Below are 144,179 nucleotides of genomic sequence, written 5' to 3'. Positions count from 1 at the left end.
CGGCTAAAACCCGAAGGAATCGTTTAAGCCAAGCAATTGACAGTCTTGATGATGCAGCTAATTTAACAACAACAACACTTTTACGTCACTCGAGGGAAATTCCAAAAGCGACAGATGCTGAGCAACAGTCTTTCCTGGCATCACTGAAATCTACTGGAAGGAAGTGTGCAATATTGACAATCTCAGCTCCACACAATGCCGATTTTGTCCCAAAAGTGACTTTGTCAACATTTCCTAAGCCGCTTTCTAGTTTAAAAAGTGAGAACTGCCTAGAAATGGACCATAAAGCCCTTACAGAACATTGCCATGGGATCAATGTAGCTATCACCAAGCCGGAGGCGGATGTCATTGAGAAGGCCACAAAAACACAGGCCAAATCCAAACTCTGGTATCGATACAGAGCTGGGCGGATTACAGCATCTCGTATGAGGGCAGCATGTTCAACAAGTGCAACTAAACTATCGCTTCGCTTGATTAAAGCTATTTGTTACCCAGAAGCCACAAAATGTAAAACTGCAGCTACTGAATGGGGATGTAATCACGAGAAATCAGCACGTGAAGATTACATTACAATTATGAATCAACATGACAGTTTCATTTGCCAGGACTCTGGGCTCGTGTTATCGCCAACATTTCCATATTTAGGTGCTACTCCAGATGGTGTTGTGTCCTGCAAGTGCTGTGGTGTAGGTGTTTTGGAAATTAAATGCCCCTACTCTGTTGCTGCACCGTCAGACCATACATGTCTGGAGTCACGTGATGGACAGGACAGGCTGAAGAAGACCCATGCCTATTTCTATCAAGTGCAGACCCAGTTATTTCTATGTGATGTTGAATATGCTGACTTTGTTCTGTGGGTGAATGGAAAGATTCATCTTGAACGCATAACCCCAGATATTGACTTTTGGGAGAAGGTATACCCCAAAGCTCATGAATTATTTCAGAAGGTCATTCTCCTCGAGTTGAGTGGGCAATTCTTCACCAGAATTTCCAGTGCAACTACACCAGTCTCCATTACTGCACCAAAAAGGCCTCTCTGCCTGATACCAGACCCTGCTGTATGTGCCACTCTGACTCAGCCAACCGATACCCAACCACTGGTACCCAAATGGTGCTTTTGTCGTGGAGAGGAAAAGCTTCCCATGATAGGATGTGATAACACAAATTGTGAAACTACCTGGTTTCATTTTGAATGTGTTGGTATAACAGTTGCCCCCAAAGGAAGCTGGTATTGTGACAAATGTCATCAGCATGTCCCCTCTCAAAAGAAACCGAAGTATTAAACAATCTGAATGACAGTGTATATATTTATGTGATTATATATGCAGTATATATGAGGTGTTTTGCACTTTGTGTGTATGGTTTTGTGAATGTGTTTTGAGAAAATAAGCCCTGCTTTCAAAAAATGTGTTTTAGCATTGAAAAAAACTGTAATATGGACACAATGTTAATCTATCTCTGTTATGTGAGGTGATCTCTGCAGTTTACAGTTAAAGGAGCATACTTGTTTTTCACCCTTTTTCAATGGGTAAATTGGAAACCTGTAATAAATATAATACTTTGCCCTTTCAATTGTTTTTTTCAAAATGTATTTACCCAAGCTTGAATATTCTACCAGTACTATTACAGTGCGCAGTGTAGGTCTGAAACCACATTCAAGCAATTTGGGATGTGTCCAATCTGACAATAGAAAACTTGAGAGAAAAACATTAATCTTCCATGCCTGAAAACATCTTAAATAATTTTTCAAACATTCCCCTACACAACCAAACCCCAAATCACTTTTCTGATTATCAAGACATTTAATTGACCAAGTACAACATTGACAATAATGTAATAATAATTACAATACAAACATATCATATTTTTCAATCTGATATGGGTTGATTGGGGTGTAACAGAATGTAAAGGCTCAATCAACGGGTATTACAGTATCACACACATTATTCAGGTCGCAGCACACTTCAGCTATTTTATCCATCAATGTAATCCCATCTACATCTTTAGAAAGTAAAAAATCTATGGGAATTGGTCCTCCCAAAATGGTATATCGCTGCCTTACACATCCTATGACACGCTCAACATGAATTCGCACGTTAGCAATTTTCCTTATGTCAATAACATCTTTCATTGATAATTGTTTCCGGCCTTTCATGAATGCAGGCACCTTAACCTCAGCACACATGAAACCCACTGAGTCACTTATATTGAAACCTCGGTCTGCCAAAATCAAATCACCAGGCAAAATGTTATCTAAGAAGCCACAATTTTCTGTAATATGCTTATCACTGGACCTGCCACCCCATGCCCTTGAAATGAATGATATAACACCCTGCGGACAGATTCCTATGAGAAATTTGATGGTGTTGTGATGTTTGTAGTTTGACCAAGTCTGAGCCCGTGCCATTACATTTGATGGCCTGTCAATGAAAACTTCAAAGCAGTCTATTATAACAGCCACTTTAGTACCAAAATCAGTGCGGAAATCCATAGGCATTGTCAGTTGGAGTTCCTCTCGAGATGGCCACTTCAAAAGGAAACTCATACGTTTGAACATGACGTCGATAATCAAGGTAAACACACGGGATACTGTAGACGTGGATGTGTTGAATTTATAAGCCAGCTCTTGCAGGGGTTGGTTTAATCTTAATTTAATTAGTGTCAGTATAAACTGTTGAAATTTAGACAGTGAACTCTTAGCGTTCACACTGATGTGCAGTTCCACAAGATTGTATACCATCATTAGAATGGCAAAAGTAGGAAGTCCCGTGTAGAACCGCACACGGTCATCATCGCCCTTAAATGTACTCTCTGAAATTGTGGACTTTACAAGCTTTACTTTTAAGTTAACATTTTCTGTTGTAACATTATTCATTTCAAATGACATTTTGTCAATCATTTCACCAGTCAAATCAGTCTGAGTTGCAGTGCCAGTCTCTGGTTCAATCAGTCCTTCTTCTTCCCCAGTGGCTCCCAGGACTGGTGCGGGCTCTTCTGGAGATGGAATATCAGATACCATGCTGTGGAGATCAAGTGGTGCGATGGATGACCTTTTTCTGGCGCGTTTATACCTGGCATGTGTAGCATTGCTGTAATTTTCTCGTGGCCCAATTTGACAGACGGTGCCCAGTCAGGATGATTTTTGTCAAAAAGTGCCACTGGTTTACCTGCAAATAAATCAGATTGTAGGTCAGTTATATCCTGGGTGAACTGTTAATTAATACAAATGTGACCTCTTTTGACAGGCGAAGTCAGACTTTAGATATATTTAAAATGCTGGTGTCAAGACATTGGAACATGACAAATAATTGAGGAAACCAAAAGCCTCTGAAAAGATACCAGGGACTGTAGAGCCTTTACTGTTTACATATAATCAAATGGCCAGTAGGGGGAGGAATTACTTTAAATTACAGTTAAACGAAGCACTGCAGGGGATTGACAGACTGGTGGGAAGATGACCTGAGCCAATGGATGACTTTACTTTGTAGATACTCCACAATCTGATATGTCGATCGATGATACAGACTCCAGGATTCATATTTCCTTGTTAAGATACATGTCTTAGTACGTGGGTTGTATGTTGATTTTGAATGTTTGTATGTAAAACTTGACACTTACCTGACGTGAAATGATCCCCACAAACGCGAGTATAGTTGTGGTTGGATGGTTTGAGATCCTCCCGTCCGATCCTATTGAGCCATGTTTCCCGTCGACGCTTTGAAAGTGCATACATTGCTTCACCCTGGTGTGTTATAACCGCCGGCAGCCTGTAAAATGACTTCGGCCCCCTGTTTCGATCACCTCTGTTGCCGCAGCCAACAATAGCACAGAAGTTCACCATTATACGTCCGATAAAAAACAGGTATGAGTATTACGGTGTCTGTTTTGGTACTCCAGTATGGCCGTTGGGCTGACGTCCCGTCACCCGTGACGTCATATGCAAAGCCTCTATACTGATGTCACAGTAACGGTCAACCACAGAAACGTAAGTCCAGCGGGGCACAAGTTGAATACATATAAAACATTTGTACATCGTTCTTAATGTGATGTATAGTAGCTTTGATAGCTGTCCATACCTTCAGACAGCCTAAAAGTAAAACACAAGTTGTTTATTCACAGCCCGAAAGCAGCATCGAGATGACTGGATCATCTGCAGTGTTGGGCAAGTTACTTCCAAAATGTAAGGCAAGGCAAGGCAAGGCAAGTTTATTTATATAGCACTTTTCAACACAAGGCAATTCAAAGTGCTTTACAAAAAATGAAAGAGATTAAGAAAATGGCATTTAAAATCAGTCATTAAAAAGAAAAGCTAATAAAATAAACATTAAAAGAAAAATACATGGATAAAAGTTACAGTGCAGTCTAAGATATGAATAGTTCAATTAAAAGCAGCGGCAAAAAGAAAAGTCTTCAGCCTGGATTTAAAAGTAGTCAGAGTTGCAGCGGACCTGGAGGTTTCTGGGAGTTTGTTCCAGATATTTGGAGCATAATAACTGAACGCTGCTTTACCATGTTTAGTTCTGACTCTGGGGACAGAAAGCTGACCAGTCCCTGAAGACCTGAGAGATCTGGATGGTTCATAATTTAGCAGGAGGTCAGAAATGTATTTTGGGCCTAAACCATTCAGTGCTTTATAAACCAGCAGCAGTATTTTTGAAATATATTCTTTGACACACAGGAAGCCAGTGTAAAGACTTCAGAACTGGAGTGATGTGATCCACTTTCTTAGTGTTAGTGAGGACTCGAGCAGCAGCGTTCTGAATTAGCTGCAGCTTCCTAATAGATTTTTTAGTGAGACCTGTGAAGACACCATTGCAGTAGTCGAGTCTACTGAAGATAAAAGCATGGACAAGTTTTTCCAAATCCTGCTGTGACATTAGTCTTTTAATCCTAGATATATTCTTTAGGTGATAGTAGGCTGATTTAGTAACAGTTTTAATGTGACTGTTGAAACTCAGGTCAGAGTCCATGACTACACCTAGATTTCTGGCTTTATCTGTTGTTTTGAACATTGCACACTGAAGCTCAGTGCTAACTTTTATACGTTCTGACTTGGCTCCAAAAACCATTACCTCAGTTTTATCTTTGTTTAATTGGAGAAAGTTCTGACACATCCAGTCATTGATTTGTTCAATGCACTTACTCAGTGTTTGAATTGGAGCATAGTCTCCTGGTGAAATTGTCACGTAAATTTGTGTGTCATCTGCATAGCTATGGTAACTTATTTTGTTGTTCTTCATTATCTGAGCCAGTGGTAGCATGTAGCAAGAGAAGAGGGCCCCAAGATGGAGCCTTGAGGAACCCCACATGTCATATTTGTCAACTCAGATGTGTATTTACCTATAGAAACAAAGTTGTTTCTGTCCTTTAAGTAGGATTCAAACCAATTCAGAACTGTTTCCGAAAGTCCCACCCAGTTTTCCAGTCGGTCTAGTAATATGTTGTGGTCAACAGTGTCAAACGCAGCACTGAGATCTAATAATACTAACACTGAAGTTCTGCCACTGTCTGTGTTTAAGTGGATGTCATTAAAGACCTTTACAAGAGCAGTCTCAGTGCTGTGGTTTGGACGAAAGCCTGACTGGAACACATCAAAACAGTTATTTAAATGCAAGAAATTACTCAACTGTTGAAAAACAACTTTTTCAATGATTTTACCTAGAAATGGCAGGTTTGATATGGGCCTGTAATTGTTCATTACTGAAGCATCTAGATTATTCTTTTTTAAGAGCGGTTTAATGACTGCAGTTTTCAGGGCCTGTGGAAAAAATACCTGAGTGAAGAGATTTGTTTACTATATGAAGTAGATCTGAGGCCATGCAAGGCAAAACATCTTTGAAAAATCCTGTTGGAATAATATCAAGGCAGCAAGAGGAGGATTTCAGAAGTTGAATAATGTCCTCTAGGTTTTTATCATTAATCTGATGGAATTGTGTCATGATGTCTGAATTGATGTTAAGTGGAGATAGGGACAACACATTTGCTGTTCCTGATGCAGAGGCACTGACTGCTTGTCTGATTTTCTGAATTTAGTCAGTGAAAAAGGAGGCAAAATCATTGCATGCCCTGGTGGATAGAAATTCAGAGGCTACTGACACTGGGGGGTTAGTTAGTCTGTCGACGGTAGCAAACAAGGCACGTGCGTTGTTTTTGTTTTTGGTAATGATGTCAGAGAAGAACGATTGTCGTGCGTTTTTCAATTCCAAATTATATAGGCCAAGTCTCTCTTTATAGATTTCAAAGTGAACCTGGAGATTTGTTTTTCGCCACCTGCGTTCAGCTTTTCGACATTCTCTTTTTTCTGTTTTCACGGTCATGGCCTTTCTCCATGGAGATATTTTCTTGACAGACACTTCCTTTAACCTAGTTGGAGCAATGGCATCTATAACATTTTTTAATTTTTGAATTAAAATGATCTACTAGCTCATTTACTGAGATGTTGGCAGGGGCAAGTGTGGAAGAGAAATTCTGAGTAAACATTTCCCTAGTATTTTCAGTTAAATATCGCTTTGTGGTTACCTCTTTTTGAACATTTTTGTGAACAGAAATAGAGCTCTCAAAGAAAACACAGGAATGGTCAGAGAGTGCAACATCAGTCACCACAACCTTAGAGATATTCAGACCCTTTGAGATAATTAAGTCCAGAGTGTGCCCCTTATTGTGCGTGGGCTCCGTCACATGCTGAGTCAGTCCATAGCTATCAAGAACACAAAACAGTTCTTTAGCCCCTCTGTCCTGGGGGTTGTCAACATGGATGTTAAAATCACCAACAATGACTAGACGGTCAAAGTCAATACACACTATAGACAGCAGTTCAGTAAAGTCATCAAAAAAGCTTGCACAGTATTTGGGTGGTCTATAGATATTTAGGAACAGAGCTCGAGAGGAGCATTTCAGCCGAAGGGCCACATATTCAAAAGAATCAAAGTTTCCATATGCTGTCTTCCTGCATTGAAGGGAATCATTGAACAGAATAGCAACTCCACCCCCTTTCTTATGCATTCTTTCCTGACTCATAAAACTAAAGTTGGGAGGGGTTGATTCGATAAGAACAGCTGCACTGTTATTTTGTTCAATCCAAGTTTCTGTTAAAAACATAAAATCGAGATTGTGCTCAGTGATAAAATCATTGATTAAAAATGTTTTTCCTGCCAAAGACCTGACATTTAATAAAGCTAGTTTAAGTTTGTTAAACACACTATCAGTCATGTTTTTTGTAACAAGCTGTGGCTGACATGGAATCACTGCTAAATTAGATACACTCACACAAACGTTTGAGCGCTTCCTGTTTCTATGATTCACCGCTCTTAATCTATTACCTAACAACACAGATATCGGCAAAGCTACTGGCAGGCAGGGCCCCGACATGTCCTGGAAAGAGTTGAGAGTGCCATACGCCCTTGAGCCTGGACCCATCACATATCAGTAAGAGTTTGTTGTGTTTTGTACACACACATCCTTATCAGGCTTCGGAGACTGCAGATGCCCCCTCGAAGGGAGGGGAGGTGGTCGACGTAGGCACGGTGATGGAGACGGGCGAGATGGTGCGGGGGTAGAGGACATGCTGCCAGGGGGGGGGAGGTGGTTGACGTAGGCACGGTGATGAGGACGGGTGAGATGGTGCGCGTCTCCGCGGTGATTTTGGTGGGCGTCGTTTGAGGAGCGGGGGTAAAGGACATGGTGCAGCCCTGCGTTATCGCCTTCGTTTGGTCTTTGAACTCCAGGAAGGAATCGGTGCCAACCCTCTGTATCTCCTTTGTGTGTTCATCGATCTCCAGGAGGGTGGGCGAGGGTGAAAGGGTGAACGGAGTATCCTCAAAGGCGTTGACAGGGGGGGGGGGGTGACGGGCAGTGGAGACTCCTCCATTGTCTCATAGGTCTCCCATAATCAGAACATTCCTCAGGCGGGTGCAGTGATAATTCTTCAGGGTTTTCTGCGTGATGTGTTGTGTCTTTCTCCTGTTTTGATTCCTCTTGCCGCTTGTCCTTGGCAGAGGGAACAGATTGATGACGCAGGCAGTTGAATATGTTAGAGATAAACCAATTTCACTCCTGACTTGTTCAGGCAAACTCCATTTGCCTTGAAAGATGTCTGCGATCCCAGAAAAGTTTAAAATTGTCAATAAAATGAACAGAATGGTCAGTACAGGCCGTTGAAAGCCAGGTGTTCAGTGCAAACAATCTGCTGAATCTCTCCACTCCTCTTCTGACTGGCGATAGAGGGCCACTGATGAACACCTCTGCATTTAGAGAGCTGGCAGTTTCCAACAAACATTTAAAGTCTTCTTTCAGCACTTCTGACTGTTGTTTCACAACTTCATTTGTTCCAATGTGCAGTACCACATTCTTCACAGTCGGATGTTCAGCCCCAATATGCAGGATCTTCTCAGCCAAGTCAGAGACCACATCCTTGGGAAAACAGAGTACTTTGGTGTTGTTCTTATTACACAGACCTTTTACATCTCTTACAGCAGAGTCACCCACAATTAGAGTTTCAGGCCCAGTCGTTAGCTTTCCCTCTAGCCTTTTACTTTTAGAGTAGCTATTGGTCCTTACCCTGCTGCGTGAAGAGGACAGGTTATCCAGGTCATCAGATCTCCGGTTCTCGGTCAGCGGAGCGTATCTGTTCTGGATTAGCACACTTGGTGGTTTAGGAGGATTGTTTGTAATTCTCCCTTTAGCAGCTGTCCACTGCTGTTTCCTAGTATGAATAGGGGTTGAAGAGGCGCTCTTCCTGGGTGATAACAATGCAGGCCAGCCGGTCGCATCACAGATTTCGGAGCTCTGGGCTCTGCCTGTTATCCGTCCTCCCAAATCCCATGAAAATGATTTACTCTTAGGTTTTGCACCCAGAGAGTTCCAGGGAGGACTACCACTTGTAGATTTATTACCCGGTACACAGCCCTCCTGTTCCTTGGAATCCTTGTAGCTGCTAACTAGCTGTGAGTTAGCATACCCTTCTCCATTATTTTGCAACACTGGTAAAGTCGTGTCATTCCCACGACATAGTCCATTCACTTCCACGTTAACTTCCAACCGTTGCATTTTCATTTCCAACACAGCCATCTTCTGTATACATTTCTGGCAGTCATCTGTAGAGAACGGAGGCATTTTGCTACCAACTAGCTAAATAGCAGTAGCCTACCAGGCTTTAGCTGTTGCTAGGCCACGCTATTGTAAGACTGACGTCGTCGTAAAAATGTTGAAATATGGCTGAAACCCTCCGTCTATTTACGAAGATGAACTGTCCCAGTGATAAGTTAATGTCCAGGAGCCGCTGCTCGAAGTTTTCAGAGAATAAGAATAGGAAAATCAGCATAAAAAGTAAGCAGAGGCAAGAGCAAGCAGAAAAGCGTCTGCACTGTAAGAAAGATAAGCAAGCTAGTCCAAGTTACTTCCAAAATGTAATACAGTACATTACTTATTACTGTCTTTTTTAAGTAATAGGCTACGTTACATTACAATATTACTGTCTCTGAAATGTAATGACTTACACTACTTTTATATTAGCCTACTTTTGATCACAAATACATGGATCCTGAGATTGAAGCTCAAGCCAGTGACCAGTGAGATTGTTCTAACAATTTCCAATAAATGTTATTCTGAAACATAACTATCACTGTTGTCTTTCCTTCTATAAATGAAGCCAAAAATATGTCCAACTGGCGCTTAGCCCTCCAAAAAGTGCATGGTTGCAACTTAGACAGTTAAACATTTTATATCAGTGGGTCCTCATGGTGCAACACGGAAGGCAGACAGAATTGCTTAGACACAGGTGTTACATGAACTTTAAATGTTCTGGAAAGTTCCTTATACAGCTTTAGCCTTTTAAGTGACACACACTGAACAGTCTGGTGGGTTATGGTCCTTGTCATTTGCTTTTGTGTTCCCATAACAACATGTCCAAGATGTCCATGTGCCAGGCTAACACATGTGACAGAACTAGCTACAGTTGGAAAGGTTTTTTGTTGCTAAAGTTAACATTCAAGCCATTTAAGAATAAAAATGCTTACATGACATGTCATTTGTTAAACATTAAGCTGTCTTCGGCTCTTTTCTGATTCTGATTATATAACCTGTTGTAGAAACATTTATTGATTAAATTGATATTAAACAAATGCCATAAATATTGCTGTGACACTGATGTCACATCGGGACATTAACCCTAAACATTCACAGTAAACCCGGAGTGACATATATGCACAATTACAAATATGATTATGATCTGCTCAGTTAATTTAGCTGATTCAATTATATTTAGTTAACATATTCTTTATTATTCAATTCAAAGTATGTTAAAACAAATGTAAACCAAAAAAATCATCCTCATTAATGAAGTTATAAATAAGAGTTACTTTACCATTGAAGCCCAATGCCACATATATGTCACATTTCAGATATTTCACACTAGGGGGGGATATTTGTCAGAAATGTGTTCTAGGTGGTCTATTTAGTCTAAATGACGTTCCCCTTAATTTCCCCAAAAGTAGAAATGGGTCCGGGTTCTTATGGGTTAAACGTATAGGCTTAAAGGCATAATAGAACTACTGTATTATATGTATTCAACGTGTGCCCCGCTGGACTTACTTTTCTGTAGTTTACCGTTACTGTGACATATCAGTATAGCCACGGAAGATAGTTTGTGTGTTTCATTCCCATGCATCAAGGTTATTTTCATGTATGTAATTGTTTTTCCTGCATAGTGTAGAGTATTGTTGTGATGAGAGGGATACAGGTATTTCATAAAAAAACGTGCTCCCTGGAGAATAGCTACAGAATTTATATCACAATTTAATCGGAGATGATCACAACTTGTCATGAGTGATCCAGTCATGTCGATGAGCGTTCGGGCTGTGAATAAACAACTTGTGTTTTACTTTTAGGCTGTCTGAAGGTATGGACAGCTATCAAAGCTACTATACATCACATTAAGAACGATGTACAAATGAAAGTCGGACACAAATATATAATTAAATGATTTATTCAAGTTTGCAATATTTTGAACAGGCATCCACACAGTCACCTACTTTGTAATGTTCGATACCTCCCTGTAAGCGTCACGATATCCACCTCTCACCCACAACCTCACATACGAGTACTGAATGTGCATCAAAGTGATCTTAGGGAGGCAGATATAGCAAAAGATGAACGTAAACGACAAACGAGGCGATCGACATGGTAAGTCAACAATGGGTCCTCAATGTACACGCCCCGGATTCCTATGACGAAAATAATAGAATGTCGCCAGTTGTCATGACTCAAGTTATACTGCAACACCGGGACTCCCAGCAGCTTCTACTGAAGCCTTCAGAGTAAATCGCCAGAACGCCGACACCATGTTTTATTTTGTGTTGCCATAAGTTAGTCTCTCTGCGTTTCTGCGCTGGGCTAATGCTAATGCTAATAATGCTAATGCTGGGATAATAAAATGGCGGCTTCACAAAACTTATTGGGAGTTTTACGGGGCGTGGTCTGCAATCCGCCCAGCCAATCAGACATAGGAACCTTTTTCTCCCACGAAAATCCCTGCTCTCTAGCAGGGACGGAAAAGGGGGTAAAAAGGTTCTCATGAACTACTTTTCTTTTTGTCGCTGCTTTTAATTGAACTATTCATATCTTAGACTGCACTGTAACTTTTATCCATGTACTTTTTTCTTTTAATGTTTAATTGACAGCACTGTAACTTTTATCCATGTATTTTTTCTTTTAATGTTTATTTTATTAGCTTTTCTTTTTAATGACTGATTTTAAATGCCATTTTCTTAATCTCTTTCATTTTTTGTAAAGCACTTTGAATTGCCTTGTGTTGAAAAGTGCTATATAAATAAACTTGCCTTGCCTTGCCTTGCCTTGCCTTACTTTTAGTTCCGGCTCTTTTTGGTGCGAACGCGACATTTCGGAACTATATCGGAACTAAAGTGGGAAAAGTACTGCGGTGTGAACGTGGCTTATGAGTAATAAATACACTCCAAAATGATTAAATATCACTATTTCAGAGCAAAATAGTAATTACTGTGTATTTGTATTGTTAATTTATTGTGTGAACGAGGCGATGTAAAGAAGGTTAAGCTGTCATTAGTAGGCTGTAATTTGTTATATACTGTTGGAGTGGTAAGCAGGCTTATTGTTTTGGGATATTTGTGGAGTTAGGTGGTCCGCGAGTGTTTTTGATTGGTTAAGTGGTCCTTGGTATGAAAAAGTTTGAGAAACACGACCTAGAGAACCCCTCCCACCCAGGGGCGGATCTAGACAAATATTCATGGGGTGGCAAGAGGGTGGCAGGAGATTTTGAGGGGTGGCATCCCCTGACAGAAGTATATGCTGATTTAAATCGCAATCATATCAATCAATTAGGGGTGTAACGGTACACGTACCCGTACTGAAATTATTCGGTACGGGCCCTTCGGTTCGGTACACGTGTGTACCGAACTAATATAGCGTTAAACGTAAAAAATTGAGAACATGAACAACTTTCTGGAAGTAATCTATATCATAGAGCGACCAAGTCATTTCATTGGACGAGAGGCATACTATGAGAGCTGGTCACAGGGATGCGTTCAGATGTAGTCAGTAATTTGAGGAACTGTCGAAATGGCGAACGCAGATAAAGTTGAGCTCGAAAATCCTCCGGCATCATTGAAGTCTCCGGTTTGGGAACATTTTGGTTTCGCAGTTACGTACAAGGATGACGGACAAAGACAGGTGGACCGAACCAAAGCTGTTTGTCGGCATTGTTCAACTAACATTGGTTACGCGGCTGGCAATACATCACACTCATTTGAAAAGGCATCACCCGAATGTGAATATTACCGGTACCAAAAGAAAAAAGACTGAAGTGCAAACCCAACTCCCACTAGCATGTAAGCCTCCACCACTCGCAAAGAGTTCAGACCGAGCCAAAGCTATTACAAACGCCAAATATCCTTATGTTGCCATGTTAGCAAAGCGCTACCTGGCTGTATCTGCTGCCACTGTCCCTAGAGAGGGTGTTCTCCACAGCAGGAGACATTGTTAGTGCCAGCAGATCTGCCCTTTCAGCAAGCAATATGGACAAGTTCATCTTTCTTTAAACAACATGAAAATACAATGACAAGCAAGTCCTAATGTCAAGCTGGCTGCTTAGGTACTAGTACAGTTCAAATACAGATTATTTCAGTTCATCGAAATGCTGCACCTTAATGTTTATTTTACTATATTTTGTATTTATTTGAATACATTAGTCACAGTTTAATAATAATTTAAAAAATATATTTAATGTTTTGTGATAATTGTTTCTGCTGTACCGAAAACGTACCGAACCGAACCGTGACCTAAAAACCGAGGTACGTACCGAACCGAAATGTTTGTGAACCGTTACACCCCTACAATCAATGTTAACTTGGAAAGCCACAATATTAATATTTTAACTCAATCACATAGGTGATATTATTGTGGCACATCAGTAAAGCCTTACAAGGTGGCAGACGTAATTTAATGAATTTTAACTGAACAATAACTGAATTAGTTTGTTTCACTCTTAGACCAGCAGGGGTACCAATCTATGCAGACTGCTGCAATAAGTACATTAATTAACTGTCTCATCGATGTTTGTCTGAATGAATAGATACTATTAACAATCATATTATTCCTATCAGCTGTCAATCACTGTTAATAAATAATAATAATAATAATAGATTTAATTTGTTAGCGTTTTTACAGGTGCTCAAAGACGCTTTACAGATATAGTGAAGAACTGTTATGATTCACATATTCATTTATTATTGAATAAACTATATTTTTTGGAGGAGTTAATGATGAATGTTCATCAAGATGCTTGCTCACCCTCCTTCAAATTTGAAAAACAAGTAATTATATCGTTATTGATATACAGTTACAACCTTGACTTTACATCAGAAAGAACAAACATTAAAGAAGTGACTAACTGCATCAGTTAGGGTTAAAAAACGTGTATTCAGCTAAAACATAAACATCGCTGCAGTTATTATCCAGTGGAAGGTCCTACCTACTGGCCTAGTTAAATCAAAGTGGTTACTTTCTGTTGGCTGGGCAGTGTAGTTTTACACACCGTCTTATTTTACTTTCTCAGGACTTAAAACTGTTTTTTGGGGGCAGACCCCCTCAAAGAAAAATATATATACACGCATACAAGGTCATCATCTTAACAGTTTGTTATTCTCATCGAGTCATCCGTGAGCAGAGCATCAAGTTGGCATGTCTATTGTCTAATGCGGCGATTACTATTTTGTTCAGCAAAACGCCTCACAAACGTATTAAGATCAACAGCTGTAGTGCGTTTTGATTCAATGCTGAGTACAGCCAAACTTGACATTCTCTTCTCTGTCATTGTAGACCGCAAATACCTCATTCCTTCAGTGCTTGGGTCCGAAAGGCTTCTCGTTTTGCGCCGTTCCCACGTTCAAGTGAATTCGCCACCAATCATATTTCCACTCTCGCGCCAGGACCGGGGGAGGGGTTACATGACGTCCATCTTGTGCTGCATTCACTTGCACTCGGACATTAGAGACTTTCTCTGATAAATGTCCGATGAGCCACAACTTTTCTTTCAAAACAAAGATGCCAACTGGGGTGGCAGCTGGGGTGGCAAGGCTATTGTTTAGGGTGGCAGTTGCCACCCCATGCCACCCCGGTAGATCCGCCCCTGCTCCCACCCCCTCCATTCAGAGCTAGTGAAGATGAGGAGCACCTTCAGCCTTAGCTAGTGAAGATGAGGAGCACCTTCAGCCTCAGCTAGTGAAGATGAGGAGCACCTTCAGCCTTAGCTAGTGAAGATGAGGAGCACCTTCAGCCTCAGCTAGTGAAGATGAGGAGCACCTTCAGCCTTAGCTAGTGAAGATGAGGAGCACCTTCAGCCTTAGCTAGTGAAGATGAGGAGCACCTTCAGCCTCAGCTAGTGAAGATGAGGAGCACCTTCAGCCTCAGACTCATCCCTCCTCGGGACAGCACCAAGCGCCTCGGACAGTCCTTTGTGCCTGTAGCCCTCAGGCTGCACAACAAGGGCTAACCATGTAGCCTACCTGTTAAAAGTAACCCGTACTGGACATACATCAAATCTGCACTGTTTGTACACATATGTTCGTTTACATTATTAAAGTGTTACCTTGTTGTGATATCTTGTTTTAACAGTTACTTATATAATGTTATTTTTAATTGTATTATCCTTGTGTCATTCTGTACTGTCCTGTTTTTAACACTCACTCTGTTGCTGCTTTAAACTCCTGAATTCCCCCACAGGGATAAATAAAGGTCCATCTTTAAGTGCTTTGAGCACCAGGAAAAGCGCTTTATAAATGTAATGTATTATTATTATCTTATCTTATTTATAATATAACATTTTGTATTTTCCAGATTTAGAATTAGCCTGGCCCGCTACTAGTTGTTTGTATGCCCGGATTGTTATATCCTTCTAACCTTTACTTACAAAAACGGTACAAGGATAAAACAATCCAGACAGGAAAGTTAAGGCATAAGCTGACATCTAATGCATTAGTGAAAAAATAATGGTATAAATACAGTAAGTACCTTATGCTCATACTGCTTACTTTCAGTCAGAAATAGTCTAAATTAAAGTAAAAACTACGCAAACTGTCATTTGAATTGTATTATTTCAACCTTAATTTTCATTTTGATGATTTTGTATACATGTCTACATATTTGTTCAAATTAGATTTAGAAAAAGGCGTTTATTTTATTACTTTATCACACTGACTCACTTCCAGTAATACTTTCTGATTGATATCAAATGATTTAGTATACTGATTTGATCAAATGTAATACCTCTAATGAGAACACTGCCCATATTGCAGCCACATACCGTGGATAATACCTTGCATTATTGTCCCTTTAATTCACTGAACTTCACTTGGCTACAACAATGCTGGGGCCTCCTGCCCTCTGGCGGTGAGAAGGACACACTGCAGAAGACAAGATGAACAGACAATCTTCATCGTTTATTCACAACATTTTGTCTAGAAATATGTACACGTATATTATTCATGCATGAAAAATAAAGAGAGTGAATATGTATACACTGTATCACCACAACCAGAGCTTTCATGATGACTGTCAGAGGCTGGTGTGTGTGTGTGTGTGTGTGTGTGTGTGTGTGTGTGTGTGTGTGTGTGTGTGTGTGTGTGTGTGTGTGTGTGTGTGTGTGTGTGTGTGTGTGTGTGTGTGTGTGTGTGTGTGTGTGTGTGTGTGTGTGTGTGCGTGTGTGTGCGTGCGTGTGTGTGTGTGTGTGTTGATCCTGACAGTGAGTCTCATCTCCTCTGGAGGTAGCTGACCAGGACCTTCTCTAGACTCACGATGTGACTGGTTTTACTGAAGTCCTGGGACGGCAGCCTCTGGATGCCTGCGCGCACACACACACACACACACACATACACACACACACACACACACACACACACACACACACACACACACACACACACACACACACACACACACACACACACACAGGAAGTTGGTTAAAACCTCTGATCAGTATGAAAAGGCCACGCTAAATGATTTGATGTCTTGTGTTATGGTATGTAATGTAAATGTATTGTCCGGCGTAGTTTTACAGACCTATAGATCATGTCATTTTAAATTGCCAGCTGTCAGACAAATATCTGAAGAGTTTGTGGAAAACTTTCTCATCGTCTCTCCTGATGCTGTTTGTCTCGTAGCCTGTTAGACTGTAGATGAATGCTCTTGTGACAAATACATTCACTTATTCCACTTGCTCACTTTATGGGAAAGTAACATGTTATTAATTGGTCCTGTTTTTGCTTCTGGTGAGTCTCTTAAAGTAATTTGAGGTGTCAGATTTACTAACGCTCAATACAGTGTTTCCATGGTGACAGTGAGTGACACCTGCTGACCAGTGTTTCCATGGTGACAGTGAGTGACACCTGCTGACCAGTGTTTACGTGGAAACAACCCTTGCTAACAGCATTTCCATGGTAACAGTCAATAACCAACCGCTGCCCAGTGTTTCAAACAGTTTCTTCTGCAGATATTTTGGTTAGCCATGTTTGTAGTTTAAAAAAGAATATAAAATGTACACAGAATTCATATTGGTCTGTATTAAACATATTGACCAAGGCATGAATATTAGGTCAGCTAGATCCATGGGGGCAGTGTGTGGGGGGGGGGGGGTAGTGTAATGAGGGGTAATGTGATGAGGGGCAGTGTGGGGGGGGGGGGGGGGGGGGGGGGGGGGGGTAGTGTGATGTACCTCTGAGTGCTGCGTACCAGCCCTGCACGCTTTGCTTCAGAACACTGTTGTCCTCTTCCGACACAAACCTCCTGCCATCTGCACACACACACACACACACACACACACACACACACACACACACACACACACACACACACACACACACACACACACACACACACACACAATAAAAACAATTAGAAATACAATGTGTAGGTGCAGTTTTAAAAGAGACAGCATTGTGCAGAATATACAGAGGAAATGTGCTCTTATGTGTGTTAATGTTGCACGAAGTGTCTTTGGGAGGGGAGGGTTGAAGAGTCAAGCTGCAGTGTGAGTAGACTCACGTTTGCCCTTCAGGTACATCATGGACTGAGGCCCCCAGTGGACGTTCAACTGGGGGGGGGGACAACAGTTACTAGGTGATGCAGGAAGGTGTCAGACTGTGAGCAGCTGCTGAGACTTACCTTCTGTGTGTGACACGACTCCAGGAACAGGGAGAGGACTAGAGTACACGTCCATACAACGGTGGCTTTTCTCTCCTGGAACAACACACACATCCGGCCGTCAGCTACACACTTCTACACACAGGGATCGCCCCCCCCACCCCCCATCAGACTGAAACCCTCAGCTCCTATGCCTCATTTATTTAAAAATACAATATTAAAGAGAGCTTCTCATTTGATTACAATATATTTTCTTCCAGGGAGTCGTAGTGAATACAGCAGTATTATATATATGTGACATGAAAGGACACACATGAAAGGACACTGAATTAAAGCAAGGGAAATAATAAAAGAGAAGAGATAATAACACATTCAACATGAGTCAACATGATTATCTTTAAAGATAACTACAGAGGGAGTGCTTCTAATGTTAGATACTCTGCAGCTACAGAGAGCACTGGGCTCTGGGGACATTTACAGCAGGTGTGAAGTGAGGACGTTTTCAGGCGGGAAGATAAAAAACAGCAACATGTTTCTCCTGTGATGCAGAGTGTCCCGACATTCATCTACAACGTGATGGAGAGTGTGTGGGCCTGCATTCGTAATATACATATATTATATTATGCCATATGAACTCCTAAGGACTCACCGTGACACAGGTGATCATGACCTTTAAATGTTCTGGAAAGTTCCTTATACAGCTTTAGCCTTGTTTTTATCTCATGAAGTCCCTAAGTGACACACCCTGAGTAGTCTGGTGGGTCATGGTCCAGGTCATGTGATTTAGTGTTCCCATAACAACATGTCCAAGATGTCCATGTGCCAGACTAAGACATGTGACCGAACTAGCTACATTTCAAAAGCTTTTTTTATGTTGCTAAAGGTAAAATTCAAGCCATTTAAGAATTAAAATGTTTACATAACATGTCCTTTATTACATTGATCAATCAATCAATGTTTATTTATATAGCCCAATATCACAAATGTTACATTTGTCTCAGTGGACTTCACAGTTTGTACAGAATATCAGTATGACAATACGACACCCTCTGTCCTCAGACCCTCTGTCCTTAGACCCTCTGTCCTTAGACCCTCTGTCCTTAGCCCAGTGGTTCTCAAACTTTTTCTGGCATTCCCCACTTTGAACAGGTGGGCCTTTTCAAGCCCCACCTGTTCCTCATCGCTCCAATAAAATGGTAGGCCAAGCTTAAAATTGTCAAATGTATCGTTCTATAACAGGGGTCTCCAATCTTTTTTAGGATGAGAGCTACTTTCAAAAAATAAAATAAGTCGTGAGCTACTTTTACTCCTCTTTTTTGTTTTTTTGCAGTGTATATATTTAGCATTTTAACATTATGATATACTACCTTTAACCTTTGAGTGCTGTTTGGGTCTGTGGGACCCGTTTTCAGTGTTTACTAAAATAAAATGTATGCAATTTAATTATTTTAACCTGCTTTATTTGGTGGTGGACGTCACATCCTCTAGGGGGGTCCGGGGGCATACACCCCCAGGAAGATTTTTTTAAAATGTTGAAGTTAAGTGCATCAATCTGGTGCACTTTGAGCTAGGGCTGCTCAATTTTAATCGCAAATACGATTTTGGCTTGCAACGATTATGAAAACAGCATAATCTAAATAAAACGATTTTTTTTTTTTAAAATAGGTTTTTCAGTTGAATTATACTTAAAGTTCAGGGTAATCAACTGTTAAAAACATACTTTTCAAATTATTTTCTTCAATAATTTGATGTTTTCAAAGTAAATGGTTAATCGTTTTTAATAATCGTGATATCAATTATTGACCCAAATAATCGAGATTATGATTTTTGCCATAATCGAGCAGCCCTACTTTGAGCCCAACATGAATTTATGGATACAGCTCTCAACACTCAGATGAAAGGGAGATGTATACTTTTCAATAATCCAAACATCTTTAGAATATGATCACAACAAATCATTTAAACTTGTTTATTCTTACCTTATGTTACCTAGTTAGCATTCTTTCTTTTTATTTATGCATATTTGACTAATCCCTCCCCTTTTAAACTTTTTACTGTCCTATAGTACACATTGGAATGATTTCTTACTAGGTACATACTCTTATTTTGTACAACTTTATTAAATAGATAAAGGTGTGCTCTCTCTCTTGCTCTCTCTCTCTCTCTCTCTCGCTCCACATTGCTTTTCTTCCCGACTGCAACGCTGTTGTGTGTGTCTGTGAGAGCGTTTCACATGTGTGTATGAGAGATGTTTACCAGTGGCGAGCCTGTCTCTGAGGGCCTAAGATATTCTACAAAATAATATTTCAAAACATTAAAACAAATTATATTTTTAAATATGTTTTTAGTAATATTTGTCATTAGTTTTACCAAAAATAACTTGATTAAATTGTATTTAAAATAACATTTCCAAAGAAATAAATCCTTTGAATCTGCCTATTCAGTTTCTGTTTGAATGTGAAGGGTTAAATGAAAGAAGCTCGTCTCTGCGAGGTGAAGACAGGAGCTGATTGGACGTCCAGCTGTGAATTCACAGAGGGCCCGCTATAGTAACTGAACGAGAGAGTAATGTCAAATGACAGTACAATTGACCAATCATATCTTCCCTCTAAATGGGTGGGCTTTATTATCGCGGACTTTATGACAAGTTCCGCCCGCTGTGAAACGTTTCTTGTTTCCATAGCAACAACAACTGTCAACAGCGTAAACTCGCCTTCAAAATAAAAGCATGCCAAATTATACTTAAGACATACAACTGCAACGAAAGTAACAAACACAATGCAATATCCTTTTCAATTTCAAAGAACACTAATTGGGTTATTTACAGGTGTTGTTTTGTGTGGTAGAGGGTCGCTTTCATTGATGCGTTTTGCACCCCGGGCGGGCCGTTGTTTTGATATTCCACCAGTGTGAGAAAAATAAATAATAATAAAACATTTTTATTTTTTTTTTACATTTTTTTATTTTGTATTTCGCGACCCACCTATCACATCCCTGCGCCCCACCAGTGAGGCTCGCCCCACACTTTGAGAAACGCTGCCTTAGACCCTCACATCGTACAAGGAAAAACTTCCAGAGAAAACCCACAGTTTAAAGCTCAGTTAATTTAGCTGATTCAATTATATTTAGTTTATATATTCTTATTCTTCAATTCAAAGAATGTTGAAACTAATTTAAACCAAAATATCATCCTCATTAATTAAGTTATAAATAAGAGTTACTTTACCATTAAAGCCCAATGTGACATATATGTCACTTTTCAGATATGTGACACTAGGGGGGGTTACTTGTCAGAAATGTGTTCTAGGTGGTCTATTTAGTCTAAATGACGTTCCCCTTGATTTCCCCAAAAGTAGAAATGGGTCCGGGTTCTTATGGGTTGATTATTATATATACAAATATATTGTATTACGTTATATTTTATTATATTATACTATATTAAACAATATTGTATTACATTCAATAACATTGTATTATACTACAATTTGTTAAATGGTATTATATTATATTGTTTCTTATTCCATTTATGTAAATATACTGTTAGTAGATTTTATATCAGAATCAGAATCAGAATACCTTTATTAGTCCCACAGAGGGGACATTTACGATAAGAGTACATTTGTAATTATATAATAGTAATTATTATTTTAGTTTATTTATTTAACAGGGACAGTGTACATAAATAAACATTTCAGTAAATATGTAAATTAGAGGCAAGTTTTCATCTGCAGTCCCTGGACTGATGTTAATCTGTATTTATAAACGTCAATATTAGTATAATGAAATAACCTTCCGGATTAGTGCATATTATATCAGAATATATTATACTATATGACAATATGTTATATGTGTAAATGTACTGTAAGTAGATACTAAATGTGTATAATGCAGTACTACTCTGGAGGTACCATAACAATCGTTCCTTACCTGCAAAGCAGTGATCATCTTAACGCGTTGAAACGTCCCTGCTCACCGTAGAGTTTTGAACTGTTATTATTTGACTGTCTGCTCTTAATAAATATACTGTTCAATTGAAGCTGTTGTTTAAATGATCTACTATTTATTTTCAGTTTAAAGCATTTACAGTTGCATTCTTGTTCATGAATCGGTTGATTGATGCCAATAAACAGGCAATACTTTACTCAGGAATTTTTTTTTTATTGTGTCCATTTATATTATATGTAATACATTATGAAATAATAACCCTATTGATTACTTAATGACGTCAAATATTGTTTGTAATACCAAAACAAAAATGGTTGGATTTAGGGCATACAGTAAGGCATGTTTCTGTCTTGTTTCTTTTATACAGTATGTAAAAGGATGAGTTTATATTTGTGACAAATTACTTTAAGAAAATATATTTTAAACATACCAAAGAAGTGGAGTCAGAATCAGAATCAATGTCATTTACTAAAAAGTAAGTATTTTAAAGCAACAGTAGTTATTAAATGATGGAAGAGTTAAATAAATACTAATATTCATGTTCAGCAAAGTTGTCATAATTAAACCAATTGCAAATAGATCCATGAAATAAATCTCTACAAAAACACAATTAAAATGTGATGAATCAGACATAAATAGTTGAAATAAATAATAGAAAATGTGACTTACCATATCTGCTGCAGAGTGAGTGTGTGGTCCAGCATGTGTGTGTGTGTGTGTGTTCTCTGATGTTCCCGGCTTCTTTTATGCCCATCCTGCAGCCGCGGGTTCGATCCTCCCCCTCGGCGCCTGGCAGGACTCCTGTTTACTAGAGGCTCAAAAACAGCACAAAAACACAGGCTGACGTCAGGACCGTGATCTGCAGCGAGGAACATCAATAGTATGGACCCGCTGCGTGTGATTTGTCCCAAAGCGGATCACTCCAAGGTATTTCATGTGGATGCTGGTTTCATTTTCATTAGAGCTTTCCGGGAAGCAGGAAACGACGTTCATTCTGAAAGCTCTTACAGCTGAGCAGCACTGATTAACATCACAACAGTCCTCCACATAGATCTTAATACAATGGATAGACTATATAGATATGAAGCCAAGGAGGTAAACATATAAACAGATTCTCATATCCGGAGTCACCTGTTGGGGCCTTCAGGTAAACATTGGCTGCTGGGAATCCATTGTGGGCACATACAGTAAACAAATGGAAGTGGATTAGGGCCAAACAAAACTGAGATCTGACCAAAAGTGATTTTTTTAAATGTGGTTGTGAGATTACAGTAATCATTCAGTGTTTTTCTCTCAGAATTCTGATACCTTCCTTAAAAAAAAAACACTTGTTATGTAAGATCTCAGAATAATCTTCATGTGGCTCTTATCCTCTTCCCTGGATATTCTTAAAGTCGGGGCAAACATTGGCTGCTGGGAATCCAAGGAAAAATCCCATTGTGGGCACATAAACAGATATTTACGTTAGACGATTAGGGCCACAAAATAATAATAATCTTTGAGATCTGACCAAAAGTACATTTTTATTTAGATTATCAAGGGAGCCAGAGTAGAGGGCTTAAAGAGCCGCATGCGGCTCGAGAGCCGCGGGTTGCCGACCCCTGCCTTAGATAGACTGTGGAGGAAGGATGTCCCAGAATTGAGACCTGATTCTAACTGGGATTTAGTCTGGGCTAACATTCGTCAGGCGTCTCGCAATCCCGATCACCAACAAATCCACCTGAACTATGCGCATAGAACTTACCTGACACCCAGACGGCTGCATATGATGGGTCTTCTGGCAGATGCTCGGTGTACCCTGTGCTCCATGGGGGCTCCTGGTACATTTCTCCATATGTTCTAGGAATGCCCGCCTGTTGCTCGCTTTTGGAACGGGGTCCGACATATTTTCTTTGACTGTACCTGTATCTGTGTCTGTTTTTCTTTTGAATGACTTATCTCAGCTGCCGGCTACTGGGTACCAGAAAAGACCTCTATGCTGGCCTTACGGCTGCCAAGAAATTGGTTGCTATGAGGTGGAAACAACCCGACAAGCTCTCAGTGACGTTTCTTGACGTAGTCTACATGGAACTGGAGTTAAGGAGTCCAATATCGGTTTATGGGTGTCGACAGCTGAAAAGTTGAAGGAGCGGATCTAGCAATCTTAACTGATATAGTTGTTTGCAGTCATTGGTCCTGAGAGGTCCTGATTGGGGGTGGGAGGGTTTATTTATTTTGTTCCCTTAGTTTTGTCCTCTTGTCTGATTGTTGTTATTGTTGGGTTTTTCTGTAATTTGTGTTGTGATTGTACATTGTATTTTCTAAATGTGTGTGAATAAAAACATTTGATAAAAAAAAATAAAAAAAATGTAATGGGGCCCTTACCCTCTCCCTGATAGTCTTAATGCCGGCAAACATTGGCTGCTGGGAATCCAAGGAACGTTCCCAATGTGGGCACATAAACAGATATCTAGATATCTAAACATTTGTTAGATTTTACCAAAAGTCAAAACAAATATTTATTCTGAGATTCAAGTCAGGTTTCTAACTTTAAAATTCTGACTTTAATCTAAGAATTCCATAGTTTGTGTGAGAATTCTGACGTTGTTCTCAGAACACTTTTGGCCAGATCTAAAAAATCACATGCGGCCCTAATCCAGTGGACCCAGATTTTGACAAAGGGGTCTTCTACAGACAGGAAAGTGCAGCAACACTTTTAGAAATAAAGAAACAACCACACATGTTCACAATTTGCACAAATACATGTGTGCTATTGTAATAAAGAAATGCATGACAGACTGGTAAGATAAATCAGTTTTTTAAATTCTTTATTATAACATCTCAGCTCAGTACTTACTGTAATTGTGATTGCCTCTAGGCCTCAGGATACATTCCCCAAATCAGGGAATATAGCTGAGACCTGGGTACGTGTGACTGCTCATCAATATGTGTGGGGGGGCCTGAGCAGTCTCTGCAGTCTGGGCTTCCTTAAGCCAGGTGGTGAGAAAATATGGGCTCGTCAAGTAAGTTTGAAAACGTTTTATCTGAAATGTCGTCGTGTTAACACAAGTTTGTAGTGGTTTCAGGGAGAGCTTTAAAGAGGCCATATTTTGCGTATTTTCAGGGTCAAATTTGTATATTGTGGTTCTACTATGATGTGTCGATGCTTTAAAGGTGGGGTAGGTAAGTTTCAGAAACCGGCACGAGTGCACGAACATGTGAAAGTACACAGCCGAAAAGAATCCGCCCCTTCCTTCAGACTTCCTTACAGAGCGCCTCCTCCAACACACATGAACGCGCACATGACGTCAGCAGACTGGTGAAAGTGGCCGCCTGCTGCTGGCGAGTCATTGAAGTACTGCTGCAATGCACGCCCAATGACGGCACGCCCAATGAGGGCACGAGATACATTTGTGCGTGCACGAGATGGAAGGCTGACAGACAGGGCGGCAATCCAATCCGTTTAGCCGATTGGTTGTACTTTTTACAGCACCACGGCTTCCACAGATTACATTTTTTTATGGATTTTTTGTCAAAGCACTTCAGATATTCATTGCTATCGGGATGTTAAGAGCATTCCATGGAATGTAACAAAAAGTGTATCTCGAGCCGGTTTCTCAAACTTACCTACCCCACCTTTAATGTTCAAAAAGCTCTTTATTTTTCATTTAAAAACAGTCAATTAGGGCAATTTTTGTGGTTTGTTTAGCCAAATGTAATTATCGTTGAATTTCCCGACATTTTCACTTCGAGACCGTTTGAGTGTGTGTGAACGGGGTGGGGGGAGGTGAGGGGGCAGCAGCCGTTATAGACCATTCCCATGTTTACAAACATTAAGATTCGGAGACTCGTGAGTGCTTAACAGTAAGTCAGTGAAGTCACGTGATTGGTTGCATTTGATTTGAGCCTTTGTAGACCATTTTCATGCACAAAAAACCTATAGAACACGCTACAGGAAAGGGAAACAACAAACAGCATAATAGATTGCTTTAACTGATTCCTAACATAAAAGGGACATTATAATCAAAATAAACTCTTATGTTTTGATGTATTCATTTAGGTTTATGTTAATATATGGAGATTGGCTTAAAGCTTACTATTCCTGTAGTGTACGTACATATAACATAATTAGAAGTTTGGTGTATGGTCTAAATTACATTTACATAAGAAAATGTATATCACATTATTTCCACTCAATTCACTGAAAGTGTTTAGGTATGATTTAAAACGTTTTTTATAGAGAGGCGAAGTCCCGCCCATCTACTTCCGACCCATTGGACCTTATTTCAGAAAAAGTATGTATTGAAGTCAATGGAGAGAGAAAACATATCTTTCCATCCCGTTTGAATTGTGCCATGAATTACACATATGATGTTTGTCAATTTAAAAGATAATTTCCATGTCAAAAAAGTCAGTTTGTCTTAAAACTGTTGAAATATAAGACTATGAAAAATACGCAACTAGAAAGACTACAAATCCCAGAGTCCCGGTCCCGCATGCTGGCTCTTACGGAACCGACTAACTCCCCTTGTGTGTATGTACAGCTCTCAACGTGCCCAGACTTGGAGTGATTTTCACCTCTTTTAATACTTTCCGCCTCATTCTGAAAGAAAGAAGTGAAATGTTTCAACGTGACGGCCATCTTGGTGTGTGGTGCGAGACGGGAGATGTAGTTCATTGAGCGGTTTCACACAAACAAAAGTGTTACACCACATCGTACTTATTTACATCCTGTACAAATGAGTTGTACATGCGACAATGGTTTCAGTGTTTGAGAGATTAAGATTATTTTTGACAATAGCATTAAACTTTCCTGGGAAATAAATTATATAGAAATTGTAGCTGAATTAATAACATCCAAAAACTACAAATAATATTCTGAAACACCACATGACTTTCATTTTGAGTTTATTTTAAAGGCTTATCTATATTAAATAAATAAATAGATAGATAAATATACTTAAAAAAATCCCAAAGGGGACAACACACACCTATTGCAACACCTACAAATATAGATACATAAAAATATGTTTATTTTATTTGTAGTTTCTAAAGAGATACAAAATTAAAATATTTTATAGAAAATAACAATTAAGACATGCACCCCCAAATAAATACAGTTTCACATCTGAACTAAAACAGCAAAAAAAGAGGAAAGGACCGAGACATGAACCAGTCAAGCTTGCTAACAACACACCCTGTAAAAGAACTGATGCAGATATAGGTGTAAAACTAAAGCAATTGTATGTGAGCTTTGGCATTTCTATTGTCATGCGACAGTCTTCAATTTCAAAAGTATTAATCTGTAAAGCCTTCTGAAGTGCTCTATTAACTTGTATAGACGATGGTCCAATACAAGCTATACTAGCAGTTTTTGCGATGCCTCCACAGTGTCAGTCTGAATTGTTCTTGAACATAGCCTTGACGATTTGTGAGAGGCAGTGTCCGAACTCCACCAGTACCATGCGCTCAGCCTGGGGGGGGCTCAGGGCCCCGCTCTCTGCCCCCTCCGCCTGGGCCAGCATACAGCCGCACACAGCCTCCACCACAGCAGGGGTTATCACAGATAAAGAGCCCCTGAACACACACACACACACACACACACACACACACACACACACACACACACACACACACACACACACACACACACACACACACACACACACACACACACACACAACCATGAGTCCTCTGGCAGTATGATAAGTGTTACAGCTGTAGAGCTCACTGTGGAGTGACTCACCTGTCCTCCACACTGACGCTGCTCTCCTTCGGACCCATCTCTGAGTCATCAAAATAATAGTTCCTGCAACCCACACATTTACAGCTGGAGGTGCACATGATGTTGGCCTGCACAGACACACAGGGAGACACTCAGGGGGTTGTACAAACAACTGCATGTGATAGTTAGTAAATTCCTTCTACGCTTCATCCCTTCCTCCATAAATCCCTTTGATCCTTCTTCCATCCTTAGATCCCTTACCCCTTCCTTCCAACATCTCTTCTGCCCTTCATCCCTTCTTCCTGTCTCCCCTTGTCTCTTTCTATTTTTATTATTTTTATTGGGTAAATAATTATGAACAGGACAGGTGACGACAAAAACGTTGTCACATATACAGACTTTTTTTTTTTTACAAATGACAAGATACCAGAGGAGACGGAAGCAAACTGAATAATAAAACATGGGTTTGGACGGCAGCTTTGGTCTCTTGTCTCTTTCTATTCAATCTGTCTGGGGACTGGTATTCAGATTGGGCAGAAACACGCCTGAGACAGAACCCCATCCTAAGTCTCCTTCTGTTGGGCAGCAGACATTCCACGTCCTTCTTTACCCCTCCTCCTTACATTCATCAGTACTACACATTCAATACCTCAGGTAATACATCTTGAATCGACATGTTGCTGTTGCGTGGTCGTGGCTCGAGAAGACTTCAATCAATGTTTAGCTAATTTGTGCAGTGTGTCTGTGCAATGTTTCCCCTAGGTTTACTGCTTAGTAAGGGGCCTGAGTGGGGGGGGGGGATATATATTTTTTAAATCCTCTGGAGCAGAGAGAGGAGCTGTGGATTATTGTTATTGATTAAAGCATCAGTGTTTCTTAGGGTCAAAAAGACTAAACTCACATCTTAAAATGAAAGCGTTTAGTTTATTTAATAAAAGAGCACATGTTCAATGTGAAAAGTGACAGTAGATATAGATTAGTTGCAATTTGGTGCTATATTTAAAAAAAAATTATAGTTTAAACACCTTCAACGGGCTCCGTTGGCGGGGAGCAGTGCCCCTCCAAGACAATGGTAGGGGAAACAATGGTGTGTGTGTGTGTGTGTGTGTGTGCACCTCATAGCACTCGCAGTAGTTCTTCAGGCAACCCGAGCGTTTACAGTGGCAGCCTTTGTTGTGCCAACCTTTGACCTCTCCTGACGGCCCGGCAGCGATCTTAGACCTGAAGGCGTCTGGGTTCCGACCTAAACATGACTACATGATGACAACACCAGGGATGATTACATTAAAACTGTATGTAAACAATTTCTAAACCGGTAAAGTCGGATGTTAAATGTGTGCATGTACAATTATTTGGATCACAATATTGATACATGCCAGGAAGAACAACTAAACAGAATGGCATTCACATGTCTAAGCATGACATAAATAACCAAGGACTTACTTGATGTGTTTCAATTCGGATACCTGCCTTAGTACACTGCGAACACTTAATTAACTATCAAATTAACGGTATCATCAGACCATTATCACTATAACCACTATGGTAAAACATCTGAGACAACATTCTGGTTTTAATAGAACTTATTGTCCTAGCTCTCAACACAACTTAGTACTCTGTGTTGGCAAATAGCATCCTCCACCTGAAGCCACCACCTCTCCTCCAAACAGCCCTGCAGCTGCTCTTTCTGTGTTTGTTACGTTCCGGATGGTGTTGGTAAATTACAATTTTTTTATTGAGAGGAGCTAAATTTGAGTTGGCAAACAAACAGCCACAAACAAAAGAAAAGGGCCACAAGGGCACCGGTTTAAGGCCCCGTCCACACGGAGACGAAAACTAACCGAAGCCGTTTTCAAAAAAGTCTTCCCTCCACACGGAATCGGATCAAGAAACGTGTCCGTCCACACGAAAATGCTGGAGAAGCTGTAGTACATATGCCGGGCCTGTAAGTGGCGCTGTACTTCCGCCACAAAATACACCAAAAGCAGCGAATAAGAACCTCCGAGCATTGGCATAAGGCATAAACAAACACATAAATGTCCACTTGTTTCTGATGGTTGTGGTAAAGGAGCTGTAGATTTTGCACTAACATCTGTATCATGGTCAGTAGCGTCTGGAGCACGAATTCAACCCTGTGATACACCATTGTTGTTGTTGTTGGCGAAACGCATCAGCAATGACGCGGGTGACGCTGGGGTGAGCAGGAGAGGTGGGGCTATGGCGTCATCGTTTCAGGAAATGATCGTATAGGGCGTACACCATGGATATATAATAAGAACTGGATACAGCGTGGGAGGCGGGGTCTCGTTCTTTCCTATGAGAGCTGCTTGGTGCATGAAGGCAAAATGGCCCAACTTTTGAGAGAGCGAAACGTCACAGATTACCCATCATGCCTGGCTGTCAGAGCAGAAGTACCCGTATTTGCGCTCATAGAGCATGCACAGTTGAGTTGCCCCTTAAGCCCCGCCCCCCGAACTCCCACTCTCGGCTCACTAGAATGAATGGAGAGAAAATACACCTAGATTCGGCTTTTAGTGCATCATACAACAAATGATTCTAATAAGGGCTATAAAATAGTTCATACTGGGTAGTTTATTTAGATAAAACAAATATATCCACTGATTTACAGACGTCTCTTTCCCCATGTTAGTCAATGGGAAAAAGTATTTTTGGGCAGGGTGACGTCACGGACTGATACGGAAGTTGCAGTACCGCCGTTTGGACACAACGAATATTGGGCCCAGAGTCCGGCGCACTTCCTGGGGGCTTGGCGTACACACGGAGCCGCAAGCGGTTCGTCCCCAGACCTACCCACTTTGGGAGCCGTTATCAAAGTGTATCAGATTCGGGCTCCGAATCTGCGGCTCAGTTTCGGCCTCGTGTGGATGAACCGTCTATACCAGGGGTGCCCAACCTTTTTTTAACCAAGAACTACTTTTAAAGTTGTCCAAATAGAGAGGGGGGGGGGCTGGGGGTGCTAGCGAACTGTCAACTGGGGGGGGAGCCTCGCTGCGGGGAAACGGCGGACCTCTGCCGGTGCAACTTCAATGATGCCTTTTAAAAACATAAAAAATTAAGGGCGGTGACGGCCGTCAGCGAATCGAGCCGGCCCTTGACGACCGGCTGTTCTGTGATTCTCCAGATTCTACAGATGGCCAGTCCGCGGAGGGTGGAAAATACATACCGGAAGTAAAAAAAGACGTGCAACGGGACGGTGTTCCCACGGGAAACAAAACTTAAAATATTAAATGAAACAATCTCATCTCTTAAAATTCACAAATTATTATGAATTAAACATTCACAAACTTATAATTATGTATTCACATGTTTAACTCTGTTACATATGCACGCAACGAACAGAAGAGCGTAGGGCAGAATTAGGAGGGAATTCCGTCTCGTAGCGTTTGTGCACCGTTTTGAAATGCCGCTCTAATGGCGCGTTTCCACTGCAGCGGGTAGCTCGCTTTAAGCGTGCCGAGCCGTGCGGGGCCCGTTTTTGGTTGCGTTTCCACTTGGCCTAGTTTTGGCCCGGGGCTACTTTTTCACCTTTTTTCTGACCCGACTAAATCGTGGTTCTAGGGCCAGGAACAACCGGGCTGAGTCGGGCCGAGTATGCTAACCTAGAGAGAGAATCGCTGGCAAGGGGGCTACAACTACAACAAGATGAACATATTTGACCGTGATTTAATTGTAATACACGTTTCAAAATGATGCCGAAGTAACAACATACTGATACCGGTTAGTAAAAACCATGAATTAATGCTTTGACAAGTCTGCAGACAGACGGCAGGCGAAAAACCCTTTTAAAATGAGTGTTTTCTAAATGTAGCTTGGCTAAGCTAACGTTATATATGCTCCGACCATCCACACTCACATCAACGGCCTACAGACATAAATAAACCAGCGACTGTATTCGCCATGACACAGACAGTCTGTGGTTTGTACTTGTTTAACTTTTGTCTAGTTTCTGAACAGATATGAGGAGCTGTGAGCTCAAGAGCTAACGGCTGTGTTGTTTTTCTGGGGCTCTCATTGAAGATGACGTCACGGCTCCGCCTACACTGCGTTACTATAGTAACTGCCCCAGTTCCTAAACTGTAATGGAAGCGCAGCATTAAAGTAAGCCGGGCCTAATAAGGACTAACCAAACCGAGCGAGGCCGAGCGAGGCCTGCAGTGGAAACGCGCCATAAATGACCCTTCTTCGGCAAAGCCACGCTCGCATTGCAGATGAGACAGATGGACTTTGAATTGGAATAAACAAAAAAATAATCATCCTCCCACTCGAAGTGAAAATGATATATTTTGGGCTTTTTTGCTTCTGCCATAATTGTGGTCTTGTATGTGTGCGGACTGTCACTCCTGTTGCCACGGACAACGTCAGCTAACTAGTGCCCACTGCCCACCTGCCACGCCCCGACACATGGGGTCACGCCAATCACAAAGCTTTGATGTGTTCAAGTGCATTATTCTCGCGATCGACTGGTTGGGCACCCCTGGTCTATACGATAGAGAACGTTAGCGGATACAACTGATATCGTCTCTGTGTGGACGGGGACTAAATAAACACACAAGAACAACTAGGGAAGACTCTTAAATAAGAGTTTAACAACTTCATACATAAAATAAATAGCTAACAAACAATAAACAAAAGAACAACCTCACTTCTTAAGTGGGATATGAACTAAGCTAACAAAAATAGGCTGTTACAAAACACAGCGTGAGGACAAGTTCACAGCAGTTAACGTTGTACTTAAGATAAACAGATGCACAGATATAAGCACAACTATACCAATAAACGAGTTAACCACTGTTAACAGGGCTATCACAAGAATGTACGGAGGGAGTATATATATATATAATGAAACATATGTCAGAGGTGAGGTGTTAAGAAGATCACATGTTTAAATGGAAATGAGTAAAAGTAAATACCTTGCTATAACTTAGTGACAGCTACATATTTATGTTGTGGCTGAACTGTTCAGGGGACTTTTCATTCCAAAATGTTACATATTGTTGTATTTGAAAATATGTTTTATATTGAGTTGTGTTATGTATAAGCGTTTGATCTGATCTACTTTTTTAAGTACTGTAGGGTTGAGCTTGTCTTTGTGGTGATGGAAATGGGAGTATTGACTCCCCCTGTGAGTGTGGGGCATTATAAACTGTATCCCACCTGGCATGAGATTACCTCAGGTGTTCAGAGGAAGAGCTGCAGAGAAGGATGCTCATTCTACCGGTAAACTGGCGGATGGATTTGCAGTCTGAGATTTGAAGCATTGTGTATGGGGAGAAGTTAGTATTATCCTCTCTATGATCACTTGTTTTTGGGTTAAAACGTGCGTTAAGGTTAAATCAGATTATGTTTAGGACCATGGTCATGTGGTGGTTATGGTGAAATGCAAGTCTAATGGCAAATAGTGTGTGTGTGTGTGTGTGTTTGAGTCTGCTGTAACAGTGCTGATACTGTGACACACCACTTAACAGTGGCTCACGGCATCAATCAATGCTGTGAGCCACTGTTTACTGCAGCTCCAACACTCCATAACGTTTCCTCTGTTACCCAATGGTGAGAAATGTAAGGACTTTTGTTTACTTCTTATCTTTATATATGCCTTCTAAAGTAGTAGTATTTCCTAAGACAATAACCATCTCTGAGGATATGTCCAGACCGAGTTATTCAGACAGATCACTGGATTTATCGATGTATTCCTTGTATCATCATCTTTAACAATTAGTTTTTCTATTAGTCATTGTGTATTAGGGCAGCACAATAACTCTAAATGTTATCAGAATTGCAATCCCCACCCACATCTGGTTGTGTGGATTGTCTGGTCTTCATATCAAACATGCACTTCTCTTCAGTTTTCGCCTGCTCTTACCATAACACTACATTACATTAAAGGTGGGGTAGGTAAGTTTGAGAAACCGGCTCGAGATACACTTTCTGTTATATTCCATGGAATGCTCTTAACATCCCGATGGCAATGAATATCTTAAGTGCTTTGACAAAAAATCCATTTAAAAAAATCATCTGTGGAAGCCGTAGCGCTGTAAAAAGCACGACCAATCAGCTAAGCCGGCTAAAATGATTGGATGGCCTACCTGCCTGTCAGCCTTCCATCTGTGCACAAACTTATCTCGTGCCCTCATTGGTCATGTGCGCGTTCTTGTGTGTTGGAGGAGGGGCTCTGTAAGGAAGTGGCAGATTTTTCTAATTCTAGCGCACTCGAGCTGGTTTCTCCAAAATGACATACCCCACCTTTAAGTATTCTATTCTGCCCTAACCCATTTTGTGAAGCACTTCCGTTGAGTGACATACAAATACATTTAAAGGAGACCTATCATGCTATATTTGAATAATATATTGTAGGGCCACACCTATAAGGTATATTTATACGTTTTCTTTTTCAAAATACCAAACAGATCATGCATTTTAGCCATGCCTCATTTCGCTCTATTTTGCTCTCCTCCAACCTGTCTTTGCATGCGCTGCAGCTGACCACGCCCCCCTGCAAAGCAGGGGGCCGAGCGGGGCCGAGTTACCAGCGTCATGTTACCATGCTGTTACCATGCCACGGCAATCTCTCATTCTCCTGATTGGTGGAGAGTTGGCCATATAGGCGGAGCTCCTCGTCACTGAAGTCACACTATTTTCAAATCTGGATCAATCTGTATCAGATCCGTTAAAGCCCCGCTTTTAGAGATGTTGGGTACGGAGGAAAAGAGAGAGGGTTGTGTTTTCTGACACACCGGGGACACATATTCATGTATAAAAGACGTACAAATTCAAGTCAAATTTCAGACTTGATCTGACAAATAAAGTATTATCGTATCGTATCGTACAAAGGTGCATTTTGCATGATAGGTCCCCTTTAAGTTGATGACGTAGACATGTTTACCAAAAGCGTTGCAAACCTTAATGGCTTTTTGACGCTTTGTGACATGCTCTGCATTGTTGTGGCAGTTAGAGCAGTCACAGTTGCTGCACATCAGTCCATTAGCAAAACACTCACAGTAGCTGCAAAAGATAAACCACACACACACACACACACACACACACACACACACACACACATTAATGTTGTTCAAATAACGTAGAAGTTGTACAGTGGGATATTGTTGTGCAATACATTTGAAGGAAAACAAATTAAAGAAGGCTAATAAAAAATGGAAAGATGTTTCAAGGAATAATATGTAGTTTAAAAAAACCGACATCAACACTTACCAAAACCAAACTTTTGCACCAAAAGGCACACACTTCACTTATAGTACAAGACTCTTTGTCCCACCAACTACACACACTGTGGTGCTTTATCTAAAGCACACTCGTCTCCTCCCTCTATGAGGAGAATTCTGCATATACAGATTGTTCAAGTCTACAAACATATCTGCAGAAACACAAATATACTGTAGGATAAGAGAGAGGGGGGGGATGAACTGAAGTCATTGAAGAGTTATCTGCAGCATAATGCCCGTATCTGTATCAGCGTCAGGCTGCAGCTGATGCTTCTCCTGCAGCTTGATGAGGGGCTGTGGTCAGACCCAGTGAGGTGGTCAAATGCAGAGTATTTTTCTCTCCTCTGTTTTTGTAAAAAGATTTTTGGAATTGATTTCTCCTCAAAGTTTTCCTCTCAATTGACTGCATTTGACCGAGGCATCATTTTTGTTGACACAACTGTAACTATGTGTTGTGCAGGAATGTAGCACCAATTTGTTTTGGAGAAAAGTATAACAAGTATAACAACAGTATATTTGTGTTTCAAATGTAGACTGAACAGAATTCTCTACATACAGAACGCCATAAAAGACGAGTGTGCTTTAGATAAAGCACCACAGTGCCACAAAGAGTCTTCTACTGTGAATGAAGTGTGTGCCTTTTGGTAAGTGTGTATGTAGTTCTGGGTGCAGTGCTTCATTCTGCAGTATATATGAGGTGGTTTGCACTTTGGGTGTGTGCTTTTGTGAATTGTGTTGAGTGTTTTGAGAAAATGAGCCCTGTTGTCAAAAAATGTGTTTTAGCAATTGAAAAAAACTGTAAAATGTGTTTAGAGTTTTGGAGATTTGAGCTGAGGTTTGTCTCTTTGAGTGTGAGTTTAAATAATTTAGTTAAGTTAGCTACTCAAAAATAATTAAAATCAATAATTAAAAATTCATTTACAGGCATAATAATATCATTTGAAAGAACAATAAAGGTATCAAATGTGAGTCAAATATGGTGATGTGAAGTCATCTGACTGTGATGTAGTTAGTTAGTAGCCTAACATCTTATTTTCTGATATATTCCAAAACCCAAAGTGGTCATCCCTTCACCAGGAAGTGACACGCTGGCATGCTCACAGTTTGAGGCACTGGGATCTGGTGCAGTGGCAGGGTTTCCTGGACCTCAGCTCACACAAAGCTCCAGCAGTCCTGCAGAGGAAAGGGAGAGAATGTACCTGGCTGTTTCAGGTCCACGATAAATAACACTCAATGTGTAACTCCAGAGCGCCCGTACTGAACATACACTCTCTGGATATCCAGAGGTTGGCCTGCAGGTGCTTTACTTTCCAATATGAAGTACAATGTCTACATAGTGCCAGAGCCTTTATATTATCCTTCATAGACAACAGAGTTGGTTTTCACAGCTTTTAGGGAAGTCATTTTGGGTCATCTATTCTTTTCTCAAATAGTTGGACAGGCACATCTTTTCTAAATGTAGATGAAACAAACCTATACATAAGATAAGGTCCCATGATTGAATAGGGTTAGAATGAAGCACCAATCAATCCTAAAATGAAATGCAGAGGAAAACATCTACTTTGAAGGGTCTTGAACATATTGTCTTTAGTGATTGGTATGTTATTTCATAATGTCTGTTTTCTTGTATCTTCAAGAGAAGTCTTCATTTCTGTCCGAGCTGATGTTACAAATGGAGCTGCTGATGCAAGAAACATTTCAGACATGAGCTGACAAAAAGTATATCACATTGTTTGGTATCATATTGTGAATGATCCTGTGGTTGTTTGAGAACTTCACAAGGAAGCTATGGTCCTGTCGTCAATGAAATCTATTTCACATATGAAGGCTGCCCACATGATGGTTCTTACTGTGCTGGGGGGGCTTGAGGCTGCATGTTGGAGGTCTGACCAGACAGGGTATAGGCTGCCTGATGGTAGTGGGGAGGCTGGATTTGAATGAATGATTGAATACATGATAGGAAATGAATAAATGATCAATCAATGAATGTATCACGCAGTCATGGTGAAGATGGAGCTGGGGTCGTTGTACTGGGGTCTGCAAAAGCCCCGCAGAGAAAGAGGATTTCTTCATTGTTTCCTACCTGCCTTGTAGTCCGGACCACACTCACGTCTGATGAACACACAGCCAAAAACAATATCACTAGAACAATGAATGAACACATGCAAATACCTTGCAGAAGCTTACACTTTGGTTGAGCAAATGATTGGAGTGGTGCAGCAATGAGTCCTACAAAGATTGAGCTTTTTATCCCTTCCGCCTCCTAATGTTTTTTGAATGTGTTTTTTGGTTTGTAACCTGAAATAAGGTCTGTGGTTAGCACAAGCTCAAGAGATTGTAATGTTATCAGTAAATACCCCACTTAGATGTCTGAAGCCGTCATAAATACAGTGACTAAATGAGATACTAAACGTCATCACAGCAAACATTATCCGACTTTAGCTTAGCAGTGGTGACAAAACTATCTGTGTATGATAAGTATTTAACACTTCACACGAACATTATATACATTATAAATGAACCCACACTAGTTGGACCGTCATCCCAGCCTCTTCTTGTCTTCCTTTCAGGCCAACGTACACATGTTTGTACTCATATCTGGCAGGACTTTCTCCTCTGTGTTCTCATAGCTGGCAGAGAGCTAACATGTAACCTGAGTGTGCTCACCTTCTTCTCTGTGTGTTGGTGCAGAACTCAGTGTGAGATACACCGGCTCACTGGGGTTCACCAGCACCATCTGTCCATCCCCACTCACATTGCACACCACCTACACACACAGTTGGATGATTATGGATCAGTTCACCTGAAATCAATCAGCAGCTAGTTGGGTTGAGATAGTTTAGATGAAATGTCCTGCTTCCAGATTGTAAACATCATTGTAAACAACATGCTTCATTGATGAAGCACGTGACACGCCTGACTGATAGAAACATGACTTTCTTTGGGTTTTGGACAGTAGATTGAACGAAGCAAAACATTTGAAAAGGTAACCTTGGACATAAGGAGAAGGACATTGGGAAAGAGGTCTTTTTTTCTGAGATTTTATAGATTCAACTATTAATTATTCAAAAGAATGTGCAAGTTAACTGATATGGAAACTATTATTTGCATACTGACTACGTCCCTCCAGGACACCCTGTCCTCACTGTGCAGCTCCTTCAGCGACAGGCTGCTGCACCCCCGCTGTCTCACGGAGAGATACCGCAGGTCCTTCCTCCCTGCAGCGGTCAGACTATACAACCAGCACTCACTGCCCCCCCCCCCCCACACACCACAACACAGACTATATCACCCCTTGCTACCAACAAACTATGTGCAATATATAAATGCCGTTAATAACTGTGTAATATACACCTGGCTGCTAAATCCTAAGAACTGCTACAAGATGTGTATTTTGTAAATTGTATAACTTGCTGCTGTTAAATACCAACCACCTATGAGCAATATGTGCTAGATGTGCAATATATATAGATGCCGTTAATAACTGTGTAACATACACCTGGCTGCTAAATCCTAAGAACTGTTACAGGATGTGTTTTGGTTTTTTATTATGTAACTTTTCATTTTGTATTATATATTTTGTATTATATCATAACTTAGTACTTTTTTTTAATGCATGTCACATATTTAACATGTGCTCTTTTCCTGCTGTAACTACGCACATTTCCCCTCCGTGGGACTAAGAAAGGGATTCTATTACTGCTGAATCGTTTATCAAAACTAAGCCAAAAGAACTGAATGTAGTGAAATACATGTATCTCTCTGAAGCAAAGGCATTCTGCTATAGTTAAGGTAGTGCTCCCTCCTTTTGAACAGAATCAGCTAAATCGATTCCTTTTATCATCATTCAAGTCTGTTTTGATGGAGGTCAGGGGGGAAGGGGGGGCTGTGTTTTCAACACTTGTTCTCTGTGGTTGCGTCAGGAGGAGTCCATGAACAGTGTTTTGGGACAATGAAGCTTGTGTGCTTTGTTTTGGGTCAGTGACCAGCTGCTGAGCCTGGTCAAAAGCATGTTTACGTTTTCTTCTCAATTTACAACTCTAGTCCAACATGTAGGCGCATTTAATGTACGTGATATTTAAGACATGCATACATACCCAGGCTAGTTGTGTTTCCCTACGGAAAACTAAATGAAACTACATGAGATCTATTCATGTTCATGCTGATGGGATTGAAAAGTGCATCTGTTTCACTTACAGGCTGTGTATCTTCAGCCAGTCCCTCCTGAAACTGCTGCTGGTCCATGGCCTGAGGCACACAGATGTTGTGTATGTCTCCCTAAACAAACACAAATCACACTCAAACACATCAAAACAAATAAGGATTATGAAGATTCTGTGTAACTTAAAAAAAGAAAAGGTTAACTGATTGTGAATACAAACCGGCATCATGCTGCAGAGGACGGGTTCATTAGTGAACCATGGAGCAGGAAGTGAGCCGTGAGAGCTGCTGGCTGCAGGCACAGGGCTGGAAACCAACACTTTAGTCACTTGAACATTACAAACATGTTTTCCTCTCACATAGATCTGTACACCTTCAAGCATGAGAAGATATCCTTGAATCTTACATTCATGCTGCCCTGTAACCCTGGTATCATTTGAATACTGAAACATATACTAGTCTGTTCATTTACCTGATTTAGACTACGTTTGTAGAAGTAATCCTAAGTATGTGTAGAATGTCTATGTGATAATAACAATTTTGAAATGATTCTGACAGCAAATGAAACAATCCCAGTTAAAGTCCTGCATCCTGTATATCAGGCCCGCTCAAAGCAGAGCCCTGTGTCATTCTTAGTGTCGCCACCAGATGGTGCAAAGGTTAGGATAGTTGTGGTTTCAACGTTTTTTGTCATTTGTTAGAGATTTTTTCTTTGTGTGACATTTTTAGTAAAGGGACTCCAACATGCCACAGTAGAGCACCACCTGTAACTTGAAGAGGACGTACCCAGGGAGGAGCTGATACTGACTGGACTGGGGATCCAGGAGGTAGTCTGGGTAAGACAGCTGGCACTGAGCGGACTGACATGGACACTGAAACCTGTAATGAAGGTGTTCATCTTAGACCAGACCAACTATACATCATTTTAGGTTTAGATGTCAATCAATTATGCAGTTCGGTATAGAGTGCTGCAGGATGACACATCATTGTAAGATGACCAGGAAGTTATTTAGCAATGGCTGCCTTGCCAAAAAGGCAGCCATTCATGCCTGGAAGTGCTCACTCATTTCTGGGTAAAAGACTCATTCCCGCATCACTCTATTCCTTAAGGTTTTTTTTGTACTTCACATGGTAAGGTCGACTGTGCAACAGTATGGCGGTTAAGTCACTTTGGAACATTTTAATATGAATGAACATCATACCTTAAGGTGAGATGGTCCACCATTTCTGGCTGGATCGTGTGCTGGTAAGGATAAGGAGCCCCTGCAGGAACACTGACATGTGGAGGGGCCCCTGGGGAACAATGGTCCTCAGTGTAAACATGGGGGTTTTCTCTTGAGTCCAGATTTGTCAGAGAACCATTCATCACGCCAGCATGGCAGGCACCTGCTGTAAACACACATCAGGGCAGAGGTGAGAAGTACTCAGATCCTTAAGTAAAATGTGCAATACTACTGGAAAATAAAAGTAAAAACCTTGAGTTCAAAATGTAACTTAAGTTAAAGTACAAATGTATTATCAGGTACATTTACTTTACTGTAAGTTTTAAAAATAAAAAGACTTATAATGCATTAGTGTTGTAATATTATCAACTATTATAGTATTCTGTTTTTACCAATTAAAATACATAAAAGATCATGTTGTAATTATGTAAAAGTAACTACTAACTAGTGTCAAATAAATGTAGTGGAGTAAAAAGTACAATATTTCACCCATGTAGTGGAGTAAAAATTAAATAAATGTTAATACTCAGGTAAAGAAACTTACAATGATATGCTTAAGTAGAGTACTACATGTACTGAGTTGCTTTACACCACTGCATGAGGGAAATATAAAGACGTGTCAGCATTTGACACAAACTCACTTCAAGTGTAAATGAAGACAGTAAGCTTTCCTTTGGTTGTCATACAGTAAGCTATAAACCTTTACCCTACAAAAACATATCATAGTTAAAACTATACAAATAGTTATTATAACCACGGTAATACGGCTCTTGTTTTCCGAACACTGTCATTATGTTCTTCCAAGTTGCCTTCTGAGCGACCGCTACATTAGCTAGAAACTGGTTAGCTTTAGCATTTCGCTAGTAGCATTTTCGATCTACGTAGTTTATTCATGTGAATTAGGTTAGATTACAAAAGAAGGCTATGAGCCACACGCCACAGCTGCTTGTTGTTGAGAGATGTATTTAACTTTAACTAAGGGCGGCCGCAAAAAAGTCAGAATAACGTTACCATCAGAGCTGCCTGTAGTCCCGTCAACTGTTAGCGATGATTCCATTTCTCAAGAGCAATTTACTGTATGTCTGACTGAGCCTCTTGTCTTTCACCTTTTCAGTTATGCCGCGCACTTTTTAGTACACGGGAAATATTCAGGACGTAGCCGTGACAATTCCTATACGAATTCTAAGTCACTAATAATTGAATACAACTTTTATGTTTGGTTTGACCGTGCACGCGCTTGTCTTTAAAATAAATGTATTGAGAGCACTGACTGAACAATGAGCGCAAATGGGTGCCTTCAAGTACTTTCACAAGTGTCGAAATTACGAAACCTACCTAGTGAAGCTAGAAAAGGGAGGGCTGGGGGATAAAGGAGAGACCGAACTGGTTCAAAGGTTCAAAGTAATTAAACTGAACTCCATCTTTAATAGAGCTGCAACATGAAAGGGATGAGCACATGTATGCATCAATAATTAGAAAACAATTATATAATATCTATAATTCTGAATTGGGCCATTCTGCAAAAACAAGTAGTCTAGTTTAACTCGTGGAACATTAATTGTATTTTGATGTGAATCCTTTTGTACTTTTACTTAATTTTGAATGCAAGGCTTGTAAAGTATTTTTTAGCAGTAGTAGTATTATGAATATTAACATATTTTTCTTTCACTCACATTCAGAATTGAGATACAATTCATGCACCAGTCTTGTTTTATGAAAAAATCCCCCAAATCTTCCAAACTGTTGGTTTTCTGTTTAACAAGTTAAATAACCTCAAATCACTTCCAAACGGTAATAAACAGTAGAAATAGGGGATGTGCTGTGAGTTAGATACTCTACTGTAAAAAAAAACAAAACATTACAAATCAGTGTGATGTAAGGCAAGGCAAGTTTATTTATATAGCACCTTTCAACACAAGGCAATTCAAAGTGCTCATGTAAACAGTTTATTTTATTATTTCGGTCTTTTTAGTGCTTCTGAACATTGATTTGTCGATCTGAATTTTTTTGGGCTACAACCTTCCATACATGTCATTTTGTTGTATATGTTCATGCCTTGATTAAAAGAGAAACACTTTACCTGACTTTTGTTTCTATTAAAAAAAATACTAGCTGCAGTTCCACAATACTGCCGCTGAGTGTCGCTGTCGTAACGCTCCGCGTTCATGGGCGCCGCTGGAGGGTCGGACCCGTGGCTACTTAAAGAGACTATAATAAATAGATTAAATAGAGAGTTAATAGAACAATAATACACACAGAAAACCGACAATTACTTTATTAACTGTGCAAACATTTTCTTTAACAATGTCTGTTCTAAGTGTGTAATTTCCAAGCTGAATTATTTAATAATGGTTTATTTCAAACATATTTTCTGTGTCAATAATTCAGTTTAAAGTCTGGTTGTTGACTGACATGACCATACTCTCATTTCAGTCTGAGAACAAGCTATAAAGCTCAAAACACTCGATTAACTGTCGGAAAATTGGCCTTAGTAAATCTGGATCTGTATAAAATATATTTCCAAGAATCAAGCAATTGGTAGAATTTTTATATAGACTGCGAGTCCTTCAGCTTCAGTCCTAACTCCTAAACATGGGCTGCGGGGGGCTCAGGAAAAGGATTGCTAATATTTAACCTATAGACCTTTTAACTTTCATACTTGTTTTGATGACCACAGAAATGTTACTGCTTATAACTGCCATAGAGAGGCGAAATCCCTCCCTATCCGGTGGACCTCCATTTTGGAAAAATCATGTATTGAAGTCAATGGAGAGAGAAAGATTATCTTTTGATCCCGTTTGAATTGTGCAACGAATTACACATATGATGTTTGTCAATTTAAAAGATAATTTTGCAAGTCAAAAAAAAAAAATGTGTCGTAAAACTGTGAAGTAACACATTTTGTTGTGTGAAGCACTCAATGAACTACAACTCTGGTCTTGCATACGTCACCAACACCAAGATGGCCGTCACGTTAGCACATTTCACCTCTTTCTTTCAGAATGTAGTGAAAAGTATTAAAATAGGTGAAAATCACTACAAGTCTGGGCATGTTGAGAACTGTACATACACAAAAGGGGAGTTAGTCGGTTCCGTAAGAGCCAGCATGCGGGACCGGCTATACAAGGTTTTGGTGAGTAACACGAGTGTAATGTGTAACGTTAAAGGGAAATGGAAACACTTTTCAAACTGCTTTCCATGCGACAATATTCCCATTAGGAAATGTATTTATCTAGTCTATTCCCAATGTAAACGATCGAGATACGCAAATTTATTTTTTGAAATACGCGCCTAATGACCTTGGGCGCTTCCATCGATCCGGGACTTTCCCAGTGACGTCACTGTGTGGGTAGGGCTTCCTGGGCCAAAGCTCAATACAGCTGCAAACAACATGGCGTGCAATGTACCAGTGGTTTCCAACAAAAGAAAACGGTCGTCGTCAGGAGCGTATTGTACCCTCCCCGGCCAGACCGAAAGATGTACCCGGTTGGTCGCTCACCAAGATTCGCGGAGGGATTGGGACCCCGACTCTGAGCGTCAAGCCGGGAGGCATTCACCTGGGCAGCCGCATTTCCCGGCGCAGCCCCGTGGGAAGTCTCGCTGGAAAGGAAGGTAAAGCGGATAAGAGCAAACCGGCGGGCAAATCATCCTCAGCCTCATCTAAAACGGCCAACGCAGTGAAAAGCACCGGGTGTCGCCGTAAGGTTTCGGACGCCAGCACAGGCTCCGACGATTTATCTAAGGACTCCGGCTGTGCCACCGGGATGCTCTCCCCGACCGACAGTAGCTCCGAGCTCTCGGACTGCGCCTCCGAGGAAAACAAGCTCTCAGCGGACGCTGTGAGTAGCGACGCCGAGTCGAGAAGCAGCTGAGGCGGGGGGCTAGACGGAGACAAGCCGCTCAGGGATGGCGTGTTGGCAGAAAGAGCTAGCCAACGCCAGGACCACCTGCTTCTCCTCGGAGAGGGACTAAAAGGACCGGCTCTCCCTGGCCGTGGAGACAGGGGAAGGGAGCATATCCCCAGGCGAGGAGCGCTCGGTCACCTCATTTGACAGCAGGGTGCCCCCCAGCGCATCCCTGGCTTTCTCAGACCTCACATACCTCATTCACACCAACGCAACTCCGGTTCAAGCTCCGTGCTAGAGATTTTCAGGTTCAGAACCGGTTCTTCGGTTTAGCTCCGGCTCTTTTCACACTGCCCAGAGTCCGACTGGTGCTGCGTCATTGCGTCATAGTTTGCGTCATGACGTAACCGTTTGCGTGCCTGCTTCATAAAGCCAAACCGCGCGAAACCCCTCACAGCTGACACCGACAACAACAACAATGGCTGATTGTGCTCCAGCTTCCTCTGTACCTCTTCGGAAGACCAGATTCCCAGTAGGTAGCTGGTCTCTTCAGTGGACCACTGCTGCTTGTTAAGTTTCTCCATCGTTGTGTACAAACTGGATAAAACGCCGGCTTTTTGTTGTTGTTCAGGAGTTGATCCCGCCCCTGCCCCTGCACCTGCCCCTGCCCCTGCCCCATTTGGGACTCCCCTAATGGCGGCGGCCTGGTCCCGGAATTCCCCACCCGGCCGGCGGATAATTAATTTTCTTTTGGCGAGTAATATCATATACAATAAATATTACGATCAATATCCATTGTAAAATGAATAAACTACCGGAATATTATAGCTGTAATGGTGTTTCCTTTCCCCTTTAATGTACGCGACTCTGGGATTTGTAGTCTTTCTAGTTGGGTATTTTTCATAGTCTTATATTTCAACAATTTTAAGACAAACTGTGACTTTTTTGACATGGAAATGATTTTTTAAGATTGACAAACATCATATGTGTAATTCATGGCACAATTGAAACGGGATCGAAAGATACGTTTTCTCTCTCCATTGACTTCAATACATAATTTTTCAGAAATAAGGTCCCATGGACCGGAAGTAGATGGGCGTGACTTCGCCACTCTATACTATTCACCTACTGACCAACAAGGTCACAGTCGCCCAGCGGTAACAGCTTACTACAGAAAAACGAGACTCAATATGCTGCCATTACACAATTATGATGCAGGTTACTTATTAGCGTTTTACATCACAAAACAAACAACAAACAACAACAAATGTGCATTAAAACGGACAAATGAAATGCATACACCAGACCAAGAACAAACAAACAACCACAATCCAAATCATTAGCCTTATAAATACTGTTGCTGTTAGCTAAAACAATGGAAGGCCAAATGCAGAGCCACCAGCTGTTGGAAACATACACAACTCCTGCTAGCTGTAGCTCGAAGCACGGTCCAGCATGTGACAGAACTTCAGAAGTTACATCATTTGATCTTGCGGCACTAACTAACATTAGTGATGAAGATCATGAGACAAGTTGTTGTGTCTGATCCAGAGCTGTTTGTAGAGATAAAGTTCCATGACATGCTGCTACAGCTGTTTCTAAGCCTCCTTCTGCTTCTTCTGACAACATGCAAAAGATAGTTAACGCCCTACTTATCAACACTGGAACGCTATTAGCCCACCCATTCTGACTAACCCCAGTCTTTGCGTCAATTTACTATCATCTGAACCCCCATATTTTTGTTCTGGGTATCAACAGCCATCTCACCAAATGTAATTTCCATTTAACGTAGGCCTACAGGGGATTTCCATCCATTTCACTCTCATATGTTGCTAAAGCGAGTTTTTTGACAGAAGGTAACCTGCGATTATTTTAGTATAACGTTACCATGTGGCACTGCTGCATAGGCGTGTGGTTTTGTGAGCTATTTGTGTGATTAAAAGTGAAATCAGAAATAAATGTGTCACTCAGCAGTGAAATTTACAGTGGTACAAAATTGAAGGGACAGTCTATTCAGTATATTAAATGGAGTAGGCAAACGTGTGGGTAATAATAATATCAAATACGTGGACAACCATGGTAAAATATCCCCAGTAGCAGCGTAATGAAAGTAAGTAAATACATTTAAATAGGATTATGTAGCCAGTAATAACAATACAATACATGGGATGATATGATAATTCATCCCTGACAAAGTAACAAATTCAGGTGTTTTCTGATTTATTTCTCGAAAATAAACTTGAATATTCCTGAAACTGCCAGTTGTATGACATTATGGTCGTACAGTGTGTTGTAATAACCTACTTCTGCTGACCTTGCAAACCACAAACCAAAAAGTCAACAAAATGCAGAAAAGGCATGAATGATCCCATAATAAGACATTCTGTCAAAGTATTTGTAATGTAATGTAATGTAATGTAATGTAATGTAATGTAAAAAAGTATTTCCATTCTTATTTAATTAAAAAACCAAGAGGCAAGTCTGCTCATGTCCTGAAACACAGTGTATATGATTAGGCTCAAATTAACTCCAGAGAGAGTGGTAGGGGGTGTGGTCAGTGAAGTGCATATCTGTTGAGTCAATCTCTCTCTCCGAGCATTCAGCCGCTGCTATAACTGAACACAGTGACTGCTAACACCACAGGAGTAGTTTGGTCTGCGTTTGGACAATTTGGTCGTACATTTGAGGTAAGAAACCACTTCATTTAGTAGTCATTCATCTTTGGTAGTTTAAGATACAGAATACCAGCAAAAGGGACTTTATTCTCAGTGTAGTCTATTTTGTTCACCAATGTGCCTATTCGTTTAGTTTTTCCTGTTCAGTACCACTTTATTTTTTGATTTCACACTCATAATCCGTATCATGTGTTCTTAAGGCTCCGCGCAGCTGATCTCACTGTGAAAGCACGCACACCAAATGAGGAATTAGACAAATTCACGTGGGCTGCCGGGAAATAGCCTGCCCACGTGAGAGTAACACTTGTAAATACTGTGCACAGGACTGTTATAGGAGCATTAACCACTGTATTTAGTTTGCCAGTTGTTTATATTAGCTTATATTCCTAATGAAACACTTTCCTTTCTTCTACTCCCTGTTTATTATTCTTTTATGGACTACAGTTCAAGTTCAACAAATTGAAGGTAGTTGCTGTGTCTCAAATTGCACACTTCTGAACTTAGATAAGCTTTTAGTGTTTAGGTACGTCCCAAGTCCTATATTGAGATTTGGCAAAAGTGTGAGAGAGAGCAAGGAAGGCACAGCTACCATGTGCGATTTAAAGGTCCCCTATTATACTCAGGGTCGGCGTCATGGGGGGTCATTCGAGGGCCATGCCCCCCAAATGAGTCACTGTGCCCCCCCAACGCAGCGTGGGCAAGCCTTGCCACTTTTCCGTTTTTTTTTTGTAATCATATGGGCTAAGTGAAAACGTTTCCACTAAAGGTTTTTTGTGTGAAATACATCAGAAATAAAGAATACAAATATAAAACACAGCCTGAGGTGTGCTCACTGCTGCTCTCTGATTGGTGTGTTGCTTGACCAATGACCCCCGACTTTTGTTTTGTTATCATTACGTGGCTGTGTGTTTTAGATGAAAGCCGGTGGCAATCTGTTCATCTGTTACACTGATTATACAGTAAAGCCATCGAAAATAATATGATATACAGTACAGTACAAGTAGCCTACTTCTGGGTCTCTGTGTTTCATTCAAGCTCGGCTCTCTGTGTGTGTGGCACGATCGCATTTTGTGAGAGCGCGAGCGGTAACGTGGAATGTTGTTGTTAGCATCTGGTTAGCTAGCTATGCTAACGGATATAAAGAGCTGTTTCGATACCAAGGTGGAGGAGAGTCCTCTCCTGTCAGACTGAGAGGATCGTATAACCTCAGCTCATTGAGGTAAGGACTCTCTCAGTGTTTAGATAGTTCACTTTAGTGTAAGTTATCTCAGTGGGTCTCAAACGGTTTGGTCACCATTTATGTAAACAAGTATTTGCGAGGAACACATGTATATGATCATTAGCCTATAGCCTAGTTATTAAAAAAATAAGAGAATAAATGAAAAACGGGTATGAAATACTATAGGACAGTAACACAAGAATACAGTTTAAAAGGGGAGTGATTAGTAAAATATCCATTAAAAAAAAGTAAATCTGTGTACAGTTATGTTTCATATGGATGCTGAGAGATGCAGGCTATCCATAGATCTCCTAATGTTGCTCTCAAAGTGCACCAGATTGATGTATTTAACTTCAATATTTTAAAAATAATCTTCCCGGGGGAGCATGCCCCCAGACCCTCCTAGAGGAGGTTAGGTCCACCCCCACCTAAAACATGTTCACATGGATAGGATACAAAATACATTTGCACACTTTTTATATGGTGGCCTATGTCCATATGTTTCTGTTTTGGTGGTCGTGCCACAACCGTGCATGTATGCACAAGTCATAGGTGCGCTATAAAATAGCACTACACCCCTGCAATGTGTGTGAAAGACAATAGACTTTACAGCATGTTTTTTTAAATTGAAGTTGCGTTGGTGTTTGTGTGTTGGTTGTTGACGGCAGTGTGTGCCCCCCCTTGGTAAATGATTTCCCCCCCATTCGATTTGTTCTAGAGCCGACCCTGATTATACTGTTTTTCATCAATATATTATAGGTCTCAGATATATGCAAAACATGTCTCTGAAGTGTTTTGCTCGAAATACCAAACAGATTATGCATTGTAGCATCCCATAATCCCCTCTGTTTCAGCCCTGTTTCAAAAGTGCTGATTCTGTGTCTTTTACTTTAGATGAAAATAAGGAGCCCCTCCCCACACCCCTCTGAGAGATATTTGGTTAAAAAGAACACAATGGTGCTCTAGGAGGAGATTCAGGTGATAAGGTGTGTGTGTGTCTTTTATGTATAAAAGACATGAAAAAGTGGATTTTGCATAATAGGTGACCTTTAAGACATCAGTAGGCTACATGGTCAAAATTGACGCCCAGTTTAAAGGTAGGGTAGGTAATTCACTTCAGAAACACTTTTTGTTATATTCCATGGAATGCTCTTAACATCCCGATAGCAATGAATATATTAAATGCTTTGACAATAAATACATTAAAACATTTCATCTGTGGAAGCCGTAGCGCTGTAAAAAGCACGGCTAAAATAACTGGATGGCCTACCTGCCTGTCAGCCTTCCACCTCGTGCACAAACTTATCTCGTGCCCTCATTGGTCATGTGCGCGTTCGTGTGTGTTGGAGGAGGGGCTCTGTAAGGAAGACTGAAGGAAGGGGCAGATTTTTTTTCGGCTGCGTACTTTCAAATTCTAGCGCACTCGAGCTGGTTTCTCCATTCTTACCCTACCTGTAAGTGTTAAGGGTGCACAACATAGCAGTGTACTACGGAAAATATCCGAATTGAGACACGTCAAGTTTTTGACGTCACATTAACGTAATTTTATGTTGTTTTTTATAGATTAACATAGATAATACTAAAGAAATAAGAGTCGATAATGTTGGTTGTTTTCTTTATGGTGACAATGTAAGTATTTTGAGAACCATAACCTTTAGGCTATCTTTACATTACTGCTCACACATAGCCAGACCATGGTGAATCCTTACTGCATGCCAGTCTATTTATTGTCAGAAATGTCCTCACACATTAAAATCTTATTTTTAATCTATTTTTCCCTGGCCCACATCCTACAAAACATGAGAAACTACGTAAATAATTGGGAAACATTTGGACTTTGAGTTTTCAAACACTGAAAATGTGTTAAAGGTCTCATGTCATGCTTTTTTGGTTAGTACCCGTCCCCTTGTGTGTTATGAAGGTTTTTATGTAAACGGTGTGCAGAGTCAAAACCCTCAAAGTACACCCTGTAGCGAGTTAAACTCTAACACAGAAAATACCTCCCCAAAACGCCTCGTTGAAGATACGTCATTGTCCATTTGATTCTTCCGGGTACGCATGATGTCAACCGTACCCGGAACGAAATGGACCAATCCGTGGAGCCGTTACGTTACGTCCGCGGAGCCGTTACGTTAAGCCCCCGCTGATTGGTCCAAATTGACCAATCCACGGACTTCCTCACACACTCAGGCAAGCAGCTCTGCTGATCTCTCCTCCCTGGCTGCAGGCTGATAACAGACAGTTGGGATCGCGCCAAAATTCTCTCTGCAGACCTATTCTCTCTGCAGACCCATTCTCACTGCGTTTATCAACCTTTTTCTTACTCAATATCAAGCCACACTTATTGTTTTTACTTTGGTTGTGACTTTGTGTGTGCTCAGGATGAGTTTGGCTGTGTTTCGCTGTGTATCGCTAAACAAGGAAACAACACCTCCACGGAGCTTAGCGCGATTCACAACGTCCCGACCAATCAGAGCACACTGTGCTCACAGGGAGGGTGGGGGCTGGAGCTATTGGAGCTACAACGAGCCGTTAAAGGCAGAGAGTGAAATTCAGTGAATACACATAGTTTACAGAGATGCTGTTTGAGAAACCAATGTGAGTTTGGAAAATTGCACAATATAAATCTATTCTAGTAGACCTCAACAATGGAATTATGATCAGTGGAAATGGCCATGACATGGGACCTTTAAGTCAAGGGGAGTTTTGTGCATGTATGGGAAGGTGGATGGGTGATTTTTTTTTCATTCAGGGTAAGAGCAACTGTTTTATATTTGTTCCCCTCTCTGGCCTCTTTATGCCTTCCAGCCAATATTGCATTATTTCGGTTAAAACAACACAGGAGACACAGCTCAAACTTTCTTCTTTCGTTTCTGTGTCTCTCTTCTCTAGCGGCACAAATCCTGCTTACGCCTGATTACTTTAAATATTTAAGCTATGATATCAGAGCCATGAGAATCAGTGAGCCATGGTGTGTGTGTGTGTGTGTGTGTGTGTGTTTTCTCGGTCATGTTAATTTGTTGACAACTTCCAGGGGACTTCCTGTAGGCTTCGTGAGTCACTCCCAACTATTTGTTACAGGGTGATGTGGGGATACATGGCCCTCACACACACCCACACAGTACCTGGCTTCATAGGGACTTGCATCTATTATTTTAAGGGAGACTGGGGAGAATACCAACAGGAAATAACGCACAGTGGTTTGTAGTTGGGGAAAAATTCCTCATCTGGTCTTTGCTCTCGGCATCTTGCAACATAAATTGAAGCATTAAAAGTAGCGGGCCAATGGATTAAAAAATGTAATCAAGTTAAACCCAATAATCTGGAATTCATTTATATAAATCACAAGTGGAAAATACAAGTATTCAATTGTATTTTGGTGAGAGATTATTACATTGTGTTGTAAAAAATGAAATGACAAACTTGTAAGAGAAATGCTTTTTACTTTATAATAACATGATTTCTGAATATTTCCTTGCGCCTTCAAATTAAGAAAATGAAATTGAAGTGTTAAAAGTATCTTTCTCTTCTTCTTCTTCTATGTGTCTGCAGCCCTCGTTTGTAGAAGTCATGTTTTCCAAAGCCACTGCCAACTTCGTCCATCAGATTGACCCTGAAGGAAGCCTCATCCATGTGTCGCGAGTAAACGACTCAAAAAAACTGGTTCCTATTGGACTAGTTGTCAAACGCAACCGCATCTGGTTCTGGCAGAGCCCCAAGTACCAACCCACAGTTTTCACCCTCAGCGACTTGTTGCAAGGCGACCAGGTGCTAAGTCCTGGTAAGTCTGCATATACAGAAAAAAAGGGAATAGAAATTGCTCAAGTATTTCCATGCCTCCTTATTGTAAGACACATTTACCCTCACACATATCCAACATCACATGTTTTGTCAGGAGTGTCCGAGACAGACTTTCTGACCTACAAGGGGACGTTTAGAGACGCAGTCTCCGGGAAGCTAGACCCCGAGGTTGGCCCCGTCGGTGGAACACTGGAGGGCCACGGCTCCTCCGAGCTCCAATCATGTTTTGGCAGGATGTTGAAAGAGGAACTGGATGTGAAAAAGCTGTTACGGGACTCCAGCAGCAGGTCATTCATAATTTCCGTATTCAAGATTCACACATTGTGGACAGTGAGCAGAAGGTGAAAGGGTGACAACTTTATTATTCATGAGGGGAATCAATGTAGTTAGACAACACATTTGACACCTCAAACCAGTAAAATGCAAACCACAGAGTTCAATAGTGTCATCTTACTTAAATACACTGCACTTGATATGTCCTTGGTTCTAGTGATCTGGTTTCTAATGTGAATAGCATGCTGCAGGACCTAGGAATCAGTTAGCACCTTATTACTTCTGGCTTCCTCATATTGTTTTACAACCTAAATTACGTCAGTAAATACCCCAGTGATTAATGTCTGAAGCTTCTATGTGTAATAAAAACAGTGGTTGTTAACAAGTGACCACTAAAACTCATCACGGACATCATTAGCTGCCTTTAGCTCAGCGGTGGTTAAGTGAAGCCATGCAACTGTGATGTTGTTTGTCTTGAATTCAATGTTTTATATGTGTTCTGGGTTAAATTCCCAAAATAAGGCCTGTGGTTAATACAAGTTTAGTAGATTTACAAATCCAACATACGATATGTCAGTAAGTACACCACTGGTGAATGTCTATAGCTTTTAAGTGTCTTATTAACAACTTCATAAAATGAACGTCACCCTGCTCAACATTAGCCGCCTCTAGCGTAGCAGTGTTTACATGATGCCATGCTACTGTGTTTTTGTTCGCTAATAGCCTTTACGTTAGCTAAAGCTATAGTTTTGCTATTTACTTTTAGCAATTTATTTTTAGCAATTTGCATTTTGCATTTACGCTTCAAAAATCGTAAAAGTGGTGTTAATATGTGGAGATTATCCTGCTGAACAAAATATTTAAGTATCATAAACGTTGCTTTGCCAAAGATCTTATTTTCTGCAATAATACAATTGCCTTTTGTCAAAGGACACTTTGGAATCTAATATTCCCGCCAGTTTACAACAATGTGTCATGCCTTCACCTCTCTACTAATTACTAATAGATTACACCTAAATACCACGCACATACACTACATTGCCATTGTAATTCATACACTTTTTTATTTTGCGTTAGGCTGGTGGACATGCAGAATAAGCTGGTGAAGCAGATGGAGAAGCGAGAGGAGGTGCTGGCAGTGGTGAAGGAGAGGATCCTCACCACCACCCCCTGCTCCATCACCCAGAAGAAAAGGGAGCAGTGCATCTTCCAGGGGCTGGTGGGCCTGCTAGGGAGCCCTGCTAAGGTGGGTGTGGAGTGTGAATGTGTATTTTCAGAATTCAATAAAACTTTTGATATTGTTTATTTTACTGTAATCTGTGCCATTATTAGACAATGAATCAAGTTAACTAATGATTATGAATGCTTTTTCGTTATTATGTATACGTACATAAATTACCTTTCATTTACTATATATAGTGTTTTTTTATCATTAACAAAAGGAGAAATAGTTTGACGTATCTATTAATGATGGTTTAATAAAGTGACACCAATGTAATATTTGTTTATTTTTCAGTAAGATTGTCACTTAAGTACCTTTTAATTTAAAATTCCTGGCCTGTGTGTGTATTCTTAGTTGTGTGTGAAGAACAGCAGCAACATTGAGGCGGACAGCGACGTCTCCTTGGAGATCCCGTCTGGAACAGTTATTGCGTACAGCGTCCTGGAACTGGACATTAAAAAGGATGGACACTATGGTGTGTGTGTGTGTGTGTGTGTGTGTGTGTGTGTGTGTGTGTGTGTGTGTGTGTGTGTGTGTGTGTGTGTGTGTGTTTACAGAGAAAAAAATGGGGTCATTGTGACAAAAAATGTCTTGGAAAATGGGAAGTGTGAATCACATTTTCACTTCTCTTTAGTTTGACAAGATATACAAAAAAATAATTATGGTATTCAGTCCATTCCATTGCGTACCAACATCTGGATCTGCGGCAAAAACAAAAACTGTTTTATTTTCCATTAACCAGTCTTTAAACACTGCCAGAGCCAATACTGTGCTCTCTTAAGTGTTTACTTCCTGTCTCACCTCTGTAGTTCTTCTGACGTCCAGTGCGCTGTATTTAAACCTGTTTCTTCTCTGGGGACAGTTCAGCCATCTTGAAACCAACGTTTTGTGCTCTCCACAAATATAAAAGCTAATATTCAAAAAGTATTCCATGGTGTTTTTTGATGGATGATACCTAATGTTGAAGTTAAGTCGACCGGACTTCTTTCCGCTGATTGAAGTGACTGCACATTGTCCCTTGATCCTCCCTAGCAACGGTCATGTTATCCTTAAAGGCCCTGTCACACTGTCCCGAAATTGACACCCGATGGACACACGATAAAGGAAATGTTCAAATTCGGCTGTGATCGTAGCAACATCGGGCCATTCGTGAGGGCATCTTAAGCCATCGTATGACCGCCGGTGGAGTTTCTCAGGCTCCGGCAGCAACTTCGTGAGCGGCAACTTCGTAAGGTACTCGTGAGGGCATCTTGTCAAATCGTGTCATCTTCGTGTTATCATCGGTGCATTCACCCTCACTCTGATCGGGGCGAATGCCCGATGGCACCGATGATAACAAGATGCCCTCACGATGGCCTTACGAAGGGCAACATTTACACACGAATTCAACACGAAAATGAATCTTCGCAAGGTCCTTCGGCAATTTTTTGGCATGCCAAAGATTTTGCCACTGCTCACGAAGTTGCTGCCGGAGCCTGAGAAACTCCACCGGCGGTCATACGAAGGCTTAAGATGCCCTCACGAATGGCCCGATGTTGCTACGATCACAGCCGAATTTGAACATTTCCTTTATCGTGTGTCCATCGGGTTGTTTTATTGCACAACAAAATCATGTAAATATATTATGTAAATAACCCAATTTGTGTTCTGTGAAACTAAAAAGGATATAATATATTATTTTGAAGGACAGTTGACAGGAAGTTGTTGTTGTTATGGAAACAACATTACGGAGAAAACGTAATATTTTCTACATATAACGACGGATAAAGTAAAGAACAAAGTCTGAAGATATCAGTACAGTATCATAGTACTGTAACATAATTGTTTTTGGTACTTTCATTGCAGTTGTATGTCTTAAATGTAATGTAAATGTTGCCTTCGTGTGTGGTTCGGGGCCATCTTCGTGCGAAATTCACAATTCCATATTCGTGTGTTCATCGGGTGTCAATTTCGGGACAGTGTGACAGGGCCTTAACAGCTGTGTGTTAGCGAGTATTACAAATCTCTGGCATAAATAATTTCCTTTTTTTGCATGGTCCTTGTTTTTTAAATGCATAATAATAAATACAAATATAGTAAATACTACACTGTATAGAGAAGTACAGTCAAACATCACTTAATATAAATCAGTCCATCATTTTTTAACATCCCATAGGCTGATATTCAATAGTGAATTGTCTGATTTTGTGTTTTGACTATGTGATGTTGTGTGTAGATATATGCCTACGGCCTGGAACAATAGGAGGCATTGAAGCAGACTCGCCTGAGTCCTGGCCATCCCAGGATTCCTTGGATTGGGTGGACGGTATGTTTCCAGAGAAAGTAGCTTTGATTGAAATGCAAAATGGTTTGTGCTTTATATAATAAGTCAGTTAATTGGAAATAACTTTAATGGATAAGCTTCCATTTACACTTTCTATTTTGGGAGAAAATGACAGACATTAAGGAAGTGATGGAAAGGAAATAAGATCCCTTTTCTGCTGCAGATGGCTCTGTGGATTTAATGTTTGGTGGAATTGTGTTTGGTCTGACCAGCATCTGAATATAAAACTTCAACTTTAAGTACAATGCTCAAGTCAGGGTACTTTGAAATTATTTTGGATTACTTCAAAATAAAACATTGAAATATTGCCTTTTCTTCTCTTTCAAGATCTCAAAAATGTTTGCGAATTCAGTGTTTCCCTTGGGGGAAACCATGTTTCCCATACAAAAAACAGTACTGACACAAACTACATGTGCTGTCTTTATTTAAAAATAAAAAACGTTTTAGAAAATTGCCATGTTTCGAAGACTAAACAGAAATATATTTTTTATTACATAGAAATCCTTAGCAAAGTAACCTCAATCGTATTGCATATTTTCCCACAGTCAATCTGGGTTTATGAGGCTGTAGTTCACTTTTTTTGCAATTTGATTTCGTAATTCTGATTACATGTTATACATTTTTTCCCAACTCTGACTATTACTAGTAGGTCTTTATATATCTGTCATTGTCAGAAATGTACAGCCCGTTATACTAATATATACATAATATTTTACAGTTAGCCAAATAGTCTTCTTCTATTCTCAGATTTTAGATGACAATTCACACTTTTCAACTCAAACTAATTTATCAGTTATTCCCAACTAAAAGTTCAACTAGCAAGAAGCTATAGAGGACAAACCCTTATCACAAATGTTTAGAATTAGTTAATTATGCAACAGTGTCTGGGTCTGCATTAAATATAGGCTACATGATGTTGAAAAATCATACTATTTTTGGAGAATTATAAGTAAGTCATTAAGTCGGTTCCAGATGAGAACCGATAAGAAAATGCCGGGTACCGGGTACCCATACAAAATACACAATTTCGGTTCTGCTTAACCGTTCCTAAACGCGGTAGACCCTGTATTCCACCGGGTCCGTCAGCGCCGCGGCGACCCGGTGGAATACAGCCAGGGTAAGGGAGGACTGGCCATCTGTGTGTTCTGGAGAATCACAGAACGGCCGGTCGTCAGCGGGCCGTTGACGGCCGGCTCGGTTAGCTGACAGCCGGCACCGCCCTTCATTTTTTTAAACGGCATCATGTAAGTTGCGGCGACAGAGGTCCACAGTTGCCCCGCAGCGAGGCTCCCCCCGCCCTCCCGTAGACAGTTCACGAGCTCAGTCACTTCATGACACCAAAGATGGATCGCGGTAAACGCTCTAAAGTGAGGCTCCACTACACTAAAAAAGAAAAAGACAAGGCACAGTGTAATGCCTGTTAATAGCTTGCCACAGGCATAGCTCAGTTAAAATAAAGCACATCTATTGTGCAATACATTTGTATTGCATGTATATTTTTTATTTGTAAAAATGTCAGTTAAAGTTTAAAAAAATAAAGATATTTTTGTTATCTAAACGTTTGACCTCTTTCTTTTACAATTTTGGAATCGAAACGGGGAATCGATAAGAACCGGAATCGATAAGCAGAACCGGAATCGGAATCGATACATTTCAAACGATACCCATCCCTAGTCATGACTGAGTTACTTCCATTTTAACGTGTCATGAAAAATGTGAGTGTAATTGCGTAATATCTTCAATAATTGTGGTTGTAGGGGTTTACCAAGAACTCTGTACCTGTTTGTAAGAAAGCGGAATATCTCAAAATAAAAAGGTTGCAGTACTATTTATACATTTGGAGATTAAAACGAGTGGATAATGTATGTAGGTAGACATAATCCCGAGAATGAGACGTGTTCTGTTTGAAACCTGACACAGTATCTCCCTTTTTTTACAGGATCACATGAGATGGATCTTTCTCCTCTGGCAGAGCTCCCCCAGTCCACTCGATACGCTTTGTTCAAGAGACTCCAAGAGACTCTGAGGGACAGAACTGCCCTGTCACATGTTGAGTGTTCGGTGAGTGACACTCTGACTTTTGGTAGGCAAAGGTCGAGGTCACCGTGACCTCCCAAAACACATTTTTGGCCATAACTCAATGAGAACTTCATACAAATGTCTAATAGGATTAAAGCATTAGGAGATGACATTTTGGACAGACATGGATTTGGATTGCAACAGGACTGGTATGCAGTGTTATAGAGTGTTCGTGTGGTGACATCATTTTGTAGGCCGACCCAGATGTTAGCATCGCAAAGGCCCCATTTATTTTACTATTTCATTTTAGAATATTGCAGACAATGAAATGTTCACCAAACACACGTTTATGATACTTAAACATTGTTTTCAGCAGGAAAGACTCCACATATTAACAGAACTTTTATGATCAACATCACGGTTGCATGGTTGCACATCACCACCGCTAAGCTAAAGGCGGCTAATGCTCGGAAATTAGTCAGCATTATTTTATGTTGTAGAACAAAACATGAGAATATCTTAGTCTTCTTACACCTAGATCAACACACATATTATTTAAGGCATCTTAGCAAAACACATGACATAAACAGTTGACTTCAAAGGTAACACAAGTTGTCAAATGCTCACTCATTTCTACGTTTTTGGAGTCATTACTGGACAACTCTATTATTTTTCGTGTTTTTTCTATTTCCTCTCCTCTCTGTACCTGTCTCTCTTAGCTGGACGAGTTGTGCAGTGGTGAAACACTGGATATGGCCAAGCATAAGGATCTGTCAGAGAGTCAGAGAAAATTATTGTCAGCCATACTGGAGCTGCTTGGCACAGACAGTGCTGCTGACGTCCCTTTACACCTTAATGCAGCTCACCTGTTGGTCAGTGCCATGGAAGGTGAGGACAAACTTGAGTCTGTAGAGGGCTGTAAACATTTTCCCACAGTGATTTTGAGCAAACATGTTTCATATGTGTTTTTTTTGCAGAGTTGCCTGATGAAACTCTGAGCCTCTTGAGTGAGAGCAGCTCTCATTTTCTGGAGGCCTTCAACACATTGGTTAGTTAAATTGTACTGCAGATTGTTTCATGTTGTCTGAAAATGTTATTTGTATAACAATATGAAGCTACAGCTAGGAGCCTCTTAGCTTAGTTTACCATAAAGGGGAAAGCTGTTGGAAGGGCGAACTAGATAATAGGAAGTTAGTGGGTGCAGTACTACTTGATTGTAGTTCTGCTTTTGATGTCATTGACCATTCTTTGCTGTTACACAAGCTAGAACAGTATGGTTTTAATTTTGATACGCTGAGGTGGTTAGAAAGTTACCTGACAAATCGAAGTCAAACTGTTTTTTTTAATGGAAGTCTGCCAAAGATGAAGACAGTCACTTGCGGAGTACCTCAGGGTAGTTATTTGGGACCACTTTTATTTTCTATTTTCACAAATTACTTACCATTAGTGTTAGAAAAAGCCAACATTTTAATGTATGCAGATGACTCGACAATATATGAAGCAGCACCGTCTACAAGAAAGTTGACTAGTTTTATGAACAAAGATCTACAATTGACATCAGAGGGGGTCATAAATAATAAGTTGGTACTTAATGCTGGAAAAACAAAATCTTTAATAATAGGATCAAATCATCAGTTAAAAGGTGAACCAAAATTGCAATTACATTTAAACCATATTCAAGTTGAACAGGTCAAGGAGACAAAATTGCTAGGTATAACCCTGGATCATAAATTATCTTGGTCTATTGATAATGTTGTATGTAAAATGGGAAGGGGTGTGTCACTTGTAAAAATAATTGTAAAATAATTGCCAATGGATGTCAGTAGACAAGTTATGGACGCTTTGGTTCTGTCGCAGCTTGATTATTGTTTGGTTATATGGTCTAGTGCTGCAGAAAAAGACTTAAACAAACTACAAGTGGCACAAAATAAGGCAGCACGGTGTGCACTGCAGTGCTCCTGCAGAACCAGAGTACCTGAAATGCTGGAGACACTGAAATGGCTAAGTGTCAGACAGAGGTCAACTTATATTTTGTTACATTTTGTAAGAAATATTACAGTGACTCACTCACCACATATATTATCACAAAGGTTTATAGCGCAGTATGCCCAACTATCAAACACGACATACAATAGAAGGAAGGTTTGTATTACCCAAATCGAAATCAAATATGGGACAGAAAGCAGTCATGTACAGAGCCATGGTCAGCTGGAAGTACATTTCAAAAGGTTGCAAACAAATTAAGTAAAATTGAACTGTGCCTGTGGGTATGTATGTATTGTATGTATGGCCTTATGATGGCTAAAATTGCATGAAATGATCAGCTGTTTTGTTTTAGTTTTGTTGTGTGTTTATGTATGTTTTGTGTGTGTGAATACCCCAGGAAGAATAGCCAATGCTCATGCTAGTGCTAATGGGGATCCTAATAAAGAATAAGAATTAGACAGCAAGCCTGCTGTAGCTCCTGTGCTGTGGTTATTGTTGGTCAGTAGGTTTATAGAATTGCTGTGTTAAACATAACAGCATCTTCTGCGGTGTTTATAACAAGCATGTTTTGCCTCACCCAGCCACCGCCTATGTATCCATTTCTCAAATTCTGTCCCTCCAGATGTGCAGTTTAAAGAAGAACAGCGAGCCTCTCTCCATCCAGTGTCTCCATGTCCTCCTGCAGGAGAACCAGGCCTTCCAGCAGGCAGAGCAGCTGCTCCGCTCCGCTAACGTGGCGCTGAAGAGAGACAGTGACAGGCTGTGGTCAGAGACAGGAAGTGAAGCAGGAGTGCTCCCATTAATCCTCTCTCTCTGCATACAAGGACTGGCTCTGCTGTGCAAAGGGCAAAAGTAGTACTTAGTGTCTGCATGTGCACTTTTCTCTTTTGTATGAAATGTATTCCTTCCATTTCTTTCTTCATTGGAAAGTTTATTCTAAATTAAGCATGAAATCATTGTATTATTATAGTATTTTTTCCATATATTCATACTATTGCTACAAATCTTCCCGTTACATTTTTACTTAAATATATTTTATGAGCAAGCGCTTATTTTTTTAATTACAAAATATATATATATCTATATTTTACGCGATGAAATTACACTGAACAAAAATATAAACGCAACACTTTTGTTTTTGCTCCCATTTTTCATGAGATGAACTCAAAGATCTAAAACATTTTCTATATACACAAAATAACCATTTCTCTCAAATATTGTTCACAAATCTGAAAAAATCTGTGATAGTGAGCACTTCTCCTTTGCCGAGATAATCCATCCCACCTCACAGGTGTGACATATCAAGATGCTGATTAGACAGCATGATTATTGCACAGGTGTGCCTTAGGCTGGCCACAATAAAAGGCCACTCTGAAACGTGCAGTTTTGCTTTATTGGGGGGGGTCTGGGGGGGGTCCGAAAACCTGTCAGTATCTGGTGTGACCACCATTTGCCTCACGCAGTGCAACACATCTCCTTCGCATAGAGTTGATCAGGTTGTTGATTGTGGCCTGTGGAATGTTGGTCCACTCCTCTTCAATGGCTGTGCGAAGTTGCTGGATATTGGCAGGAACTGGAACACGCTGTCGTATACGCCGATCCAGAGCATCCCAAACATGCTCAATGGGTGACATGTCCGGTGAGTATGCTGGCCATGCAAGAACTGGGATGTTTTCAGCCTCCAGGAATTGTGTACAGATCCTTGCAACATGGGGCCGTGCATTATCATGCTGCAACATGAGGTGATGGTCGTGGATGAATGGCAAAACAATGGGCCTCAGGATCTCGTCACGGTATCTCTGTGCATTCACAATGCCATCAATAAAATGCACCTGTGTTCGTCGTCCATAACATACGCCTGCCTATACCATAACCCCACCACCACCATGGGCCACTCGATTCACAACATTACCCTAACCCTCACACCAGATACTGATTGGTTTTCGGACCCCCCCAATAAAGCAAAACTGCACGTTTCAGAGTGGCCTTTTATTGTGGCCAGCCTAAGGCACACCTGTGCAATAATCATGCTGTCTAATCAGCATCTTGATATGCCACACCTGTGAGGTGGGATGGATTATCTCGGCAAAGGAGAAGTGCTCACTATCACAGATTATTTCAGATTTGTGAACAATATTTGAGAGAAATGGTTATTTTGTGTATATCGAAAATGTTTTAGATCTTTGAGTTCATCTCATGAAAAATGGGAGCAAAAACAAAAGTGTTGCGTTTATATTTTTGTTCAGTGTACTGTATATACTGTTGTAGACATGGTTTATACATGTTCACTTTGGGGATGTTTCCTTTAATGGCACCTTACATAAACCTGTACTACTATTTCTTTGTATATATATTTGTATTTTACAGTACATTTTCTTGTTCACTTACTTGTCAATCAATGAGATATAACATTTTAAAATTAGCAACAACATTTTAAATGTAATGCATGCGGAGGGTATACAAATTGATCAAATATATACATGCATGCAGCAGAGTTCCCGTTAGAATATTTTTTCGCCGGTCAACATGTCTGTTAAAGGTCTTCTTTGTTATTTATTGTGCTTTAAAACAAATAGATATGATTCGATATTAAACAAACTAATTATAGTAGATTAACTACATTATTCAAAAGTGTACAGTAATTTACAATAACAAGGGAATAATAAACGGAGCGCTCTCCCTCTCCTGACAGCCCGTCAGTATCATGCAGCTCGCGGATCAGTAATGAGTGACCCGACAGTAAAACTAAACATATCTATAACTAGTTACGGTAGTTTGAGAGGTCATTAAAATAGCCACGTGTGATATTCTAACCTGGTGTGTGTTTTGTTCCGCTCACCACTGCATGTGATCATGCAGAGCTGCGTGTCGACTCGTCAGCAGCAGCTGATCTCTCTCCCGTCAGATTAGACTTCACTCGCATTTATGTCCATATCGATCAGATCCAGCTAGTTCTAGCTAATGATATGACTACCTGCTTATCAAAAGACACCTACACAATAAGTGTCGCTATGCAACTGGGTGAGGCCACAAAGTATAGCGCAGAATTATGCATTTGTTTACATGCGCACCGGAACCCCGAGGCATTACCAACAGATCAACGCACAATCAACCCATACAGGACATCTCTTTCTCCACATTACGTGTTAAGGCCCTGACACACCAAGCAGTCACCAGAGGACTCGCCGACGCCGACGTCGGCTGTTGCGTCGTGGTGTTCTCCTGCGTCTTGGCCATGTGTCGCACGGGAACACACCGCAAAGACTTCAGTGCGTGAGTGGCAATAACTCTCCTTACCAGCAGGCGGCGGTAGTGTGTATTCCTCATTAAATAGGCAACAACCGGAAGACAGAGAAGAAGAACAGACTGCATGATATAAACAACAACAAATATCGTGTGCAAACTGCAGCCTGGTTATGATCCACTGCTGTCTGTCCGTCTTTGGTGCTCCACAACTACCCGAAGGGGCAAGTCTCCTGTAGCTACCGGGTGTACTGGCTTCGCAGAGAATCCCACTGCTTCCTCAGCTCTTTCTCTGAAGCACTCAAATAAACGATGTAAGCATTGTGGCTAGTTAGCATGTCCAATTCATATCTATATGCAGTGCCAAACTGCACAGCTAGCAACAAGATAACAACAAAACACAAGGTTGAAATAACAAATTACATTTCAAGTTAACGTCACTGTACGCTGGCAAACAATAAAAAGCCAACAATATCTGCTAAAGAGCTCAATTGATGAAAAAGATAATCTTACCCGAGAAACCAAGTTGCGTTTCAATCTCTCGCCAGAGTCCGGTTTTCACTACTCGGTTCGAGTACCTTTTCTCTGTGATGTCGTACAGAGCTGGCCTCTCCTGGATCAATGTAATGAGCAGGTCTTCGTTTGCGTCATTCCAGATCGCAGATTTGATGAGATGAAAATGAATATCAGTCTGTGTGTGCCTTCTTAAATCGTTTGTTTGCGTCCCTCACTTCCGTTTCGTTCCTCATGCACTGATTCGCTAGCTGAACAGCCAATCAGAGTGATTGTTTGGTCCGACTGCCAGACCCGATGCATGGCTGAATCGGCCATGCATCGGGACCAAGCGGCAAACTCTGAGGAACAGCCGGGAAGCCAATACGGAAGTGCCACACACTGCAGTTCATACATGGGCCGCTAGGGACTGGCTGTTTTGTTTTTGCATAAATTAGGGCGTGGTCACGTTGATGGACACGTACATGCCTCACTGTCAGCTAACAGCAACTTGTCCACTCTGCTAGGCTACAACCATAGAGGCTACAACGTTAGTTAGTCATAGTACTGTACTTGACCCTTTAGCTTTAGCCGTTTTCGTGGTGATTGTGCCTTTTAGGGAATATTGTTACAAATACCAGACAATTAAAATGTCGTGCTGTGCGCTTGAATGTACTAACAGAACTTCCAAGAAGTCTAAAATGATAATATTATACATGTTAACCCCGTTCGTAGGTGTTTGTGTGCTTGGTAGCTTAGCTTGTTACTTATTAGCCAGCTAAGGACGTAACCCTTTATGCATACATGTACATTTTAGTTTATGATTCAGCCTTGGGTAAGACTTTTAGAGTCTATGGCTATGACGCCCATAATGCTAAACGGGAGCAAATGTTAATAGGGGACCCAATTATCCCAGTGGTGGCCGCCGGAGCTAACGGAGCCGCAGGGGGCTAGCTCCAGCCGGCGTCCCGGAGCTAGCCCACTGCGGCTCCATTAGGTCCGGGCGGAGGAGTCCGTCTTTTCTCAACGTGTGACAAGCATTAAGAATAACAAAATATAGCTAATTCTCTTGCAGATTGTCTCATTTGATTATGAATGTAACATTTATATATGGGAACGACACTGTTAGCAGTAACTTGGTATGCATGTATTTCATGTTAGCTTAGCTTCTTAGCCTGAGCTAGCTCTGTTTACTTCCAGTTCGGAGGCAGCAGGTCCCGCCTCGGCTCCGCCTCTTTGCCCTTATTTGGAGCAGGCGGGATTAGACTCTGACGTCACAGTCGAGCCGTTAGTGGCCGACTCCGCCTACTAAGGGCTTCACGGCAACTCTTCAGAATCCTATGGGTGACGTCACGGACACTACGTCCATTTATATATACAGTCTATGATCGGGACAGGCAGTCCAAATAAGGCGTGTCACGTCGACGGTGCGGGACACACCAAATTGAGTTTGGGCGACAGGACACGCTTCGTCTCCCGACTTACGAAAACAGCCGAAATCGGCCTGGTGTGTCAGGGCCTTTAGACACAGGTTAGACATTAGAATTGACTATTCTTGTCTGTCACATACTCTTTTGTCTGTCACATAAATGGCGCAAGTTGCGCAACTGATGTGGTATTGCGCTAAACGGAAATTATTTTGAACGGACACTTTGACCGGAGAGATTTAGATTTGCCGGTCTTCAGCATATTTTACCAGTCATAGTCCGGTAATTACCGGCTAACGGGAACTCTGGCATGCAGTATTAAATGCATACAAGTATATATGGATAAACTGCAGACGAATGCATATTATTGCCGAGGTTTTTATTTCCAATCAGGCTGTATTTTATTGCTGCTAATGCTCCTTATGAAAATATGTTCTTTTCAACAATTTTATTTATAATGAACGATATTTACCATTCCCTGGAATACTGTCATTGAATACATAAAGTTACCTTATATTACAATTCTTTATTTTCATCTGTGGATTATGTGTATTTTATTTTAGCTATGAAGTTTTATGAAGCTGACGTTGCCTTTTCTCCACTTTCTTAGTTTTGATTGTTGACTGGAAAAAAATATGTTTTAACCATACTACAGTAATCTATTTTGAAAAATGTTTTACTTTATGTTTTTGTCCATGTCATTGCTCTATTAAAGTGTATTATTGTGTCTTACATACAGTATAGGGTGAATAAACTTTTTTATTGTATGATTAGTATCTCCCCAATATGAAAAAATCTGATTTATTTGTTAAATTATTAGTTATTTGAAAAAAATGGTTTACATGAGAGGTTAACCCCTGTGCTCTGTGATTTAAAGCTATAAAACATAAATAAAACATTTATTTTATTTTTACTAAAAGTCTTTGCTTGTTCTGAGATTTATTTTTGTATTACTGAGATTCCAAACAGCACATTCTTTATCGTGCATATGTGAGTCTGATTGAAGTAGTATTAAGCAAAAGAACGACAAGTATTTTCTTGTGTGTACATACCATATCCGCCACTTCTGTACAAGGGTGTATGCTTTATTCTCACACATGGACCATGGTACATCCACTCAGGTGTTTCCACTTACGGCTGATTAGACCCTTTAATAAAAAAAATGGATGTTACACAAGAACACAAGTACAGACAGAAACACAGATTGAGAAACGCCCTGTGTATTTTCCATGGATGTACTAGAGTATTTTTTTTCACAGAGCACAAAATATGAGCTGTTGCTGCACCTGTGGTGGCACAACTTATACGATTGTATAATAAATGTTATAATATTCATCGTGTCCTTTCTACTGTATATGCATATATTCCTGTCTATTGCTTTTATTTGTATTTAATGTTATTATGTTTATACTTGTTTCCACATATTTCACAATTTGGGATGAATTAAGTATCTATCTACATATCCATCTATCTATCTATCTATCTATCTATCTATCTATCTATCTATCTATCTATCTATCTATCTATCTGTGCCTCTATCTATCTTCATTCATCCCAAATTGTGAAATGTGTGGAAATATTTTCACTTTGGTCTATTTATGTAATATAAAGTATAACTTATCTAACAGAGCCAAGATCTCTGTATGACTTTAGTAAACTTCTGAATTGAATACAAAATAAGTGTAAACAACAGTGCAGCACGTCCAGCTAGCTAGTTAGCGTCACATATTTATCCATATTATTTAACGAAAATGTATGTTGTAATGCCCCTTGGGTTTGACGTGTGTGACGTTAGTTAATTTAAAGTAAGTTCAAACCCAGTACTCACATTTATTTGTGATTCCTCCGCTTGCTGCTGCTTTTAAATCCACTCTGCTGGGGAGACCGGAAGCCATTTAATTTGAAAAAAACTCCCTCTTCCCTGCGCGCATTGCACCCTGGGATATGGTAGGCCGCGGAGTGTACATCAGATGTATCCTTGAAATTGGGGGAAAGTAGGCTGCATTCGTGGGCCGCATTCGGAGGAGTCTCGTCTTTTTTAAAAATTGGGACAGCCTTCTTTCGGCGGAAGTGACGTATGCGGTCTACGAATGCACCCTTCGAAGGATGCAACCCCTGAATTGAGACACGGCCACAGAAAACTGAACAAGAATGGACAACTCGACCCTCTGCTCACTCCTTTCCTGTAAAATACAGGTCCAGCCCACACATATGCTCCATCAAGGATGGTGCTACAGGCCGCGCCATTACAACTACAATAAGCATGTTAATGTTAATCTAATACAGCTCCGGCAATCCACTAGCAAAACTATGTTTGTCATTCATACTGTTTGTGTAGTTTTCACGGTGGATTCGAAGAGGAATAAACCCGTAATGAGAAAGCCACTTGTGTTTGCCTGTGCCTCGAGGGAATTACAGTGAAAACTCTACTGTCCATCGACGCGAGTGTGTCTTAATTGACGAAGCGGCAACTTCAGAGGATCACGGACTGAGCACGAGGCTGTCTTCAAATGGCCGACGGAGGAGGCGAAACTACGCATGCACACACAGAAGTGGAGGACGCGCGCAGTTTTTAAAAGAGCAACGCTTCAAGACAAAGCCATAAAGAACTTGGACACTAAGAAATCAAGAGTGATCTGAGTAGAGGGCTTCTGTAAAGGTTTGCTAAACTGTTATTACTGTGAGTGCCAACTATAGTAGTGTGTGTGGTTAGCGTTTTGACTTATTTGCTCATGTCATTTTATTAAGGCTTGTTAATTAAGGCGTAGAGTTAAAGGGAAAATAAGTGTTTTTATTTCCAATTTCTAATTCAAAGTGTGTTTTTGGGAATAATAAGTGAAAGTTATTTCATTGAAGTTCTGAAGTCTTATTTTTGAAAGGTTTAAAGTTCAATTAAGCTGTTTTTTGCACATTTTCTATTTTAAGTGCATTTCTACCTCTATTGAAACAAGTTTAAGTCTTATAGGGTACATTTAAGTCACACTTACATTTGAGTAAGTGTTAAAAGTTCATTAAAAGGTTTAACTGCATTTTGCTGTTTATAAAAGTGAGTCACTTTAAAGTAGTGATTACTAATGTCTAAGTCTAGTGAGCCTACAATTCAGGTTAGGGAAAGTGCAGAGTCCCAAGACGAAGTTGTGGATAACACTGAAGCACAGCAGCTAAGAAGAGGTCAAAGAACTAAAACTCCTACAGAAAAGGGTAGAGAAATGCAAGAAGAACAAATGAAAACGCTCCTACAAAAGTTCAACTACAATTATGAGAAATGGAGAACACAAGTGAAAACAGCTAAGCGGCCATTATCTCAAACAACAGAGTCTTTATCTGAAGATTTGCTTAATGACATAATTTATGATGTCACAAGTTTGTCGGAAGATGTCCAACATGTTTATGAGGATCTGCGTACAATCTCAACTCCAGACCAGGACACGCGTCGAAGAGTGGATCTGTGTGCAGAGATTTCTAAGTTTGTCATCATCAGAGCCTCAAGTCTCCTGGATGGAAAGGTTCCAGAAGGAGAAAAGAAAGATTGGCCTGAAGCAGGTTCTCTCTTTGACTCAAGCACCTACACTTCTTCTTCGAAAAGCAATTCCAAGCAATCGAACCAGTCTTCTGTGAAACGACAAGAAGCTGCTGCTGAGGCTGCTGCAAGCCAAGCTGTTCTGAAAGTGTTACAAGAACAAGAAAGAGAACATTTGGAAATGCAGCGCCTGGAAGCAGAAGCTAAAAGAAAGATGGCTGATCAAGAGACTGCAGCCACGAGGCGTCGTTTAGAAAGAGAAGCAGAAGAGTTAAGACATCGTTCAGAAAGAGAGGAAGAGGAAGCTAAAATTAAAGCTCATCTAGAAGAAGAGCATCTACAACAGACTCTGGATGACAAACGGAAAAAAATACAGCATTTGGAAGCAGTATTTTTCATTTTTGAATGCAGCACGAGCAAGAATGCAAGTGTATGACCAAGAAGAGTCCATTAAAGAAGAATGGAAAGACGTGCTGGAGAGGGATCTGGTAAGTAACCCAGTGCCTTCTCCCACAAGTCCTCAACGACAGGTTGTCACTACTTCCTCAAGTGAAAGTACAGTAGAGCTTGTTAAGGTGCTAGTTGGTGCCTTAACTGCCAACAGAATTCCAGTTCCTGAACCTTCAGTATTCAGTGGGGATGCATTGAAATACAATGACTGGAAACTCTCATTTGAAATACTGATTGATCAGAAGAACATCCAAGACAAAGAAAAAATATACTACTTAAAGGTGGGGTAGGTAAGTTTGAGAAACCGGCTCGAGATACATTTTTTGTTATATTCCATGGAATGCTCTTAACATCCAGATAGCAATGAATATCTTAAGTGCTTTGACAAAAAATCCATTAAAAAATGTCATCTGTGGAAGCCGTAGTACTCTAAAAAGCACGACCAATCATTTTAGCCGGCCCGGCTGAAATAACTGGATGGCCTACCTGCCTGTCAGCCTTCCATCTGTGCACACATTTATCTCGTGCCCTCATTGGTCATGTGCGCGTTCGTGTGTGTTGGAGGAGGGGCTCTGTAAGGAAGTGGCAGATTTTCTCCGGTTGTGTATTTTCAAATTCTAGCGCACTCAAGCTGGTTTCTCCAAAATTACCTACCTCACCTTTAAGGAGATATGTTAGTGGACAAGCTAAGAAAGCACTTATTTCCTGCTCGGAACCAGATCTGCCTATGTTGCAGCATGGGAGATTTTGGAGGAGAGATATGGGAATCCATTTACAATTGCAAAAGCCTATAGAGACGCTTCAATCGTGGCCCAAGATAGGATCTAAGGACAGCTTTGAGCTCAGAGATTTTGCAGACTTTCTCCGTAGTTGCGAGGCTACCATGGTCCACATCAAGGCATTAGAATTATCTTGAATGACTGTAATGAAAACAGGCAAATACTTTCAAAGTTACCAGATTGGCTAACTGCAAGCTGGAATCGGAAGGTTACTGAAGTCCAAGAAGACAGTAAACAATTTCCCTCCTTCAGCCAATTTGTAAAGTTTTTGACAAAAGAAGCAAAGATTGCCTGTAACCCTGTCACATCACTGAAGCAAGATGAAGCTGAAAACACCAAATCTCAAAGACAACAAAGCTTTGCAGCAAAGACACTGACCACAAGTTCAGACGAAAACATCGTCTTAACATGTATTCTGTGTAAGAAGAATTGGCATTCCTTGCACAATTGCAGGAAGTTCATGGAGCAAGCTGTTCCAGACAGAATCAAGTACATTCAAGCTCAGAAGCTATGCTTTGGATGTCTCGAGACTGGCCATCAGTCAAGGAGCTGCCACAGTAGGAGTGTATGTGAAGTGTGCAAGAAGCAGCATCCTACCTGTCTGCATGAAGAGCGTACAAATCAAGAAAGACCTCAACCAACACAACAAGAAGAAAGAACCACAGCGGCTATTTCCAACAGCGTAATACTTGGTGAAGGTAATACACAAACAGCTGCTATAATTCCAGTCTGGCTTTCATCCACATGTCAACCAGCAGAATAAATCCTTGTATACGCTCTGTTGGATTCTCAAAGTGACACAACATTTGTGCTAAGTGAAGTAGCTGAGGCTTTGGAAGCAAGTAAACAACAAGTCAAGCTCAAGCTATCTACTATGACCTCAAGAACCACAGTTATAAGCGCTCAAAGAGTGAACAACCTACAAGTCAGAGGCTTTTACTCCGGTAAAAAGATTCCCTTACCACCAGTCTATACACGTGACTTCATTCCAGCCAACAGAACTCACATACCAACAGATTAAACTGCAAAAGTATGGTCTCATCTAGAGCACCTCCAAGAAGAGATTGCACCTCTGCAAGACTATGAAGTGGGTCTGCTCATAGGGTACAACTGCTCACAAGCTTTACTTCCAAGAGAAGTTGTGTCTGGCAAAGAAAATCAACCTTACGCACAACGTAGAGACCTTGGATGGAGTATTGTTGGAAACATGAATCCCTGTCTAGATTATGGAGACGCCATTGTCGTTAGCCATCACATAGTAGTAAGACAAGTGACACCAGGTGTAGAACCTTCTCTCAGTCTCAAAACTGAAGTACACTATGTGAGCCAAACGAAAGTTAAAGACAATCCAGCAGATCATGCCTCTCGAGGTTTAACTGCAGAGCGACTGAAGACTTCAAACTGGTTCACAGGACCAAAGTTTCTTTGGCAAAAGTATTTACCTGTAGGAGAATGCAAGGTGGGAGAAATCAATGAGGATGATCCTGAACTTCGCAAGGCTATTGTGTGCAATACAAAGGCAAAAGAAGACAGGTCATTATTGGATCGCTTACAGAAATTATCTGATTGGTCAAGGGTAGTAAGAGCAGTTGCAAGACTGAAATGACATGCCAAAGAACACCAAGGTGTGAAACAAAGAACCAATGAATGTACAACCATCGAAGAAAGGAAAGAAGCAGAACTTTTCATCATCCAGCTAGTTCAAAAGGAGTCCTTCTCAGATGAGCTAAAGAGCTTGAAACAAATGAAAGCAGTTACCAAGGCCAAAGACAGTAACCTGTGCAAGCTGAATCCATTCCTGGATGAAGAAGGTATCCTGAGGGTGGGAGGATGCTTAAGTCAAGTTTCATTGCACCCACATGTTAAGCATCCGGCTATACTGCCAAAGAAAAATCATGTATCAGCTTTGCTTATCAAGCACCTTCACGAAAGACAACATCATCAGGGACGTGGAATGACGATGAACGAACTGCGAGCTAACGGATGGTGGATCCTGGGATGCAGCAGTGCGGTCTCGGCGTACATCTTTAAATGTGTCATGTGCAGAAAGTACAGAAGACGTCCTGAAGAGCAAAGAATGGGTGACTTACCTCAGGACAGAACGGAAACCAGTCCGCCCTTTACCTATACTGGCATAGACTGCTTCGGTCCGATCTATGTTAAGGACGGAAGGAAGGATCTAAAAAAATATGGTCTCTTACTTACCTGTTTGTGTTCAAGAGCCATACATATAGAGATGATCGACGACATGACTACTGATGCAGTTATCAATGCTTTAAGAGCATTCATGGCCATTAGAGGTAATGTTCGTCAATTGAGATGTGACCAAGGCACTCATTTTGTTGGTGCAAGAAGAGAGTTTGCAGAACTCATGAAAGGAATGAATCAAGAAAGAGTGAAGGATCAAGGATGTTTCTTATGAACCCTCCAGCTGCAAGTCACATGGGTGGTGTTTGGGAAAGGCAAATAAGAACTATAAGAAGCGTTCTTACAGCTATTCTGGATAAATCAACACAAAGGCTCGACAGCACCTCCCTAAGGACTTTCCTGTATGAAGTCATGGCTAGCATTAACAGAAGACCACTCACAGCAGAACATTTGAATGATCCATCCAGACCCAAAGCTTTAACTCCAAACCACATACTCACAATGAAGTCCACAATCATTCTTCCTCCATCTGGTCAATTTGTAAAAGAAGATCTGTACCTTAAGAAGAGGTGGCGCAGAGTGCAGTACCTGGCTAACGAGTTTTGGACAAGATGGAAGAAAGAATATCTTTTGAACTTACAACCAAGACAAAAGTGACATAAAGACAGAAGGAACATGAAGGTCAACGACATCGTCCTTCTACAGGATGATATGACACCCCGTAATGAATGGAAGCTGGCCAAAATCACAGAAGTCTTTCCAGGGTCAGATAGTAGGGTCAGAAAACTTAAATTACTGGTTAGCCAAACCACATTTGACGAAAAGGGGAAACCCACAATTAGGACTGTGTTCCTTGAAAGACCTGTACACAAGGTTGTTACTCTGCTTGAGGCAGAATGAGGTGTTTAATGTGTTGCCTGCAGTGGCGAGCCGTGACTTTTATACCTAGGCCCTCTGACCCCCACCCCTTCCCCTCGAGTTATTACGTCACAGCGTATACTTCAGCGGAATATCAAAACAACGGCCCTGGTTGCAAAACGCATCAAGGAAAGCGACCCTCTACCACACAAAACAACACCTGTAAATAACCCTATTTGTGTTCTTTGAAATTGAAAAGGATATTGCATTGTGTTTGTTACTTTCGGTGCAGTTGTATGTCTTAAGTGTAATTTGGCATGCTTTTATTTTGAAGGCGAGTTAACGCTGTTGACAGGAAGTTGTTGTTGCTATGGAAACAAGAAAAGTTTCACAGCGGGCGGAACTTGTCATAAAGTCCGCGATAATAACACCCACCCATTTAGAGGGAAGATATGATTGGTCAATTGTACTGTCATTTGACATTACTCTCTCGTTCAGTTACTATAGCTGGGCCCTCTGTGAATTCATAGCTGGATCGCCTGGACGCCCAACAGCTCCTATCTTCACAGTAACGGTACGTCCACACTGCAGCTTTTCAAAAATCTTGAAAATCTTGGAGCTGGGCGTGTCTGAAAGCTTGGGGATTTTTTGCGAGCAACGAGACCAACAACCAATCACATGAATCTCCCGCCCCCGACATACAAAGCAAAAAACCCCGGGGATTTTATGCGAGCAATATATATATATATATATAAACTCCCCAAACAGGCGAAAACCTACCAGTTTCACCCACTGTCTCTGCCACCTCCCTCCATGCCTGGTTCCTCCGGTTTGTCTCCCGTTAATAGTTCTGGTCGTAAAGAACCGGGTGATTTGCTACCGTAATTTCTCGTTTGGAATATGAGGAAATGAACTGCGGTCTGGCTCTCCCTGCTTACACGCGGTTTGATTGGCTAGCGCTTCTACTGTCAGATTTGCATAAACGGGATTTGATTGGCTGACGCTTCCAGCTCAGCTTCAAAAGTAGAACATTGCTCAACTTTTGAATCCTGGAAATCCTGGAAATCTTCGCTTCGCTCCCCCACAATGCAGTTCGGCGACAAGCGAGGCAAAGTGACGTCATCCCCATTCAAAGTCAATGGGCAGAGAAGTGTTGGAAGCGGTTGAAGATTTGTTTAAAGCTGCAGTGTGGACGTACCGTAACGGAGCGTCCACACTACAGCTTCAAAAAAAGCTTGGAGCTGGGCATGTCTGAAGCTTGGGGATTTTATTCAAGCAACGCGACCAACAACTAATCACATGAATCTCCCGCCCCCGACATACAAAGCAAAAAACCCCGGGGATTTTATGGGAGCAATATATATATAAACTCCCCAAACAGGCGAAAACCTACCAGTTTCACCCACTGTCTCTGCCACCTCCCTCCATGCCTGGTTCCTCTGGTTTGTATCCCGGTAGGTGAAGAGGGTCTGGTCATACAAAACCGGGTGATTTGCTACGGCGATAATTAGTTTCTCCATCTTTTTTTTAAATATAGAAATGAACGGCGGGATATCTCTCCCAGCTTAGACGCGGTTTGATTGGCTACGGCTTGAGCTGTCAGATTTTCCGAAACGGGATTTGATTGGCTGGCACTGGCTACTCCGGCGTCTCCGGCGGAGACGGACCGCTATGCTACCCACAATTCAGTTCGGCGAAAAAGCGAGGCAACGTGACGTCACCCCATTCAAAGTGAATGGGCAGATTGAAGCTGTCGACGCTATAGACGCTGTAGTGTGGACGGGCCGTAACTCACAGAGTAGAGACGAGCTTCTTTCATTTAACCCTTCACATTCCAATAGAAACTGAATAGGCAGATTCGAAGGATTTATTTCTTTGCAAATGTTATTTTAAATAGCCTACAATTAGATCAAGTTATTTTGGTAAAACTAATTAAAAATATAATAAAAAAATATATTAAAAAATATATTATTTTTTTTAATGTTTTTAAATATTATTTTGTAGAATATCTTAGGCCCTCACAGAGGGCCTAGAGGGCCCTGACGGCTCGCCACTGGTTGCCTGTGATTCCATGTTAAGTTGTTATCTACAGGTAATGTCTATTTCAAAGGGTAAAGCGTTTACTTTGTACAAACAATCTTTTGTGTGAAATCTCACGAGTAATGTGTGATTTGGTGGGAGTGTAAGTGCAGCCTTTACATGTTCATAATTTAACTTTAATATGTATTTTCTAAGTGTAATAATAATTATTGTTGTAATATTTCACGCATGCAATATTTAGTCTTTTATTTTGAAGTCCAAGCTCACGTCTCGTTATGCTGTTCTCGCGTGAGTTAGAGAGCGAGAACATGAGAAGCACCCTCAAAGTAAGATGCACGGATACTTACAGCGCCGTTAGTTTTGTATTCTTATACATATAACTTGTGAAGAGAACTGAAGAATACATCCCTCTGTTTTCAGAGCATGCAGCCCAACGAGGTATGTTGTTGTGCTTGTATTATGGCGCGTTTCCAGTGCAGCGGGTAGCCCCGTTTAAGCGTCCTTAACCGTCCTCAAGCGGCCAGGTCGGTTTTTGTTGGCGTTTCCATATAGCCTAGTACCGGCCAGCGGGTACTTTTTCCCTCTTTTTCCGGCCTCATAAAATCGTGGTTCCCTCAGACCAGGGCCAGGGCTGAACTAGTGACGTCAACACGCTCGACTGCTGATTGGTCAGAGAGAATCGTCACAAAATCGCGCGCGAGTTCATCCCTAGCGTCGCATATATATTTAGAAGCAAGCTTGCAGCATTTTTATAAACAGCATTTTGTAAACGGATGAGCTACAAAAATGGCTACGTCTAATAAGAAAAGCACACCGTGGTCGACCGAGGAGGTGACGACGTTCCTACATCTCATTGGGGATGATCAAATCCAGCGGGAGCTCGACGGAACAACTCAAAATGTGAACAAAAACAAAGCCGATCGCCCCGCCTACACTGCGTTGCTACCCCAGGTCCTAAACTGTAATGGAAATGTGCTACGGCCTGGGCAGGCCAGCGAGGCAGCCCGAGGCCAGAGCGAGGACGCTTAGGGACGCTTAAACGGGGCTAACCCGCTGCAGTGGAAACGCGCCATTAGTTTTAAGTTTATTATCTTGCTAGTCATCTCACATGCTGTCAGGGCCGCCCCTCCCTACAGGCCAATCATGCAGGCTGCATGGGGCCCCGCCTTGCTTAGGGGGCCTCGCCCAGAGGGCCTCAGCTGCTGTGTGCAGTTCTCTGTGCAGAGTAGGGGTGGGCGATACCACAAAATCTGGAATCGATCCGATACCAAGTATTTCAGGGCCAGTATCGCCGATACCGATACCGATACTTTTCAAAATGAAAAACGTCTTATGTACTTCCATGTAGGGGAGAGCTGCATGACATGATTTTTGAGCTGAATGCATCATAAATAGACTAAATACAAATTCATTTTCAATTAAAGACAGGACAGTTTTTATAGACAAATAAAAGTTTTACTTTTGCAAATGTAAAGTGCAAACATGAAAAATAACAATAGGCAAGTACAAACTGCAGGAGAACAATGAATTATGTATAACATTATAACAACTTATGCATTAACAGAAAAAGTGCATACAATACCAATCTTAGTTGGTCCTTAACTTTTAACCCCTGTTGGGCCCCTGTTGGGCTCTGTTCCTGTTGGGAACCACTATAGGTTTTTGTTCAGAAACAATATCATGTTTACATTTTTCGCTTTCAGTACACTTCTTCTCTGGCACACTAACTGTCCTGCCTTTGAGAAAACCCTTTCTGCAGGTACAGATGATGCAAGGACTCCCATGTGTTTCTTTGCAAGCTTGCTTAGAATGGGGAATTTTTGCTCCTTATTTTTCCACCAAAGTAGGGGGTCTTGATCCCGTGGAATTACCTTCTCTTCTGCGAAGTGGCGCATTTCGATGATGACATCGCTGCCAGTCGCGCGATGATGCTGGGATGCAACCATTTCAGTGTCAAACTCTGCCCATATCCCACCTTTTGCAGTTGGTGCATGTGGGGATGCAGCAGCCCCTACAGGGGAGCTTGAGGTAGGAGGAGCTATTGCTGATGAGGCAGAGCTTGTGGCTGAGGTTGAGCTTGAGGTGGTAGGTTCAGGGGCTGACTCTGAAGTGGCTGAGGTCTGGTTCACTAACTGCATGTCATTCATGAGTCGCATTTTCAATGTTTCCACTTTTCCTGTGTCGCGGAACCCAAGGTTTTTGAATCTTGTGTCCAGGAAGGTGCTGGCAGCGAGACCATAACAGCCTTCGATACCTTTGAAGCGACGTTGGCATTGCACTGACAGCTCAGCAGCTAGCTTGCTACCTTTGCGCTCATACATTCCAGTTGCTCTCAGAAGGAGTGACACAAGGGGAATCACTTTTGATACTGAAACATGTTTTTCAGTCGATATCTCCCTTGTTACCTCTTCAAAGGGTCTCAGGGCATCAATGGAGAGACTGATATTGGCCCAATCCTCATCACTCAAGCACAGTGAGCTCTTTCCAAGAAGACAGAGGACTGTGGTAACAGTTTCCTTCTGCTCACATAGTCTCTCAAACATATGGAACACAGAGTTCCACCTTGTTTCGACTGATTGGATCAATTTGTGGTTTGGAATCTTCAGCTAATTTTGCATTTCTTTCAGCCTCTCTACTGCTCTTGTGCTGTGGTGAAAGAAGGACACTATAGCACTGCATCTGTGCTGGATGTCAAGTACATCAGGAAGTGCCTTAATGGAGTCTTTTACCACTAGGTTCAATGTGTGTGCAAAACATGGATAATGCGCCCAACCTGCTTTGCGCACTGCAGCAACCATATTGGCACCATTATCAGTGACTCTTTTCAACTCTGAGCAAATGTTGAGAGCAGTGGGTTGTCCTGCAAAACTACACGTTTCTAGGACATATGTTTGCATTTGCCAGTTCTCGTCAATAACATGGCATGTGACAGTTAAATATGCCTCTGTGGCTCTTGATGTCCACATGTCTGTTGTGAGTACAACACTGTTTGCATCATCCAGATACTTCTTCACTTTTGAGTGGCATTCTTCATACATTGCTGGTAATTTCCCTTCCATGAAAGTTTTCCTACTTGGAATCTTGTAGCATGGATCAAGTGTCTTTACAAAATTATTAAAACCCTCATCTTCAACCACAGAGAGAGGCTGCAGGTCCTTAACAATCATCTCTGCTAGGCTTCTTGTTATTTCCAGAGATCTTTTGGAGTCACCTATTATTAAATAACAAAATAATTAAAGATGTTCTTATTTCGGTTGCATATTTGGGACACTTTTTGTTTTCATAGTAGCCAACAATTTAAAGTCAATATACAATAAACAATAGTAACCTAGTAGGTTACTATTGTTTTATTGTATACTATATTGACTTTAAATTGTTTTACACAGCTTATTTATTATCTTTATATCTGGCTCATTTGTTGCCTTTGTTTTATTGATAGTGTGATTGCTGAAGATTAGATTTGATTAATTTCACTACTACCGTACCTGGATATACATTAGGCTTGTTTGAGACGCGTTGCGGCTCGCCTCGAAAGTAGACGAGAGTAGCCGATCGCAGCCGGGGGAGGTCTCAAAAAGCTCGCCTGAAGTCGGACAGCTCGGAGTCGGCTTCGTCTTCTTCTTCTTCTCTCGGTTTTTTGGCGGATTACAAACAGCTTGAAGGTGCATACTGCCACCTCCGGAGTCGGCTTGACTCGGTTTGCATTTATAAAGAATGAACACATGTTAATCGTTAATGTCAGATATGTACTAAGAAAATACATTTGTTCCTGCTCAAGATTAGATTCAACTTTATTGTTATTGCACATATTACAGGTACTGAGACAACGAAATGCAGTTTAGCTTCTAACCAGGTGCATCAAGCAGTGAAGTGAAAAGTAATGTACAGAATCTACAGAATAAAATATAGAATGAATTGAATGATGAATAAACAGTGAGGGGTATGAATACACTAGATATACACAGCAGCCTGAGAGCAGTATGAACAGTGTGTATGAATATGCTAAGATATATAAAGTATGAAAACGGTAAGCAGTGCAAGTATAGTATAAAATATATGGATATTAATTTAATGATGATAAACATTGTGGAACAATGATGAAAAATGGGAATGGAAGTGGCGACGTAAAACTGACACAAAACAACAACAAACTTTTGCCGAGCCAATTGGAGAGTTTCATCACCAGCACGTGGAAAAAACCACCAATGAGCGCTCAGCTCAAGATACCAGCGAGTCGTTTCCCATCAAGCATTTCGCTTCCGCAGCCCGTGGAGAGGAACTGCGCCGCCTCGCTGCGCCTCGCTCTCAAGGCTGCGGGCGTCTTTGTCCCGCGAGATTTCAACGTCTCATGTTGGCGAGCCTCCAGAGCAAGTCGGACAAAATGACTAACCATCATGCAACGCACGAGCAAGACGTTGATCGAAATTGCGCAGGTCTCAAACAAGCCTATTGTACCGTACTACGGTGGCCCTGAGAGGCCAGGGTGCTGCAAATAAAAGAACGCTGCAAATTAAAAAAACGCTGCAAATAAAAAGAAACAGAAACGCCGCGCAAATAAAAACGCCGCGATGCAAATAAAAAAGCCACAACGGAAGTGAATTACCGGGGACTATTATTGCTGATGCACATGCGGTTTGTTTATGTGAGAGAAGAAGAAGTCTGGGGGATCTCCAGGAAACATCTCTTGGGTAAGTTTATAATGTTAAAGTTACACAGGATGTAGATAATATCTGTCGCTGCCGTATTTATAACTTTAAATGACGTTATTTTGTGTGTGGGAGCAGATTATGTGTGTAGTGTATAATGTTAGTAGAACATTGCTACTTTTATCTGCTAACGTTAGCTGTTTTCTAAACAAACGGATCTGAGCCGACCGGGACTTAAAGATGATGCTAAGACACACAAAGTAAGTTGAATATGCCTTTATTCAACAGACGAGCTCGGGGGCCTCTCCTCAACATGCTCTGAAGGAACAACTTTTACTGAATTAGGGCTGGGCAAGTTAACGCGTTATTAGCGCGTTAATCGCAGGAAACGCGATTAAAACTTTTAATCGTTGCCCAGCCCTATATTGAATACATATTAGATCTTCACTAACATCCTGTAGTCAATCTTGACTCCATCAACATGTCATCTAAATGTGCCTGTCTAGAGATAAATGAGGGTCTCTTATCCTGCTTAGAGATAGAGAAGGGTCTCTATCCTGTCCAAGACGTGCTTCCTTTGGGAAGTTTACTGGCTTTAAATCTTTCTTCTTTTTTTTTAATGTATTTTGACATTGTAGTAGATGGATGCATGGTTCAGATATTAAGTGATTGCAGCTGATATCTGCTGTTAAATTAGTGTCAGCTGTTTGCAGGTAACATTACCTGCTGCAATAGCTTACCAAGTAGCTGTTACTTCATTGCAAATGAATAACATTCACATTGCTCCTTTTCCACAGGCAATGTATTGTCCATATTGTGGGACTGGTGGGTGTTTTGGGAGGTGTTGCGGCTCCTGTGGCAGCAACATTGAATGTTTGGCTCCCTTTCTCGAAGATGGTAAGCTCCTCCTTAAAAGTCAAGAATTTCACCAGTACAGTGATAATGTCTTATTTGTATATGATTTGTTGCCATTTTAATATATGCTATACACATATTATTGTCAGTCATGGCAATTTCAACATGATTTAGAACTACTGATAAAAAAAAATGCCAACAAGTAAAAAAATCAGGTGAAATACCAAAGTTGACCAATGATGTGTTCCTTCATGTGAGGGTTGAGCCTTCTGATGCGTTTATGCACAAATACAGGCATTAAAAGGGTACCTTTTTGTTCGCTACCTCTAGATTGATATGTATTTTTATCCTTACCAATTATGTAAGTATCCCAATATTTTGTCCTTTGCCTGTTTATTTCTCTTATTTTTTGCTCCTCATGTCTGGAATTGTTCACGCATTGAACATACTGAAAACATACACTTATGCATCAAACAGTTCAGGTATTTTCCTCATTACTGATACATTTTCATTTTGTTCTTATTAAGTTTCATTCCTAATGACACTGTTGTCTTTTCCCTTCAGTCACAGAATCGAATGAAGGAATCGAGGCAGGCCTCATCCACAAGTACTTCACAGAGGGACACGCTTATGAAGTGATACTTGATTTTCTAGAAAAAAGACACAACATTGTTCTTAGTCTGAGGACCTTAAAGAGGAGGCTACAGAACGCTGGCTTAACAAGAAGGACAGACTACACTCCCATTGGCACTGTACACCAAACTGTTGCACATGAACTGAGAGTCTCGGGTCGGCTGTTGGGTTAGAGAGCTATGTGGCAGACATTGCAACAAAAGTATCACCTGACAGTAAAAAGGGAGGATGTTAGACAGACGATTTCCAGACTGGATCCATCTGGTGTTCAACTTCGTTCCAGGCGAAGGTTTGTCCGAAGGGGATACGTCACAGCAGGACCAAACCAAGTGTGGCACGCTGATGGATATGATAAACTTAAACCCTTTGGTATTGCCATCAGTGGCTGCATCGACGGCTTTTCAAGGAAAGTTATGTGGCTCAGGAGTGGCAGCACTAACAACGATCCGGGCATCATTGCGCAGTATTACCTGCAGTGTGTATCGGAGTTTGGACTACTTCCAGCCCGCCTTCGCACTGACTGTGGAACTGAAAACGGCACTATGGCAGCCATTAACTGCACATTACGATCTCAACACACAGATGATTTTGCAGGAGCCCTCAGTCACATGTATGGTACCTCAACTGCAAACCAGCGCATCGAGAGTTGGTGGTCTTTCTTCAGAAAGCAAAGGTATAGCCTTTTAAGGTCAGGTCCAAGAATGTATGTGTGTGTGTATATAGTACAGAGGTGCCCAAATACTTTAAATCTATCTGGATGAAAACAATTGAAAAAATTGTGAAATTACATTAGAGCTGTACACTAACATTTTCCCAAGGGAGTTTATGTGCTCCCAAATGAAATAATGTAGGAGCGCACCAAGAAATGTACAACATTTCTAGAAATATTGTGACTTTTTAGCAAAATATTGTGACTTTTTACTTGAAGTTGTCTTTTTTTCATGAAATACAAAAGTTTTGAAATCCACCATTAGGACTCAGTTCTGGATCGAGCTCTTCAGTGACCTTAGAGAGAGGCACCTCTTCAATGGGAGCCATGAGCACAAGTGTCTGCTGCGATATGTGTTTTTGGGCATCTTACAAAAAGACCTCGATGAGTACAGACAGCTGTGGAACAACCACACCATCCGACCTGTTCGCCTGTCTCAGTGTCCATCAGGTAAACCTGATGCCATGTACCACCTGCCTCACAGGTTTGTATTGAAATTGTTTGGTAATATTACTTTAAAATATATCTGACTTCATATAATTTGGTGTATCAGCCCAATATGACAAGTTTGTCACTTGATAAATAACGTGATTCATTTAGTCTGAAAACTCATTATTTCAAAATGATTTCAAGTCTTAAACGACTAAAAATGGATTCCAACACAACCTAAATCAGAAAATGTCCAAAGCTATTCTGTCGATTTATCTTACTCAATTCCAAAAAGTACCTTGTGTTAGAAAGTGAGTAGAATGACCATATTTGACTGAAAGAGCTGCTGTCAACCTGAGATTAACTTCTCAAGTCAAAGCTCTTTGTTTAGGATTTAATTAACGAAGAACTGACTCAATGGAGTTTTAGTTATAATGCTTATCTAGCATGTTTGGGGGGGTTAAATGATCCATTTGTAATCACTTGACTCATTATGTTTCAATTTATGACTGGTCTTAGGTTTGGCGGAAGGGAGTGTGGATTTCCAGTGTCCTGGGAAGCCCTACACCACTTTGATGGCATCATGCAAGCATCATCCCAGTACAATTTGTGTGGTGATGAGAATCTGGAGATGCATTTTGTGGACTTGCAAAGACGGAGTGGGTTGGCTCCACCAGTGAACTGGACAGCTGCTGTTCAGAATTACATTTCCATGAAAAACATATCTGGAGTGTAGAATACATTGCCCCACCAGCCCCCCAGAACCTTTTTTGTGTGTACAAGTTTCCAATGTAGGTTGAATATTATTTAGAATGCTGCAATTCTGAGTAGATAAGTCCAGTGAAATATTCAGCTTGTATCTTTGCATAAGTCATTAGACTGAAACCTTTCTTTGTTTAAATAAACATACAGCATATTCATATGTTTAGTGTTACATCCGTGTTATCAGTTGAATGGTCGATTGTCAGAAAATTATACACTTGGTAATTGATTTTAATTTTGTTTTGAATATAAGCAGGTTCCAGCCTCTAAAATGTGAATATTTGCTGGATTAATTTGTTCTCTGTGAGGCTTCACTTTCTGACATTTTAAAGACCAAGGCGTGTCCGAAATCACTCTCATTCACACTATAGGGAATTCTATATAGTGAGTAGTGAGTGATTTCAGACACAGCCCATAACAAATTGATGAATCAACAATAATATTCATTGCATCAGTCACATATGCTACTGTTATTTCTGTTTTCACAGTGGATCTCAGAATAAAATCTTGTGAACCAGCTACAGCCGTGTCATCTTTGTAGCGAGTGTGTAACATATATGCTATACGTAGAAAACAAGTCCTTACGTTAAAATGAAACACTTTTAAACCATTTAATGAAGAGTCATTCAGCTTTACTCTTTCACAAAGTCCATGTAAAAACATGATCAAATGGCCAAAACAAAATTGGCACATTTGCACGACAAGGTGCCTTTTGCAGTCTTTATTTACTGTTTATGTAAATATTTGTAAAACATCTTAACACATGTTCTGAACTCTTGATTTAACCACGGTCTACCTTACCTACCTAACGAGAATACAATAACAATACAATACAAATGTGTGGTGTTCACATGTTAGATATGAAATAGGACAAATCTGCCATGAAAAATACTCACATCTCTCTTACGTCACAACATTTTGGTCGGACAGACCGCAACATTAAAACAACGGACTGTGTGTGGCAACATTAACTTTTACCACAAGTTATTTAATTGTTTAAAGGCACCCAAAGCCGGGGGAATTATTAATGCCAAAGTTCATGTTGGCTTTGAAGGCACCATAAGTGTCCAAAAGAGGAAGCTTTAAAATATTGGCACAGGTATTTGCCATTGGGAATGTTGACGTTGTAGAACATAGGAATTGAAGGCGTGGCAGAGGACTCATACCAGCAGGAGGCACACATGGCACACCTGTAGCGAACATTAACACCTCCTCCAAGGTCACTGAGCTGTCATTTTCTAAAAAGTAGAGAACATTGGAATCAATTGACAGTAAATAATATCTACATCAACACCGGAACTTTTTATAATCTGTGTGTATAAAAATCAGACAAGAGCAAATTGACTAACCTTCACAATCGAGAAGATAGTCTGCCCAGTAACTCATAGCTTTCTCTTCCTGAGCCCTTCTGTTGCTTCCCTGTTGACTAAATTCAGGCTGGAACAGATTTTCCATCTCTGCAGCAGACAGCTTCATATCGGCATGACAGAGAGCAGGGGTCAGAACCGTCGGATGCTGCTGCAGAGCTGTCAGAAACTGCAAACTTTCAAGTCCAGCCTTGAATCTAAAATACAATTAAAAGATGCATGCAAAGATACATGTGCATCATGTAGAAGTAAGTAAGCAAGAAAATGGGACAACAGCAACACGTTTTTCATAATTATTTTAGCAATAACAATGAAATACAAAAACCTACCTTTCGATTGCAGTGTTGTTCCTGTGGATTATGTACCACTTCAGGTAATCCTCTACAATCATTTTTTTTTCTTCACATGACCTGACATGTCTGAAGCACCCAGCAGTCTGCAACATGGCACTGTTCCGTATCATCAAGTCCTGAAGGATCTCCACTGAGGGTGAATTCTGAATCTAAAAGAAGAGATAACAGAGTCCCACACATTTCAAATATGACACGTAATTATAAAAAATGGTAATGCCAGAAGTATATCTTGAAAGAATGGTTTAAGTGGACAAAACTCTCTCTTTACCTATTCTAGAATTTCACACCCTTCTCATACCTCTTGTAGGACTTTCCCTATCTCCTCATCTGTAATGTCTCCGACAGATGCCTTGAAACTGCTCTGCCCTGAGATGTAGCTGACCAGATCCTCTGACAGAAAATTAGGACCAGGTCCACCATGCACAATGGACACAGCAATCATCTTCCCTGCTAAATAATACTCATCCTCTCTGATAGCTGTCCAAGATAATGCAGAATAAAGAAATATTAAATCAGTTTCCATATTTGAAAACACTGCAAGGTTGAAATATGGGTTCTTTTAAAATATTATACACAAAACAGAACCTGTTGAATTGTAGACCAGGTAGCGGCTCTCCACAGGTCCATCAAATATGGGCCGTTTGTTCAGCTCTTTCATGAGAAGGGAGAGGAATTCTCTCTTGGGGCCACCTGTATCGAGACCTTCCTCAAACCTCCCTTCATCGTCAGAGAATTTCACCAGGATGTCTTTCTTTTCTGAGAATGTTGCCCTTTTGAATCCTCTGACTGCTCCATCCCAGATGTTCGAGCGACAGATGTTAAATCTGCTGACAGCTCGATGGTCAATCTCTAGGGCCAGGTTTGCAGTTATCTCAGAAAGTGATTGCTGGTCCACCCTGTCATCAGATAAATTATGACCATGTTAAATGGTACACCATAGCACACATTTTGATCAGGAAAAATAACAACCACAGTTGAAGTAAGGGTAACTTTTCTCTTACTTTGTATCCTCTGGAATGTCATGACTGCACTCAACACTGTCTGAGTCATCCTTATCCTCTATTACAATGGGCGCATACAGCTGAGTATATTTGCTGAGAAATTGACATACACAAGTTTACATTGTTGATGTTTTCATATAAAACATACTTGAATTGTAGAAAGGAAAGTATGATACCTATAGCACGCAGTTTCCAGCACACCTCCTGATGTTCCTGGGCCCTCTTGTGAGTCAGAAAATAAGACCTGAATCACAAACCATGGTTTGTGACAGGTAAGTTGAAGTATTTTAAATCATGGCTATCAGAGGGCTGATTTAGAAAGAAAAGACTATTCTAATGTACACAAACGTGGATCTCTGGGTCAGTGTGACACATTATTTCATGTAGTTTAAGACATTAATTGTGTGACAATATTTTCAGACAAGGCTGAATGTGAACAATAGACAATGTTTAGGAGCCACAATTACCGGAGCTGCTGAATCAGTGCCTGACTCTCCATCTGCAGGTTCCCATACCTGGAAGTAAAAAACAATATATCAGTGTGACACTTCAAATTTGACAGAACTTAACACATTTGAACATAAATATTGAATTCTATTATTCTGACTGATAGTGTATGGGATTTGCGACAGGGGGAATGATCCTTCTTACATTATCACTTTCAGTGAAAAACATACAAATTATTATGGTGTGATTTTGCAGGGATCTGCACTAAATAAAGTTGTTTTCTTAAGTTTGTAAAATATGTGTAGGCCAGGACGCTGCAACATTTACCGCAATTTAAAATGCTATTTTGGGACATGTTTCATCGTAAAAAATATGCCTTCTATGTGAAATCTAGAAACATTTTCACTTCCAGATATAATTTATAATATAAGCGATCTAAGATACAACAAATGTAGTACTCACTAATGTATCATCTGCATTGAATTCTGCAGAAGTTGGACTCATGATGATCACCTCTGAATCCGATGAGTTGGATTCAGAGCTGGTTTCCTGAGCTGTGAAATACAAGAACAGGTATAAGAGGATTTTAGACTACTCAGAACAACAGAGTGCTTTCCTTGACAAACAAATCAATTAAAAAAGCTCTTCTTGGTTGGTAATTCATTTCACAATTACTTACAAGATGTAAAGAAATCTTCAGCTGTACAAATGTACAGTGTGATACGTTGGTAGGCCTTCCCCACTACTTCTTTGTACTCGTTTAGAGTGAAGGGTACTTCTGTTCCTGGTATAGTAGTTATCTTTGTACCGTCAGGGTAGAGCAGTACGTAGGGACCGCCATGTAAATTTCTGTCGAAGGTCTTCATTTTTTGCTCAGCAGCTCTCTGCAATTCGTCCGCATCCGACTCTGGTCGCATCAAAAGGGGAAGTACTGTTCCTCTTACAGTCTTCAGTACACCATCTTTCAGCCTCATAAGGCCTACTGAAATCTACAGAGAAACAATGAAATAGGCGACTGTTAACTAGTTCAGTGACACTATAAATACATGACAGAATGGACTGTCGGCAAATTATTAGTATATCTCAGCAAAAAAATGTACCTTCACAACCTTCAGGTTGTCTTTTGATGGTGTTTTTTTTTTTCTTAAAACCTGCTCGTCTCTCCTTCTCTTTTACACTCCGGAAAGTCCGAAATAACTCCAGTGTGCTTTTTCCTGTAGCCTCTGCTTGAAATAAGAGTCCAATCAATCGTCAATGACAAAGAACAGAGAGACATACAGTGTTCTCACCCATACTCATAAGATATAGAGTGTACATTGCCTAAGCCTAATAAAAAAAAAAAATTAAAAAAAATTACCTCCACTTGTGCCTGTTTTATCAACATCACACAGGAATTTGATGTCCTTGCCACATGAACAGCAAAAGGCTGATTTAGAAGCCTGCTGCTGTCCACAAAAAGGACAATACATTATGACCTGCAACAAAACAAATAAAGCATCATTAGGTTGCTTTGCGCTTCAATTGCATGAACATCTATCTATCTATCTCAATCAATCAATCAATCAATCAATGTTTATTTATATAGCCCAATATCACAAATGTTACATTTGTCTCAGTGGACTTTACAGTTTGTACAAAATATCAGTATGACAATACGACACCCTCTGTCCTTAGACCCTCACATCGTACAAGGAAAAACTTCCGGAGAAAACCCACAGTTTAAAGGGAAAAATGGGAGAAACCTCAGGGAGCAACAGAGGAGGGATCCCTCTCCCAGGACGGACAGACGTGCAATAGATGCCGTGTGTAAATTGAAAAGATAATACATTTGCAACATAGGTAGTCCAAATGTTTGGAAATGCATGTGTGTATAATAGGAAGATGAATCCACGAGGATATCCATCCAGGGCCTATGATCCAGGACCACAGCCACGACTCAAGATCCAGGGCTCGCGATCCAGGACAGAGGAGCGCAGGATCATCCATGACTCCGGATCCCGGCGTATATAGACACCAAAAAGAAAGACATTTGGGGAAGCTGGGTTAATCGGAACATGAGAGTACACAGGTATAGACAGAGAGAAGGAAGAAGTAAGATGTCCCCCGACAAACTAAGCCTATATCAGCAAAACTAGGGGCTGGATCTAATCAGCCCTAACTATAAGCTTTATCAAAAAGGAAGGTCTTAAGCGCACTCTTAAAAACGGATAGGGTGTCTGCCGCCCGAACACAAACTGGAAGCTGATTCCACAAATGTGGAGCTTGATAAGAAAAGGCTCTGGCTCCCATTGTACTTTTAGAGACTCTAGGAACAACCAACAACCCTGCATTCTTGGAACGCAATGCCCTAGTAGGACAGTAGGGTATAATGAGTTCTTTAAGGTAAGATGGCGCCTGCCCATTAAGGGCTTTGTAGGCGAGAAGAAGAATTTTAAATTCTATCCTGTGTTCTATAGGGAGCCAGTGTAAGGCAGCCAGAACAGGAGTAATGTGGTCCCTTTTCCTAACTCTGGTTAGTACACGAGCCGCAGCATTTTGAATCAGCTGAAGCGACTTGACTGACTTCTTGGTACACCCTGATAATAAAGAGTTACAATAATCCAGCCTTGAAGTAACAAATGCATGGACTAGTTTCTCTGCATCGTTTTGAGGCAAGATATGCCTGATTTTTGCAATGTTACGTAGATGGAAGTAGGCGGTCCTTGAAATTGATTTTATGTGGGCGTTAAAGGATAAATCCTGATCAAATATAACACCAAGATTCCTTACAGTCTCACTGGAGGCCAAATTAATGCCATCCATAGTTAGTATATCCTTAGATAATTTGTTTCGTAGATTCTTCGGGCCAAGTACAATAACTTCAGTTTTGGTCGTGTTTAACATCAAAAAGTTTAAGGTCATCCACGTTTTTAAGTCCTTAAGGCAGTCTTGAATTTTATTTAGATGATTAATTTCATCAGGCTTGATTGATAAATATAGTTGAGTATCATCCGCATAACAATGAAAGTTTACAGAATGATTCCTTATAATATTGCCTAACGGAAGCATATATAATGTGAACAAAATAGGTCCGAGCACTGAGCCCTGTGGCACTCCATGGCTAACTTTGGTTTGCGTGGAAGATTCATCATTGACACGTACAAACTGAGAGCGTTCAGATAGATAGGACCTAAACCAGTCTAAAAGCAGTTCCCTGTATGCCAACTAAGTGCTCTAGTCTTTGCAATAAGATATCATGGTCGATAGTATCAAATGCAGCACTGAGATCGAGCAAAACAAGAATAGAGACACGTCCCTTGTCAGAGGCTATTAGAATGTCATTTGTGACTTTAACCAGAGCTGTCTCTGTGCTATGATGTGTTCTAAAGCCAGACTGAAAAGCTTCAAATAAATCATTGTTTTTTAAGTAATCACACAACTGTTTTGCGACCGCTTTTTCAAGAATTTTTGAGAGGAACGGAAGATTAGAAATAGGTCTATAGTTGGCTAAAACCTCTGGATCGAGGTTGTGCTTTTTAAGAAGCGGTTTTATCACTGCTACTTTGAATGATTGTGGAACATAGCCTGATAATAAAGACATATTCATAATATTTAATAAATAAGTGATAATTAATGGAAAAACTTCCTTCAACAGCTTAGTTGGAATTGGGTCTAACATGCACGTTGATGGTTTAGAAGAGAGAATCATTGAATTTAATTGTTCAAGGTTTATGGCTGAAAAGCATTCTAGTTTACTATCTAGTGTAATATTAGAACTTACGTTTCCGGGAGCTGTTGATAACACTATACTGGTCAAAGGCAAGAGGTCATTAATTTTGTTTCTAAGAGTAACAATTTTATCGTTAAAAAAGCACATAAAATCATTACTACTGAGTGCTATGGGAATAGAAGGCTCAATCGAGCTGTGGCTTTCTGTCAGCCTGGCTACAGTGCTGAAAAGAAATCTTGCATTATTCTTATTCTCATCTATTAATGAAGAGTAGTAAGCTGCTCTCGCTTTACGCAATGCTTTCTTATATTCATTGAGAGTAATATGCCAAATTAAACGAGATTCTTCAAGTTTAGTAGAACGCCATATCCTTTCAAGTTGTCTCGACTTTTGCTTTATTTTGCGGGTTTCGGCATTATGCCATGGAGCTAGTCTATGTTGTTTTATTTTCTTCTTTTTCAAAGGAGCAACAGAGTCTAATTTTATTCGCAGCGCATCTGTAGCACTATCAACAACATGATCAATTTGGGGTGGTGTACATTTTGTATAAGTTTCCTCCCTTACATGCAGACATGCTATCGAGTTAAGTATTGGTGGAATCTCTTCCTTAAATTTGGCTATAGCACTAACAGATAGGTTTCTGCTGCAGGAGCTTTTGACTAATGCTTTGTAGTCTAGTAACAGTACTTCAAAAGTTACTAAGAAATGGTCGGATAAAGCAGGATTATGCGGTTCGACTAATAGTTGCTCAATTTCAATACCATAAGTCAGAACAAGGTCGAGAGTGTGATTATAGCAGTGGGTTGGTTTATTTACACTCTGACAGAAACCAACAGAATCTAATATAGAGTTAAATGCAACAGTAAGGCTATTTTTATCATCGTCAACATGAATATTAAAGTCACCTACGATAATTACTTTATCTGTTTTAAGAACCAAAGTTGATAAAAACTCAGAGAATTCAGATAAGAATTCTGAATAAGGACCTGGTGCACGGTACACTGTAACAAATAAGATTGGCTGCAAAGTTTTCCAGGTCGGATGCGTAAGACTAAAACGAGACTTTCAAAGGAGGTATAATTTAATTTTGGTTTAGTATTGATAAGTAAACTTGAGTCAAAGATGGCTGCAACTCCACCTCCTCGGCCCGTGCCTCGGGCAATATGAGTATTGATATGGCTGGGTGGAGTGGCCTCATTTATGCTGACATATTCTTCATGTCTCAACCAAGTTTCAGTGAGACAGCATATATCAATATTATAATCTGATATTAAAATCATTTACCAATATTGCTTTAGATGCTAGAGATCTTATGTTTAAGAGACCACATTTAATATTCCTGTTTTGTTGCACTGTAGTAGTTGTTACATTTACTTTGATTAGGTTATTATGTATGACACCTCTATTAGGTTTTACCTTAACTTGTCCTTGGGCAGACACACACACCGCTAATATTGGGTATTTATTGGGTTCGGGATTCCTATGGATGACTGCCTAGGAGAGAGCGCAGAGAAGCGTGTAAGACTGCGACTCCGCCTCCTGGTCTCAACTCCAGTTGTCATGGATTAAGTCCACAAAGCCCTGAAATGTTTGCCGAAATGAGATCGGCACCTTCCAAAGTAGGATGAATGCCGTCTCTCTTAATCAGACCAGTTTTCCCCAGAAGGCTGTCCAATTATTTACGAAGCCACATTGTTTGCTGGGCACCACCAAGACAACCAGCGCTGAAATGATGACATGCGGCTATACATGTCATCATTGATCAGATTGGGGCGGGGTCCAGAGAAGATTACGGTGTCCGACATTGTTTTAGCATAACTACACACCGACTCCACATTAAGTTTGGTGCATTCTGATCGGCGTATACGAACATCATTACCACCGACGTGAATAGACAGATCCTACTGTATTTACGTTTATTTTTAGCCAGCAGTTTAAGATGCGCCTCAACGTCGCCCGCTCTGGCCCCCGAATGCATGTGACTGTGGAGGCTTCGGTCTCTAATTTCACGTGTCTCATAATAGAGCTACCAATAACCAGAGTTGGCTTCTCAGCGGGTGTCTCGCTGAGTGGGGAATATCTGTTAGATACGTGAACGGGTTGGTGGGGACCTGCGGGTTTCGCGCGTATGCCCCTTCTGAAACAGTACACCAGTCTCCCTGCTGCTCGGGAGTTGCCGGGGGACGGCTAATAGGAGCTACCTTTTGCCGGTCCGCACCGGCTAACATGGGCTTTACTGTAGCTGAGTTTCTTTCTAGATGCGCGGAGCCGGCTTCTAGGTCTATGATTCCCGCCTCCAACCTAACAACTATACTACATTTAACACATGTACCGGTACCAGTAAAGGAGTGTAGGGAAGTAACCAAACATGAGGACAGTTAGAGCAGGAAATAGCACCCGAGGGTGGGGAAAGAGCCATGGCTAGCTATCAAGCTAAAGTAGCTACCGTTAGCAAACCCGAAAAGAGTGTAGGCAACTGTGGAGTTACAGTCGCTAAGAGAAGGAGAGTTGTGAGAGCTTAAGTTATAGTAACGTGTGATTACAACGTCAGGCAGTTGCCGTGATCAAGAGTTTTAAAACGATCGATTAAGTTAAGATAATAAGCTATCAGCAACAGAAACGGACACACGGGATACCCGGAGATGACAACAACCGGAAGTTACAAACATGCTTACCCGCAATAGTGGTCCGTGTAGAAACAGTATCAATCTATAAAGCAAGAAATGTCTGTGTGTGTGTCTCGCATATCTCTCTGACTGTTTGTCAGATCGATCTAAACTTTCGTATATGGCTTGCGGATTGCACGATGATGTGCATCCTTCATTTAGAATTTTTTGGGATTAATTTTTCTAAACCTTTATTTTTGACGAATCTACGCGCTCCGATCGGGTACGCCCCCCGGACAACATTGCAAGCAGCAATTATGGGAGCCAAACAATCGGTCCGCTTAGTACGGGCACAAGCTCTGAACGGCCATGCCCCGAACGGGCACTGCACTAGTTTGTAAATAACACGAACACATTTGGAAAGACTAATCAGTACTACTTTCAACGCTGGCTTAATACAAGGAATATCCCAACATGGATTGCAAGTGTGTCTTAATCACGACATTCCCCACTGACAAGGGCAAGACAAGCCTCAGGCAGTTAAACATTCAATAATACTGTGTGTGTGTGTGTGTGTGTGTGTGTGTGTGTGTGTGTGTGTGTGTGTGTGTGTTGTGTGTGTGTGTGTGTGTGGGTGTGTGTGTGTGTGTGTGGGTGTGTGTGTGTGTGTGTGTGTGTGTGTGTGTGGGGTAGTCTTGTTTGTTGTTTGTGGAATAATTTATTGAAAAATGAATCTGAATTTTTCGATCTGTTACGATTATAAACTGAAGCAATATAAAAATGAGCCCCGTGAACTGAGTTTTAAACTGAAGCATATCTGCTCATAGTCCGGTAATTACCTGCTAACGGAAACTCTGCTACACAACTCTTATTATTATTATTGAAATATGACCGGTAATTTTCAAATGTGTCCGGTAAAATAAATTCTGCCCGGACATTTGACCGGCAAGAAAAAATCCTAGCGGAAACCCTGGTGTGTGTATGTGTGTGTGTGTGTGTGTGTGTGTGTGTGTGTGTGTGTGTGTGTGTGGTGTGTGTGTGTGTGTGTGTGTGTGTGTGTGTGTGTGTGTGTGTGTGTGTGTGTGTGTGTGTGTGTGTGTGTGTGTGTGTGTGTGTGTGTGTGTGTGTGTGTGTGTGTGTGTGTAGAAGAAGAAGAATAAGAACCAATAGAGGTAGAACAATAAGTAGTAGAAGAATAAATACTCTACATGCACAACACAACATATTAACGTGTGTGTCGCACTCGCGGCAGTGGAGAGAAAGAGCGCGTATATACTTGTGTTTGTCTGCACATCGTTTTTGATTAAATTGACGAGTAGAGGAGAGGGAAAAAAGGGTAGAAAAGTATCGATCCTATTGGCTCTAGTATCGATATTTTGAAACGTAACGTAATATCGGAAGTATCGATATTTTGGGATCGATCCGCCCACCCCTAGTACAGAGGTGACAATGGGAGCACGTCTGTAACCCGACACCGTTGCAATGAATCGACATCTGACCAATCACGGCTTTGATACGGCCACTAGTGCAGGTGAAGAGATGTCGGTGAAAAGACAGTTTCAGTCCGGCACAAAAAACAAAACATGAAGAAACTAGAGCGTCACTCGAAGGTGGGTTATTGTATGAGTCAAATGTACAACTTGCGAATGTTGTATAAGTCGAATTGCCAATTGTCATATTAAAACATCAGCTGCAATTCACGACATGAAGAAGGCAGTCCCTGCATAGCATATAGGCTAATGGAGATGCAGTTATTTCCAGCATTCTTTATTTACCATTCATTCAAGTATGTTATGCCTTTTATCTGCTAATGTACAGGAGGAAGAGTGATACACTGTCTGTCTAGTTGGCTTACATAACAGTTAAAGTTTACAGCCTAAAAAACATGGAGCATTTTTTTCCCCCTTTTATTCATTTTTATAACAATTTGCACATTTCATGGTGATGCTCAGCCTCTCCCCTTAACTCCTAACAGTCATCATCATGTCAACCACAACACAGAGAAATACTGATAGAAATGTGTGTAGTTGTTAATACATTGCTGACAGAGGGAACTGAAGTTACCTACTGTAACTCCAGCTTCTATGAGTATTGGCGTAGCCCTCTAAGGCTATTGCTATTGGGTAATCCCCCTGCGCACCCGCGCAGCACTGAAAACACTTGTAGTCCACGCCCACCCGCTAGGTGGGCACCAACCTCGGGCTCCCTTCCGGTATAAATAGGAAGGAGGCCCGACAATCTGCTCCCGCACAAAACAACTTTTCTTCAGCTATTCGTGGAGCCAGTGTGGCCCCGCACTTAAAGGGCTACGCCAATACTCATAGAAGCTGGAGTTACAGTAGGTAACTTCAGTTCTATTTCGTATATGGCTTCGCCCTCTAAGGCTATTGCTATTGGGTTAAGGGCGAAGCAAGATGTAGTCTGTGCCCCACTGGGTCCGCCCGGTACTAGAAGCACAGACACACCTGCTCAATAACAACCCATGCCTATTGCTCCATGCGTAATGATCACCGTCCCTGGAATATAGCATAACATGAATATTCTCCATGAGGGGACGAAGGCTGGGAACAATACATACCTGCCGCTGTGAAAAAGTAGAGACGAAGGTCATACTTTGCCCAGTGACAAAAAGAGGGGGAACAGTAGCTCTCTGCGTGTAGACAGGCAGGAGAGCGCACAGCTGGATCCGTGACGTCACTCATTCTGACAAGACACTCAGTACAGGGTGTGTCAGAGAGGAATGGGCAGAGGCGCGGGAAGGTATTTTGAGTGGGGGTGCTGAGGTGCTGTCCGATGTGCTAATTACGCACCGGACAGCGCGTGCGGGAGGGGGGGGGGCAAAACCACACACAGTGGCATAACAATGGACTCCAGTGAACACTATTACGGGCAATATAGAGCACGCATAAGAGCGCGAGCACACACACACTACAAGATGTACAATATTATTTGACCAACAATGTGGAATGTATTGCAGCAATAACCATAAAATAATCATTCAAATACCACAAACATGATATTAACCAGTATACAGATTATGCACGGCAGCAGCAAATAACCAAAAATGATTAATAATGCAAGTTTTACCTATTTGAAGACTCCAAATGTGGACTTCCGTTCAGGGGTGTTGTCGATTAATCTTTTCATCAGTGGCTTTCATTTGTGGTTGCTTTACGCCAGTTACAAAAGCCTCCTACTGTAAATGAACTTGTCTTTCTGTCATTATGTCTTAAGCCCTTCTCTATAGGCGCATTCACACCAAGTACTTTTCCCACAAAGGTTCCTGAGAACTCTTGTTCTCATGAACTAAGTACAGATCGCGTTCACACCGGAAATAAGTCCCTGGGGGTGGATTAGGCAAATGAAGCCACTGACGTCACTTCTTCTTCTTCTGCTTTGGGTTTACTGGCAGGCCGCAAACCACTTCACAGTGTATACTGCCGCCCAAAATCCCCGGCCGGAAGTCCCCGGAGTTGGGGACTGGCTTCAGAAGAAGCTGCTGGGACTCCCAGCAGCTTCTACTGAAGCCTTCCGAGTAAACGGCCAGAACGCCGACACCTCCTCATCTCCACCGCTCCCATGTTTTATTTTGTGTTGTCATAAGTTAGTCTCTGCGTTTCTGCGCTGGGCTAATGCTAATAATGCAATGCGAGGATAATAAAATGGCGGCTTCACAAACGTTTTTGGGAGTTTGACGGGGCGTGGTTTGCAATCCGCCCAGCCAATCAGACACAGGAACCTTTTTCTCCCACGAAAGTCCCTGCTCTCTAGCAGGGACTGAAAAGGGGGTAAAAAAGGTTCTCTATAACTAATTTAGTTCCTGGGACTTTTTGGTGTGAACGCAACTAAATCGTAGTTCTCAGGAACCTTTGTGGGAAAAGTACTTGGTGTGAACGGGCCTTATGGCTTTGCAGCAGGTGAAGCAAAGAACGGTGTCTTTCTCCGTGACATAATGCACCCATTTCCACCGGGTAAACCAGCTTTTCTGAAATGACCACTCGAAGGTCTCTGTCCCAATTTTCCTGGCAGGAAAACGTATGTCTGGTCGACACGGCTCATCAAACCCCAAAACGTTAGGTGTCGGGTCTAGCTTGTCAACTGCACCACCTGGTGTGTGGCCATGGCTAGCGTTAGCCACAGCTGAACTGCTAGCTCCAGTGTCATTGGTGCTGCTGCTAGGAGGCTGGTGCCCGTTGGTGGTTGTAGACAAATGTCCTGCCCCTGCATCTTCTAATTCAATATTTTTAGAGAGAAAAAAAATCCGATATCCGTTTTTGCGCCATGTCAGTTACTTGTGTGTCACGTTAAAAGTAGCCGACTAAAAACTATCAACAAACTTTTTTTCTACATCTTTTTTATTTTTCTTCCCTGAAGCAAAATAATGTATTATATAGTGCGCGTAACACCAAAGCCAAATCCCACTGAGGCGCCAGTGTGCGTGACACAGGTCTGAGTCTCCGTACTCCTCGCATAAAACGGCTGCTGCGTTCCGCGAGCCCTGTTACAGATATGGGCATCTGTTAATGCCTGTTATATACCTGTTGGTGCTTTAGTAAACTGCATGCTGACACAGGCTTACACTGTGATGTACTATATCCGCAAGCGCAGGAATATACATGTGATGGAGTTGTGAGTTACGGAATAAAGCTGCAGACTGAAACATGGTGTCAGAAGCGGTCTTCTTGGACTAAAAGCTCAAGAAAACTCACGTCATGACGACAAACAGTATTCCGGCACCCGAGGGCATGCATATGTCAGGTGATGTAGCCAAAAACTGGGAGGTTTTTAGAACAGAATTTGAGGACTTTTTGCTCGCTACAGGTCTGACCGAAAAGACGAATGCGGTGCAGGCAGCCTCACTGAGACGGCTTATGGGGAACGAGTGCTGGCATATATATATATATATATATATATATATATATATATATATATATATATATATATGCACAACTTCACGCTGACCGAGGAACAAAAGAAAGACTCCAAAACTATTTTGGATGCGTTGGGGGATTATTTCAAGCCGGCAAAAAATGTTGATTTATGAGAGATATTATGGACCTGCAAATACTGTGGAAATGGACACAAACGGGGCAGAGAGCAGTGCCCAGCCTATGGTAAGACCTGCCGAGCATGTGGCGTTTCAAATCACTTTGCAAAAGTATGTCAGGCCAGCAGCAGAGCAGAGAAAACAAGAAAAGTTAATGTTGTTGACGATGTCCAGCAAACTGAAGGGGACTCAGATACAAGTGAAAACCTATACAATGTCACTGAATATGTGGGGAATGTGAAAGCACCTGGACGCAAATGGTTTGTGCACCTACACCTGAATAAGAAAAGACAGCTATGCCAGCTAGATACAGGGGCCACTTGCAATGTTATGGGCCACCAGTTTAAAGAGAGTTCTGTCACCAAAGACAGCCTTACAGCCGACCAGAACAAGGCTAAAGCTGTACTCTGACACATACATGCCATCCCTGGGGAAATTTCACACTGACTGTGTGGTCAGGGGGAAAATACAGACATGTGTTTCAGATAGTGAACACCAAACAAAAGCCCCTGCTAGGTGGTGCTGCATGCACTGATCTGGGCCTTGTGAAATTCACTATTCCAAGAGAACTACTGCCAGCGGAGGTGAACACTATTGATGCAAGCCAGTCTATGCCACTCACAAAAGAAATGCTACTGAAAGACTTTCATGATGTTTTCCATGACCCGATCGTGCAATTGTGCAGATTTAATTTGTCCATAATTCTTTGGTTTGAGACATCGATCAATCTTGAAGCTTTCTATCTGCTTTAATCCCATGAGCCATCTTTGCCACTGTTTCTTGAGAGCCTCCGGGATTTCTTCGTCCCACCCACAATTGAGTTTGCACAACTCTTGTAAGACATGCTTTGCCGTGAAGATAAATGGTGAAAGAAATCCAAGTGGGTCATACACAGAGCAGACTGTTGAAAGGATGCCTCTCCTTGTGGCTGGTTGAGATTTTAAGCAGACTTGAAACTTGAAAACATCTTCCTCCACATGCCACTGTATCCCTAGGGCTCTTTCTATTGGAAGATTGTCTTGGGTCTCTAAGTCCAGGTTTTTTACCTCTTTGGGTTTTTCACTCTTTAGGATGGATGCCAGCACAGTTTTACTATTGTTTGTCCACTTTGTCAGATTAAATCCTCCCTTTGCACAAAGATCCTTGAGTTCTTCACATAACTTCACAGCTTGATCAGCAGAAGCGACAGATTTTAAGCAGTCATCAACATAGAAATGTCTTCCGACAGTGTCAACAGCTTCTGTAGAGAAATCATCTTTGTTGTCTTCAGCGGTTTTAGTGAGAGCATAGGTTGCACAACTTGCTGATGAAGTGGCACCAAATAGATGTACTGTCATCCAGTACTCGGCGAGAGGTAAACTGACATCTCCTCCTGGCCACCAAAGAAAGCGAAGATGATCTTGATCGGCAGGAGCCACCTTGACCTGATGGTACATCCCCTCAACATCAGCCATGAAAGCTATCTGTTCTTGTCGGAATCGAATGAGCACACCAAGTAGCGTGTTGGTAAGATTGGGACCCTGAATAAGCTTGTCATTTAATGAATATCCTTGATAAGATGCGGAACAATCGAACACTACACGAATCTTGCCCTTCTTTGGGTGATGAACCCCATGATGTGGTATGTACCACACCTTTCCACTCTCAGGTTTGAGCTGCTCTTGGGGCAGTAGCTGAGCGTGACCTTTTGCTATCACAGCCTCCAAGAATGTTTTATATTCATCATGGAAAACTTTGTTCCTTTTGAATTTCCTTTTGAATGATTCTGCTCTCTGCTCTGCAAGTTTGCGATTGTTTGGCATCATGATATTCTTCTGTTTGAATGGAAGTTCAAGCTGATAATGTCCATCTTTGATTTGAGCTGAATCTGACATGATCTTTAAAAATAGTTTGTCTTCAACTGACATCTCTTTCTTCTCATCACAACCTTTCTCTGGAAAGTCATGATTGTATTGCTGCACCAGCAGCTCACCTAAATCTGTCACTGATATCCGATTAACAACAGCACATGAAGTATTCTCAGATTCAGTGATTTCCTGATTCAATCCATTCACAACCCAACCTAGGACTGTCTTAACAGCAAATGTCCTCCATTTTGACTGTTTATTATTTTCCACGGCTCCATTAGCTTTGGTGCATTTGTTCCTATAAGCAACCCGATTTCACAATCCAATTCAAGCAACTTAATTTCTCTTAGATATTTCCATTGATTTATGGTCTCTTGAGTGGGAATGTGCTCTTTTCCAGCAGGAATTTCCTCTTGTGTGTAGACTTTAGGCAGCTGATAAAAATCATTGCCTTCGATGCAACTCACTTCAAGACCTTTGACAAAGGAAGTGTCAATCATTTTCTCCTGACCCATTGTTTTTAAGAGGATTTTTGTTCTCTTGGCTTTGGCATGCAAATCTTGTTGAAGGGCTTCAGTACAGAAACTTGCAGTGCTTCCCTGATCCATAAATGCGTAAGTCTGCACAGTCTGGTTCGAGTTTGACAACTTGATTTGAACTGGGATAATTGGGTTTGTTGACCAGTGTGGTTTCTGCCATTGAAAGAGACTAATGCACTGTTTACAGAAGCTGCTTGGGTGTATTTATCAGAGTTGTCTTTTTGTTCAATCCTTTTCTTGTAGATGTGCAATATTGTTGGATGTTTCATTGAACAAACTTCACATTTCATTCTTTTCTGACAGTCTTTGCTTAGATGTCCTTTTGTTAGACAGCCAAAGCAAATTCCTTGTGCTTTTAAGCAGTTGATTTTGTCATTGTGAGATGTTTTGTTCATCTTACATGTTTCAGAGGTGTGTTCTCCTGCACAAAGTACACAGCGCTTCTGAACAGTAATGCCTTTATGGTCTGAGTTGATGTTTTGGAAAGGTTTTTGCTCTTCATTAACTCCTGGGCTTGTCACAGTAACAAAACTACTTCCCTTATAACCATGAGCAGGCTTATTGCTGGGTGACTTGTACACTTTAATATCCCTTTTTGGCATGACATCCTGTATGTCTCCAAACATGGGGTCTGATACAATGCGTGCATGCTTTTCAATGAAGTCGACCAATATTGGAAACTTTGCTCTTGTCTTATTGTGTTCATAATATGCATATGCAGTTGTTCTCCACTTTTCCCTAAGTTTAAATGGGAGTTTCATGATCACATTTCTCATGTTTGATGTGCTATTCATTTCATCCAAAAACTCAACATCTTCCATTGTGTTGCAACATCCACGAAGAAAGATAGCATAAGAATGCAGTGCTTTCCTATCTTCACTCTTGATGGCATTCCAGTTCAACAATTTGTCCAAACAAGCTGCTGCGATTAAGAGTTGATGTCCATAGTTCTCTTGGAGCAGTCTTTTGGCTTCCAAAAAGCCCTTTTTAGAATGTATTGTACATGTATTGGCAACTTTTGACCAAGTCTTTAGCTTGGCCTTCTGTATACTGCTCTAGAAAGGACAGCCTGTCTTTGTAATTGTCAGTTTTATCTTCTATTGTATGCTCGAACATTCTGATGAATGAAAGGTACTGTAATGGATCTCCTTTAAAGATGGGTATTTCTCTGGATGGGAGTAATGTTAAGCGTTGCTCCTTCATTAGCATTTCAGTGATTTCGTTTTGCCGCTGCATTACTTGAATAAAGTCATTGCTTTCTGTACGAGAGCTTTGTCTGACTTGGATGGAGTGATGCTGCTGTGCTGATGCTGCTGTCCTTGTTGTGGGCCCTGGTTGTAATACTTGGACATGACCACTAGGTGCTGCATGATTTGAGTTCATTGCATTTGAGTATATGAAACTCTTTTTATTGTCCTTCTCCACAGGTTTTCCTTGGTTCTCTTCATCCTGGAAATCATTATTTTCATCTGGCTGACCCGTGTCATACTGCTCCTCTCCCACACAAGCGTCAGGATCAGAGTCATCATCCTCAGAAGCTTCCAATGTTTTAATTTTGGCTGTTGCAGCATCAATATCAGTTTGAAGCTCAAGCTTTTCCATTTTAGCTCTGATATTGGCTTTCATTGCTTCCAGGTCAGCTTCTTGTTTTTCAAGTGAGTGTTTCTGTGATAAGGCAGCAGCGCGTGATCTGAGCGCAGCTCTCTCTGCCTCTGCCTTTCTTCTTACTGATGAAGCTGTTGAAGATTTATTGCTGCCACTAGAACTTTTACCTTTTTTGCTTATCATGCCCACTGATATTGCTTTATGTGGACTTGATGTATGTGCAGTATATGAGCCATGGTCAGAAGGAGGCACATGCTCAAAGGAGGCAGCTCTAGCTAACCATTTCTTCATCACATCTTGAAACTCATTGAAATATGCAATTTTTGGGAGATACCAGTCAACATGATCACTTTCTTGTTCTTGCTCCGACAGCATTTCTTGCACTGAGTAATGTGAGTTTGAAAACTCTTTGGAGAGTATTTGAAAAACCCCACGCCAACCTTGCATCTCAATGATATTCCCATAATCAATCATGAGTGAATCAATCTCATTTTTTTTCCTTGAGACTTGACCCAATTTCGTTCTCCTTTTTTTTTAATTAACTGCGCCAGCTTATCTTCTAAAGCCTTTTCTGTAGGTCTTATTGTTCTTTTTGGTCTGACGTCAGCATTTTCCACGGGCACTTCACGTTCCTTCCCGTTTGGGTCCATAGGACTTTCATTCGTTTCCACATTTTCCTTTTCAGCCATTGTTATGCTTTATTATCATTAAACATCCACTTGTAAACAGCTGTCCTTATTTTAATGTTGCGCTTTGTTAGTGTGCGGCTTGGATCTGCGGCAGTAAGCCAGATAGACAAACTTATTAAAGCGCTTTTCAAGATGCGCTCCTTGAGTTACGTTCCACACTTTATTCATAAGCAAATGTATTCCACTTCCAGCATTAGATTATACTGTATTCTTTCACACACAGTGACGTCACGAGCTACCCACAATGCAACGCGCGCCATATATATATATATAAATACGCCTTTTTCCTGGAGGTGCTAATATCCTGGAGGTGCTAATATAAACAGCTAGCTAACGTAGCCAGGCAGAGCGCACTAGGTTTTTTTTCTGAATTAACGACCGAAGAAATCGCTGCATGTCTTCGGATTACATCTCTGGACTTGAGGGGTGTGCTCTAGGTCGTTACCAGCGTAAACTATAGCTGTGTGGGTTGTCGGATTGTCTTTACAGACTGCCTGTAGATGTATGGAAAAACGACTCTCGAAAGTGGCCTTCGGTCGATTTTGGCAGCATCTACGTCTATCTTCTGGAAACACCAGGTGAATACCCCACTTGTCACAATAATATCATCATGCCAATGCATATATGTGGTATTTTAGAGTTGACTATATTGATTAAGGCAATAGACTATGATATTCTGCTTGCACCTCGTGTGAAATGGCGGATACCGGAAGTACGGTGTCGCCCTCGGCCCAAAACCCGTATGTGTGTGTGAAAGAATTGCAACATCCACAACATGCGGCACAAGCCTTTTTCCACAGAAATCCACGTTGTCACAATCCAGAAAGTCAATGCGGTCCTTCCTTGTTCACTATGAAGTCCGTGATTTGTAAACTCACGATTCACATCCACTCGTATCCATTCATTTCCAAGAGTATTTCATTCATTATAATAATATGGTGGCAACCATTTAATTCCACACGGATTTGTCCGTCACGAGAGTTTTTAACAATGTCGTGTCTTCCTTCCTTGTTTTTCCACCAAGCCACTAGACGCCTTAAACAGACAGTTCTAACTCGTTTCTTTCCTTAAAGTACTCACAGTTTGAAGTGTTGCTTGGCCTCCGATGGTTTAGAAGATGTTGCGATGTATTTGCTCAAAATAAAGTAACAAACTTTTGCACATGCAACAAAGAAAAATAGGCCTTTACAATATTCAAAAGAAATAGGCAAAACTCAAATAAAACAACACAACTTAGGTATTCTTTCTTTCTTGATAACTTCACAACTTAAAGGGTACTTGTACGGTTTGTATGTACGGTTACGAGTACGATTGAGTACGGTTAAAAACTGTTCCTCGTCGGCGTCTCTCAACAGGTTGCCCATCACTGTGGCGTTAGCACAGGCGCCGTGGGAATTGTAGTCCTTTATAGTGCGTTGACTACAGACGTCACAATTAGGTGGCCTTTCTTATCAAATCAAATTACTGGCTCTAACAAATACAAATGATCCCAATACGTATGATTGTATGAAAATATCTTAAAATAAATACAAATGTATTTATTATAAACGTTAGTCTTTAACATCTATCACTGTGTATATCACCATTCAAACATCTTTTAAAAGTTGAAAAACCCCACACAGCTCAGTGAAGACTGTGAAATGTTGACTTTATTTGATCATTTCAGTAAAAACTAACGTTCATATTTCTCTTTTTGATTATAATACTGATGAACGTTAAAAACAAAGCACTTTGGCAACTTACCACATACGTTTTAAAATGCTAAATAAGCACCGTAACTTTCATGATATAATTTCTCCGTCATAATCGTTTATTGACTGTTGTGCAGTGGCGAGCCGTCAGGGCCCTCTAGGCCCTCTGTGAGGGCCTAAGATATTCTAAAAAATAATATTTGAAAACATTAAAAAAAAAACATTTTTTTTAAATATTATTTTTCATATCTTTTTTGTTGTTACATTTTTCATTAGTTTCACCAAAATAACTTGATTTGATTGTATTTAAAATAACATTTCCAAAGAAATAAATCCTTCGAATCTGCCTGTTCAGTTTCTGTTGGAATGTGAAGGGTTAAATGCCGTCTCTGCGTGTTATGTGAAGACGGGAGAGCTTGTTGGTCCCTCTGTACATTCACAGAGGGCCAGCTATAGTAACTCAATGAGAGAGTAATGTCAAATGACAGTACAATTGACCAATCATATCTTCCCTCTAAATGGGCGGGCACTATTTTCGCGGACTTTATGACAAGTTCCCCTGTCAGTACCAGATATGTTCGATATGTTCGGGCTGTCACGGGCTACCAGATATGTTCGGGTGTATTTCCGTCGCATCCGTCATCCGTCATATACGTCATATACTCACCTCCCTCTGCTCCCAGCGCTCTGCTGCCACACACCGGCCGTCTGCGGAACTGATTGAAGTGGTCACTCATTGGAGCAGTGTCCACACATCCTGAAGAAAACACACAGAGAAAAAATTGACTTTTTAAAAGGAAAAGGGGTGTGTTTTGGACACATGAGCAAACACTGCCACAGTCGTTTGACATGTTATGTGTGCAATCAAAGTCATCCTGAAATACTCCACATTGAACAAAAAGGCAAAAGAGAGGAAGCAGAACACACAAAACAGAATGGGAAGCCAATGGAAAGTAATAGTGTCATCTCACCTCATACATGTGGTCACATTGGGGCCGGTGATGAAAACTCCATCTTCTCCATTGTACCAGTACAAGTAAAGAGCCACAAAGGGGACAAAGTGTTACAAACTTATGCATTTCTGGACCATGGAAGTTCATCCACCTTTTGCACAGAAAGTTTAATGAGGAGGCTAAACCTTACAGGACAAAGGACTAACATTCTCCTAAAGACAATGAATCAGAGAAAGATTGTGTCTAGTCATCATATCTCAGGTTTGGAAATATCGAGTCTGGACGAAAACAATTTCCTTCAACTATCCGATGTGTTTACACATAAAACCATGCCTGTTTCCAAGCACAATATTCCTCTACAAGAAGATCTGGAAAAATGGCCTTACTTAAAGGACATCAAAATTAATGAAATTGCTTCTGGCATTGACCTACTCATTGGGACAAATTCTCCTAAGGTATTGGAACCTTGGGAGCTGATCAATAGCCAAGGAGAAGGACCGTACGCTGTAAAGACCCTACTGGGGTGGGTCTTCTATGGTCCCCTAAAAGGAAGCAACGACAGCAGAGATGCTAATGGCCACCCTGTTGCTACTGTCAATCGGATATCCATTGTACACCTAGAGGAGCTATTGGTCAAACAATACAATCATGACTTCAATGAAAATACAAGTAAGGAAACAGAGGAAATGTCCAGAGAAGACAAACAATTCCTGAACATTATGAATCACTCTGCAAAAACCACAGATGGACACTACTGCCTAGACTTACCATTTAGACAAGAAAATCCTAGCATGCCAAATAACCGATGCGTCGCTGAGCAGCGTATCCAAGGCCTGAAACGCAAGTTTGGAAAAAATGAGAAATTTCACGATGAATACACTTCCTTTCTGACGGAAATGATCAACAACGATTATGCTGAAATGGTACCAGTAAACCAGCTAAAGCCAAGTGATAACAAGCGTTGGTATATACCTCACCATGGGGTATATCACTCGAAGAAAGGAACATTAAGGGTGGTCTTTGACTGTGGTGCTGTCTTCAAAGGAACATCACTTAACTGCCAACTGCTTCAGGGTCCACATCTAACAAACTCACTCATTGGAGTCCTTATCAGATTTAGACAAGAACCAGTTGCCTTAATGGCTGACATCAAAGCAATGTTTCATCAGGTTAAGGTGTCAAAGGGGCATATTGACTATCTGCGATTCCTGTGGTGGCCCAACGGTGATGTGCAACGGGATCTTGCTGAATACCGGATGAAGGTACATCTTTTTGGAGCAGTATCATCACCCAGTTGTGCAAACTTCACATTGAGAAAGACTGCTGAGGACAACAAAGATAACTTTACAGCAGATGTGGTAGACACAGTTAAAAATAACTTCTACGTGGACGATTGCCTAAAATCCATGCCCTCTGAGTCAGAAGCAGTAAAAATGGTAGGAGACCTGATTGCTCTCTGTCGAAAGGGAGGATTTATGCTGTCAAAGTGGATCAGCAACAGCCGTGCAGTATTAGCATCCATTCCACAACAAAGCAGAACCAAAGAGACCAAGGACTTGGACTTGGATAGGGACAAGCTACCAATGGAAAGAGCACTGGGATTGCACTGGTGTGTTGAAACGGATGTGTTCAAGTTCAAAATTGCTGCACAAGAACGACCATATACAAGACGTGGCATCTTGTCTGTTGTCGGCTCTATATACGACCCCTTGGGATTTCTGGCACCATTCACCCTACCAGCCAAACTGATCATGCAGGAGCTTTGTAGGAAGAAACTTGGATGGGATGAAAACATACCACAAGCTTTAGTTCAGTAATGGTCAGGATGGCTAGCAGACATCAATAAGATGGCAGAGTTTCAAGTGGACCGGTGCATGAAGCCAACAAGCTTTGGTCATGTCAGACATGCACAACTGCACCACTTTTCTGATGCTAGTGAAAGCGGCTACGGCACTGTTTCATATCTAAGACTGGAGAATGATAACAAAGAAGTGCATGTTTCATTCATAACAGGAAAATCCAGAGTGTCACCATTGAAACAAGTTACAATTCCCAGAATGGAACTTACAGCAGCAGTCCTGGCTGTCAAAATCGACACAATGCTGAAGAACGAATTACAGCTGCAACTGGACCAATCTGTCTTCTGGACTGATAGCACTACCGTGCTAAAATACATAAAAAACGAAAACAAACGCTTTCAAACATTTGTAGCAAACAGGATCTCTCTTATAAGGGATGCCACAGATGTATCACAATGGAGGTATATTGGAACAAAGGAAAATCCTGCAGATGAAGCCTCTAGAGGACAAAGGCAGACCAATTCTTAAACTGTAGGAGATGGATCAAGGGACCTGAGTTTCTCTCCAAGCCAGACAGAGAATGGACAAACTCTCATGTGGATTCAGATATCCCTGGCAATGATCCAGAAATCAAGCAGGAAGCCATCACGGCGGTGTTTGGGAACGATTGATCCGTATGGTTCGAAATGTGCTGTGTTCTGTTCTAAAGCAACAAGTTCTGGACGACGAAGGATTGTAAACCTTTCTTTGTGAAGTCGAAGCGATTCTGAATGATCGACCAATTACAAAATCTTCTGACGATCCGATGGACCTAGAGGCCCTCACGCCTAACCATCTTCTTCTGATGAAAACCAAGCCAAAACTACCACCTGGACTCTTTGTAAAGGAAGACTTGTACATCAAACGCAGATGGAGACAAGTGCAATATATGGCAGATCTCTTTTGGAAAAGGTGGACACAGGAATACCTGCCTCTAATCCAAAATAGACAACGGTGGTTATAGGAAAAAAGAAGCTTCGCTCCAGGTGACATTGTTGTAGTGGCTGATTCCACTGCTCCACGTGGCTCCTGGTTAATGGGCAGAATACTGGAGACAAAACCAGACGCACAAGGTATTGTGCGCACAGTTCGACTTCAAACCAAGAGCAACATCTTAGTGAGACCAATAACAAAGATATGTCTGCTCCAGGAAGCTGAGACATAAAGAACAGCAAAGACCGATGACCCTTAAAATAAGGGAGAAGAAGAGAAGAAAATAAACTACAAATTCTTTAAGAATTACATGCTAACACATACACACCTTTTGTATAGCTCCTTTATTATTTATTGGTAATTGTCTTTTTTCCCATACTAAAGCCAATTAGGGGCCGGTGTGTAGGAGCCATTTTGTGGGTGATGTTGGTGTGTCAGTTTATTTAAGTTATATGTATAGTGCAATATTATTTATGAACACTGGGTGGCAGGGTTTAGCTGCACCGGGTGTATATAAGGAGGTCATAGGTGACAGGAGATGGGGGGACACAGTAGGAGAAGAGCATACCGATTCCACCAGCCTGGCAGATGCTCATAGAATCACTAGAACGCTAAATTAACCCTGGTATGTAAAGACGAATAAACATCATCATAAACCACAACTAAGGACCGGAAAATCATCTGTTTGTGTCTGCGTCTGGATCACTTTTCAACCCTTCTGTGAAAGTAACGGCAAAAATATATAGGACATAGGAAAAGGAAATTGCCATTACACAAAGTAAAGAATGAAGTGTCGGCTATGTTTAAATGTTCGGAATTTGACCGTGATGGCCCTCTTGAGTTGCCGTAAAATATGACGAATATGACGGATGACGGATGCGACGGAAATACACCCGAACATATCTGGTAGCCCGAACATATCTGGTACTGACACCGCCCGCTGTGAGGTCTATGCAAGTGGTGCAGTGACGCGTCCTAAAACCCGGAAGTAAGCTGCGCTCGGATTCCCTCGACAGAAAGCAATGGGATTTCTCCATAGGATTTTGGAAAATAGCTGGAAATAAGGTCTGTGGAAAACGAACCTGTTTGATAAATGCACGTTTTGTTCAGCCGGATAATATCCACATGTCTACCCTACTTTTATTATTTTCGAATCATAAATCTAAACGATAGATTTATGATCGATAGATTTATGATTAGCATAAGTTCATGATGGCTCACTTCAGTGATAGTGATGACATCGTTGCGAAATTATTAACCGAGTCATTTTCAAGATTGAGTTACAATGATAAACTGGAGTGGCAAAGGATCAGCTGAAGCAAGTGCTTCATCCAAAAGGACAGGAGGATGGACTTTGAGTTTGAGTGATTTGATCACCAAAGGTAGGCCTAAGTCATTTTCAATGCAGGCCGCCGTGCCGACTTAATTCATTTGTAATTGTTACTTGGCTGTGGGTGCCCTGTCATGATAGGTGTTTATATAAATGGTGTTGTTTTGTGTGGAAGAGGGTCGCTGCCATTGATGCGTTTTGCACCCCGGGCCGCTGTTTTGATATTCCGCTGAAGTATACGCTGTGACGTAATATCTCTTCTTTTTTTTCGAGGGAAGGGGGGGGGGGGGGGGTCAGAAGGCCTAGGTATAATAGTCACGGCTCGCCACTGCTGTTGTGTGACGGCAAATACTGCGGCTGCAAGGCATTGTGGGGCAGCATTTTCTCCTCTCCTTTCGGTAAGGGAGGTCCAGTAGTTCCTAAGCTAAAGGAGGTTATAAAGGAAGTTTGAAACTTCCTTTCCTTTCATTTAGAGCAGTGTTTCTCGAACTTTTCCATACCAAGGACCACTTAACCAATAAAAAAACACTCGCGGACCACCTAACTCCACAAATATCCAAAAACACATCGTTTTTTACAAATCGCCTGAAAATGGTACAAACAAGTGGCAACATGTGTGATGAAGGTGTTTATCTGGGCTATATCATGCAATCGAAAGTGAAACTTAAGCTTGTTCCATTGTGGAGATATTCCCGCGAGAGTGCGGAAAACTTAAATAAATGTATTTATTTCAAATGTGAAATGTTACCAATATACTCACGGACCACTAGGGGGCACTCACGGACCACCAGTGGTCCGCGGACCACACTTTGAGAAGCACTGAATTCCCAAACCGCCCCCTACACCCTACCCCTCCGTTTGCGCGTTCACGCGAAGGGTCCGCCATATTGAGGGCTGGTCCAAAGCAATCAGGGCGGAGGCGTAGTGGGTTATAAAAGCCTCCGACAGCGAGTTTGCATGGATGCAGGCTTGATAATCTCACTCCACAGGTGTGCAACCGTTTTTCGGGCATGGAGGAAACAACGTCATACAAATGTGAGTTCCATGTGGTTATTTTTTTAAACGATAAATAATACGTTGCCTTAACTAAAACATGCCTTTGTGAACATGTATTTATAAATCTACACGTGTTAATTTGATTTGCCAAGATTACATTAGATTTTTATTTTGAAGATGTACAAATCTAAATCGGAATCAAACTAACAACACGTGTCAATTCATGTATCCATTCACTTACGAAATCGGTTTAAACTTAAGTGTGATTTGTAATTTCAGGGACTGTGGTAAAAACCAAGGCACTTATTGCATTAAGAATGGACAAGGACGACCTGTTCTGCAAAAAACGCAATGCTGCTAAAGAAGCATGGGAGTGAGTTATGCACTCAATTCATATTTTGTGCAATGAAAGTAATGAATGTGCACTGTGGGTCATTGCCTTAACACCAATATATATTGTTTAAATATTCTAAGATAACAGGTCAATCATTAAGGAACTGGACCTTGGGCAACATGTGTCTCACAAACAGGCCTCCAAGAAATGGGAGAACCTAAAAAAGAAATACAAGGTAAATGGTGTATTGTTATTGTAAAACATGTTTGTTTTTGAAAAAGCTGAACAAAGATTTCTAACATGCATTTGTTTGCAATAGGAACTTAAAAGGCCAAGGACTGGAACAGGGACTGATCAGGGGGAAGAAACCCCTGCAACATGGCCCTTCTTCATGGCCATGGATGAGGCCATAGGTGCAAGGCCTTCAATTAGTCCTCCTGTCCTTGTTGCCTCAGCCTTGGCAAACCCCACAATCCTCTTTGATCCGGAGGCTGCTTCCTGCTCCTCTTCCTTCCCCCCCCCCAAATGTGGCTGATGATCCAGACCCCTCACCACCCTCATCACTGTCTGAAGCTGGAACCACCCAGCAGCCCCCCCCCAAAAAAAGAAAAGGTGCTATGGGAGTGCTGGAGTGCCTAGAACGCGAGGCAGAAAAAGAGGACGAACGCCACAGACAAATAATGCAGCACTCAGATAAATTTCTAACCCTGTTTGAAAAAATGGTCGACAATGTGATTTATTTTTTCCCCCCCACCATTGGCCATTTCTATGTTGATTATTGATGTTACTTAAAATACTTGTTTTTGTTCGCTTGTATTATTTATTTGGAAGACAATAAACATAATTTAACGTACTGTCCTTCATGTCTTCAATATTGTATGGGATATAGTAAATACAGGTAGACGGGTGATGAAGGTGACATTGCGTTTGCTTGATTGTTAGATGGCTACATTGTTCTGTGTGGGTTTCATAATGTAGAAGGAAAAGTTTTGCACAAAGTAATGTTGTGCACGGAACTAAAGTGTTTTTTCCAAAGTCTGAAGATTAACCCTGAATATCAGCATTTTAAATAAAGATATGTCTGTGCGCTTCATAGGTATAAGGCATTAAAATATACATGCCATTTACGGTCTTAATTGCTCATGTCAAACCATTTGCAGAGTTTCACTCAAAAACAAAAGTGATTGTATTAGAAGACCTGTGTTCATTTTCTGAACATTTGCTCTGTGCTCGTGATTGAATGATCCAAGAGGTAAGGACATTTGTCTCCAATTTGGGATTATGCAGAAAGACAATTCAGGAAAACCATGTTTGAAATCAACGGTGCACAGGTTTATTTTATTTCACCTCTTTTCTCTAAAGTGAGAAGTGGAGCTCACTAAAACAAACAAAATTAAATCAGGTATGTGTGCACATCATTTCAAAAACATAAGTTAACAGACAACCACGTTTTGCCAAAAAAACAAAGTTCATTCGATGTAATCGTGCTCTCTCAGGTGTGGTGCCATTTGGACAGGAGCAGAGAGTTGTGCAGCAATCCTGTTCCTTAGGTGGTGTCCAGGACTTTCCTGTCCACATGCTGCGGCAGGGGGAGGACTCTGGTCCCCATCTTCAGGGGGGAAGGCTTCAGCATCCTCAAGGACATCGTTCATGTCTATGCACAGATTGTGCAGAAATGCACAACATGCAATTATGTCAGGGGCAAAGCTTGGACTGACCTCCAGCGCTTTGAAAAGGGTGGCCCTCCAGCGAGCCTTCATCCTTCCAAATGCTCTTTCCACCACAGACCGAGCCCTGGAATGATGCCTGTTGAATCTGGCCTGCACCTGGCCGCGAGGGACCTTGTAGGGTGTGAGTAATCCCACTGGTTTTTCCAGGCAGGGATAACCACCGTCCCCAAGGAGGAACCAACCAGCTGGGGGAAACAGTGCCTGGCAGAAGATGGGGCTGTTTCGCAGTACTCTGGCATCATGAACGGAGCCTGGATAGCCGATGAAGACATCCAGGAATCTCCCAGTTGAGTCACAGATGGCCTGCATCTGGATGGAAGGAAACAGCTTGTAATTGATGTACTCCTTGTGGTACTCGTTTCCTGGAGGTTTGATGCGAATATGGCATCCATCAATCGCACCAGCAGCACGGTGAAATACAGGACTCTTTGCAAGCTGACAGAAGCCATCTGCAATCTCTGGCAGCTCATCTGCGGCTGGCAGGGAAATGAGGGTCTTCAGGTTGGCCTTTATCTTCCCGGTGACGTGTTTGATGATCCTGTGGACCGTCGATTTGGGAATCCCGAATGCTGAACCCACCACAGAGAGCGATAGTCCATGGGCCAAGCTGTAGAGGAGAACAAGCACCTCGATGTCTTGTCCCCATCCGTGGTCCTTTGGGGAGGAAAGCATCTGCACTAAATACACCACACAAGATCGCTTAACTCTAAAGTCCTTCTTTAGACAGGCTTCAGGGTTGGCATACACGGCGAGAATTGGGGCAGTAGCATTGAGCTGCATGTAAAGACCTTTGCCCCCCTGTAAAAGACACACACACACACACACACACACACACACACACACACACACACACACACACACACACACACACACACACACACACACACACAGCTCTGTAAACAATTCTGAGACCAAGTCAAATTAACCTTTCCTTTTTTATTCTATAAACTACTGACAACATTTCTCTGTGTTAGAATTCTACAGACACTACAGATATACACGTATAGCTTATAAGGAAATAATAAATGAATGTATATCACAATATATCTAAATATCTATTTGTATTACACATACAAAGTTCATAGGCTACTATATAAGAAATAAGGTGAAGATAATTGTTGTATTAGCAATATTGAAATGTTTACCTGCCACTGGAACATCGCTAAAATGCGCCTCAACCTTCTGCGCCTTCTGTTGGATCTTGCCATTGCACCCGCTAACAGGCGACGGATAGCAACGCAGGTCAATGCAGCCGACAGATGTGGGTTGGACACCATGACATCCGTTTCTGTTTCCTGCGGAGAGAGGGGAAGCCGTCCCAAAGCTTGCCGCTGTATTTATACCCTTAACCCTTAATGGAGGGAACTTCATTCAGCTGTGAGTGTGCCTACAGACGGAGTTCACTCCGTCACGGAGGGGGAGGGCCGAGGGAGTGGTTTGGGATTGGGCCTTAGAGAATTGGAACGGCACTTAACATGGCTGCCACTGACGTACTTCTGGGTCATTTCACTTGGTTAGGAAGGTTCCTAAACTAAATGGACTATTGGAACGCAACCAGAGTCCGATTCTGGTTATTTTGGGGAGGTGGAGATAAATCATATTGTTTGGTGGATGCAGTTTGAACCAGAGTAGCAGCATGGAGGTCGGATCGTCACCAACATAAATAAATAAGTGGTCCGAAAAGGTTAATGACAAAAAAAATACATATAGCCTTCCTCAGGCAGTGTGTTTGTACCAGGGACAGGAGACACCCCCTTGATGAGAAACTGTAAGAAATGATCGGGGAATCCCTCCGGAGTGGAGTCATGACGACTGGATCTGAATTATTTGTTTGTATTTGGTGGTTTGTCTTCCAGCTGTCAATCAGCAACTATATATCATAATCCACCAGTTAAAGGAAATACAACTAATGTGTTGTGTTATATTAGCTGTACAATTTACTATTCTTTCACACACACATACGGGTTTTGGGCCGAGGGCGACACCGTACTTCCGGTATCAACCATTTCACACGAGGTGCATACAGAATATCATAGTCTATTTCCTTAATCAATATAGTCAACTCTAAAATACCACATATATGCATTGGCATGATAATATTATTGTGACAAGTGGGGTATTCGCCTGGTGTTTCCAGAAGATAGACGTAGATGCTGCCAAAATCGACCGAAGGCCACTTTTGAGGGTCGTAATTCCATACATTGTACATCCAACAACCCACACAGCTCTAGTTTACGCTGGTAACGACCTAGAGCACACCCCTCAAGTCCAGAGATGTAATCCGAAGACATGCAGCGATTTCTTCGGTCGTTAATTCAGAAAAAAAATCTAGTGCGCTCTGCCTGGCTACATTAGCTAGCTGTTTATATTAGCACCTCCAGGATTTTTGCATTTTTTTAAGGCGTCTAGTGGCTTGGTGGAAAAACAAGGAAGGAAGCCACGACATTGTTAAAAACTCTCGTGACGGACAAATCCGTGTGGAATTAAATGGTTGCCACCATATTATTATAATGAATGAAATACTCTTGGAAATGAATGGATACGAGTGGATGTGAATCATGAGTTTACAAATCACGGACTTCATAGTGAACAAGGAAGGACCGCATTGACTTTCTGGATTGTGACAACGTGGATTTCTGTGGAAAAAGGCTTGTGCCGCATGTTGTGGATGTTGCAATTCTTTCACACACACATACGGGTTTTGGGCCGAGGGCGACACTGTACTTCCGGTATCCGCCATTTCACACGAGGTGCAAGCAGAATATCATAGTCTATTGCCTTAATCAATATAGTCAACTCTAAAATACCACATATATGCATTGGCATGATGATATTATTGTGACAAGTGGGGTATTCACCTGGTGTTTCCAGAAGATAGACGTAGATGCTGCCAAAATCGACCGAAGGCCACTTTCGAGAGTCGTTTTTCCATACATCTACAGGCAGTCTGTAAGGGCAATCCGACAACCCACACAGCTCTAGTTTATGCTGGTAACGACCTAGAGCACACCCCTCAAGTCCAGAGATGTAATCCGAAGACATGCAGCGATTTTTTCGGTCGTTAATTCAGAAAAAAAACCTAGTGCGCTCTGCCTGGCTACATTAGCTAGCTGTTTATATTAGCACCTCCAGGATTTTTGCACCTCCAGAAAAATGGCGTCTTTATAAAAAAATATATGGCGCGCGTTGCATTGTGGGTAGCTGTGACGTCACTGTGTGGGAAAGAATGGTGTTCTTAGTTTCCATACCTCCTGTGTTTTACGAGCGACTTATCAAGTAGGCTATTGGCGAACGGCATAACACATGATTAAACATGATAGTATATAAAACCATGCTCGTATCTATACAACCTATAGAAATGCAAAACGGCGTCAGTTTAAAGTAATTCTGTCCTTCATGTTTACCACATCATTTATGAGAATACATTTCTTAACAAGAGAACATAATCGAGGTGTGATCAATAACATTTCCGTATTTATTTATTTCTCCAAGTTATGTTTTTGTGTGCATCGAGGAGTCTAAACAGGCGTTTGTTAAATCATTTTAAGATTGGCTTTAATCAATTTTTGAAAATCAATTCTTCATATATGATAAATGAGAGGTAACATTTTATTTATGGTATTATTTCCACATATTTCTCTCCATTCTTCCTTCTGCCAACGGTGTCGCAGTTTCTCGTCTCTCCCGTGTTGTGCTTAGTGCGATGGTTAGCAGTGGTAGGAGAGTGGAGTTATCTTTGTATTTAGGCTGCAAGTCAACAAGAATAGATTACAAATCGCTTAAAAATTGGTTCAGACAAGAGGCACCATGTGTTACGCAGGTGTGGCGCTGATATATAATGCGGTTGAACTTTAAAGTTAAATTATTTCCGGTGCAGAGACAAACACTCGAGGTGGATGTATAAAGTACATACTGGTGTTAATAAAATATAGCGTATATCGACAATAAGAATGACAATACATACTTCCGGGTGTAAAGTATACATATAGATCCTACACATCCACTGGAGGTAGATTCTGAAAGTAAAATATACACTTCTCACTAGAAACATAATCATAAAGCATTATTATGGCCAAACTATCCTACAATTTAGGATTTTCCACCGAAAAAAGTGTTGGATTCAAGATTCAAAGGTTTTATCATCATATGCTGAGCAGCTACAGTGTAGAAATATCAATGCAATTCTTCTGACCTGAGCTCCTCCAACAATGCAACATATATAATAAAATACAAAAATACAAAATAAAAAGTAGTGCAAAAAGTGTATACATGTAATATATTAGAAAATGATATTTACAATAACAGAATATGAAATTAAATAATGTAAATTAAGAAAAAAATTAAATACGGTGTATTCCGTGGATAATAGACCCAATCACAGTGAATGTTCAAAACTACATTTGATACTTTTTATTTTTCATATCACAGTGCACATGTTTAAGTAATCATAACACAAAGCTAAAAGTTAATCTGTTTTTCCTTTCTCTTTTCAAGAGTGCTTCAGAGGATGGCTGAATTCACAAAACGTGGAGAACACCGAGAGAGAGAAGTTGGCCGGTTACTACATTTCACAAAAATACAGGACCTTGTGAAAGTGTAAAGAAACAGTTGAAGGAAATTGCTTAAAAATATGAAGTAATGGGTGTTTTGAAAATGTTTTCAAATGTGTGTTAATGTTCATTGTGTGTTATAAATTATGTTCCTGCTTCTAATCATTTGATGTATGAGTATTTATTTTCAGACAATACATTCTATACACTCTGGTACCTTTCTGGTAAGGTAGGTGCTCTGATCTGAAATGATAGATGTTCATTGAGCTACTGGCAATTGGGTGAGAGTGTCATCACCCAATTATCATATATGTTAGACAGCTATATTCCATACATTTTTGCACACATTCACAGTAAATATTTATTCAGTAAGATTGCTGTCTAACAGAAGTTAAATCCATTTCTCACTTATTCTGACAATGTACTTAACCCCAAATAAAAGAACCCCATAAAAAGAGTTGTTAAATAATAGTGAAGTCACGTTGTAATAACAATAACTCATCTCTCTCGAGTTTTCTTTTTGTGCTTTGCCAAAAGCCACTGTGTCAAGTGTCCTACTTGGGTTGCCGTACGGAGTTGTCCAATATGGCGGATCATCTCGCACATGCGCACTGCAGATAGGGCAGGGCGGCAGATCGGGTAGTGACAGTGGATGTTTCTCAATCTCGAGTAAACCTGCTCCAGAGCCACTATTTCAAGCATACTACGTCATCGAGTGCCGCCGAAGTACTGTTCCAATGTCTAGTATACTTGGAATTCTACCGAGCCCTGCGTACTTAGTTTGGAGAAATGTCCAGGCTGCACATGTGTGGACTCCGCGGTCTAACAATCCCCACAATGCTTTGCGCATGGACCAATTTCCCCAAATCTGTGGTGGAAAATGTAAGGCGGGGCCTCTCATATGACGCACACTTGCTAGCCTGTTCCACTCTTTGTTTTCCGAATGCCAGCAAGTATTCTTGCCTCGCTTCTGAAGCAAGACGCTCGGAAGACGTGTGCTACCAAGCAAGCGTACTCGAGATTGAGAAACACCCAGTGACAACCATGTCCATTGGGGGAGGTTACTTCCTGGTTCAGCAAAGGGTGTGGCCGAGCGCTGAGGACTCATAAATACTGCAAGGAGCCAATTGGGACAGATTGGGATAAACCACCTGCTTCCATGTCAAAGGGGGGATTTGGGTTTTGTCAGTGTCCTTTGTGTATTCTGTTACTATTAATTATCCCTTGGTTTCAACTTGGTTTGGCCAAGGCACTATCTGGTTTCCTTGGTTTTTCATTGGAGCAGGTCAGTTTGTTGTGTTAAGTTGATGCCATGTTTCTTTGAGGTATTTTCTGTTGACCTCTTTTATGGGCCTAGTTATTAGAAATTATTGATTTATGATGTTTTCTTTGGACTTTTGGGTAAATAAAAAACCCAGTTTATGTAAACCACTCCTGTGTCCTGTCGCCTTACTGCTTGGTCCCTGACATACTCTCTGTATGTAGTGAAGTAGAAAGTTGCATGAAAACCAGAGGCGGGAGAAGTATTCAGATCTTGTACTTAAAGGTGGGGTATGTAATTTATTTCAGAAACGCTTTTTGTTATATTTCATGGAATGCTCTTAACATCCCGATAGCAATGAATATCTGAAGTGCTTTGACAAAAAATCCATTAAAAAACGTCATCTGTGGAAGCCGTAATACTGTAAAAAGCACGACCAATCATCTGAGCCGGCACGGCTAAAATAACTGGATAGCCTACCTGCCTGTCAGCCTTCCATCTGTGCACAAACTTATCTCGTGCCCTCATTGGTCATGAGCGCGTTCGTGTGTGTTGGAGGAGGGGCTCTGTAAGGAAGTGGCAGATTTTTTCCGGTTGTGTATTTTCAAATTCTAGCGCACTCGAGCTGGTTTCTCCAAAATTACCTACCCCACCTTTAAGTAAAAGTAGAAGTACCAGAGTGTAGGAATACAAGTAAAAGTCCTGCATTCAAAATGTTACTCAAGTAAAAGTACAACAGTATTACCATCAAAATATACTAAAAGTACCAAAAGTAGTCATTGTGCAGATTTACTCCACGTGGAACTAAAGTCTGATTTAAGAGTTGATTATATTTCACTTCATCCAGATCTGTAAAGTAACTAAAGGTATTAAATAAATGTAGTGGAGTAAAAGTACACAATTTAGCTCTAAATTGTAGTGGGGTTGAAGTTAAAGTAGCATTCAATGGAAATACTCAAGTAAAGTACAAGTCTGTCAAAATTGTACTTAAGAACAGTGCTTGAGTAAATATACTTAGTTACTTCTCAGTACAACATGTATACAATCCTTTCAATTCACAGCTGGATTTTAGGTTTTATAACAAACATTACTTCCTACTAGTGAGTAGAAGTATTTCAGACATGTGTTGATTATTATGATCATTTGTGAATCCACTGTCCTCACCTACTTGAAAAACATCAGATACGTTATGTACTGTAATCTAAGTGATTAATGTGGTGATACTTATGTAAAGAAATAAACTCCAATTCAAGTCCAGTGCCATTTGTTTATTAATTTCCCTCCATTTTCTTAAATCAGATGAAAGAATACTAAGATGACAATACAGTGAGCTTGTGAACAGATCGTCCCACAGCCAGCAGACACTCGCTGACCTTTTTATTTACATAGGAGCAGACAGATCTCATATTTGTATTGGGGGGACAATCATTCAAAGAGTCAAAGAAGCAGATCTCTGGAGCCAGGACAAATCCAGCGTCAGAGTATGGATGGTGGGACAGGAAGGGGACATGTAAGACGGAGGGGGTCTGGATAGCAGAAGCATGACTCGGGCTGATGGAGGTGAGGAGTCGGGGGGCCATTAGGGGTTTGCCAGTTCATCTGATGTCACAGAGGAAGGCAGGCTGTCCAAGGCTCCCATCTCTGCAACACACACCAACACAAGTACATTATACAGACATAAGAGGGTCAGCCAATCACAATGCTCATCATGTACTCACAAACCAGCCATAGCTACCAAATATATATCTGACCATGGTGCATTCACTTAAACACTTTAGTGTCCTTTTGACAGTCAGTGTTACTGCTCTGATTTTTAAATGACTATCTCGTTTGCACTTGTGACGTTTGTAGTTTGTTCATAGCCTAAGGTTAGCTTTTAACTTCTAGCCATTGCATTTACCTTTACAAAATCTAACAAATAATATTAATATGTTAATATGTGCAGAATATCCTATTGATCAAAACGTTTAAGTATCATAAATGTTTGTTTGACACAGAGATTATATTCCGCAGTATTCCAAAATCCAATGGAAAGGTCCCATTGCCTTTTTGTCAAGGTCAATGGTAGTGGAGGAAGTCTGTGTGGTAAAGTTAATAATGAAGAAATGTTCCATTCCACATTCTGTAGCATAACCCTCACTTTGAGGAATGTTGAAGCAGAAAGCATGAGCATACCTTTAAGTTTAAGGTACGACAGGAAGTCGATGACAGTGCGGATGATGTCTCCATCTGCTATTCTCTGGGCACCTGTGGAGGCAGAGCAACAAAGGGCAGTTTGACAGGAGCTGTGCTTACAATAACATATGGGAAATGAATATCTTTAGATACCAAGATATCTGCATCAAAGAAGAAGCTTTTATTATCCAACATGGCAGAGAGTCACAGAGAAACCTGAACCAAAAAATGATATAAAGTAAATCAGCGCACCTAAGGTTTAAAACACAAATGTAGTTTGTCTTTACACAAAGAGAGGAAGGTTTCTGTTTCACAGGGCACACACACACATCTACAGACCAACAAAGATAGAAACACACACACACCTGTTCTGTAGTCCTCCTCCATGTCCCTCTTCCCAGCGAGCCCCGCCTTGTCTACGAGCGTCCTGTGTCCATCGATCCCGTCTGAACAGGGAGGATCACAGTCATACAGCACCACATGTCAGAGGTGTGAACTGCAGTTCGACTTGATTAAAGTATTACAGCTACTTGGATACATTTCCTAAATGTCCCACACTTTCAGAAGCATCACATATTAGAGACAAATACATAGAGTACACACATGACACCACTCTGCCTAGGTTTCACAAGAAGATCTAAAGGACATTGTTGTACACTTGGTTATTTCAGCATGTTATTTGGTTTGTATTTGTTTGGTTACATTTCCAAACGTGTACGGACCACCTGCAGGGCTTGGCTCATGGAATTGCAGTAAAACAGAAAAGTACAAAGCATAGAATGGACTACAGTTTTAACACACAAGGAAACGCATTTGGATAATAAAACGTAAAATATATATATATATTGGACAAGCAAAGACATGGTACAGGAAGGACTCTCGACACTTTAGTACACAGCACTAGAAGGTCTCATAGAGAAGATATATGCCTAACCAGACGTTCATTTTCCCAAGCAACCACTTAGTCCTCACCCTTTAAGCCTGTTATATCTTAACACTGATTACCACACATTTTACTTGGCTATGTTTAGCCTAGCTTAGCGCTAGCCTTGCCCTGTGAAAACGAAAACATGAAGAAATTACCATTACCACGATGTTTCACCTCAGATAGCAGCACCATAATAGAGTGGTGCAGATGTGAGTCATAAAACTGAGAATTGAGTCAGCATTTAACCACTTTCGGTTCCCTCGTTTCAAAATTCAATGGTTTTCGTTATAAGCCTGAAATAAGGTCTGTGAGTAACACAAGCTGTGTTTGTTCAATGGGAAAATATGTCAGAAAGTACCCCACGGATGACTGTCTGAAGCTATATGAGTCATAAAACAGCGGTTGCTAACAAGTGACTCAATTAAACAACTAAACGTAGCAGCCGTTAGCTTAGCGGTGTTCAGAATCCAATAGAGGTTTGCTTCTGCCGATTGCATTTAATCTTCAAAAACCATGAAAGTGGTGTTAATATGTGGAGATGAATCAGCTGAATGAAAAGTATCAGTGTCATAAATATGTGTTTGCCACATATATAATTATAATCAAGGCACACAGCTTTTACTAGCCCAAGTGTTTGCCTCTCAGCATATTATAATTATCTATGGGCTTAACACCCAATTTTGTATGAAAAATATGAGGCTGCAACTTGGACTCGGTTGCACAAGTTCCAGCAAAATGCTCCTGTTAATATATTAAAAGTAAAACCCAATGTTAAATGTTTGTTTTTTTGCTTTTTCAGAAAAATAGATGCTTAACTCTGTGACCTATTTCAAAACGTAGCCGAGGTTCAAGCTTGGGCTCACACAGTGTTTGCTGATGATGAATTCATTCACTGAACCGCAGAACCTTATCTGTGTTCTTACACTGCAGCATTACTCACCAGTCATTTAAAGTATGTGTATTTATCACATTTGACTTGATGTTACGAGTGGTCATGATGTGTGTTTGAAGAGAGCCATTAGGTGGCTTCCTCATTAGGTAAAGTAGTGCTTGAGCTGCTCCCCCTGTACTGTCTGCGTTTGTTGAACTTTAAGTCCAATTAAAATACATGACATTGAAGTGATCACAAGGGGAAAATGATTAAAACAATTTTTTAATAGTTTTGTGTTTCAAGTATAAACTACTTTTCTCCTGCTTTTCTGGACCCTCCTGATTTGGTTTTTACTTTCACACAGACTCCTGCTTCAGGAAGGGTGGGGACGAGTTTTCGAGGAGCTGTTTTTTCAGAAGGAATGGCTCTTGAATTATACTGCAGTGCCTTTTGAGACCTGACAACAGTTTGATTGAAACATGAGGACATGATTGAGGAAATCTGAATCCTCACATTTCTGACATTGAATTGCATTAATACTATATATCTTGCACATGATGTTAAACGCAGTGTAGTCCCACCTAACGCCTTCGCTAACATTCACTCTAAGGACATCAACATGGATGTGTTTGCTTACAGAGCGGAGAGAAATGCAATGTTTGGATGCATAAGCACAAAAAGCAGTGGGATGAAAGGCGCCCCCCCCCTCCCAGACGTGGGACAGAAGCAGCTAAGAGATGCGGGATGTTTGCACAGAGCAATTCATAGCCTGACACCAAGGCCCTGCAGCGGCCGTACGTTTCTATCTTACATTGAGCGACCAGCTCCTCTCTGCCTCTGGCACTGGGAGAATCCTTTATCTGAATTAGGTGATCAATACGACCTGAAACACAGGATGAGGCACAAGCAACCTTTACCTGGGCTTCACACACACACACACACACACACACACACACACACACACACACACACACACACACACACACACACACACACACACACTCATCTGGATACCCAGTGTTGACGGTAATGAGGCTGTCTTTAAATGATACGTAATGAGCTGACAGTGGAGACAGTGGACAAAGAAACAGAACAGCAGCTATTCACACAGGATGAGCTTGACCTTTCCTGTTGTAAGTTGTGTTACAAAAGCAACATTTTTTAACAATACAGGTGAGAAAAGCACAGAAATCATTTTAAAGAGATTAGATTATTATTATTATTATTATGTTCTCTGTTTACTTAACGCCGTTATATAAAGAAACGTTTTACTCAGGGTTTGAATCAAAACGTTAGTCCGTGCCAACATTTGGTTAAATATCAACTAGTTAGTTAGCTAATGTTCGGGGAGCAGGGCCACGCCTCAACAATACCTCTGATTACCTGCTAACACATCCTGCCTCTGTGGTCTCTAAATCCACGACCCACCCCCCTTTCCTTTCCATTCATCCACTCCCCTTCCTATCTCCTTTTTAACCACATTAGTAAACCACATCTCTCATCCCTTTGACCATGTATCCTTCCCTAACCCAATTATCCCTTCCTCCATTCATGTGTCCGTTCCCATTCATCCCTTCCTCCCTACATCGCTTCGACCATTCATCCCTTCTTCCCAACAACTCTTTGACATGTTATGCCTCCTTCACTTCATCCATCGTTCCTTACAACCCTTCATCCCTCCATTCCTTTATCCATTCATCCCTCCATTCCCATATTACTTAGACTCCCATCTCGCCCCTTCTACTTTGACCTTTCACCCCTCCCACCTTACATCCCTTTATCAATGAATCCCTCTCATCATTCATCGGATTTTCCCTACATCCTTTTCATCCATTCATCCCTCCTTCCCTACATTCCTTCATCCTCTCTTCCTGTCTCCCCTAATCTATTCTTCTTTCATCTGGTGCATACTTTTTGTCCCATTCTAGTTACTGTCTGGGGTCTGGTATTCAGATCTGGCAGAAACACGCCTGAGACTGAACCCCCACCCTGAGTCTCTCTCTGTTGGACTTCAGTCTGTCCTCCAGACCAGCCTGACAGACAACATCCCTCATCCTTCTTCATCCGTTACATTCAATATCTCCTTAAATTGAATCTGTAACCGACACAGTGTTGAGGCGCGGTCCTTGCTCTTGAAATGTAGCTTTAAACTAATTTGATCGCAACTCTGCTAAAGGCAATATACAAATGTAAATATTGCCAATGCATCTCTTTTATAATGAAGAAGAAGAAGATTCAACTTCTTGTCATTACGTAGTACAGGTACTATGTAACGAAACGGTTTCTCTGCATTTGACCCATCCTAGTGTTAGGAGCAGTGGGCTGCCATTATGTACAGCACCCGGGGAGCCGTGTAGGGAACGGTGCCTTGCTCAGGGACACCTCGGTAGCACTTGGTCTTGCCGGGACTTGAACTGGTGACCTTCCAGTTGCCAAGCCAAGTCCCTATGGACTTCGCCACCACCGCCCACCTAATGCTGCGTGTTTCAGTTGGCTTACAGCTCCTAAAGCCTAATACATTTGCTTCTGGCTGTTCTTTTCTCTCACTTCTCATTTGTGGTATGTATTATCATTCAACCCCTGTACATGACTTTGTTAAATTCTTGCTTTGAGACCTGAAATATAAATAATACTTGGTAATATATTCTGGAACTTATTTATCATACATTGTGTCGTTGTTATCTGAGGGCTTTGACCAATACCGATGTCCTTGTACTCTTGGGAGGGCTGTTTTTTAATAAGCTATTATTTTTGCCCTCCTGCTTCAAGTAACTTGGTTTCTTGTGTGTAGGATTGTATTTTAATTAATGTGATCCTTTGTTTTTGAATAAATGTAAAAGACTCAACAAGACAAACCAGATGCCGTGTGAGCGCAGGCAGAATGATGCACAGATAGAAGGAGCATGGAGTAAGAGATGGGGGGTGACAACATTTGAAATGTTCACAGATAATTTAGTACTAAGCCAGGACAGCAGCATTAATCATAATGTATGGATGATGTATTGAGGTCCAGGTGTTTTGCTTGTATAGCAAATGACACCTTGTCAATGATACTAATTAAGTTGTGCAGCACAAACTAAATGGATAGAAAAGATATTAGAATTCAAAGGAAAGGTAAACATAATTGGACCTAATATTAACTATTACTAAAATGTGATAATAATTTAGCAAAGAAGGTAGCATATTGTTAATTGGCAAACTGTGCAATAGGTTTTCAAAGTTCATGGCAGAGAAATTATTTGGACATGTTGGAGGCTCAACGGGTTGTTGTGTGTGTGTGTGTGTGTGTGTGTGTGTGTGTGTGTGTGTGTGTGTGTGTGTGTGTGTGTGTGTGTGTGTGTGTGTGTGTGTGTGTGTGTGTGTGTGTGTGTGTGTGTGTGTGTGTGTGTGTGTGTGTGTGTGTGTGTGTGTGTGGGTGTGGGTGTGTGTGTGTTTGTGTGTGTGTGTGTGTGTGTGCGTGTCTGCAGTTAGTACTTACGGGGACCTAACAGGTAGCCAGCACTGTTCAGTGTCCAGCCACGCTTCTCCTTCGCCTGCAGGGTCCACAGACATGATCAGAGTCATCAAAATATCAAAAATGTTCACAAGTAACAAAAGGTATTATGATTACAAAAACTCCTCTTCTACCTCTTTCTTTGTAGCCTGCCAATGGTCAGTGGTGTACCAACACACAGTACACAGGTGTATGATGTTCTGACATGTACAGTGTAGTGTGTAACTGTCTCTCTCTTTGTCCTTAGTGACCTACACATCTACCTACTGAAGTAACCCCTACCAAACATATATTTAAATGATACTGGTATTAGTATTAAAGAGGATATGTACCAAAAGATGATTTTCTATTAAGTCTGTAAAAGATGGTTAGTCTGCTGGGACTTCTCTGAAGCACAAGAATACAGATATTTTCACATATTTTGCATTATTATTGCTCTTAATGTAATTTGGATATTGCACTAGTCCATAATGCGACTTTGATACAAATACTTGTGCAACCCGAATTATTATATCAATTCACCTCTCATACACTGCTGACATAGACATTGATATTAAATCTGCTTTTAACGTCCGAATATTGTGTGGATATCAAGCATATTTTACTTCTGTGGACAACAGTCCCACACCTACCAGCACACACAGTTAATGTATACATGAGCTAATGTTTTTTTTAAACAAAGATCTTAACACTATTGACAGAAATACATAAAGCAGTGCAACTCTATCACAGTAGGAAGAAAATTCAGATTACTAACAGCAGTGTCAGCAGACACATCTGCACGGTGTTTTAATACCTCTAAAGCTAACGGTATTTATATGCTATCATTACCTGTTGTCAAATTGGTCATTTAACATTGCAAATGTTATTATTAACATTATACTAATTCCTATTCATATTTGTATTCTACATTTTAATATGCTTTTTACTTTAACTTCTTTATTTTATTTTATATTTTCATTGCACATTTGTACTTAAACTATTTTTGGTTATACAAACATCTTTATTACATGTTATGTTTTCATTGATCAATCTCATTCCTATATCTTTTATTAATTATATTTTAATGCACATCCTAACTTTAGTTCTTTATATCTTTATTTAATTAAATGTTTTAATTGCATATTCTCACGTTGACGTCTTGTTAATTTTTGTATCCCTTTTTTGTTGTATTTATTTCCTTCTAAAATGAATCAACTGCGCAAAATTCGGGATACATCAAGTATTCAGACTCTGAATCATATTATTTAACATGCTAAATATGGGTGTTTTGACATTGTAATTGCATATTTTATTTGGTTATCTCTGAATATGTTTGGCACATGCACTAAAATGAAATGTCTTACCGCGAGGACCAGACCGATGGTCTCAGACAGAGCTGCGCAGAAGATGAGCGACACGCAGAAAATCCCAAAGCTTCTCTGCATCTGAAGAGACAAAACAACATCAACAATAACAGAAAAGTATTAGAGACAGTTTCTACTGAATCTAAACATCATCCGTAAACTTTCTCCATCATTTGGAGGAAAAAAGTCAACTTTCCCGGAGAATAAGAAGAGGAAGCACAGCAGTGACTCACCTTTAAACCGACCTGTGGACTGTGGGCTGCAGCAGGAGAAGTTTAACTCTCAGTGGTTCGCAGGATCTGAGGACTCCCTCCACCTTTTATGTCCTCCACCCGGACCCCACCGCTGGGATCTGGCGTCAACAACCCCCCCCCTCTCGTTCGCAGGATGGCAGGTCACGAGCGCAACGCATAATGAAATTCAATAATATCATATAATGCCTGCCATCAACACATTTTTCTATGTCGCTCTTGGAGACATGGGATTACATTTAAAAAGGGAAAAAATACGTCTGTTCTAATTTTCTGTCCTTACCTGATGTGTGACTTAAACAAGCAGATTCATACGCCAATAAGGCATGTTCTTGTCAGTATCAGACACCCGATTTATTTTAAGTGGAAAATCCTAAATTGTAGGATAGTTATTATAATGCTTTTTGATTACACTTCTAGCGAGAAGTTTACATTTTACTTTTAGAATCTACGTCCAGTGGATGTATACAGTAGGATCAGTGGCGACTGGTCATTAGGGACACAGCCTAGTGTCAGCAGAAAGTATTAAAAATAATGATTACAACAAAATGCAAAACAAATATATAAAATATATCTTAAGATCATGTTTAATCATCTGATTCGTCTGTACATTGCTGTTTTAGTCTGTGTTCTTCTAATTAGTGTCTACAGTGTGCCTATTGAGCTGTTTAGAGCCATGTGGGACAAAACCATGCCCCTCCCTCTCACTAGAGGTTTCTCATTACTCAAATTTCCCCTCCTCGACTCCTCGGTCCTCCGGTAGTGACCCGGAAATGAATTTCAGCGCGTCATTTTGAAGGACATCTCATTTCTCTAAATGCACTTCGAGGACCGAGCATCGAGCATCGAGGAGGCTCTCTGGAGGAGCTCTAACCGAGGAGACACTGATGCGTCCTCCACGGCTCCTCCGCGGATGCATTTCCGGGAACGGTGGGAGCTATCTCAGCCAATGACAGCTCTGCATGCATCCCCTGGATATTATTTTAGTAACTGCTTTCATCGCAATGCGATGTTTACAGTGAGAACAGCTGTGAGGTCCATGCAGAAAGCAGAGCAGTGTGTATAATATATATCACTCAGTATAACAGGCCTACTCTCTTTATTTGCTTTAGTTTAGTAGGCCTAGATATCTAAACAAAGAGTCGATATTTTTCTAAGACCATTTAGTGCTTCACATAATAAAATACACAACGGCTGTAGCCTGATTATATGCTTTAGGAGCTGTAGGTGTGTGTGGTACAGTGTGTAGGTGTAGGTGTGGTACAGTGTGTAGGTGTAGGTGTGGTACAGTGTGTAGGTGTGTGTGTGGTACAGTGTGTAGGTATGTGTGTGGTACAGTGTGTAGGTGTGTGTGTGGTACAGTGCGTAGATGCGGCGGACAGACGGGTCTCAGTTGGTTTGGTGTCCTATGCTTACTTTTAATACTTGTAGGCTACAACTTTTTACCCTTAATTTCAATTCCCCATTTCAGCGACCACAGAGGGGGGGGGGGGGGGGGGGGGATATATCCAGTCTCTCATTGTGTTACGTTATTATGAGAGTGCTCTCATACTTGTTTGATTCTGAAATTGTATATTTATATAAATATATGTGTGTGTATATGTCCGCATCTGTAGCCTGTTATTGTCGCATTATACCGCACTGTCAATGAATTAAAAGTAAATATATAAGTCGTCATGAACACATCTGTCCATCAGACAGAGGGCTGCTGTGCCTCCTGTCATCATTAATGGACGTCTCTTTATCAATCAATCAATCAATCAATGTTTATTTATATAGCCCAATATCACAAATGTTACATTTGTCTCAGTGGACTTTACAGTTTGTACAAAATATCAGTATGACAATATGACACCCTCTGTCCTTAGACCCTCACATCGTACAAGGAAAAACTTCCGAAGAAAACCCACAGTTTAAAGGGAAAAATGGAAGAAACCTCAGGGAGAGCAACAGAGGAGGGATCCCTCTCCCAGGACGGACAGACGTGCAATAGATGCCGTGTGTAAATTGAAAAGATAATACATTTGCAACATTTAAAATGACCTCCCAGAGGAGAGGAGTTCTCATTTCTCTAACCACCTGCTGCTTCCCCTCCTCTCTCCTCGGTTCCCCTCCTCAGTCCTCCGCTCGCATCTCCTGTGGGCGGCACCAAGTCTCGAGGATAGGAGTCGAGGATAGGAGTCGAGGAGGGGAAATTTGAGTATTGAGAAACCTCTACTGTCTACTCCAAAAATCAGCTCCTAAATTCTAACCCTATCTCCTATTCCTTGACCTCTGAGTGAAACGTCACGGGTTAAGGCAGGGGTCCCCAAACTTTTTCCTGTGAGGGCCACGTAACTTTTCCCTTCTCTGATGGGGGCCGGGTCAGTTTGTAACAGAAAAAGTGTGACGATGGCATGGGTGTCTAAACGTAAACATTTATTGTTTTCTAGAAAGCCACACATAACCAAATATTAATAACCCTTTCCGGGATCTTCACAGAAAAAAAGTCAGGAAATAAATAATAACACTATTAATGAAATAAATAACACTATTATGAAATAAATAATAACCAAATAACCCTCTCTGGGTTCTTCACAGAAAAAAAAGTCCATTGAAAATTACTGTAACTTTCTGTTGTGCCGTGCACAATCTTAACAGGTAAAAGTTTAGCTTAGTTGTCAGAGCAGAATCTCTCAAAATAAACGTGGATTTACGTAAAAAAAAACAATTTTTTCGGGGTTCGGGTGTTTTGTTTGATTTTAAACAAACAAAGTCTTGGCTTTCAGAATATGAAACTTTATTTCCAATTTATTTATTTCTCACTCGCAATCTGCTCTTCCGCAGCGCCGCCCCCCCCTCACTCCGCTGAAATTATGAATGTAAGAGTATAGTAATCATAGATAACACTGCAGGGTCCGTTACAGTTTGTTTTCATCTGATTTCAATTAAACAAAGTCTTGGCTTTCAGAATATTAAACTTGTTTCGGCAAATTCAGATGATAAATACAACTTTGAAGCTTCGGCATAATTACAAGCGGAGAACGGCAGGCATAACAACAGCCGGTGTTTCTCGTGAGTGTTTTCCCCGGGAAACAAACACAATACACACAAACGCAAAATTACACAAGCACACACACTCGCGAGCTTCCCCTCCAAACGAAAATATCTTCCCTCGGTAGTATTTTGATCATTTGCTCCGCTAATAATCAATCAGATCGATGGATTCCAGAGAAGAGACAACTTTGAAGGCCTTTTTCTCAAAATGATGACTCGGTGACAGTCATTATATAATGTGACATATTTCGCTTAATATTTGAAGTACAAAAACAATCCTGATATCATTAGAAAGCTAGGAATATCCTCTTTCCAACAGTGTATACAACTCAAAAGGTGTCTTCGGGTCAATGCGACTGATTTCGATAGAGCAGGTCACAACATTTTGACAGGGGCTAGTCTAGGATTCGCGTGGCCAGACTAAAAATAAAAAATAAAATAAATAATAATAATTAAAAAAAAAAAAAATCATAATGCGTCTCTGGTATTGTTCAGGGGGCCGGGCCAAATGTGGAGGCGGGTCGTACCCGGCCAGCGGGCCTTAGTTTGGGGACCACTGGGTTAAGGGATAGTGGATAGGAGAATTCAAAAGGACTTAGGAGAAGAGACTGCGGTACTTTAGAGAATCCGAATGCACTTTCACTATCCGACGTGTTTATGATGCGCCAGCAGACGTCATGAATGTGCGTCTGCTGCTGTGGGGAAACTATGGAAACTACAGTTTTCTATACAGAGGACTACAACATGGATGTTTAATAAGAACGAGGGACTACTGTAAACTCATCTAGAGACTCTGCACCGTGCTCTGATGCTGTTGTTTTATGCTTTATGAACGTGGACAACAGAGAAACATATTCTTCATGACCAAAGTTGGAATTGAAATAAAAAATGAAAGTGAAACTTATGCTCGTCACCCTCTCCCTCCGGTCCACATTAATACAAATGATCCCAATACATGATTGTATGAACTATGAAAATATCTTAAAATCAATACAAATGTATTTATTATAAACGTTAGTCCTTAACATCTATCACTGTGTATATCCAACCCAGTCTCACGGCATTTCGTGTTCACCAACACGATTTTTAATCTATTGATTCGTGTTCACCAACACGATTTGCCCCTTTTTTTCGTGTTGCACAGCACGATTTTAAAAGCAATGTATTTCTACTGCCTGCAGCACGTCATTAGGCTTGTTTGAGACAAGCGAGACCTGCGCAGACCTGCGCAGTTGCGATCAACGTCTTGCTACTGCGTTGCATGATGGTTAGTCATTTTGTCCGACTTGCTCTGGAGGCTCGCCTACATGAGACGTTGAAATCTCGCGGGACAAAGACGCCCGCAGCCGAGCGAGGCGCGGCGAGGCAGCGCAGTTCCTCTCCACGGGCTGCGGAAGCTAAATGCTTGATGGGAAACGACTCGCTGGTATCTCGAGCTGAGCGCTCATTGGTGGTTTTTACCACGTGCTGCTGATGAAACTCTCCAATTGGCTCGGCAAAAGTTTGTTGTTGTTTTGTGTCAGTTTTACGTCGCCACATCCATTCACATTTTTCATCATTGTTCCACATTGTTCCAATGTTTATCATCATGAAATTAATATCTATATATGTTATACTATACTTGCACTGCTTACCGTTTTCATACTTTATATATCTTAGCATATTCATACACACTGTTCATACTGCTCACAGGCTGATATCTAGTGTATTCATACCCCTCACTGTTTATTCATCATTCAATTCATTCTATATTTTATTCTGTCTATTGTGTACATTACTTTTCACTTACTGCTTGTTGCACCTGGTTAGAAGCTAAACTGCATTTCGTTGTCTCAGTACCTGTAATATGTGCAATAACAATAAAGTTGAATCTAATCTTGAGCAGGAACAAATGTATTTACTTATCTGACATTAACGATTAAACACATGTGTGCATTCTTTATAAATGCAAACCGAGTCAAGCCGACTCCGGAGGTGGCGGTATATGCCCCTTAAAGTTGTTTGCAATCCGCCAAATAACCGAGAGAAGAAGAAGAAGAAGACGAAGCCGACTCCGAGCTGTCCGACTTCAGGCGAGCTTTTTGAGACCTCCCCCGGCTGCGATCGTCTACTCTCGTCTACTTTCGAAGCGAGCCGCAACGCGTCTCAAACAAGGCTTTTTTCTCCGGTCGGGTCGAGGAAGACCGGAAGCTGTGTGGTTCATAAAAACATGTTCTTACTCAATATCAAGCCACAGTTATTGCTTTTATTTGAAATCGTATAATTTCGGACTTTTGTTGCCGTCTGTGAGGAAAATAAATGGGGCTCAGAGCCTCAGGATACTGATATCTGTATTTTTTAAATCTTTTTTTCCTTCTAATTTGTTATTCTTTTCAAAATAACATACTGTTATTTACTCACCAATAACACACAATTATCCTTGCTTTTATTTATTGGTTTAATTCCATAATCTCGGGCTTTTTTGGCGTCCGTCAGGAACTGAATTTCAAAATAAAAATAACCGGAAACAGACGTAGGCATTTCGAGCGATTACCCAAGATCCTCAGCTATGGTTTTAAGCTCGCTTATTGGATGTTTTAGCCGCAATGCATGCTGGGATTTGGTGTTTATATGATATGAAATCCGGAAAACATTTAAAAAGAATAAAATAATACTTAATTCCGAGCGCTTTTGCTTTTCTCTTTGAAAGTCATCATATAACGGCATTGTAATACACGGTTCGGCTGCATTGTATATTACAGATCTGCCGTAGTTCTTTATTTATAGAGCCCTGATGAGAAGACCTTTGGATAAACTGAGAAAATGCCACAGAAACTGAATACTTGACGTGGATCATAAATATATTCAACAATTAAACAACATCTTCAATTTCTCTTCACACAATACGTCTCCTTGCAGTATCAACACTAATTCGGCTGACTTTTACATTTGATCTAATTCACAGATAGGTTATATTTACACCATAACGGTGCACAGCTGATATAAAAGGACTGTAGTTTTTAAAGATATTACTGATTTTCTTTTAATGTAAGAATGTAAATACTGAGTCTGAAATAGTATAGCAATATGCTGTAAAATTATGTGAAAGCATGCATAAAACTACACATCTTCAGATGTTGTACGAAAACATAAGTGTCCTACACTAATAATACAAAGTTATTATGGCTGTGTGTACCTTGTGTGCACCTCCTAGTGGTTAAAGCACGTTATTGAATTATTGTGTTTTATTTGATTAAAAAAATATTAAGAGTACATACTTTCATAGGGGGAAAGTATAAATATAGAATATAAAAAATCAAGAAGATACTATAAGTAATCTCTACAATAAAACAGTTTAGTGCAGAATGTACAAATATATTAATAGGAGGATGTGCAAAACAGAAAAACGAATTAACCTTTATTTAAACATTAAATAACAGATTAAGGTCTTCTTTTAAATAAGAAAAAAACTTTGGGGGTATCTATCTACAGATAAATATTAAGCCTGACAAAGTACTTAACGTCTAATATATTGCTTTCCTGCAATGTTAACTATGTTGAAGCACTTATTTTAACTGATATTATACATATGAATTATACTCTTATGTATGTAGATAGAATAAGAAATGTGCAGAATATGACAGTTTAATGGTGGAGGTACACACATATTGATAGATGTCTTGTAATGCACTGTTGAGGAACCTGTGACCCAAGTGTTTCATTCATTGCATAACTACACCGTAGTTGTGTATATGATATGTCAATACACCTTTGAAAATCTTGAAAGGGATGTGCAAAATAGCCATAGTATACAGTCTTTAATTAACTATTAGTAGAGAATAACGAGTAATGAATATACTTTATTACTCGTTTCCATTCATGTCAATTGCAGATACATGTTTAGTCTTCTCAAGCACCAACTATCAAATATCTCTCCTGATTGTTGGCACTTGACAATCACCTTACCTGAATTTTACTCAGGTGTAACTAAAGTCTGATTTAAGGGTTGTTTATATTTCACATAATTAATCAGAATCTGCAAAGTAACTCAAATAAATGCAGTGGAGTAAAAATACCAGGTTAACCTCTGAATTGTAGTGGAGTAGAATTACAAAGTAACAATGAGCTGTCATGTGGGTATTAATCCTGCGCATTATGGACACAAGCGATTTTCACCCATTTATTAATTATATGTTTTACATTTGATAACACCAATGTGTAGTGTCTTCGGCCATCCTAAACTCAGAAATGTTGACAATCGCAATGATGCTCGAAATGTCCCTTATAGGCCTACGTCTGTTTCCGGTTATTTTTATTTTTAAATTCAGTTCCTGACGGACGCCAAAAAAGCCCGAGATTATGGAATTAAACCAATAAACAAAAGCAAGGATAATTGTGTGTTATTGGTGAGTAAATAACAGTGTGTTATTTTGAAAAGAATAACGAATTAGAAGGAAAAAATGTTTTAGAAATACAGATTTCCGTATTCTGGGACAAATCGTGTTGGTGAACACGAATCAATAGATTACAAATTGTGTTGGTGAACACGAAATGCCGTGAGACTGGGTTGGTATATCACCATTCAAACATCTTTTAAAAGTTGAACAAACCCCACACAGCTCAGTGAAGACTGTGAGATGTTGATTTTATTTGATCATTTCAGTCAAAACTAACATTCATATTTCTCTTTTTGATTATAATACTGATGAACGTTCAAAACAAAGCACTTAGGCAATTTACCACATACGTTTTAAAATGCTTAATAAGCACCGTAACTTTCATGATATAATTTCTCCGTCATAATCGTTTGTTGACTGTTGTGTGACGGCAAATGCTGCGGCTGCAATGCATTGTGGGGCAGCATTTTCTCCTCTCCTTTCGGTTAGGGAGGTCCAGTGGTTCCTAAGCTAAAGGAGGTTATAAAGGAAGTTTGAAACCTCCTTTCCTTTCATTTAGAGAATTGGAACGGCACTTATCATGGCTGCCACTGACGTACTTCCAGGTCATTTCACTTGGTTAGGAAGGTTCCTAAGCTAAATGGACTATTGGACGCAACCTAAGTGAACGGTGACAGTAAAAACTACACTGCGCATGCTCAGAGTAAAAATAATGACCATAGGGGCACTGAGCTGCCATGCCCACCATACGTCATCTCACATAATTCAGAGCTGATTGGCTGTAAGTACATGTGCCTTGAAAAGTGTGGTGTGTGAAGAGGAGACGAGAGACGCGTCCTAAAACCCGGAAGTAAGCTGCGCATGGCTTCCCTCCACAAAAAAGCAATGAGATTTCTCCATAGGATTTTAGAAAATAGCTCCAAATAAGATCTGTGGGAAACGAACCTGTTAGATAAATGCACGTTTTGTTCAGCCGGATAATATCCACATGTCTACCCTACTTTTATCATTTTCGAATCATAAATCTATTGATTAGATTAGATTTATGATAGACTTTTGAAACTACAAGAAGATAAGGAGGACTTTTACAAAAAAGTAATAGAGATTTTTGTCCAGAAGGATAGCATGGACTTCATCTTCAAGTCAAGGTAAGACCACCATTGTATTGAAAATGGGATCTTACTAAGAGAGAACAATTCAATATTTAAATGATAAAATTACATTTTTTGGGTATCCTTCTGTTGAACTGTCTGTTTAAAATTAATCGAAGCATCAGACAAAAAAAGCTTTTGAAAAAAATATTATATTTTGATTTAGGTCAAAATATAATATTTGTAAAGAGTCAGTGTGCCTCACCAGCCATGAACCTCACTGCAGAAGCTTATATATAGACATCTAAGTTTTTTGTGCCCCACCAGTTTTGTACATATAAAACGCCACTGAGTAGGATATATAGTTTGATAGATATTACGAAGATTATTTGAGCTCCATGTGTTTTTTTTTTTACAAAATATTGTATCCATGTCACGTCTTGAGAGGGTTATTTGTAGTGATGGCAGTTTGACACTGAAGCTTCGAACGGAGCTTCAACCCTGGACTTCCTATTCCATAGCAGCAGTACTTCGAAGCTTGCTTCAAATCACGTGACATATGACGTCCGAAGCAGCAACTGCTTCAAATCACGTGACATGTGACGTCCGAAGCAGCAACTGCTTCATTTCCTGAATGAATCACTTGACTGGTTCGCGGTCCATTCACGCGATTCAATGCACTGCCTCGTCTCGATTCTGACAGGTGACAGTTTCAAATTTGAGCGCTTCAACACTTTATGACCGCTTTAAACAATGCGCAATGTGTGGGTTGTTGTCGTAGTTTGCGTTGTTGCTGTTGAGTTGTTGTTGGTATTGCATTTTAATTGTAGTATCATTATAGAGCAAGTCAGGAAGAAAGATAGGTCGTTCTGGCTCGGGAAACACTTCGAATTGTGGAGAAGTTGTGAACAAAAAGACAATTATCAGTAATATAAAAACAGTTAAATATTTCAAGGAATAGATAGCCCAGTGGATAGAGCCGGCGGCCCGAATGCGGCGTTGTCCTCCGCGCAGCTGGTTCAAAGCCCGGAATGGATGTATTGATACTGATAAAAGGCCCTCTCCTCCCAAAAAAATGTCCAGCACTCTCTAGTCTCTTCTCAATAACCCAATACACACAATTATCAATCTTTAATTGCAAATAGAACATGATATTCAGTCACACATTGTGTGTGTGCATCGAATATTTTTCAAGGCAAAGATACGTTAAACCCACTGCAGCCTTGCACTTCGCCAGGAGAGGTCGCTGTAACTGAAGCTTCGAGAAATGAACCTATTTCCGACACAATTGTCCAAGTGGTTCGATCATACTTGCCAACCCTCCCGATTTTCGCGGGAGACTCCCGATTTCATAGCCCTCTCCCGGTTTCCTCCCGGGGTCATATTTCTCCTGCATTTCTCCCGATTTCTGACAAAATCAGATTTTCTCACGACTGTTTCCACTCTGACTTTAATACAGCTACACCATTGTTTGGTTTACATGGTAGCGCGTCTCTTTAGTAGCGCCGCTTGCGCGCGCAACTGGAAGCCTGAGGGGGCGAGGGAGATAGTCACAGAACAAGAATCGACAACTCGACCCTCTGCTCACTACTTTCCTGTCAAATACAGGTCCAGCCCACACATATGCTCCATCAATTGTAGTTGTACTGCACTTACAACTACAATAAGCATGTTAATGTTAATCTAACAGCTCCGGCGATCTAGCATTTGGTCCATGTAGCCAAAGGTTCAGTACCTTTGACGCAGCAGAAAGAGTCCTTGTGAGCCTGGTTAAAGGTTCAGAAAGTACTGACTCTGATGGTCCATGCTTCAACACCAAGGACAGAGCAAAGCTATTTCCATTAAAAGGCATAAAGCTGCTCCCTACATAACAAACACTTTTGTTCCATAGTTTTTGTCATAAATTAGGATAACAATTTGTTTTGACCTAGACATAAACAGTAAATGATCTGCATGTTGATATACACTGAGTGTATGAGTTCCACCTGGTTAAAGTGCTGCCGTGCTTCCTCCTTCATGAAGGCTCCAATGTTGAGTGTTAGATACTGTTGAGTCATTTGAGAGGCTGCAGTTTGTGGTGCTGGTAAATATGATTTTGTTATAGTTACAGCTGTTTCAGTGTCCACTCTAACAAGGGGAGACCATACTAAGAACATGAATGAATGTGACTGCAGCAGGAGCTGTAAAGATGGTTCGGCATACTGCTCTTGCGGAGACAAAAAAAAGCACAGTGAGAAATAAAAAATTAAAAGTTAATACCAAATGTGCATATTCTTTTTTACCATCCTTTTTTGATTTTGTTTTCCAGTGCAGATTTCAGAATATTGCAATAAATAAGATCTGTGGCAAACACATGTTTATGATACTTACTGACATATTTTATGTCGGAAAACAAAACATAGAAATCTCGTAAACTTGTATTTTGATGCACCCTTCACATTTGCAGCGTTTGTGAATCCTGCAACAGCTTTCTCCTTCTATAGCAGGACTGAAAAACATCATCCTGATAACATTGTGGCAGACGAAAATGAAACAATGTGTCATGAAGCTTTAGAATTCCCTGGACACCACGCTGGGAGCCAGTCTGGCCGTGATACTTAAAATCCTGTTATTTGGCTCCTCTGGCACATCTCTGCAAATCAAACACATTACACATCTTAACACACAATTAAAAGCTCTTGAGATGAGGCAAATCACAAGGTCTAATAGTGGTGAACATGTGTGTGTGTACACTGATCTTTATTTTGTGCAGCTTGAATTGTTTTTGGTGTAATATATTTACACCATGCTTACTTTTCTTTTTAACATCCAGATCAGTATCAAAGCTTACTTCAATCTGATCATTTGCAAGAGGTGTGTGGTGCAGTGGATAGAGCCTTGGTGTTGGGGTCAGGGGGTCACAGGTTCAAACCCCACTGCTCTCAGCATGTCGTTGTGTAAATGAGGCTTTTAAAGACCCGGTTGAACCTGTTTCCCGCAATTGATACAGCAGCTTTTCAGATCTGCTAATAACCAAATACATAACAAATAGAGAAATATCTCAAGTGACTTTTCAAAACTGGTCCAACTTTCAAGTTTGTGTTTTCATGTAGAAAGTGGATTGAGAAATGTACCCCGATTTTCAGGACTCGTGACTCGACCCCGACTCGCGCACTGATGGAATAAAAGTTATTCAGTAGCTACAGTGATGGTTTAGTTAGGTCAGTGGAATGTGAATGTCTTATAAGGTTTCTGTGGATTTGGGAACCACTAAATAAACTGAAATAAGCCTGAAATGGTGACAGTGGGTCATTGTGTAGTGTGATGAAGGTAACTTCATCACTGTGGACTGACGGCTTCGGGTCTTGTAATATTGCACTTTATGAAACAATTTCCTTTGCAGAGATAAAGTCACTCAGCACTTTAGTGAACAGTTTGCACTTTATTAGCGTGATTGCACAGTACAGTTTGGCATTGCATATTTGCACATTTTATATAATTTATACTAATTATTGAGGTAGTATTTATTAACTGATTAAACCGTATTGATTGGAATGTCGTCTGGCAGGTGCTGGTCGGGTCCTCGGCTCCGCCTGAAAAGATAGGGGAGTTAGCGAGAGCGCCGAAAGTATTTATGCTGGTGTAAGAATGACAGCGGTTGAGAATAATCAGGGTGCAATTATTAATATGTGAGGGTGTGAAAATCGTGACGTTAAGTTGCATTAATTGTACAAGTTACCACTGTGTAAAGTTGACATATCACTCCCCCATGTCTGTTGCTGCTGATTGTGTTCACCTGGTGCCCTGTGTTGTCTCCTCCCCCCTCACCTGTGTCTTGTTGATTGATTAGTCTGTGGGTATTTAGGCTCTGTGTTTCCTGTTTGTAATGTGGTGTGAGATCCTTGTGGCTGCAGGATGTGTTCAGGGAGAACAGCAGGATTGAGGCTGTGAACTATGTGCACATGATTTTAATAAATGTACCACACCGGGTTGTATTTGGGACGTTTTGCCTCTGCCTCCTTGCTTGGTCGGGCCGCTCAACGGTCAGTCTCACATGTAGACAGTTTTTATTTGTAAAGCAGATCTTAGAAGGAACTCGACTCAACCTTGATAATAATAATAATAATATTAATATTAATAATAAGCTTTATATTTGTATAGAACCATTTAAACAAGAATTGCAGCCCAAAGTGCTTCACAGCAGTTATATAGACAGATCAGTATAACATAGTCTGAATAAAAGCAATGTAAACAATGACAAATATTGATAAGAACCAAACCAACAGCAACATTTAAACAAATATATCTGTTTACTGTACTGAGACACAACAGCCTTCAGTTATAGTAATATTGATTTGTTTTATTATTATCATAGTTATACTGTATGAAGGTTATTAAACCCATTCGGACGCCCAGAGGAACAAAAACACACAAATGAAATTCATCCAAAATGTTAGTGAGGTAGAAAACATCTCAAATATATTGGATTTATTTTACATCTTCCTCGCGGTGGTGGTAATGAACACTTGGTGATGGTTTAATATTCACATGAAACATACAGCAGGGAGGCAGGAAGCCATTTCATGATGTTCACTCTGTGATAACACACGCTGACCTCACCCCCCCGAGGATTTACTGTTACTGACTGTAATGATGGTCAGTGGTACCCGACATGATGGTGGGTATTACCACAGAGTCAGGGCACCAGATGATGATGGTGGAGCAGAGACACAGTGAGACATGATACAAAGAGAAATAGAAGGGAATGTAACAAAAGAGGGGAAGGAACACAGACAAAGAGGTATGGTAGAGAACAAAGAGGAGAGGGCAGAGTGTATGAAAGAGAGCAAAATGGCCGAAGAAGAGGAACAGGGAAGAGGAGAATGAGTATATCACCCATATGCTACAATTAAGTCCATCCTGGAGAATTCTTCATCTCATAATTTGCGTCGTGTGCCAATGTTAAGTCCCAAACAGGAAGTAGTGTCTGCTTCATGTAGAGATGTCTAAAGTTAGACTTTTTAACTTTGGTGGTTGGTTGGTTGGTTGAGGTGTGTCTGACTTTAATACCAGAGACCACAATTATGTTAAATTAATTAACATGAATGTTTGATGTGTGGCCTTTATTAACCATACTGTCCAAGTGACACGAGTAGATTCTCGCTCGGACCGGCGGAAAGTTTGTCTCAAAACTGTGTGTTTGTAAAAGCCGATACACAAACTGTGAATTGATATCCACTCATACAACAAATGCCTGATCGATAGTTGTAAATGTTAGCAAGATATTCACATTCAGACATTGCTTTTCTTTTATATGTAAATGAAGTATAGTATTCACAGATATTATTTTTATTTGTAGAATTTGTTTGCATATTTGCAGGTCCTTTTTATATTTGCAAAAACATTTTTGTACATTTCCCAATTTTGTTTTGTATTTGTGGGGATTAACATTTACAGATTACACTTTCACACAAATAATACCTATCTACCTACACACCCAAATTGTGTCCACCTACAAAATGCACTGTTTAATCCTTTCCTCCTCCTAAGGGGAAAATGTGTCTCTTGAGCTGTTAAAGGCTCCACTATATAGACAGTCTCTAATGCTTCGTAATTATAAATGGACTGTACTTATTTATTGTCTATTTGTCTTAATGTGCGTAATTCTGTACTGAAATGATCTGTATCATATCATCAATCATAATATGTCCCAATGCCAAGCATGTCAACATGCACTTTAAGTACTCAGATGGTGCACTCATAACGGTCAAAAACTAAAGTGTGGAACTCTGGAATCCTAACCCTCTTAATGACCGCCATCTTGCTGCGGAAGTTACCCAACCAGCCGCAAGTATTGCTCCAGTCAAGACAGCACTAAAGCAATTAATGTTATACATGTGTTTTTTTTATTCTCCCTGTTTAAGTAACATACCATACCATACCATTCAACCATGTTGAAAAGAAGAGTTTGTGAATTGAGTAGGTTAATAGAGCAGTTTGTAATTATTTGGTACTGCTAACTGTTGTTGCCAGCCAGCTAGCTAGCTAGCTAACAGCAGCAATCCTCACTTCCGGTGAGGGCAAAGCATAGACAGTATATGGGCAAAGCCACCATATGGCATTGAAAACAACAAAAAAGGAAATTCACACATTGCAAAGTATTTAAAGACACAAACATGGCAGTGTATAGGGAAGTATCCAAATCAAGACACAACATTTAACAGTGTCTGTGCCGCATGCTGCTGAGCAGGAAGTGTACAGCAGCATCATCATCAGAACATTCTTCCTTCTCTCGCTTGCTGAGAGAAGGAAATGTTTGACATATAAATTAAAGAAATATGCCAATGTTATACTTCTGTAAATTGATTTACATCAATTAGCACTGCTTTTATCTAATCTGTGCCTCTTGCCATTTATCTTTCTGTTGCTGTTTCTCTGGCTTTGCCACAGAAATATGACATCCCCGTTCTTCATCGAGCCATAGGAAACTCAGAGTTAAAGGTAATGTTATCAGCTAGGATCATTATGATCATGCTTTTCATGAATTCTGGTGAGAATAAAAAGAAGGCATAGGGCTCTAGTGCTTGTGGTCCAGTGAATTTCTAAGTGATCAAGCTGCATCAAGTATATTCAACTATAATATCAACAAAAACTAAACTGTTATGATGTTTTGATTGCCCCATTTGAGACACGATGCCATGATTCACTGCGGCAATTTGACTGATGCTGTGTGTAAGAAGTGAGTGTGTGCCGAGAAGCTTTTCTCCACACCATTATAGGCAGCAGCCCCTTCACTTAGACTTTGCACATCACATTCTGACCCCACCTCCATTGACGAATGTATTTGCACTTTTCAGGCATCTTCTAGTGGTGATGATGTGTCTACTTGTGCCTCATCATTGCAGTGGAAAAGCCCAGAGAGCAGCATTTGATCATTTGAAGGTCAAAGATGTTGATATTAACAATGCGCTAAAATCGGTTGAGAAATCTAAAGGGTACCCTTGACAAAAAACACCGGGATTTTTACATTAGGTTTCAGAATATTGCTGAAAATTAACATCACGTTTATGATACTTACACATTTGGCTCAGCGGGATGATCTCCACATACCACATTTATGATTTTTGAAGTGTTAATGCAAACGGCAGAAGTACATTTCATGCTGTCTATAAACGGACAACATCACGGTCACATGACTGCAAATCACCACCGCTAAGCCAAAGGCGGCTAATGATAGCCTGATGACGCCTAGTAGTCTTAATTAGCCACTTGTTAGCATCTGCCGCTTTTATGACACATGAAGGCTTCAGACATTCACAAGTGGGGTGTTTACAGAAGTACTTTTTTACTGACGTACATTCCAAAATCAATTGACCATGATAAAGGGCACTAGAAGTAGATTCAACTAATTCCCAGCTTTCAGGACTCATTCCTCCACCACTCTCTATGGTTCACTGATTTGGCTCTTTAGGCTGACGTGATTTTGTTATGCTGTATATCTTCCTGACTGAAAATCATTGTGGAGCTGCGTGGATTCAGTTAGAATCGGTCGTAGTGTTGCGTTCGGGATCTGAACCTGATCATCCTGCTCTGCTTTGCCTCAGTCTTGTTATCTTGCTGTCAATAAAGAGCACTGTATAGGTCAAAATTGGGTTAGAGTGACTGTAATAAATAGATCTTGTACACTGTAAACTATTGACCTGTCTGGATCCATGTTTTAAATAAGGTTTGGTATTTTGGTTTGATGCTTCCATAACTCTTGCATGTTCATGGAGTTTTGATATTACCAAACCAAAGATAAGAAGAAGAGATCGAGTAAATTATTATAAACTTATCACAAAAAGTAGAAAATGTGTGTTTGGTAGATTACTTCTTTGTTGTAATGATTCTTGGCAATATATCTTATACTGTTGGGCGAGCCTGTTTATTTCCCTTTTAAATGGTGCCACATTTGTGAGGAACATGCATTTGTGGGATGAGAAGCAGAGCTATCCCACAAAACCAGGGAAAAGGCTTTTTCCAAAAAATTCCCTACTACCAATTTGTGAGAGTTTTGGGGATCATATGTTTGTTGTGCTGTCCTCAGCATCAAAGCAGAGCCAGCAGTGGAGCGGAACAGACCTCTGTTCTCTGAGAAGGAACAGATGTCTTGCTGAGAAGAAGAGAAAAGGATGTGACCATTGAGCTTTTTCAGCATCATTGACAGATCCAGGAAAAGGTATCTGGAGAGACATCCACAATAGGACAGCCTCAGCAGGACACAGAGACAAACAGCACGTCAGAGGGGTCATTTCAGACTGCATTCCAATTTATCATTTTATTTAAAGGGAAATTACACTGCAGCACTCACGTTATAATCCTCTATTGTAGGATTCTAGATATTTTGAATCTCGCCTTATGTAAAACATAATGATTAATCATTGTAATTGAAACCAATAATTTGATCCGTTAGAGCATACAATGAAAGGCTCTTGTCTCTTCAAGCTATCACTATCTCATATAAAATCACCTGTAAAGAATTCCAGATGATACTAATTGGCTTTTTTTATTCAGCATCTAAATCAACTTTTATTACATATAGTCCAAAATAGACCTCCAAGATTCTTGGTGGCACATTTTCAGGAAGAAACAAAATACAGAGATACAGAAAAACTGTTGGCCCTCCTCAAAAACAGAATGTACAAACAGATATTACACCTGGTTGATCTGAATAACAATAAGTTAGATATATTATTTTACAGTTCTACTTTGTTTCCGCTTAAAATAAGTTTGTCTAAACTGGAGGTTAGTTAACAACCCATCACAATATTTGTAGTGATGTGAATATGTCCTTAGATCTCAGACAAGAGATTTACAATTTACAAAGAACAATGTTGTGATTACGAATAGGACTGATGGAGAACTGCAAAAATAAAACCCAATCAAACCATTCTTTTCGATGTTCAAATCAAGCTGAGGGTGTCCATAAAATGTAAAAAAATTACACATATTGTAAGGTACTTAGGGAAGGTCTACTCAGGTTATACATCTGCTAAATAGGAAACTAAAATGCAACCTCTTGCTTGGTCCTTGTGATTATTTTGCAGTGAATGAGAAAGGCCTAATAGCTGTAGGTCAATTATAGTCCTCGTGCTTCCCTGCTGGTCTAAAGCAGCGCTCTCTAGATCACTCACCTACACACATCATTAGCATTTAGAGAGGCTGGGATCATCTTGGGATCCACACCAATACACATATTTTTAATCCATCAGAGGTGTTAAGAAGACTCGCAGTCCCACACAAAAGCAGGAACGGAAAAAACAGCAGAAATTTCCGATTAAAATTCTATTTCTGTTTGATGACGAGCATGTGTTACTGAGCAGTGCTATCCTCAATGTGACATCGGGCCAGATCAGGTCTGCTTATTGTGGGAGTTCTTCATTCATCTTTGTTGTGTCCTGGAAAGCAACTTCTCCTCTTTCTTTCTTCTCCTTATTATGGAAGTGCCAAGCCGCATCAAGAAAAAGAAACTGTTG

General features: G+C 40.8%; 6 protein-coding genes across 15 annotated transcripts; 2 read left to right on the top strand and 4 right to left on the bottom strand.

Moving 5' to 3' along the window:
* Positions 1–26,984: 26,984 nt before the first annotated feature.
* Positions 26,985–38,942, bottom strand: tesmin (testis expressed metallothionein like protein). Its single transcript, XM_034196667.1, has 10 exons — positions 38,937–38,942; positions 38,752–38,832; positions 37,222–37,321; positions 36,638–36,666; positions 36,405–36,481; positions 35,656–35,727; positions 34,234–34,336; positions 28,432–28,569; positions 27,338–27,444; positions 26,985–27,168 (listed from the first exon to the last, which is right to left on the bottom strand). Exons 1-10 carry the CDS (start codon positions 38,940–38,942, stop codon positions 26,985–26,987), a joined length of 897 nt encoding a protein of 298 aa, XP_034052558.1.
* Positions 38,943–46,365: 7,423 nt separating this feature from the next.
* LOC117532709 (gasdermin-E-like) lies at positions 46,366–60,423 on the top strand. Its single transcript, XM_034196148.1, has 10 exons — positions 46,366–46,470; positions 51,230–51,458; positions 51,573–51,765; positions 52,829–52,997; positions 53,328–53,448; positions 55,189–55,278; positions 57,236–57,357; positions 58,035–58,203; positions 58,293–58,363; positions 59,924–60,423. The coding sequence occupies exons 2-10, from the start codon at positions 51,248–51,250 to the stop codon at positions 60,155–60,157; spliced, it is 1,380 nt and encodes a 459-aa protein (XP_034052039.1). The 5' UTR covers positions 46,366–46,470; positions 51,230–51,247; the 3' UTR covers positions 60,158–60,423.
* Positions 60,424–78,659: 18,236 nt separating this feature from the next.
* Positions 78,660–82,811, top strand: LOC117533288. 8 transcript variants are annotated; one of them, XM_034196982.1, is made up of 5 exons: positions 78,660–78,946; positions 79,702–79,801; positions 80,324–81,065; positions 81,348–81,585; positions 82,050–82,811. In XM_034196982.1, exons 3-5 carry the CDS (start codon positions 80,621–80,623, stop codon positions 82,264–82,266), a joined length of 900 nt encoding a protein of 299 aa, XP_034052873.1. In that variant the 5' UTR covers positions 78,660–78,946; positions 79,702–79,801; positions 80,324–80,620; the 3' UTR covers positions 82,267–82,811. The 8 variants fall into 8 exon arrangements, with proteins under 8 accessions (XP_034052873.1, XP_034052890.1, XP_034052881.1 ...); XM_034196990.1 differs by having other exon boundaries at positions 78,661–78,946; positions 81,367–81,551; XM_034196947.1 differs by having other exon boundaries at positions 78,661–78,946; positions 81,367–81,585.
* A 78-nt stretch (positions 82,812–82,889) lies between these two features.
* LOC117533271 (G2/M phase-specific E3 ubiquitin-protein ligase-like) lies at positions 82,890–87,045 on the bottom strand. 3 transcript variants are annotated; one of them, XM_034196936.1, is made up of 11 exons: positions 86,818–87,045; positions 86,561–86,683; positions 86,140–86,449; positions 85,923–86,014; positions 85,481–85,528; positions 85,190–85,257; positions 85,014–85,106; positions 84,598–84,908; positions 83,989–84,161; positions 83,642–83,856; positions 82,890–83,530 (listed from the first exon to the last, which is right to left on the bottom strand). In XM_034196936.1, exons 3-9 carry the CDS (start codon positions 86,432–86,434, stop codon positions 84,061–84,063), a joined length of 1,008 nt encoding a protein of 335 aa, XP_034052827.1. In that variant the 5' UTR covers positions 86,435–86,449; positions 86,561–86,683; positions 86,818–87,045; the 3' UTR covers positions 82,890–83,530; positions 83,642–83,856; positions 83,989–84,060. The 3 variants fall into 3 exon arrangements, with proteins under 3 accessions (XP_034052827.1, XP_034052810.1, XP_034052818.1); XM_034196919.1 differs by lacking the exons at positions 84,598–84,908; positions 85,014–85,106; positions 85,190–85,257; XM_034196927.1 differs by lacking the exons at positions 84,598–84,908; positions 85,014–85,106; positions 85,190–85,257 and having other exon boundaries at positions 86,561–86,686; positions 86,818–86,963.
* Positions 87,046–111,046: 24,001 nt separating this feature from the next.
* On the bottom strand, positions 111,047–112,637 carry LOC117533022 (putative nuclease HARBI1). Its single transcript, XM_034196663.1, has 2 exons — positions 112,453–112,637; positions 111,047–112,105 (listed from the first exon to the last, which is right to left on the bottom strand). The coding sequence occupies exons 1-2, from the start codon at positions 112,582–112,584 to the stop codon at positions 111,047–111,049; spliced, it is 1,191 nt and encodes a 396-aa protein (XP_034052554.1). The 5' UTR covers positions 112,585–112,637.
* Positions 112,638–118,371: 5,734 nt separating this feature from the next.
* Positions 118,372–126,274, bottom strand: galn (galanin/GMAP prepropeptide). The gene is made up of 6 exons (XM_034196832.1): positions 126,165–126,274; positions 125,932–126,012; positions 124,571–124,625; positions 119,659–119,739; positions 119,294–119,365; positions 118,372–118,759 (listed from the first exon to the last, which is right to left on the bottom strand). The coding sequence occupies exons 2-6, from the start codon at positions 126,010–126,012 to the stop codon at positions 118,698–118,700; spliced, it is 351 nt and encodes a 116-aa protein (XP_034052723.1). The 5' UTR covers positions 126,165–126,274; the 3' UTR covers positions 118,372–118,697.
* Between the last annotated feature and the right edge of the window lie 17,905 nt (positions 126,275–144,179).

The sequence above is a fragment of the Gymnodraco acuticeps genome, unplaced genomic scaffold, assembly GCF_902827175.1.
Source record: "Gymnodraco acuticeps unplaced genomic scaffold, fGymAcu1.1, whole genome shotgun sequence".
NCBI lineage: Eukaryota > Metazoa > Chordata > Actinopteri > Perciformes > Bathydraconidae > Gymnodraco > Gymnodraco acuticeps.
Note: the sequence above shows the minus strand (reverse complement) of the source record. Positions and strands in the feature narration are given on the sequence as shown.

What these genes read in the sequence shown, in the direction of transcription:
- LOC117533022 (XM_034196663.1), bottom strand. Translation starts at nt 112,584, where the DNA reads ATGGTGTCCAACCCACATCTGTCGGCTGCATTGACCTGCGTTGCTATC. An exon ending in TAGCGATGTTCCAGTGGCAG is followed by an intron (nt 112,106 to 112,452) that starts GTAAACATTTCA and finishes TGTCTTTTACAG; the next exon opens with GGGGGCAAAGGTCTTTACAT.
- tesmin (XM_034196667.1), bottom strand. An exon ending in TGGCTGAAGATACACAGCCT is followed by an intron (nt 37,322 to 38,751) that starts GTAAGTGAAACA and finishes CTGTGTGTGTAG; the next exon opens with GTGGTGTGCAATGTGAGTGG. An exon ending in CCTCAAGCCCCCCCAGCACA is followed by an intron (nt 35,728 to 36,404) that starts GTAAGAACCATC and finishes TTTCCTCTGCAG; the next exon opens with GACTGCTGGAGCTTTGTGTG.
- LOC117533288 (XM_034196947.1), top strand. Translation starts at nt 80,572, where the DNA reads ATGTGGCAGACATTGCAACAAAAGTATCACCTGACAGTAAAAAGGGAG. An exon ending in TCTTTCTTCAGAAAGCAAAG is followed by an intron (nt 81,066 to 81,366) that starts GTATAGCCTTTT and finishes ATCCACCATTAG; the next exon opens with GACTCAGTTCTGGATCGAGC. An exon ending in ATGTACCACCTGCCTCACAG is followed by an intron (nt 81,586 to 82,049) that starts GTTTGTATTGAA and finishes GACTGGTCTTAG; the next exon opens with GTTTGGCGGAAGGGAGTGTG.
- LOC117533271 (XM_034196919.1), bottom strand. Translation starts at nt 86,434, where the DNA reads ATGAGGCTGAAAGATGGTGTACTGAAGACTGTAAGAGGAACAGTACTT. An exon ending in TCAATGCAGATGATACATTA is followed by an intron (nt 85,529 to 85,922) that starts GTGAGTACTACA and finishes TTTTACTTCCAG; the next exon opens with GTATGGGAACCTGCAGATGG. An exon ending in GCACTGATTCAGCAGCTCCG is followed by an intron (nt 84,162 to 85,480) that starts GTAATTGTGGCT and finishes CTCTTCTTTTAG; the next exon opens with ATTCAGAATTCACCCTCAGT.
- galn (XM_034196832.1), bottom strand. Translation starts at nt 126,012, where the DNA reads ATGCAGAGAAGCTTTGGGATTTTCTGCGTGTCGCTCATCTTCTGCGCA. An exon ending in CCATCGGTCTGGTCCTCGCG is followed by an intron (nt 124,626 to 125,931) that starts GTAAGACATTTC and finishes TGGACCCTGCAG; the next exon opens with GCGAAGGAGAAGCGTGGCTG. An exon ending in GTCGTACCTTAAACTTAAAG is followed by an intron (nt 118,760 to 119,293) that starts GTATGCTCATGC and finishes TGTGTGTTGCAG; the next exon opens with AGATGGGAGCCTTGGACAGC.
- LOC117532709 (XM_034196148.1), top strand. Translation starts at nt 51,248, where the DNA reads ATGTTTTCCAAAGCCACTGCCAACTTCGTCCATCAGATTGACCCTGAA. An exon ending in TGCTAGGGAGCCCTGCTAAG is followed by an intron (nt 52,998 to 53,327) that starts GTGGGTGTGGAG and finishes GTGTATTCTTAG; the next exon opens with TTGTGTGTGAAGAACAGCAG. An exon ending in GTTGGTCAGTGCCATGGAAG is followed by an intron (nt 58,204 to 58,292) that starts GTGAGGACAAAC and finishes TTTTTTTTGCAG; the next exon opens with AGTTGCCTGATGAAACTCTG.